Source organism: Adiantum capillus-veneris, chromosome 23 (assembly GCF_014529385.1).
Source record: "Adiantum capillus-veneris isolate H3 chromosome 23, ASM1452938v2, whole genome shotgun sequence".
Classification (NCBI taxonomy): domain Eukaryota; kingdom Viridiplantae; phylum Streptophyta; class Polypodiopsida; order Polypodiales; family Pteridaceae; genus Adiantum; species Adiantum capillus-veneris.
This window is the reverse complement of record NC_140953.1, coordinates 67,869,050-68,013,228: the sequence shown is the minus strand read 5'-3', so window position 1 is coordinate 68,013,228 and position 144,179 is coordinate 67,869,050. Positions and strand designations below refer to the sequence as shown.

Sequence of the window (144,179 nt, the reverse complement as noted above, 5' to 3'; positions counted from 1 at the left end):
AAAGCTGCTGAAGTTGCAAAAGACGACAAAAGCCTAGCTAGGTATTTAGTCCCAACTAAAGCAACCTCTCTATATCGTGAGTGTATTACACTATATGCCTTTAGTTTCTCTTTCGTCCTCGAGAAAAGACTCAAAATTTAAAATTTTCTATCTAATTCACTTGAGGTAGCCATGGCAAAACCACATCCCCCACTACAAAAGTAGAGCCAGTAGTAGTATGTATCAACTTGAGTGAGTAGGTTATAAGAGCTTTATGGCGAGGGGCCGAGAATAGAACCAAAAGTGAGGGAAATAAATGAAAGATGGGGGGGGAAGAGTAGACGCAGAGCACGAAGGGAGAAGCAAAGGAGCCAGTGCTCATGGTCACCACATAGACAAGCTCGAGTACGGGGCCCTCTCTAGTTGCCCACGAGAAGCAGGGGGTGCAACCTTCCATGTCAGAACTCGTAAATAGATGAGAAGCAGACGTGAGTAGGAGGTGGAGTGTTAGTAGGATGAAGAAGGGGGGCTCTTTGTGGTGATGAAGCAGGCAGATACCCCCACATAAGAACCCTCAATTGCCCATCTCGACCATCATGTTACACCCTCTAAGGAGAAGCCACCTGATTTGCTTCCCCATTTCCTTTGCTCGCTTCTCTTTTTGTGGCTTGCTGCCCACATCGTCATCTACTAGCATCTAGTAATCAAGCCTCGACTTTCTCTCTCTCTCTCTCTCTCTCACACACACACACACACACACACGTGCACATAATAAAACCACATCACTTTGTTGTTGTCTCCAAAACCCTAAGCTGTTATGCAAAAAAATCCTTTGAGGTCTCTTGGCATTGCCCACGTGGCTCATTTCATAAGGATATGATAATACAAAATGTTTACATCAAGGAGACATGTGGGTAACTGAAGAGCACACTTCTCTTTTGTTTAGAGCTTTTCTTTTTAGAGCTTCAGTAGGTGGGCCAAACTTTTTCATTAACTAGTATCTAACAAGATACCTCTTTGGGCTTGGGAAAAGCAGAGAGGGAGAGAGAGAGAGATGTGCAATGAGCGAAGGACATGTGGAGAAGACAATAGAAGAAAAGGAGGATTTTTTTTCATGGTTGGCACCTTCTTGCATAGGTTTTTATGACCTCTAATATGTGCGGAATTCCATGATTTGAGTGACCCTACCCCTGCTCTTAGAGAGAGAGAGAGAGAGAGAGAGAGAGAGAGAGAGAGAGAGAGAGAGAGAGAGAGAGAGAGAGAGAGAGACTATTTTGGTGGTTGTTTGCAGCATCTCTCTTGCATGCAAGTCACTGCAACAGCATCACGTAGACGATGAGTCTCTCTTAAGTGCTTGAGCAGCTAGACTTATGTACAACAAGAGAAGGGGGGGGGGGGGGGGGTGTGGCGTGCTTTCAGACGAAGCAGGTTGGCAGGGATGCAAGATAAGGGATGTGTGTATGTGTAGAAACATGGGAGTAGGACAGGCAAGACGAGGAGAAAATGTCAACGCTACAGCCTTAGAACATGACGCATACCAGAGGGGAGGGCAACATGGCGTCGAAGTGCATCAATTAGAGATGGCGGCGATGCAAGCCTCCATGTGCGATCTCAACACGATGCACACCAAATGGGAGGGCATCATGGCATCGGAGTGCATCGATTAAAGATGGCATCTGTGTAGATTCCACTCAATAAAAAGTATGATAGGTATGTTTAAGGTTCACTACATTGACTTCTCCTTTCAAACTTTCTATAGTTGAGCCTATGCAACACATGGTAGAAATTGATAAGCATAGTAGAAATTTCTTTTGACATGCAATTTTCCAAGCCCCCTTTCATATGCTTTGTATAATATGATCAAGTTACATAATTTGTCATATAACGTAAAGTTAAGGGTATAAACACAAAAAAGGACATACAATTTCAAGATTCTAGCGTGTCAAATGACACGAAGTTTTTTTGAAGCACCTATTTTGCCAACAAAGAGAGAGAGAGAGAGAGAGAGAGAGAGAGAGAGAGAGAGAGAGAGAGGTGGTGTGGTGAGGAATGCCAACAAGGGAGAAAAAGAGAGAATGTGATGTGTATTATGGGGAGATATATATAAAGATAGACACACACACACACACGCACACGCACACACTCTTATATATTTATATACACAAGTAGGTACGTACACACATACCCACATGTTTGAGCTTGAGAAACTACATAGGATTGGCCTATTGGTAAAAGTGAGTGAGATCCACTCGAGTAGTGGGTACATACACAAATACTCAGATGAGTGAGCTTGACAAACTGTATAGGAATGACCCCTTGGTAAAAGCGAACGTGACCTGCTAGAGGTGGGTCACGTGACCTGCTAGAGGTGGGTCGCGTGAGCTCGTTAACATAAGAGGGGGAGGACCAAAGAGGCTTGCAAACCATAGCAACAACCCGTAGTCTTTATTTTTTGGAAGGTATTGTCAAAGCTTTCCAAGATCTCAACGTGCTAGAAACATTGATAATATCAAGAAGGTTGGCTTACGCTCATCAAATATGAAACCTTAGCTCTTTCAGACAAGTATTATCATGGCGGGCTTGGATAGAAACCTTGAAGTGAGGCAAGTAATCAGAGAGTCCTATGCCAAAGGGATGGTGCCACCTCTAGCTCTACACATAGATCCTGAGGTTCTACATTCAACCTTGCTTTGGGGAAATCTGGTCCAATCATAGATAAAATGGAGCCTTGGTCTAAATGTGTGTGGGAGCCAATGGGTTTGACATTCTATACTTGCAACAATGCATTTGTCTACACCAAGGTCACTAAAAATAGCACTAAAAGCTTTCAGTTCAAAAATAGCACCTAAGGAGACAGAGGGTTCACAGTAGAGATGGAGGTTGTGGGGCCAAGATTTATCATAGAAACTTGGTGCCCTTGTTAGGCTATTGTAAGGTGGGCAAAGAGAGGTTCTTAGTGTACAAGTACATGGAAGGTGGAAGCTTCGATGATAGGTTGCAAATTCCAGCAACGTGTTGCTTGACAAAAATCTTGAGGCTAGAGTGTCTGACTTGGGCATGGCAAGGTTGATAAGTGCATTGAACACTAACCTGCGTGTGAGCACATTGGCATGGGCACCTGGCTATGTGCCTCCAAAGTACTACCAAATCTTTTGATGCACTTCAAAGGGGACATTTATTATGACCTTACTACAACTCCTCACTAGGAAGCAACCTATAAACAAGGAATTTCTTTTGAAGACATAAATCTAGTAGGTTGGGTAAGCAAGATTGTTAATGAGAGTCTTACGTCTGAGGCACTAAATCCATGGATTTTGCAAGCAAATCATGGGGACAATTAATGTGAATTCTTGCAGTAGTTGCAGATCGCATATTCAAGGCATTCCTTCCAAGCGACCCACGATCCAATCGGTAGTACTGCAGGAACGCATGTGATTGTGTTCAAGATATTCCTTCCAAGTGATCCATGATGCGACCATCTCTATGCTCAAGGGAGTTACTATTACAATGATGATCATGGAGGAGGAAATCATGCAGGAACTCAAATATACATTTAGCTTGTTGGTGCCTAATTGTCAAAATAAGTGCATGGTGATGAGCACTATCGTTATTTACTAGAAACTTTGGTGTTTGTAAAACCTTAAGTAGCAATATCTAGTTCAACAAGCTATTAGATACGTTTATATCACATGCATAGTTTGTTATATGGTTTTCAAGTCATCGACTATTTGACATGGTCGACCCATGCATGCACTTGCAAAACAGAGAACAAAACTTATCACCATTCTTTTCCCAAAGACTTGCTTTTTAATGAAGCCAGCAGCACATTGAGCTATACATACATGCAACATGATACTTGATTTGGAACTCCATAAATTCCAATAGAGAAAATTAAACAGAGATTATTTTTCCATCCTTCTTGATTCATCCAAACAATCAACCATTGTGTTGTTTTATCATCTCGTCAATCCTTTGGCTTGATTCCACACCAAGGATAGTTCTTGTGAGAAAGAAACCTTAAGCTTAGTCTTTTTTTTTTGGGTAAAGCTAGCTTAAATTGATGTGCCCTTTTCACTGGCAGACCTCGTGATTTTATCACTTGTTGACAAGCATTTTACTGATTTTAGGGTATGTTTCTATTTCTTAAAAAATGAAAATGTGTGCTACCCTTCAAAAAATACACTAATATGCTAAAGAAATATTTAAATGCGAGAAATTTGAAAGATACATACACCTCCAAAATGCATGAAGACTCCATCCATATCCCTAAACCTATATCCCTCATTTGTGCTGCCAATTTTCTATCCCTATGCATGCACACACATACACATGTACAACTTGGACATGCATGCACACTCCCATGGCAGCTTTCTCTGAGCTTCTTCCATGACTCCCATGATTCTCTCTCTCTCTCTCTCTCTCTCTCTCTCTCTCTCTCTCTCTCTCTCTCTCTCTCTCTCTCTCTCTCTCTCTCTCTCACACACACACACACACACACACACACATGCAGTAAATAAAGCTACTTTGCAACTAGGTGGTAGTTGGTGCAATTTTACGTTGTCGCTACTACAGCGGTTGAAGCCATTGGCGAAGGTGCAGTAGGAGTTGTCGAGCAGCACAGGCATTTTGGGTCAACCAATCGTCTTACTGTGTGTGTGTGTGTGTGTGTGTAGTTGTTTTATCATAAATAATAAGACATAATAAAACTTTTTACATTCAAAAGACAATTGGCTTCAGAATAAAGGAAATGATAAGTACAAAAACAACTCAGCCTTTGTACAATGTTTGTAAGAATGAAGCACCATTCCAGTATACAAATAACAGAATAGCTTCCCTTGTAGTACGTGTAAGTGTTATCCTGTGTTGGACAACTTGCTAAAGCCAAAAAAAACTTTCCAAGATAAGATAGAGTCCTTACCTGCATCCATCCAAACAAGACAACAAATATGTTAGCCTTGGATGTGTCTTACAAGTATCAATGGACTATACCAGTTGTTATCCATGTCCATCTTATAAACTTTTTAAAAAAACTTACAAGCTTAGTCCATAGTATTTAGGTAAAAAATGTTTCTTTTTTACAAAAAATCCCAAAGTTTCCAGTAAAAAAATTATTATTTTGATTAGAAGGACATCACCCCTTCTAATTCAAGTGTCTAAATCCCCCATTAATACTTTTATCAACTTATAAGTTTTCTTTCAACATTAATGAAACAACACCATATGAAGTTTATAGAAGAAGTTTTTAGAGAATTCATTTATAGTTTCTAAAAAGCATCAAGCTCGTTTATGTTTGTTTTTAGGTCAGATATAGTTTATGCCCATCATGGTACGTGGAATCCAAATCATCCCCCAATTTGTATATCACTTACCTCATACATCTCTTTGGCAAAGTGGCAAGGAGCCCTTGCGGAATCAAGCCAGACGTCGAGTCCAACCATGAAGTTAAAGGAGTTATGTTTTATGTTTCCAATTTCACTTGTCATTTGTGAATGAAAAAGATTACTGTAATACCTTAACAAGACGACCAGTAATATCTCCAGTAACTATAAATCTTTGGGCCAGAAAAAACCATCTAATAACCTTATGCAATTGGGCTAAGCCCCGATTTACCATAGTCCAAAAAAACAAGAAACCATACCCGCCTATGATTTGCAACATCTCATGCAGAAAATATATGTAATGAACCAGTAACACCATGGTATGCAGTCAGGAAAAACTCCCCTACAAATTCAAAAAACATCTAATAACAGTGCGCAGTAGGTAAACCCCTTTACATTCACATGACCAACCCAAGCGGTGGTCTTTAATCAGGCAATATACCATGCTTTAAGTGATAGTACCAAGTCAATCCCAAATCTACAAACAGAGCTACACCCACCTATGTGAATGCAGATAATGTATTGCATTACCCCATCCCAACAATAAAGTAATGACCAAGTAAAGCAACAGTGTGCAACCGGGCCCATCTCCCCTTTAAAAACATTCAAAATCAGTGCGCAGTGGGTCAGAGAACACCACCCTTTTTGTGTTCCCATATCCAACCAAAAGACAAGGCCTATCAAGGCTTCTCATGACTATGATCAATAACCCATGCAAAAGCGACAATATTAAGCAAATCCCCAAGCATTTTGATGATTAGTAAGCACCAATAGTATGTCCGATTATCCTCGATAGAGTATTGCCTTGCCAAGTTAAGCGGCAGTAACCCTAAAAAACCAATGAGTAGTTAACGTAAAGCAACCAAAAGGCAAGTTTTCTATACGGTTTAAGAAGCAATAGTCGGTAAGCCATACCCCAAAACCATCTATACTAAAAAACCTCAAAATCTTTATAACAGTGCAAAGTCGATAGCAAACCGAAACCCAACAGTGTGGTCAAGGCCTTGCCAAAACACCATCACCCATATATACTTATCGACCAATGAACCTTAAACAGGTTGTGTTATACTAGGTGAAATCCACACAAAAGTGTCATACCATCAAACTGATAAAGCAACATCATTACAGTAATGATGCCCTAGAAAAGTGGGTGTGCAATGAAAAACTTATGAGCAGAGTAGCCAACCTGAGTTGCTTGTGTTGCGAGCTCCATACTTTGGTGCAGTAGAGAAATAGACACACATTCCTATTTTGTGCAAGCAAAAAAACATACAAAACTAAGTGAGGGGCAAAGTTGTGCCCTCACCTCTTAAATACATGAAGGAGGAAGTCCGCCATAACTGTGTAGAGAGCAGATCGTCGTGAGTGGAGAGATCCCCTACTGAGACTGCGAGGCCGCCGATGATGCGGTATGGAAAAACCACCATAGCGCCTTCACGGTCGGGTTTACCCAAGGCAGTAAACCATACGTATTACTTATGTTAAAAAAGGGCCAAGTCCCACGGTGGATACCATATATAGTGCAGCTCAGGAAGCATGTTTTAGTACAATCGAGGGAGTCAAATAAGCTAGGGATTCTTTACAGGTAAGTAATATTGTGTGTGTGTGTGTGTGTACCAGGCACCAAACACAATGAGTCAATTGTAGGCCCATTGTGAATGGCCTACTACCTTATTAGAGAAATGAGATTTTTATGGTTTTAAGTGTAACCCAGGCGAGTCATGCTGAGTAAGAGATTGTAAACTTTTATTGACTATTTTGTTTCTACTTAAGCCATTAGGGCAATACTTTTTTATTAGTACCTTTATATCCTCCCAGACAAGGAGGTAGTTGGAGGAAGGGTAGATGATTAAATACAACAGGCTAATACAAGTGCTGAGGGCTGCTTTGTGAGGCCTGTTACTATTCTTCTTAATGGACTCCAAAGGTGGCAGATTCAGAAGATCTCTTTTCCAAACAATTTTTTGGTCATATCCTCCTACACAAGGAATATGAAGGGAGATAGAAAAGTTAAGAAATTGTACTGAAGTACAAAAAGGCCCATGGGGGTGTTACATATTCGTGTAAAGAAGTTGGCTCAATTTTTAGGCAGTTAGGATATATATGGCAGATTTCCTCCAGTAAGGCTTTATTATTGATGCTTAGTAAGTCATCCATATATCTGTAAGTGTGTCCAAACAGTGAAAGTTTGTTATTCCTATTATCCATGGATTTGAGAAACCATTTGTACTCGGAGAAGGCCAGGTAAATATTATACATTAGTGGAGAGCAGGAGAATCCCATAGGGATGCTTAGGCATTGGTTAAAACAATGTCCTCCAGAGAGGATAATACAGTTATCAAGTAACCATGAAATGTAAAGACAAAGCTTCTCTTCATTGAAGTGTAAGGGATGTACGGAGTAAGTCTTTTTTAACCATCTAGGTTTTTTGGAAAGTGATAGTAGAAAAGACTCTTCTTTCTAGCATTGCAAAAAGCCAATTTAATAAACTTTGGTAGAACATTTTTAAGGCCAAGATCACCTTCTAGGGGAAGGTTTTCATAACACTGAGTGATATCTACTGAAAAATATAGAAGATTTATTTAGGGAGGTTAAGAGAGACCTCCGTAGAGTTTTTTGTTATCCAGAAGGGGTTGTATTGGATTTGTAGAAAGTCGTGGCAGATTTTCTGTTTAGAGGCACAAATAAGTTCAAACTTAGCTAATACTACGTCAAGGCACAGAGTGATATCCTTGGTGATATCACTAAAGATACTATTAGAAGCATGAGATATCCATCTAAATTTATGTTTATGTACTTTATACGTGGGAAAATTTACTGGTAATTTAGTGTCCTGTAGAATATAGCCTAAATTCTCTAGGTGTCTCGAGATGTTACTGGAAATTGTTTGTAAGGAAGTGTTAATTCTAACAAATTCTTTCCCCAGAAACCCAAAATTGAGCAGCTTTCCAAGCTAGGTTTTTGCATATAAGAGTGGGATAATTAGAGCTTTTATCCATCCCAACTATGAACCAATTATTAGCTATTTTGTGAAAATCAAGGGCAAGTTGTGGTGTTAACCAGGAGTTATCAGTGGATAACCATTTTCTAGGAATTTGTGAGATTTTTTGAAAGAAACATTCCTCTACAACTTTTGTTAAGTCCAGTAGGATTGTCTTCTCCAATTGAAGAGAACTGACAAAGTCAGTTAGGCAGCTAAGTAAAGCTGATAGAGCAAGATAAGGGTTTTTGGGAAAGTTAGATATGTGATTGAGCCCCATTGGCCAAGATTCTTTGTATTTTGACACTTTCAATGATGCTAAGATCAAAGGTGAAAACATGCATACCAAATGTATCAAAGTTATTACAAAATGCAGTAAACTGACTGCATGTACATTCGGAAACGGATTCATGCCGAAGAAAATCATTACTGTAGACCAAGTTTTTTATGAGTTTTTGATACATCCAATCAATGAGTACATTATCGAGCAGTTTGTGATTGCCAAAAAGTAGGTCAAAGCACTCACAAAAAAGAGCTTTAGGCTGTATCCAATCAAGAAGTACATTGTGGAAGAGACAATGCACGTAGATAGATCCTTGGTTTGGAGTTACTTTGTTGAGAAACCTTTGTCCGCAAGGCCTCGTAGTAGCCTGCAAGTTCACCAAGGATTACATTTCAAGAAAATTCTTGATGGGGGGGTTTTTGCCTCTTCCCCTAGTGTAGCTACAAGACTTTCCCCGGTTAGAGGAAGAGCTAGGTGTCAAAAAAGAAGTAAAAGAGTTGGGAGTAGTAAGAGAATTGGGTCTTTTACGAGCAGGGAAATCATCCTCATTATACATGGCTTGAGTAAGGTAGCGATGATCTTTACACCTTTGTAGGAGTTAGCATAAGTGGTTAGGTAGATTTCGGGTTCATCAAATTTTAGTTCCTTCAAGATATCCAGCATTAGTCCACGAAAGATGTTAAAGGCAATCTGAGCAATTACAATGTGTTTAGCATGGCCGCACAACCAGGAGCAAATAAGGGAGAGGTGAAAATCCACGGGTTTTTCAGGGAAGAGTAGGTCAAGATGGTTGAGAATAAACCAGATAGCATGATCAAACCACATGATGTTGGATTCGCAAGAGGCTTTGGGGTCAAGAAATTTGCAAGCACATTTAACATAGGGCCGAAAAACATTCCAAATGGATTCTGTGTAGAAATCCTTGTTGCTCTTGGAAAACTCCATGTTCCCTTTTGTACGGATGTAGAGGCCAGTATTGGAAGGGCATTTAGAATGGTCAATGAGATTGAGGTTGAAGGGGGCTTTAATGAGTTCTCCTTTGTCAAGGAATTGTCCACCTTTTAAGATCTTGAGTCTGCAGTCTTCGACAGTAGAGGCAGGGGGGTTAGCAAGGTAAACCCATGTTTCACTTAAAATAGGTGCTAAGAAAGCTTTGTTGGGTAGGACCCAGAGCTGATGGTCCACCCCAAAAGACTCGATTTCAATCTATCTAACAAGTAAGAAAGGAAAAACTTTAGAGATTTTTGGCACCATTTCCAAGAGGTTAGAGTCATTGAGGGAGCAAAGATTACTATGAAATTCTTTAACGGTTTCTAGAGTCGTACTATCCCTACAAAAGATACCACCAGTTTGAGGGATAGTGGGGGTAGTCGGGGTACTAATAAAAGAAGGATTGAGGCCACATAACTTCTTCAAAAAGTTAGACGGATCAGCCCCAGAAGAAGAGAATAGGGCAAGCTCTTGTTGGTATTGTATAGAGAGTATGGGAAGTTGGGCTATGTACTAGGAAATCAAATTCACCCCTTCCTTGGAGTCCTAGTCTAAGGTAGCTAAAAACTTTGACCCAATCATTAAAAGGTAACATGTGTAAGATAGACATTTTCTTGTCTGAGGTAAGAGCCGAGTCATATATTAGTTGAGATGCATCCAGGCTGTTAATACATATGAGGACAAGAGACTTGGCCATAGAGAGGGGCTCAAAGGTCAATTCCAATCCTTGTGAGAGAGCACGGGTCTGCAATATACCAAAAAAGGTTAGTGAGGTACTGACTACTTATTGTAGTAAGTAATACAATCCTTGGCCTTCCTAGCAAGGAAAGGTCGAGCTCTAACTGCCAAGGCATTTTTTGGTCTATGTTTTTTAAGGTACAACCTAATCTGCTCAAGAATCTTTGTATGATTCTCAGGGTAGTGTTTTACACTCATGCGGGTTGTTAGGGAAAACTCCCCTACAAATCCAAAAAACATCTACTAACAGTGCGCAGTAGGTCAACCCCTTTATATTCACATAACCAACCCAAGCGATGGTCTTTAATCAGGCAATATACCATGCTTTAAGTGATAGTACCAAGTCAATCCCAAAGCTACAAATGGAGCTACACCCACCTATGTGAATGCATATAATGTATTACATTACCCCATCCCAACAATAAAGTAATGACCAAGTAAAGCAATAGTGTGCAACCGGGCCCATCTCCCCTTTAAAAACATTCAAAATCAGTGCGGAGTGGGTCAGAGAACCCCACCCTTTTTGTGTTCACATATCCAACCAAAAGACAAGGCCTATCAAGGCTTCTCATGACTATGATCAATAACCCATGCAAAAGCGACAATATTAAGCAAATCCCAAAGCATTTTGATAATTAGTAAGCATCAATAGTATGTCCGGTTATCCTCAACAGAGTACTGCCTTGCCAAGTTAAGCGGAAATAACCCTAAAAAAACCAGTGAACAGTTAACGTAAAGCAGCCAAAAGGCAATTTTTTTTACAGGGTTTAAGCGGCAGCAGCCATGCCCCAAAACCATCTATACTAAAAAACCTCAAAATCTTTATAGCAACAATTATGCAGAGTCGACAACAAACCAAAACCCAGCAGTGGGATCATGGCCTTGCCAAAACACCATCACCCATATATACTTATCAACCAATGAACCTTAAACAGGTTCTGTTATTACTGAGCGAAATCCACACAAAAGTGTCATACCATCAAACTGATAAAGCAACATCATTACAGTAATAATGCCCTAGAAAAGTGGGTGCGCAACAAAAAACTTATGAGCAAAGTTGCCAACCTGAGTTGCTTGTGTTGCAAGCTCCATACTTTGGTGCAGTAGAGAAAGAGACACACAATCCTATTTTATGCAAGCAAAAAAACATACAAAGCTAAGTGAGGGGCATAGTTGCACCCTCACCTCTTAAATAGAGGAAGAAGGAAGGCCCCCATTACTGCGTAGAGAGCATATCCTCATGAGTGGAGATATCCCCTGCTGAGACTGCAAGGCCGTCTATGATGTGGTATCAAAACCACCATAGCGCCTTCACGGTCGGGTTTACACAAGGTAGTAAACCATACGTATTACTTATGTTTAAAAAGGGCCAAGTCCCATGGTGGATACCATACATAGTGCAGCTTAGGAGCATGTTTTAGTAGAATCCAGGGTGTCAAATAATCTAGGGATTCTTTACATGTAAGTAATATTGTGTGTGCGCGCGCGTGCGTGTGTGTACCCGCCCTGTCCCATGCACCAAACACAATGAGCCAATAGTAGGCCCATTGTGAATGGGCCTACTACCTTATTACAGAAATGAGATTTTTATGATTAAAGTGTAACCCAGGCGAGTCATGCTGAGTAAGAAATTGTAGAATTTTATTGACTATCTCGGTTCTACTAAAGCCATTAAAGCAATACTTTGTTATTCGTACCTTTATATCCTCCCAGGCAAGGAGGTAGTTGGAGGAAGAGTAGATGATCAAATACAGCAGGCTAATACAAGTGCTAAGGGATGCTTTGTGAGGCCTATTACTATTCCTCTTAATGAACTCCAAAGGTGGAAGATTAAGAAGATGTCTTTTCCAGACAAATTTTTGGTCATATCTTCCTACACATGGAATATGAAGGGAGATAGAAAAGTTAAGAAATTGTACTGAAGTACAAAAAGTCCCATTGGGGGTGTTATGTATTTGTGTAAAGAAGTTGGCTCAATTTTTAGGCAGTTAGGATATATATGGCAGATTTCCTCCAGGAAGGCTTTATTGTTGATGCTTAGTAAGTCATCCATATATCTGTAAGTGTGTCCAAACAGTGAAAGTTTGTTATTCCTACTATGGCTTTGAGAAACCATTTGTACTCGAAGAAGGCCAGGTAAATATTACACATTAGTGGAGAGCAGGAGAACCCCATAGGGATGCCTAGGCATTGGTTAAAACAATGTCCTCAAGAGAGGATAGTACAATTATCAAGTAACCATGAAATGTAAAGACAAAGCTTCTCTTCATTGAAGTGTAAGGGATGTACGGAGTAAGTCTTTTTTAACCATCTAGGTTTTTTGGAAAGTGATGTGTAGAAAATTCTTTCTAGCATTGCAAAAAGCCAATTTAATAACCTTTGGTATAACATTTTAAGGCCAAGATCACCTTCTAGGGGAATGTTTTCATAACACCTGAGTGATATCTGCTGAAAAAGTATGGAAGATTTGTTTAAAGAGGTTAAGAGAGACCTCCGTAGAGTTTTTTGTTATCCAGAAGGGGTTGTACTAGATTTTTAGAAAGTCGTGGCAATTTTTCTGTTTAGAGGCAAAAATAAGTTCAAACTCGGGTAATACTAGGTCAAGGCGCGCAGTGATATCCTTGGTGATATCAATAAGATACTATTAGAAGCATCAGATATCCATCTCAATTTATGTTTATGTATTTTATACTTGGAAGAAATTATTGGTAATTTAGTGTCCTGTAGAATATAGCCTACATTCTCTAGGTGTCTCGAGATGTCCTTGGTAATTGTTTGTAAGGAAGTGTTAATTCTAATGAATTCTTTCCCAGAAACCCGAAATTGAGCAGCTTTCCAAGCTAGGTTTTTTCATATAAGAGTGGGACAATTAGAGCTTTTATCCAGCCCAACTATGAACCAATCATTAGCTATTTTGTGAAAATCAAGGGCAAGTTGTGGTGTTAACCAGGAGTTATCAGTGGATAACCATTTTCTAGAAATTTGTGAGATTTTTTGAAAGAAACGTTCCTTCACAACTTTTGTTAAGTCCAGTAGGAATGTCTTCTCCAGTTGGAGAGAACTGACAAGGTCAGTTACACAGCTGAGTAAATCTGATAGAGCGAGATAAGGGTTTTTGGGAAAGTTAGGTATGTGATTGTACCCATTGGCCAAGATTCTTCGTATTTTGACACTTTCAATGATGTTAAGATCACAGGTAAAAACATGCATACCAAATGTATCAAAGTTATTACAAAATGTGGTAAACAGACTACATGTACATTCGGGAACCGATTCACGCCAAAGAAAATCATTACTATAGACAATTTTTAATGGGTTTTTGATACATCCAACGAATGAGTACATTATCAAGCAGTTTGTGATTGCCAAAAAGTAGGTCAAATCACTCACAACAAAGAGCTTTAGGTTGTATCCAATCGAGAAGTACATTATGGAGGAGACAATGCACGTAGATAGAGGAGACAATGCACGTAGATAGAGCCTTGTTTTGGAGTTACTTTGTTGAGAAACCTTTGTCCGCAAGGCCTCGTAGTAACCTGCAAGTTCACCAAGAATTACATTTTAGGAAAAATTTTGATGGGGGAGTTTTGCCTCTTCCCCTAGTGTAGCTATGAGACTTCCCCTGGTTAGAGGAAGAGCCAGGTGTCAAAAAACTTTAGTGAAAGAGTTGGGAGTAGTAAGAGAATAGGGTATTTTAAGAGCAGGGGGATCATCCTCATAAACACATGGCTTTAGTAAGCTAGTGATGATCTTTACACCTTTGTAGGAGTTAGCATAAGTGGTTAGGTAGATTTCAGGTTCATCAAATTTTAGTTCCTTGAAGATATCCAGCATTAGTCCACGAAAGATGTTAAAGGCAATCTGGACAATTACAATCTGTTTAGCTTGGCCGCCCAACGAGGAGCAAATAAGAGAGATTTCAGGTTCATCAAATTTTAGTTCCTTGAAGATATCCAGCATTAGTCCACGAAAGATGTTAAAGGCAATCTGCACAATTACAATCTGTTTAGCTTGGCCGCCCAACCAGGAGCAAATAAGAGAGAGGTGAAAATCCATGGGTTTTTTAGGGAAGAGTAGGTCAAGATGGTTGAGAATAAACCAGATGGATTGATCAAACCACATGATGCTGGATTCGCAAGAGGCTTTGGGGTCAAGAAATTTGCAGGTAGGTAATGAACCAATAACGCCACTGTATGCAATCAGGGCAAACTCCCCTACAAATCCAAAAAACATATAATAACAATGCGAGCAGGTCAACCCCTTTATATTCACATAACCAACCCAAGTGGTGGTCTTTAATCAAGCAATATACCATGCTTTAAGTGATATTACCAAGTCAATCCCAAAGCTACAAACGGAGCTACACCCGCCGTCTATGTGAATGCAGATAATGTATTGCATAACCCCATCCCAACAATAAAGTAATGACCAAGTAAAGCAACAGTCTGCGATCGGGCCCATCTCCCCTTTGAAACCATTCAAAATCAGTGCACAGTGGTCAAAGAACCCCACCCTTTTTGTGTTCCCATATCCAACCAAAAGACAAGGCCTATCAAGGATTCTCATGACTATGATCAATAACCCATGCAAAAGCGACAGTACCAAGCAAATCCCTAAGCATTTTGATGATTAGTAAGCACCAATAGTATGTCCCATTATCCTTGACAGAGTAATGCCTTGCCAAGTTAAGCGGTAGTGACCCTAAAAAAACCAATGAACAGTTAACGTAAAGCAACCAAAAGGCAAGTTTTTTACAGGGTTTAAGCGGCAGCAGCCGATAAGCCATACCCCGAAACCATTTATACTAAAAAACCTCAAAATCTTTATAATAGTAATTATGCAGAGTCGACAACAGAGTCGACAACAAACCAAAACCCAGCAGTGGGATCAAGGCCTTGCCAAAACACCATCGCCCATATATACTAACCGACCAATAAACCTTAACACTAGAATGGTAACATGACACTTTTATGTCATTGGACACTTTTGTGTCCTGTTAAGTGACCATTTTGCTTGAATTATTTGAAGAGTATGAAAATGAATATCTAGGTGCTATATATCCACAAAGTTTCCTTATGAGCTGAAAAAAACTTAGCTTTTTTTTTTTGAGTATCGATCTCACCATTAACCTTACTCTTGCACAACATTTTTGAACCTAAACTGTGTGAAAAAACGGGTCCTGTTTTTGGTTTTTTTTCAATTTTTGGCAACTATACCACTCTCAACTTCATGTTTGTGAGGTTTAGATGGCTAGAGGTTAGGACTTCGTAGTTCTCAACATGTTTTGATGCTTGTAGGGAGAGCTAAGTGTTAAAATTGAAAGTTATGACCAATTTACAAGAATTGCATAATCCTGTTTTTTGGCCAAAATTAGCACTTTTATGATTTTTTTGGTGACTTTCTTGATATCCAAATTCAATTTTGATTGTGTATGAGTAATGTATAACATAAAGCTAATCTTCCTTGAGTTTTGGGGGACCTGATATGCTATATAGCATAGTATATGATGATGGCTGAAGAATACGATACATTTTAGAGTAGCAAGTATAACTTTCTCAATATTGCTAGTTTCTTAGGCCAATTGTGTGGGTAGTGACCATATCTAATCATAGGCTACAAACTTGGCTAGATATTGAGTAGTTTCTATGGGTTTCTAGAGGTCATAATGCTAAACCCAGTTTTTTCATGTTTGCTGTATTTAGCACTTTATCATTGCCCCCAAGGTTCCAATTGTAAGAGATCCATTATCCTTTTGACATGCTCCATGGCTTCTTTTGAATCCAGAGGCCCAAAGGGAACTAAGAAAACATGTATATAGTATCTGTATTGAGCGTGACTATAGAAACTTTGATGATAGGTCCGCAGAATGGCAAAAATGCAACTTTTTGGTACCTTTTTTTTTTTGCCCAAAAAAACATTAGTGAGGTAAAAGCAACCATATGTTTTGGTCACCAACCCATTGAAGTTAACGGGGCATTTTATCTCATGTCCTACAAAAATCTCCACTCTTATTTATATGCAATCAACCGTAAGAAATTGCTGTTTTGGGCAAAATGCACTGGTCCATCAACTTTGGAGGCTTGTAGTGACCAAGGGATGAGAAAAATTACAAGTTTCTCATTTTTTCCATATGTAGTAATTATTGAACTATAAGCTCATGAAAGGATTTTTCAAAATGAGTGGATCTACTATGGTTTTGGAATTTTTTCCCAAAACCCTGAAAGGACACTTTTCTGTCCTGTTAGGTTGCCATTCTAGTGTTAAACAAGTTCTGTTATACTGAGTGAAATCCACACAAAAGTGTCATACCATCAAACTGATAAAGCAACATCATTACAGTAATAATGCCCTAAAAAAGTGGGTGTGTAATGAAAAACTTATGAGCAGTGTAGACAACCTGAGTTGCTTGTGTTGCGAGCTCCATACTTTGGTGCAGTAGAGAAATAGACACACATTCCTATTTTATGCAAGCAAAAAAACATACAAAGCTAAGTGAGGGGCAGAGTTGTGCTCTCACCTCTTAAATAGAGGAAGGAGGAAGAAGGAGGAAGGCCGCAATTACTGTGTAGAGAGCAGATCGTTATTAGTGGAGAGATCCCCTTTTTAGACTACAAGGCCGCCTACGATGCACTATGAAAAAACCACCATAGCGCCTTCACGGTCAAGTTTACGCAAGGCAGTAAACAATACATATTACTTATGTTTAAAAAGGGCCAAGTCCCATGGTGGATACGATATATAGTGCAGCTTAGGAAGCATGTTTTAGTAGAATCTAGGGTGTCAAATAAGCTAGGGATTCTTTACAGGTAAGTAATACTCTGTGTGTGTGTGTGTGTGTGTGTGTGTGTGTGTGTGTGTGTTGTAAGTCCATATTGCCATGCCAACCACTATATGTTGCATACGCTATAGTGATTGGAAGTCCATATTGTTGTGCCAACCACTGTACATTGCATTTACTATAATGGTTGCATTTACTATAATGGTTGGAGCCATTGAAATGGGTGTAGCAGGAGCTGTTGAGCAGTAGCCTTAGTGTATGTGTGTGCGCGTGCTGAGCCCATAGAGGGTTGTTGCAGCATGAGCCATTGATCACTAATAGCCACTTTGAAGGGCATGCATATGCAAAAGCACAAAAATTTATTGGGCAAGGGCAGAAGAGCCACAGTGGGGGGCCACCTCAATTTTGCCTTTGATCAAGTATTGCCAGCTGAGTATAGGATGGCGGGCAAATCCAATGTTTATGATCCCCCACCTGCACGCCATGTTCACAATCTCCAAGCCAAAATGCATAATCCCCATGCTCTTATCCACAACCCGCTCCCATCTAAAATGTCCAGCTTTGTCTTCATGTTGTGTGCATTGAAGTGGTGCAGTGTTGATCACCGATCACCTCGAAAGCAAGTCCACCACACCGTGAGCTGATGACAGTCAACTTAAAGGATAGAATACCTTGGCTTAAAAAATCAGGGTAGGTTAGTGCTATTTATAATCAAGATGGTGGCAATGGCCATGAATATTAAGCTCCTAAGCAAACGCTCATGATGGTCATCGCAACTGTAGCTTCACAATGAAAGGACCCCAAGCTCAAATGAGGAAGATGACTTGCAAAGTTGTCTTGCACAACCACTGCTGCTTTGAGTGAGGTTGTTTTCTCGTTGGGTTAACACATGAATTCTAGATAATCTTCATAGCAACATCCTCATATTTAAGCTAGAAATTGAACCAATCACCCCTCAATCCATCTCATTAGATAGATCTTTAAAGTCAATAAGGATTGTTCCTACAACATTAAAGTTTTTTCCTGTGTCTTCTTCTTCTTCTTCTTCTTCTTCTCTCTCTCTCTCTCTCTCTCTCTCTCTCTCTCTCCGTTTCTTCTCCTCCAAAGCGTGACACATAGGATTTGCATGATGATAAGCATGATGATTTGAATGATAATAATGAGCATGATTAGATCCCTACAATCCACATCGGGTGCTACTAGCGTAGAGGAGCAACAACAAAGAGTTTGTGATGTCATCCATAAGGTTATTGAGCTGGAGAGGTAGAACAAATGGATCCACATGCCTTCAACATGTCTCATGAGATTCTTGGGTACAGGGAAGGCTAAGCAACCAACTTTATCAAATGGAGACTCCCTCGGTAAGCCCGATGGATCCTCCATATGTTGTTGCGTAGGGGTCTCAGTGCAATCTGAGCCCACAAGCAATAGCTTTACTTTTCCAAGTTTAGCTCATCTTTCTCTAGATGACACCACGGCTACCATGCCTACCCCAGTGATGGACATGACAAAAAATACGCCATGGACCTCATTTATTAGTGAGCACCGCTACATGGTGGCCCAATGCCTACAACAGTACCTACAAGTGCGTGTCAATCATATGCACCTACTGACCTCGTGCTCATGTAGCTCCTACCCCTCCCATTGTTTCAACAATTTATGCTCCACAACCACAACATCCAAGCCCTTATTTCAATGAGACCATACCAGCTAGCATTAGCATGTCACATTCCACATCTGCTATACCTAAGGCCACACATATGAACTTTGGGTCACCACATGGCACAACATCGTATCCAACTTGGAACCCAAGAGCTTCATATACGCCAAACCCAATGCCAACCCCCATTCCACATGTAGTCTTGAGAGCGCCTGTCCCCACTATACCGGCTCACTTGGGTGACTTGGCAACATTTGCTCAAGCTATTGATCGATCCATTGTTGAAAATATGCGTAACACGCCTGATAGAGAGCCTAGAAGTAAGGCAGTACAAATAGCCAAGCTCACACACAAAATTAGTGGAGACGGGGATGTGAGGAATCATATTGAAGTATTTGAACAAATATGCGATTCCTAGGAAAACACAATGACTTGCATAAGAGTGATGCTTTAAGCCTGACCTTGAGTGGGAAGGCAGGGGATTGGTATAGAACCCTAAGGGTGGAAGCAAAAATGATTTACCCTACTCTTAGGAGACTGTTCTTGAAAGAGTACATACGAGAGGGAGTGCTTTGGGGTGTAGCATCTCAACTCCAGAAAGCCCAACGAGAGGAAGGAGAGTCCGTAAGAGACTTTATTAGTCGCTTGAAGCATTTGAATTCTCGTTGTAATCCAAATGAGCGCTTCAATAATAACCAATTGCTCAATAGATTCATTAGGGGACTACAACATGAGGATATTTACAATGGCCTAGTCATTAGAGGTATCACCACTTGGGAAGCAATCACCACCAATGCGATCGAATTGGAGGACAATTTAATGATTCAAGGAGAAAGAGTGTCTGTTGAGCCTAAATCTACTAGCTCGCAAGCAAGGGCATGAGACAATGACCATAAAGCCTATTGCTAAAGAGCAAACATATATGAGATGACTTTAGCAGATCTCACCAAGGCCATTCAAGAAAGTATTAGGGACAATCATGCTCCACAAAACAATCATATGTATCCAAGAAGTGAGCAACAATGGTACTCAATTTGCTATGGTCCACATAGTACCAGTGAATGCCCTACGTTTAGAGTAAAATTCAATGGAAATTGCAATGCATATGGAGGTATAGTCATCAAGCTAAGTATTGCATAGTATTTAAACGCGCAATGGCCAATAGACCAACCTTAGAATGGACAGACACACCTCAGGTGTCTGCATTGATGTCGGCCCCACCTCTTGAACAACCATCACAACACATGGTCCCTACGGCCCAAAATGTTGTTCAAACAACACCATTACCACCTCCTAGGTTAGGACCGCAACCCCCACATCCGAGAATCACTTCTGTGAATCAAGTGGGTTGTGAGTCATCTATTGCTTGTGTGGATGCGAGGATGAGCTAGACCCTAATGTTGCCTATGGGATTGATGCACTTGAAGAAAGTCCACAATACTGCATGGAGGACTATTGGGGACAAGTCAAACCTGTCTATCAAGTAGCTGCTCTTGCTGCAAGAGGCCAAAATATCAATTTCACTTCCAAGAGACCACCTCTTCAATGCTACGAGTGTGGGGGTACACATTGTGTAGCCGAGTGTCCTATTAGACTACAAAATAATGCCACACTAATACAAACCAATCAAGTGAGCACATCTACAGTGCCGATACTCATGTGTAATCGATGTGGCATCGATCATTTGATTTTCCAATGTCCTAATAATCCAAATACCCAAAGATCACGCCATTGAACTTAATTCAGGTTACCAAGGAGCCATCACAAAGTACACCTATGGTACCCGTAAATGTACTCACGATTGATGCTCCAAAACCAAATTATATTCTTGAAGAAAGAGACACGACATCAATTGTCCAACCTTAAAAGGAGAAGAAAACACGAAGGAAGATATCGCAAAAAGCAGCGAAGTCAGACCCCAGTTCAAAGACCAACATAGGGACTGGTGACAACCCTATGTTTGTGAACGATCGTGAAGAGGATTCTGATTCAGGTGGTGAGACCATGAAGACTAAAACGGTCACTAGGAAAGAAACTAACAAGGAAGATCATCATGAGCCACAATGGCCAGGACCTAAGGAACCCAAGAAGAAGATAGGAACTTACCCACACCCTACAGAGGAGATCGAGCGAGTCAAGCAATTAATGGGTTTGGTAGATTTGACCAAGATAGACATTAGAGATCTTCTCTTAATACCATGGGAAAAGCCTTCCTAATTGTCAATGGTTACTTTAGGTTCTTAATCCGATTTAGGCAGCATTGTGTGCAATGTATTAGTGCTGTCTAGTGGGCTTAATCCCTCTCGACCTTTAGCTTAAGTATGATAAAGGGAGTTTACTATTGGGATGAGCCTGGGGCGGGTAACAGATTCATATGACCCCCAAAGTTACAAAATTGAAATGCAATGAGAAACAAACAAACAAAAAAACAAACCTGTCAAAAATGTAAAATCTTAAGTTGGAAGAGAAATCCTAGCTTGATTTGGTACTTTGCTCACATGTATTGCCTATGGTAATAGAGCCCTAGAGGTTCCCAATGTGGGCGCTTTTCCTTGAAAAGCAAAAAGGCCAAGGCATACAAAATAAGCACACACATCAAAAACTGAATCAATGTGGAAAACACTTTGGGGGATCAAACAAAGGGAATAATTCAGGCAATGATTTCATAAGCAATTCCTTTTATTGTAGCTTAACTAGAAGGTCTTCTAGGTATAGCCTTTAGTCAGCCCTTGGACATGAATTACTTTGCTCTCGCGACTAAATAACTTAATTGACCAGAGAGAATTGAGAAGCTTACCCATGGTATTAATAGTTGACCTCTAGCGCATCTTGACCCTTAAATTAGCGACCCTACACTTGTTTATTCTTTGACCTTTACAAGTGCTTATGCGTTTGATTATATTACAGTTTAATGTTTACTTCTGGAAATTATTAAATATTATGTTACCAATCAATTTGTGTGCCTATTCACTGTATATGCTTTTTAACTATATATGTTCTATGAGAATGCAATCACTGTGCCATTTTTGGTTGATATTGCAGTGTTTGATGAAAGCTAAAGACATTCAATCTCAGATGCTCTTCCACCTCGACAAACGAGCTTCACTTCACTAGCTTCCGAGGATGAAATCTACATCAGGAAGGGGGACATGTTAACCACCGCCGATGAGAGGCGCACCACTTATCCCATTTTTACATGATTTTTACTATGATTGACCACTGTGGGGAAGCCCGTATGTGAATGGGTCAGATTCTTATAAAAGTTTCATTTTGACCTAAAAATCCTAATTCTTGGAGGTGCATGCTAAAGAAGTGCTCTTGCTCTACCTCTACCTTCTTCTCCTTTGTGTGCTCACGTGTGTGTGTGTGTGTGTGTGTGTGTGTATGCTTGAGAGAGAGAGAGAGAGAGAGAGAGAGAGAGAGAGAGAGAGAGAGAGATCGAGCATTGCGGCAGCGATGAGGCAGTTGAGCGCGGCGGCGGCGGCTTCTTCTTCTTCTTCGCGACACGAGATCCTTCACGACGGAAAGCATTGAGCGGCGAGTGACATACCATTGCCACTTTGAGCTTGCTAGGATAGTCTACTTGTGTGCTTGCAGCCATTCGTGGCTCACACACAATGTTTGGCAAATTCCCAGCCTCCGACACGTGCGGTAAAAGCGCACACTATGTATTATCCAATGACACTTGATGCATTGCCATTGTTGGGGATTATATTATCTTTGCTTGGGACTTCAGAGTGGATGTTTGCAATCCTTCATGGGTTCTAGTTCCGATTCACATGTCTTGAGTACACTCTAGTAGTACACCATACACTCATGGAGGAAGAAGTGTATCATTGGTTGCACATTTTATCTTTTGGTGGATTACATATGAGATTCATTTCTTCACCTCACTGGGATATATTTTTTTAGGACCATGTGCGTGCTCGCGTCCATTTTGCATTCTTGACAATTGTGGACTCTTGATGGCTGCTCATCATTGAATCTATGACAAGTGTGTGTTGTTTGTTTAATTTCATGGTTAGTTCATAATTTATAATATTGGTGCCTTGTTGGCGTGAAGGTATCTGTTTGGAGCTAGGGTATGATACCATTTATGTATTGGTGGCATGCTTAGTATCAAGGCTAGTGTGCATATGTTGCGCTTGACATCAATGAGCCATTGATAATATATGATGTGCTACCTTGCTTTGCCCTCTTTTACCCCTATATTTGAAACAGGGACTTACTTGCTCTCTTAATTATTCGCTCGGATTTGTATTCACTCGGAAAATGTTGCTCGGGCTATGGTAATACTCGGATCACAACCCTTGACGCTCAAGTTCAAGAACTCATTGGGGAGAATGAGAGACTCAAATAACGATTACGCAAGCTTGAAGATGCGAAGGAAGTAGAGAGTCAAGCTATGCTTGCAAAAAACACGAAGTCAAAGCCTCACTCGCCGAGATTGTAATGGCAGTGCAGAAGGAGTCACATGAAGCAACACATAAGAAGATTGACACCACAATACAGGCGGCCCTACATGAATGCCGACTACAAGAATCTCTTGGACTCAAGGTCAGGATTGGAGGGATCCACTCACTATGGTGTACCAACAAGGACACCCTTGAGGATGCAATCACCAAGCTCAACGACATTCTTCAACCTGTCTACATCAAGCCCGAAACTGCTTCTTGGATCAACGATGCACATAGGCATGTGCCAGCCGAGCATTGCATACTCACTTTAAAGGACAACGATGAGAGAGAGAGAGAGAGAGAGAGAGAGAGAGAGAGAGAGAGAGAGAGAGAGAGAGAGAGAGAGAGAGAGAGAGAGAGAATGCCACAAGTTCAAGGGGTGAATGTGGCCATGATGTGCAAGACAATGGTCAATTTCTTCACCAACATCAAGCTTCGATCACACTACCTGCAACATTATTTCGCCTTGCCTCTGCCAATAACAGTCATTGACCCCTTCCTTACCTCATCGAAATCATCACTCGAATATGGTACCCATTGTGCCCTTGATGTCCATGCTCTGCCCCAATGCACCCACACCCTATGGGCTGCTCCTGAAACAAGATGGATTTGTTTGCATGTGTGTGTGTGTGTGTGTGTGTGTGTGTGTGTGTGTGTGTGAGAGAGAGAGAGAGAGAGAGAGAGAGAGAGAGAGAGAGAGAGAGAGAGAGAGAGAGTATGTAGAGGAGAGGATGCATGTGGCTGCCATCGCCTACACTCACCATGAGCATGAAGAAGGAGAACGAGAGAGAGGGAGAGATGTTGTACTTGCCATCGACATCTTGGGCGAGGGAATGTGCAACATGCATGCTACTCGTAAGGAATGGGGGACTCCCTTGGGACCATAGCCAAGCAGTGACTTTGAGAGACGTCCAAACATTCAAGAGGCTGGCCTGTGTGCGAATTCAATGTTGGGGAGCCCACTTCAAAGCTGCAGCCCCCACATCAAGGACCCCATATATATATATATATATATTATATATATATATATATATATATATATATATATATATATATATATATATATATATATATATATATATATATATATATAGAGAGAGAGAGAGAGAGAGAGAGAGAGAGAGAGAGAGAGATAGATTTAATTATCGTCCACGGAGGTCAGATATGACCGATGGGACCAAAACAAAACATTACATCTGTTCTTTCGGTGGAAGCGTTAGATACATATCAGTTAGGGACTGAGGGTCCATCAGGGGTAAAGGAAAAGGAAAGGATACAGACAAAAAACAAAACCTAGAGGGGGTCAGGTAGAGGGGGAGCTGGCTTGGGAGTTCGAAACTCTTGAATGATGGCTTTACTGCCACGGTAGACTGCCCATTTACCTTGTTTACGAGCTTCATGTATCTTTTTGAGCTGGCTTGCTTTGTGCTAGAGTTGGTTTGTAGTCAATTCCTCAGCAATCCAAAGCTTTGTCCCCTTGAGGTGATAAGATTGGCGCAACAGCCGCGTCCGTTCTTCTTTGTTCTTGAAAGTGAGGATGCATTGGCCAAGAGGCACACGCCTATGTGTGTCATTGATCCACGAGACAGTGTCGGGCTCAATATTGATTGGTTGAAGAATTTCATTGAGCTTGACGATGGATTCTTCGAGGGAATCCTCCTCGGTGCACCATGGTGAGGAGAGTCCTCCAATCCTAATTTTGAGGGCAAAGGATTCCTGTATCCGACATTCTTGTAAGGCTGCTTGTATGTTGTTCTCAATCTTCTTATGCGATGCCTTGTTGGCTTCTTTCTGAGTTGTCTTGACAGTCTCGATGAGAGTAGCTTCAACTTCGAGTTTCTTTGCGAGAAAAATTTCCTTCTCCATTGCTTTTGTATCTTTGAGCTTACACAAGCGTTTTTTCAGTTCAGCATTCTCCATAGCAAGTTCTTGGATATGAGCCTCTAGGGCCGTGATCCGTGCATCTTGACGAGCGGCGATATCTTTCCTGGGCGCAGCTGCCACAACAAGAAAACTCTTGCATGTGTCAGAAGTCGGTGTGTTGACAGAAGTCATGACTGAAGAATCTTTGTTCTGCTGTGCGAAAATCTTTGTCTGTGGTGGCTGAGCTCTACGGTGAAAACTTGCTATGAGAACTTGCTCTTGTGACTGTTTGAAATTGACCTTAGTGTTAATTTGTGAATGATCTCTGTTCACTGAGGCCCGCTCAGGCCTGCTCACTGGAGTCGAGAGGGGGGACTGCTCCTTGAAGTCGGGAGGTCGAGGAGGATGACTGCGCACTATGGGGAGTGCTGTTGCTGCTGTCTGAGACCAAAGGGGCAAAGTCCATGCAAAAGCAGCGTTTCCCTTGCTATCGAGCTGAGGCAAGGGGGGTAGGGCCGCGAGCTGTCAAGCTGAGGCAAGGGGGGGCAAGGCTTAGGTATTAACGCCCTCCCAAGGGCTGCCCTCGCCCCGGGGGGGACATGGTTACACAGGGCAGAAGAGGTGGGCTGAAGCTAGGGCAGAGAGAGAGAGAGAGAGAGAGAGAGAGAGAGAGAGAGAGAGAGAGAGATTTTTTAGTACCTAGCTTTTCATAAATTGAAACGGTCACTGTCCTCCACTAAAGAGGGCAAGACAGTGTACATTGCACAACACAAACCAGAGAGACTCGAAGAGGAGGGAGTGAGTCACCATGGGGAGGTGCCGAAAGGTTCCGGACGCAACATTTGTTGACACGTGGCACCCCCACTCCCATTGCCATTATATGATGTATGATATGATGATATGAATATGATAAATATAGATTTGAATATATGATAAATCTATGATGATATGAATATGAATATGATGAATACAGATCTGAGGGGTATTTTGGCAATCTCCAAAAATTTTCCCCTGAGTTTTTTTTGAAGGCTGGTAGAGGGAGTGTTCCCACACCAATCTGTAGCATAAAGCAGGGCTGAAAACTCATATCTTGATGTAGCAGATGATGGGCAACAATAGGGGTATTTTGGTAATCTTTAAAATTTTTAGGGGTATTTCCCCCTAAGTTTTTTTCGAAGGCACCAGAGGGAGTGTTCCCACGTCCACGAATTCAAAGATGGCGCTTCCTTCCTCTCATGTTCCCCCCTCCTGTCCTCCCCCTTGGCAGACGCCACTTCAGCTCCGCCATCACCTTGCCCGTTTGCTCGACGATGCGGAACTCCTCACAGCTGTGTGAGTTCTCTCTCTCTCTCTCTCTCTCTCTCTCTCTCTCTCTCTCTCTCTCTCTCAACACACACACACACACACACACACACACACACACACACACACACACACACACTTACTTACTGACGGAAGTGCTGCACTGACAGTGTGGATGAACTGGAAGCCTTGAATTCTGTCAAGGAAGTGGCCTCATCTAAGGAAAAAGAAGAGGCCTCCCTAAATGTAGTTTCAAGCTCTTCCCACATACTTGCTCTGTGCGAGGCATTCAAAGGAAGGAGCTTGGATGAGCTTGGTAGAAATGAAGCTTCGGCTTTGGAATGCGCAACTTCATTGCAACAATCTATCATGGATCAAGTTGCCCCTCTCCTTTCTGTATTGGAAGAGAAAGGTGCATGGGAGGAGGTTTCGGCTTTTGCAAGATTGTCTGCCAAGCGATCTAAGATGCTTCGTAATCGTAAGCGCAGGAAAAAGAGACGCCAGCTTGCTGCAGAAACTTGTCGGAAGGTGACTGTTTCATTGATAGAGTGTATAATCATCCTATATAGATATTGTTTTGTTTGAGGATAGAGTCTGTAAGGGAGAAATGTCATTAGGATGTAGAAAGCTACTTTATTAGCCATCATGCTGGAATTTCTTATCAAAATTAGCTGCAAGTGTTTGTATAGACGGACATGATGAGGAACATATTAGTGAAAGAATAATGCTAACCTATACCATGCTTTGTCTACCTACCCGAGTGCTTTCCTGGACTAGTACTACTTTAAGTAGTTTACACTGTAGACACTCACACACACACACACACACATATTTTTTTTGTGATTTAATTTACAAGTGGGAAACCTCAAAGCAAGAAAAGCGACAGGAAAAAAGTACAGTGATAGGAGCTTTATGATGCTCCAAAAGCTAGAAACAATCAAAGAAAATCTTGTAAGCTTCAAGAGAGATGTCTCCCACATCATAAGCATAATGTAGGGCTTGTCCAAGGGAAAACTTGAAGTAAGGGAAAGGGTCAAGTTCCAATGCATGAAACATGCGGGAGTTGCACTGATGCCAAATGGTCCACATAACCCAAAATCTGACCCAGGCGAAGAAGATTTCAAACGGAGATTGTGGCGGTTGAAGAACTCCAAAAATCCAAAATCGTCTGTGAAAGATTCCAGATGGGAAACGAAGGCGCAAAGCAGAGGACACTTGCCTGATGAAAGTCCGGGAGCAGTGGCAATCCCAAAGCAAATGCGTAACCGACTCGTTAGCCTCGTGACACCGGACACAACGAGTAGAAGCAATACGTTGTGCATACAACAAAGTACCAACCGGTAGAGCCTACCATGCATCTCCACAAGAAAATGCGTTCCTTGAGTGGCAAATGACTCCTCCAAATTCGAGAGAGTGTTTTTTGCCACCACAGTTGAGATCTGGAGAGCGACCACAAATGATTTCCACGAGCCACAATCCATGCATCAGACTGCAACAAGGCATAAACAGACCTTGTGGATATACAGTCCATCCTAATATGGCCGAGATGCCAATCAGAAAGCCGAGTCCCCAAACAGAATAGGCACCGAAGAAACATCTAGAAGTAGCTGCTGAATTTGCTGCCATAAGTGTCAATAATGAGCTCCCAAGTCATAACGAATAGCAGCAAGCGGAAAAGAAAGAACCTGTCCCTCATTATCCACCACTTGTTCAACCTGGCAGATCCCTTTTTGCGAAAGAAAGTAAGCTTGTCGAGGAGAACGCTGAACCAGAGTAAGAGAGAATGCTTTGCTCCAAAGAATGCTCTCCAACCGAAGGGAATTTCTTGGAAGAGATTGACGATCGTGCCAGGACAAGTGCAAGGTGACAGCCTTCCAATCCGCAACAAGAGACGAAGTGAAGGGACATCCTGGAATATGTCCATCCAACTACCCAAAAACAACATCCCAATTCGAAGGACGCCAATGACCAAAGGAATGCGTGATAGTGCCTTCACACAAATGCGAAATCATGAGTGTCCATGGCTGTTGCTGATCCACCAGCGTAGGCAGAAGCATGGCTTTGCGAGCCAAAACGGGCTGACGCAAATCCTGATTATTAATCCCTCCCAGTCGCTTAGGCATGCATAGCTTATCCATAGATAGAAACCGCAGTCCTTTCTTGTGGGAGGAAGTACCCAGAAATGTTCGAGCATACACGACATAAAAGAACCAAGGCACCGCTGAGGCCAATATAAAAGTGGCAAATAGAACTGCACATAAGCCATCATTATGCATTGAACAGTCCTAAGTCGCACATGCAATGGCCAAGTGGACAATTTCCAATAGCTAAGCTTTAAGTGGATTCTTTGTAACACCCATTCAAGTTTCTGTGTTGCGGCACATTCCAACCGATCGGATATCCCAAATGGCGTACTATAGTATGAGGGGAAACAATCTCCCCGGGCCATAGAAGCCTATGCCAATCAAATTTCTTCAGAGGCATCAGCTTGGATTCACGAAAATTAACATGCATTCCAGTTGCCAAGCCAAATAAATGCAAAGCATGCATGATCTGTTGCACATCCTCCTTAACGTTTTTGGGCATGAAAAGAGAGTCATAAGCATATGCTTGGCCAATAAATTGCTTTCGAGAAGGCAGAGCAAGACCATGTAGATGACCTAAGGAAGTGAGGGCCTCAAGATGTAGCAACAAGGGGTGCGAAGCAATCGAATAAAGCAAAGCACTAAGAGGACACCCTTGTCTGACCGAGCGCCCAAGATTCCAAGCGTCCGTGATAGAACCACCCAACAAACCTGCAGAAGTGCTCTGAGCATACACGAGAAAAATCACCTTCGAAATTTTCGGCCCAAATCCCAACCTAAAACAGTATTAAAAGCTTTTTCAATATCAACTTGCATAAGCAACACATCCTGCTAAGTGTATTTTGCATATTCCATGTCTATGATGACATTCGCCAAATTGTTAGTGATGTGCCGGCGAGGTATGAAACCATATTGGGATTGATGAAGTCCTTCATGCAGGTAATCCGTAACACGGTTGACTATCATTTTGGCCATCAATTTGTATACTACTGGCATAAGGGTGATAGGCCGCCAATGGGAAAATTGTTCACAAAAGACATGCTTTGGCAATAGCTTGAGCAACCCCTCCTTCCAAGAAAGGGGTACATCCTGCTTTTCCCAAGCCATATTCATCATTGCCAATAAAGGATCCTTAAGGTACTCCCAAAAGGACATGAAGAACTCAACAGTAAGTCCGTCCCAACCAGGAGATTTCCATCTCCCTAAGTCTCTCAGACGTGCATGCAACTCTGCCTCAGTGAACGCAACCTCCAAATCTTGTGCTTGTTGTACAAAGATAATAGGAGCAACATGTGACAGGAAAAGATTACGTGCCTGTTTAGGTTCATGAGTAAGAGGGATCGGAGCTTCAAAGATCTTTCCATAGTGCGCAACCAAAAGTCTCTGCCAACTGTCGGGATGAAGATGTCCACTCTCCAGAGGAAAGCTTAACTCTTTTAATGTCCTGAGAGCGACGAGAATGATGCAAGTGCTTGAAAAACTGTTTGGAAGCACATCCTTTATCAACAAAAGCATGTTGCCTTGCACGTGTGCCATTTAGCCAATTTCCGCTCATCATTATGCCGTATAGCAGTACGGGCTGAAACCAAGTCATTAAGTTAAGTTTTTGAAAGCGTGGAGGAATTAGCCATATCCATCAATCTTTGACAAGTGTCTCTGGCCTGCTGTACATCATCACGCATTTGAGACATGTAATACTTGTCATAATCGCTAACAACACTCTGGATCGGCATCACAAAGTGGAACCACGCAACATCCATATCTATGTACATATGGGAGAGCAAAGGCGGGATGATGTCCACAATCATAGCACGGAAAACGTCATGCTTCAAATATGCATTATTGACATGTAAAAGTCGTCTTTTAGGCAAAGAAGCAATCTCCGTATACAGAGCAAAGTGTAAAGTCAAACATACGGGAGCATGATCCGAAAGGCATAAAGTGTAGTTAACCCTCATATCACATACAAAAGTATCACATTGCTGTGTGTGAAAAAGATACCAGTGGCCGAGGCGAGCTCGATAAGAGGATCAAACATTATGCTGGAAGGTAAATCCCAAATCCCCATCATGCAAAAGTGGCCATAGATCCAATGTATCACATGAATGCACCATATGATCCCAAGCCTGACATTCCATACGCAGCATGTGTGATTGGCCGGTAGTATTATCGGCAACGGCTGGTGCATTATTAAAATCTCCACAGAGAAATGCATCTGAACACCAACTGTACATGGAAATATCTCTCCATAATATGGCACGATCATTGAAGTCGTAAAAGCATAAACACCTCCTAATTCAAAGACTTCCCCATTAACAATACATTGAATCACCATCCATCTTCCGCTTGGGTCATTATAAGCAATGGTTGGCTGTAATTCGTGTCGAACAAGCATAAGCACACGCGAGTAATTTGTATTGCCTGCATAAGCAATCCAATATCCCGCAAAATAAGAAGTCTGACCAGCAAAGTGATGCTGATTATGCGCTTGAAGCACTACCACATCTACTTTACATGTATGTACATAGTGCTAGGTTAGCCTTCACTTGTCATGATTGCATAATCGATGCACGTTATATGAAATGCATCTCAACGAACCGTGCATCCTATGAGATATATATAGAGGACAACAAAGCAAGAGAATCAAGTGGAAGTGCCCATGAGCACATCCACATCCACTGCAGAAACAACCAAAGGCGGATCACAACCAGGGGTAGCAGAGAAGGTCTGAGACCACCTTATCCCATGCCTCTGCCAAAGACTTATTATCATTATAAAAGAGCTTCGTGTGAGATGCAGTCTTTGACAGGGGCACATAATTTCGAGAGGAGGCTGGAGCTCGAACCTTGATCGTCTTTTTGGGAACACTCCAAGCATCCTTCACCGTGTTCTTATCTTTGCCTTTTCCTATTCCTTTCTCTTTTTCCTTTTCTTTCCCCCTTCTATTGAAACCGTAGAAGGGGGTGCAACAGGCATCAACACTTGTTTCCCTTTCCCCTTATCCACAAAGGAGGGCGTTGCCGAACTCGAAGCACCACTGTGTCTGAATTTCGGAGGGGACTTTGAAGGTGGAGAAGACTGTGCAGGGGGTAATGCCGAAGGAGGAAGCTGCAAGTGGGGTTCCGGTCTTTCTGATTGCATGTGACCAAACTTGCCACATTGAAAACAGGGATAGGCAAACTTGCCCCATTTCAACTTAAAAGGGCATTTCCCTACCAACGGGTCACTTGAATTTATCATTATACCAGATGGTGTGGGGACATCTGTATCCCACAAGACACAAACTCTGTTAGTATTTGCATCCAATTTGGGAGGGCACACCACTTTTCCCAATTGGGCAGCCAGATGCGGAAGAAAGTGACGCCATGTACGAGGGAAGTCCACCACCTCCACCCCATACTGGGCATTTATGCCTAACGAGACTCTGATAGTCCTTAGTGTGAGCCCATGGTAATACATGCGTCATTTGCGTGTTGAAGAACAAGGACGACATTCCAAGCAGGCCCTCCCTGGCCTCACTATCTGCCAACAAAACCTCGTAAAATCCTCGAGCTCCAAAATAAACCCCACAAACCGCCTGGCGTTTTAGCATGAAATCCACCCATTGTCCTACATCCTGTGCCGTAGGCCTTTTACTAGGAAAGAGCAGTATAACAACATCTAACGCATACTGGGCAAGAGGATCCATCAACTGCTGAATAGGAATCACAACTTTCTTCTCAGGTTCCGGACCCTCCCAGGCCCTACATGCGTCTTCAAAATCTTCATGCAAGCATTCCTTAATGAGGGCCATTGGATCATTTGAAGAGGAGTCCATCGCTTGCGTCTTTTATAGATGCAGGAGAAATCTGTCATGGAACTTAAGCACAATTGCCAAAGCAATCTGACCTTGTAATGAGATTCTGTTCTTTTGGCCAACTAAGGAGGTGAGAAGACCAAAACCCTAACCTGAGGGACGAGGCTGTATACACACGGAACCTGTTTTTTTAATTATAAAGAAAGCTAAATACACAGAGACGCACACATAGCAAGGCAAAGCACACAAACGCTGTACATAAAAAAGGGAAGAACTGTCTGCTGAGCAGGGCTCTCTCTCCCCCTCTCTCTCTCTCTCTCTCTCTCTCTCTCTCTCACACACACACACACACGCGCGCGCGCACACACACAAAGCTAAGCAGCAATTGAAAACAGGTAGAGGGGGTTGGCTGTCAACTGCGTGCAGAACTGAGCAGCACGCGGGGACTATAGGCCCTAGGGAGCATGGTAGGGCAGCGCGTAGGGCTGCAGGACGTAGAACAGGGCAGCACGCGGTGACCTGCAGGGCATAGAGCAAGTTGTTTGCGTGCAGAGGCTGCAGTACACAGGAATCCCCAACGCGCACAGGGCTCTTCTCACACTTACCAACCCTCCTCACACACACACACACACACACACACTCTCTCTCTCTCTCTCTCTCTCTCTCTCTCTCTCTCTCTCTCTCACACACACACACACACACACACACACACACACACACTTTTTGTTGTTGTAAATCTTGATTGAATTTACAAGTGGGAAACCCCAAATCGAGGAAAACCCACCATAAACAAGAAATACAAATTATGGAGAATCATGAGGCTGCGAAGACTAGAAACAATCAAAGTAAATCCTAAAAGCTTCTAGAGAGGTATCTCTTGCAGCATCCAGAGCAAGTACTTACTTTGATTACTTGCACAATGCTGATACAATGGCTAAATGATGAATGCTGATGTTGAATACTTCATGGTGATGGAAACTTGACGTAGATGCTTGGTTTTGCAAGGCTATGGGCTGAAATGCAAAAACGCTAGGGCTGGTCCTGATCTGCAAGTGAAGTTGCTGCTGGAAACGCCCCTGGATCTGAGGGTAGATGCTGACGATGGATTGAATTTTGGAAACACCGGTGATAGGCTGAAAACGTTGGACAGAGGATGAAAACGCTGATCTGTTACCGATGATGGAAATGCTGGACTGAGGAGGAAAACACCGGCGATGCGGGCTGAAAACGCTGGGTACTAATGCTGCAGGTACTTGGAACGGTTCTGCAGGTTCTCACTTATGCTTGAGTGTCACGTGACACATCCAACCCTATGTGTCCGTGGACAAGCTATAGCATGACCAGGGTTCAGTTCAGTCAAGTCAGTCTAGAATAGGAAGTGATCTGGCACTTTTGTGAGTCTGTTCGCAGACCGTGCATGTCCAGACACTTAGATTAGATGCATATCCTCTGGTTGCACACAGCATGATCATCAGATTACCATTTTTATAGTGCATAGACGTATTTTCCCTATTTTTAATATTTTTCACTTATTATTTTTAAGTGACTTTTGTTGGAAAGTAGGTAGGGCAATTTTTCTAAGATAATGTATAAGCAAACCAAAGCTAGCACTTTCTGGCAGAAGAGGCAGCAGGAGCACCTTGCTCAACAGGCAACTTCTCAGCTAGACCAGCCCCCGCGACAACTTTGGCGTTTTCTCTCACCAGAAGGCCTAGCGTTTTTGCACCAGATCAGCCAGCATTTTTGCACTTGCAGATTCCGGCGGCAGTAGAACATCAGATCTTTTGCATTTGCAGGACAACCGGCAGTAGCAGAGCAGATTTTCAGCCCTAGCGTTTTTTCATCTGCATCATACCCCAGCGTTTTGCAGATTCTCCGCGACGGAACCTCAAGAAACCCCAACGTTTTCAGTTTTAAGCCCTTAGACATTGCAGAACAAGTCCCAAACCTCGCAGATCTCACCTTCCCGCAGCAAATCCTCGCCGCACGGTCAGATCCAGTGAAGTTTACAGTTTCAGCCCGGAAAACGCAGATTTCAGCATCTGCGTTTTCAGCACGTCGTCGTTGCATCGTCGTCATCGCTGTCGTCACCGACATAGAGTCAGAATTCAGCAGATAAAGATTTGCAGATTTCAGCCCTTAGAGTTTTCAGATTTCAGCCCGTCTTGTCGTCGTCCTCATCGTCGTCGACATCGTCGGCAAGTCCAAGCATTGTAGAGATTTGTGCAATCATAAGTAGACCGCTCTCGCCATAGAGAGTGGGGCCTTCGGAGAAGGGTTTTACAACGTCTCTGGTGTCGTATTCTCTTCTCTATCTCTCAGTCTCATGCACTTCCATTCACAGTGTCCATTCACTTTGTTTGTGTCCATTGCACTCTCTCACTAAAGGAACGGAAGGCTCTCCCTTCCGTAAGTAAAAGGAACCTTGAGCACAGTTTGGAGCACTCATCTTGAGCAAAGATGAAACATTCATTCCGCCGCACCTTACATTGAGAGGTGACCCTTGAGGTCACGTATATAGGACTTTCAAGCTGGGTCGAGCAGTGATTTATTGAGCCCTGCGACCTTTCTGAAAGAAGTGCCTATTATTATTAAGTGACTTAAGGGATTGTTCGTATGCCTGACTGAAGTGATTGTTCATATGCTTATATGTTGAACTGACTATACTGTGCAAGAGAGGGTATGCAACTATGACCTACCTGAACATGCACGTCCTGCTACAAAGTGCCAGGCTAGGTCCTAAGCTAAACTAAGACTGATGCTAGACTATAGCAGTAGCTTGTCTATGTGGCTGAACTGCAGTGCGCACGTGACAAACTTCTACCTGTGGATAGTTTCTGTACTTCTGATGCTGAATGCTTTTGATGCTTGTGGATGCATAAGACGATAAAAACTCCTCCAAACTTGTGGATATTGCGGATGTAAGTACTATTGCGATGTACACATTGACCATACAAGTTACTAGGTAGCCTTGCTACTGTCGCAGAATACCAACCTTGATGCTGACTCTGCCTTGCGAGCAAGTACTACCACTCAAATAGTCCTGTCGTGAAAACATTGTAGGTGAAGATGAGAGGTAATGGTGCTCAGAGGTATTTCCAAGGGTTGCTTGTCGACGGAAGTGGATGCACGCTACATGCGAATGTGAATGTAGAAGAGGGTTAGGGGTCCTTTTTCCAACTCCTTCCATATCCGCATAGGAGGCAAGTAGATCTTGAGATCTACTTGGTACTTAAGATCTGGATTTTCGTGTATCCAATGTTAATCTTCGTTCAAAGACATAGCGATGGACTAAGGGTGGGAGTGGCTAATAAGTTTGGGGCAGTGATGCGAAGCTTCTTTGAGAAAAAAAAATGAGAGAGGTTCTTTGGGTTCTTGGTTCTTCCCTTGAGTTCGCAAAGCCGAAGCACGCACGGAGCTCTGATACCAATGTCAAGTGTAGCGGAAGTGATTTGTGTGTCAAAGTCGACGATGCGTAAGTGTAGAGACCAAGGAGAGAGAGAGAGAGAGAGAGAGAGAGAGAGAGAGAGAGAGAGAGAGAGAGAGTCTCTTGAACCAATCAACCTTGGCAATGAATAATTGGATGTGTATACAATGGAGGCAAGGGGTTGCTTATATAGCAAGCCCAATAAATTGCCCTATCCAAGACTTTGACAAATAAGTATTACACTAAAACCCAAACTAAATAATGGGATCACATTGGGCAGTTTACTTGAGATGCCTAAACTTTAACACCCTCTCTACAGCTCATAGTGGACATCAATAGCGAAACCAAGTCGATGAAGAAGCTACCATGGACACCCCAGAAAGTGGCCACCAACTGGATACACCTCAGTGTTGCTCTCCTCAACTTTGTACCTGAAAGTAATGCCATCTTGAGCATCGGTTGCCTTTGTAGAAACTTTAAACTGTAAACCATACTACGTCCAATAATCCCCAATCATGAACTGTGAACACATCACGTCCAAAATATAAAACTCCAAGATAATGAACTGTTGGAACACATCCTGTCCATAATCTGACCAACAACAATGAATTGGCTAGCCCATGCATAGTGTATTAGACGTATGATTGGTTCCTTGCCAGATGCATGTGCATTGAACTCCAACCTACGCGTCCAAACACCAATAACTTGAACTCCAACACAAGGGTCCAAATTAACTATAGGGAGCATTCATTGCTTGCCCCTCTCTGCCACTCACAAGCCTCTCACTGGCTGAAGCTAGTGGTGACACCTGTCATTTGACTAGAAATCTGATGTCGAGGCCACTGTGACCGCTTCCACGTGTGCCATGCCGATCTCCTCTGTCAAATCTTTATTACCGTAATCTCTATGTCACAAACTAGGTGACATGGCATGGCCCTGGGCATGTGGCAACAGACCCGAGCACACACACACACACACACACATACACACCCGTGAAATGCGCAGTGACATGGCAGAAATTCCGGATTTTTTCCACAAGCTAATGACGTGGCAGGACTGTACGGCAGTCTCTGCAAATCGTGGCGCAAATTATGGCAGTTGTACGGAATCTCAGCTTTTGTGTTGTGAAAAAGCAGTGAAAATCCTACGCAATAATTAGGAGAGCTTTTGGGCCTTGCTTTATTTTTAAGCCTATTTCAAAAGAGCTTTTGATTTTGGCAGCTTTTGGGGCTCTGCTTTTAGCATCCCTTGTAAACTTATAAATAAGTGGGCAGGGCTCTCACTTCTAAGAGCATGAGGACGCAGAGTCTGAGAGTGAGAACCCTCCCACTCTCTTGTACTTTGAACACAGATTAATACAAAAAGAAATACCGAAAGGGGCGCCAGTCTTTGGGGCCAATATCTCTAGGCACGGAACTCCGCCGGGCCATGTCGAATCAATTGTGAGCTGTGAACTGTTTTGAAGTGAATCTTTGCTGTGTCGCGGTAGAATCTTGACTTGGAGTGTCCAAGTTTGTTACACTCTGTCTAGCTTACCTTTGTCCTTGTCTATCTGTGAGTTCGTGCTTTTGCCTTTGGCTTTAGACTCTCGAGCCAAACAAAGCATCAAGTCACATTCATGACAATTGTGATCGTACCTCGTGGGTACCAAGGCAGCTAACTGAGTACTGGTACTGCCATCCGTGTCAAACTGACCTTTGTCGTCGTTCTCTATCAAACTCTGCCATTTGCTTTTGACTTCACAAACTTGAGCCAAACAATTATCCGGGTTCCTTGAGAACTGTGCTGGTGTACATACCGCTAAATGGATGGTTGACGATCCGTTATCCATAGCTTTTGGTTGCTTTTGGTCGTTGTTGTGGGGCGTGCTGGAGCAAGGGAAGGCCATGATGAAGTTGCAAAGAACGGGTAATCTGGTATCTTTTTGCCCAAATTCCTACTTTTGCCCATCTTGCCCCGCGTTCCGTCGTTCCGCCTCATGTTCTGCCCCGTTCCCCCCATTCTGGAACACCGTTCCTGTTACACCCCGTACCGGAACGATGTTCCGTTCCCAACTCCGTTTCGAGAACGGGACTTGTTCGGAACGCCGTTTCAAAACGTTTGGGTTGTGTTCCCCCTGTTCCCTGTTACACCGTAGAGCTTACCCCCCGGGAGTGGTGCAGTGAGAGAGGTGTGTTGGGAGCTCGTCTGTGGCCTGACACTCTAGTTCATTTGGCGGGCCCGTTGCTTCCGCATCTTCGAGGCACGCCCTGTCCCACCGGCGGAGACTGTTCGTGATTTTTGGCTGGAGGTGATCCATACTCTCACGGATCAGTTCAAGAGACTTCAAAGCAGCTTCAACCGCATGCTGGAGCGTAGAGAGGCGTTCCTACGACTCTGGCGCCCTAGGCCGTTCTTCACCATGGTCCAGGGTGAGCCCAAATGGCACTACCGCCCACCTGTGTGGCTTTTCCCTCCTCCCATCTCTCGATTTAGCCCTCATTGTACATATGTTGTATTTCATTGGGAGAGTCTCCCCTTATGGTTGGTGTAGCCCTCTCTAGTAGAGGTGGTTGTAGCCCTATGGGCAATTTTATTAACTAATGGAAGGATATCTTTCTTGGAAAAAAAGAAAAATATGAGGACACCCGGACAAGGTGGGTGGCTGACAGTGCAGTCTAAATGCATATGCAAAGGGTGGCCAGCCCAGAGGCACACTAGCCGTACATGCATGCCCTAGACCTATGAAGCAGCAGAGTGGTGTAAGTCTAACACCCCCTCTCAGCACTTGATGCTGAACAAACCGCGTGAAGCCAAAGATGTGAGGCAAATGATGAAGATGTCTGCTGTTTTAGGTGCAAAACCCTAAACCTGCAGAAAAACACAGCAGGTTGTAATTCTCTGTTTTGGACCATTTCGAGCGGAGCGAGCACACCTACGCGTGTCACGTGCTCCCGCACGCAATGGGACAGTTCCTCTGTAAATCGGACGAGTTTTCACGTGAGAAAGCTCCCCGTTTTCGCATTCCTTCGTGATGGAACTGTACGTACCTGAAAAGGCTTAGCAATTAGCTAATACAGTTCCCGTACAGAAGGCTCTTGCCTTTGCAAACACACATAAAACCCCCAGAATCGTACATGGTCATCTGAGAAGCCGAACTAGAGGGGCATTACCATATGTGCGAAGGGGAGAGAGAGATGCGTGAGCAAATCGTCGCGCTACATAGAGCAAGGGAGAAGGCAAGCTTTCCATTAAAGTTGTGAGCACCTGCACCTACTACTCACACACACTGTAGCACTTAATGAACAAAATCAGCCTCCTCTCTCAATTTGGGCGCCCCCTCTTCATGCAGATTTGGCTGAATGATCTGGAGCCGCCATGTGTCCCTTATGCCTCTTTTGAGTTAATTTCGTAGTACCCACCAACTTATAAGTGTCGCGAGGGGCCTAAATGACTTTGAACTGAGCCTAGACACCCTTTCACTGCTCGGATTCCTGTGCCGATTGGCCCGACCAACTCGTGGTGACCCGCCCTTCTCGATTGCAGGTGAAACTCTCGGCTGTCGGCCGTTTCACACTGGCCATTCAATGTCCGAGCATTTGCAACTTCAAAAAGAGGGTCCCAAAAATTAAACAAAAATCATCGGAAAGAAACCAATAAGTCAAGTTAGCAATTGCCATGTCCTCGTGACAGTATGGGCGGGATGGTAAAAGAGCTAAGTAGGTGGGTGGCCTCTTTGGATCCCGTGATGTAATCCATTGTACTCCCCCCCCCCCCCCCCCCGCGGCTATAACTCCATGTGGTATACATGTTAGCCCTCCTGAAGTGGGCCATTCGGCCAATCTATTTTAAATAATGAGGCGGTGCTGAGAGCCTAATCTGAGAAAATGGTGGCGGTACTCTGTGATGCGGGTCGTGTCTGCCGAATCTCTCATGGTAGTCTCCTCATGTGTGGCGTGCAGTGCCACCGGGTTCTCTATGTTGTATGTTGTAACTGGTCACAACATGACCTGGCATTGGGAGACAAGGAAAACTTGCCCCAATGTAGAGTACTCCATAATCTCATCTGATAGGCATGCATATGGGAATGGTCTATCCTCCGGGCTCCCCATGCTCTCCATCTATGTAGTGGCAAATCTGGAGCTTGAGGGGGGGAAGTAGCAAAGGGCAATGTAATTGATCCTGTCCCGTGATAGTTGAAAGCGAATCCAAAGGTAGTGGGCTTCGGGTCCCGTGCAACAATCTGTATCCTGCTCTGGAGTCCCTGATTGAAGAGTATAGCCACCCCACTTGACCCTCGTGGAGTGTGCTGGCGAGTACTCCCTCGATGTGAGGACTCCCACTGAAAGCCGTGGATCCTCGGTAGACTCCGCTATGGGCTCTCATGTGTCTCCGTCAAGAGAATGAGGTCCCGTCCTCTCATCATCTCCTCAAGTGTCTCTAGGTGTGTCCATAGATCCCTGTTGCAGTTCCAAACCGCAATATGGATCTCCTTATGTGTCTCATAGGCCACGAGTCCCGTCTTACCATCGACAATGACCCTACCATCTCGGTATACCGCCTTCTTCCCTTCTTTACAAGCTTTTTTGACTCTAGGCATACATGCACAGCGGTGGCTTGTTGCATCTTTGTGAGGTCGTTGTCACGGTAGATAGGTGGCCCTCGAGCCCTCTCAAGATGGCTTTCTTTCGGATGAATGAGGTTCGAGACTCCTTGGAGGGGAATTGGAAGATGAGGGCTCTTTTCTGTAGGTCTTTGCCAGCTCTCCAATCTTTGGAGAAGGGTTGCTCCTCATCTTCCTTGTACCTGAGCTTCATGCATAGGGCTTTCCCATCGCTCTCACGTGTGGACCCCTCCTCTTCTTTGATGCCAATCACTCATACATTGAGGCAGGGGGCTTGTCGCATCTTTGGTTGTGTGTATGATGAGTGCCTCATCTATTTGGGCTTCCGCTCTCGCCTCTTTTTTGATATTCTTCTTGACTACTTCGACCCATCCTTCCTTGGTGGCCTCCTATTTGTCGTCTCGATGCTTGACGTGAGAGCTGGCGCATGACAAGGGGCTGCAAGAGGGAGGGCGGAATCACCAGTGCGCAACCCCGACTCAGGCGAGGAGGTCGATGATTCCCTTGAATGAACTAAGAACTTGTAATAAGTGTAGTGGCTAATGCCCATTTACACATGTCTTTCTTGCATAGTGCTGTAGGCATTTGCCTTTCCAAAAACACACAGAAAATGGATGCAAAAGATGTTCTTGTTAGAAATTTGTTAAGACTGTTGTAGCAAGCTTGTTGTAGGAGAAAATATTTTCATACAGGACAAAAGATGTTGCAGAATCAAAGTTTCTTATGTAGCAGATAGCAAAGTAATTCCGGGAACTATTTCAATTGTTTGGCCAAAATTTTACGCCCGTTCATTTAATAGTTATGGGTTGGAGTCTTCAAATTTTGAATCCACTAGGTGTGCCAAGTGTTATCGGGCTAACCCGCTAACCAGTAGAAGCAAGTCACTAGGCACAATGCAGATTTAGATTAGCTGAATCCCGTTGGCAATCACAAAGGCAAGGCGCCAGATGGACATTCAGACATTCACATAGTTATTTAGATGTAGCATTCATTCCCAATACATAGAGTGCAATGTCTTCTGCATCTTGTGTAGTGTCTTTCTTTCTAGTCTAAGGGAGGTGCACCACAGAAGCACTCATGCACAGTCTTTCGACATTGCATAGATGCACGTGTTGGACCACAAGGCCCAAAAACAGGATCAGTGCATCCTCCTTGCTTTCTAGCGAAAATTCTGGTAATGCATCTGGACCCTCAAGATCAGCCGCATGATGTGTTGTTTCATGTGGATGATAGCGCATGCAAGATTGCCTGTTGGCGCTTGGGCTGTAGTCACTGGTCATGATTCGACTTGTCAGAGATGTACTTTAGAGTTGTTTATTAGAGTGGGCATACATGACGAGTTTGTGACGTGGGGGGTAGTTGCATGGCTTTTGCAATTTTCAGGGTCACACACCTTTTTTCAAGGCTTGCTAGCAGATTCAGTCTTCATGCTTACTTCCTTAAGATATAGAGTGGGCACTCTACAGATGATCCCAGATGCAGATCACCAGCTGGACTTCTACTAGTGGGACATGGTTTTCACTACAATATGCAGCATCACTCTTTGGACCATGCGGAAGGCTTGATATGCTCACATTCTGGGCTCGCAGTCTTCCCCTACATCCACAATTTTGACAGCCATTTGGACCGAGCTGTTGCATACTCTTCGAAGTGAGTGGGATACTTCAACAGGCTCCTTCAGGGCAGCGGAGCAGCGTAGATGTGCCTTTCTTCACACATGGGCGAGATCATCAGTTCTTTTTAGTCAGGACCATGCCCACATCACATGGCATTATGCACCCAGTGGTTCATTTTGCACTCATCATACAGGCCACCTTGGCATATACATAGCCTTCTCTCGCTTTTGTACTTCCTCTGGGTGATAGGCCATTGAGCATCTCTAGAGGTCTCTCATGTACACAGAATACAGTCACTTTTCTCACCAAAAAAGGGGAAGGGGAGAGAGAAAGAAAGAAAGAAAGAAAGATTTTATTTATGTCTTCAAAAGGCCAAAGAAAACTGGCCTATGAGACAAATCCATGTACAAAAATGTGAATATCCTCTGGATATCTGGTATGTGCAAAATGACCGGGTAATAATGGCATCCGGTGTACAAAGTGTAGTGTGGTAAGTGACCGGGTAATAACAAAGCATCCGGTGTGCAGATGTGGGGGTGACCGGGTAATAACAAAACATCCGGTGTACATAGAGAGGCATGTATGTGTGTAGTGAGTGAGGGGAGGAGGGAGGGGGGTGGTGTGGTACATCAACTCCATCCAGGAATGATGGCAGGGTGTAGTATCTGGTACATCCGTGAGCCTGATGTGAGGACTCTGGCTATGCCCGCCATGTCTAGTGTCTGCTCTGCTCTCCTCTAAATATATACTGTTTGTCGATCCTTGATGGCCGTCGGCCCTGGAGCGATATCCTGGTAGTCGTGGTCTCCGCCTAGCTCTGGCCTCCTCAGCTCGTATCAAAGTCATCCCCTGATGTGTGGATGGCTGTGGCTGCATGGGTACTCTAGCCTGGAAGTAGTCTGTGAGGTGTGTCTGCCTGTCCGATCCTCCATCTTCCCCCGTCTGGAGGGCTCTCTCTCTATGCTGGTGCATCTCCACCAAGAGTCTCCCAAGTAGTCTCTGATCTAATGATGTCATCACTGTTTGTAATGAGACCTCTGGCTTGTCAAATAAAGTGGGGTACCGTGATCTGATCTCCTCATAGTGATGGCATCTGCATAAGAAGTGGCTCCCACACTCTACCTCCTGCCTGCATAATCTGCATATCCTGGCCTCGCGTGGGACCTGTGCTGCTCTGCCGCTCTCAATCTCAAGCTGGTGGGATGATACTCTGAGCTGTCCGATGGGTACCCTCATGCCATGTGGTAGATATACATCCATGTAGTGGGGCCTCTGTATGAACCTATCCTCTGTGAGCCCAAGGAAATGATCTCTGTAGTATGACATCTTTGTGGCCAATGGTCGCGAAGGTGTGAGCCGAGTCTGCTCTACATGCCTCTGTATGAGCTCATATCTGATAACTGTGTTCCTCTCAGTGTGTGAGAGGGCCTAGCGTGGTGCACTGGATCATACTGGGAGGGAGGCAATCTGTTCATAGAGTAGCCGTATGTCTGAAGCCATCTAGTCACATGCGTACCATGATCTCTCATCCCCAGAGTCTGCTAGCCTGCGGGAGGCCTCAAGAGCAAGGCGAGGTAGTCTATTTGCCCTCATGCCTTGCAACCTGTGGAGGTATCCCACTGTTTGAAATAGCGCCTCCACTACCATGGGTGGGGCACCAAACTCTGCTCTCACAATATCATGTGGGATTGATGGCTTGCTCCGGATCATCCGGGCAAGCAACAATATCTGTGGTCTCTCGAGTTTGCTCCAAGCCTGCTCTGATAATCCTGGGGTCCACACTGGGGCAGCGTATAGAAGAGTTGGTGTCACTAAAGTATCAAATAGCCAACTCTTCGTGCGGGGCTCCTGGAAATGTGTCTGATGGCATCCCCTCTCAAGCATGGCTAGAGCTGCATACGCTCGTGTGGTACGATCTCGGGCTGCCTGTGCCATAGAGAAGCGGCCAGTCCTGGCTGTAAAGGTGATGCCCAAGTATACATATGACTCTACTACCTCAATCTGGCTGCCCTCAAAAGGAAAAACTGATCTCCTCCGAACAATGCCTGATGTGTGGAATATCAAAACCTTGGTCTTGCCAAGGTTCACTGTCATTCCTCTCTGTGTACAAAATAAGTCTAGAGCCTGTATGTGGAGCTGGAGATCCTCCTGTGACTCTGCGAGTAAAATAATGTCATCAGCATATAGCATAATATGTACCTGAGTGCCTGATAGGTCGGCGCCTGCTCCTCCTCTCTGTTGGATGTAAGTCTCTATCTCATCTATGTATAGACCAAATAGAGTAGGGGAGAGTGGACACCCCTGTGTTACCCCGATGGTGCTAGTGATGCTATCTGATAGTCCTCCTGGGCATCTGACCCTGCCTGACACTCTCTCATACAAAGCATATATGGCCCATATCATGTCCGGGGGTATCCCAAGAGATATGAGTCGCTGTAGTAGTCTCTCTCTGGGGACCGTGTCAAAGGCTTTGCGGAAGTCCACAAAGCAACAATAAAGGCGTCTCCCTCGGCTCCGTGACTGCTCTATCAGGCATCTGAGAGTGAAGATGTGGTCCACAGTAGAGAATGTGCGTCTGAAGCCTGCCCATTTGGAGGCGTGTAGCCCCTCGGTCTCTGCATATCTGCTCAACTTTGACTCTAAAACTGCTCCATAAATCTTGGCCATCATATGACCAATCATGATAGTCCTGTAGTTGGCTGGATCCATGCGGTCTCCAGCCTTATGTATAGGCACAATAGTATGCATAGTCCAGCTTTGTGGGAATCCCTCTGCCAATGCCCTGTTGAACAGGTGTGCAATCAATGGAGCCAAAGTGTGTGTAGCGTATATAAAATGCTCACCCTGAAGCTCGGTGTGGTCCGCGGCTCGGCGGTGCTGTAGACTTTGAATGCCTCGTCTCACCATATCTATGGTAAAGAGAGTGGGAGCTGTAGGTCGGGGGGCTGCCGGGTGTGGAAGGGGGGGCTCAGCCGGCACCTGATAGAGTGTCTCTGCATATGCATGCCATACCGCTGGGTCCTCTATAGGAGTGGGTGGGGTCCGCTGTCTCATATCTCTCCAAGAGATCACTGCCTCTCGACTCTGAAGTGTATGGTACATATCCCACCACTGTGTCTCCTCAAAGGCTCTCCTCTTACGTCTAGTAAGAGTACCCATCTGTCGGTGCATCTGTCTCTTGGATATCTGCCCAGTAATATGCTGTGCCCTAAGCCTCTGATATAGCTGTCTGCACTCATCATCATACCATCTATTCTGGGGCATTGTCCCAGATCGTGGTGTGTCGTTGGAGTGCATGGTCGAGGGAAAGCTCTCGAGCGCTGCTGAGTGGAGTATGGAGGTGAGCTCAGTGGTGAGTGTGGAGAGTGGGGCGTCAGGGTCTAGCTGGCTGATCCCTGCGTACACATGGTATCTGTAAATCTCGGAAAGCTCCTCACTGAAGTGTATAGTGGTATGTTGCATGGGGGGCTAGAGAGGTGGTGTCGGTAAACTGGTCCTGAGAGAGAGGCTGAGATATGTATGATCTGCGCCGATGGGCCGTGGTGGTATGGTAAAGGAGCGTACAATATCCATGGCCCCTGTGGAGCCTAAGATGTAGTCTATTGTGCTCTTGCCTTTCCTGCCTCCCTGTCCTGTCTTGCCTCCCTTTTGGAAGCAAGTGTATCCACCTGACATAGGCCAACGGGACATCCCATTGTAGATCAGGAGGTGGTGCGCTGATCCTAGTGCCAGTAAGTGTGATCCGTATCTGGTAGGGTCACTCCCTCTGTCCTTTGATGTCCTCCCTAGTCCCACATCCTCCGCCGCTATGGTATGGAGTAGGGTGGAATCATCAAAGTCATATATCTCGCACTGTCGGCTCCGTGTGCGGGCATTGAAATCACCTACCAGTAGGATCTCTCCCAATGCCGCGTAGTGTAGGAGGTCCTCCGAGAGAACCGAAAAGGGTGACTGTGACTGTGGTCCCTCCTCCTCCTCTATCATACTCTCATCGGCATCCTCCTTTGGTGGCTCCTCTAGTGTCGTAGATGCCTGTCGTATCTCTATATGGTCTGCGAGATGTGACCCGCGTGGGGGGAAGTAGCACAGTGCAACATGTATGGCTCTGTCCGGGGCTAGTTGTATCCTCACCCACATGAAGCGGGCCTCTACATCTCTGCTCACTAATGTGACCCTGGTCTGTAGCTCTCTCCTCACTAAAAGAGCAATCCCCCCTTATCCTTGTGATGTCCCCTGTCTCCCTTGTGGATCATCTGTATGTGGACTCCCAGTGGTAGCCCCGGACATGTGGTAGACCTCTCTCCTGGCTCTAGTGTGTGTGTGTCAGCATCACAATGTCTCTCTCCTCCATCACCTCCTCGAGTCTGCCTGGCTGAGTCCATAGGCATCTGTCACAATTCCATACTCCGAGTGTGATCTCATGTCGTGTCGCCTCCGTTGTGGTCTCCGTAGTCTCATAGGCCACGAATCCCTATGCGATGGGTTTTCCATCTATAAAGATTCGTCCATCTCTATAGAAAGCCTTCTTGCCCTCTTTCCTTGCTTGCGTGATTTTGGGCATACAAAGCTTTCGATGCTCCACTTGTGTCTTGGTAAGATCCTCATCAATGTAAATGGGGCTCCTCCTAATCCTCTCAATGCAATCCTCTTCTTTAGGAAGGTGATTTTGTCCATGAGGTCTTTGAATTGTAGCATGAGCACCCTCTTTTGAGGGTCTTTCGCTACCCTCCATGCTTTGGTGAAAGGGTTGTTGGTGTACCAAGTTTGGCACACAATGTTCTCCCGTCACTTTCTGGTGATGATCCATGTTCCTCTTTGATACCACTTACCCTTACATTGAGCCTACGGGCTTCTCTCATCTTCTTCTCCTCGAGGGTGGCATGCATCCATAGTGTCTCTTCATGCCACTTCTCTTCCTTTACTTCCTTTGTGATTTTTTTACACACGACATCTACCCATCCTTCCTTGGTGGCCTCCATCTTGACCTCCATGGCTTTGGTGAGCTCCTTGGTGATTTCCTCCTTGATGGCTTCCTTATCGGCCTCATGTATCTCCCCTTCTTCCTTGAGGTCTTTTGATGCCGCCACTCCTCCCTTCAAGACGCTGACCTCCTCTTTGAGTCCTGTGATTCGCTCCTCTAGTTGCTTCCGCTCTTCCTCCATTTGCTTTATCTTCTCCACCATCTTGCGTACCTCGGCATTCAATGCCTTGTCTGCCTCCTTCTTGGCTTGTGTGACCGCTCTTGCAATCATTTCCTCCACTTCTCTCTTATCGAGAGGCGCCATGTCCTGTTTTCCGGCAATTGTGTCCCGGTTGTCTCAAAGTTCTGGACCAAAAGGCAACTGCCCGAAGCTCCTCCTGATCAAGCAGAAAACCACCTCCAACTCACAATTGAAGCTCTCAGAAAACCAGGAGGAGCTGCTCCAGGAGGTAAGAGAGCTCCAGGAGACCAACGATGGCGACCATGGAGGACCAGCTGGAACGGGCTGGGAAAGGGGCTTTTGTGCCGCTTGGGGAAAAGAGACGTTGGAGATAGGTCAACAAGTAATCCAAGCTGCAGCCCGCGATGAGGGTACGGGGTGTGTGTTGGGGGGGCTGGGTGTTAGGGCCTACAGGTGAGCACTGTCGCACAGGCGGGGATGAGGGGTGCAGCCCAGGTGGCGCAGGCAGCAGAGAGCATTCCAGGTGGCGCGCGTCTCCAAGCCAGCAGCAGGGGCGACGGCGGTGAGAGAGAGAGAGAGAGAGAGAGAGAGAGAGAGATGAAATGAAATGAAATGTTATATTAACGTCTTCAAGAGGCCAAAATGACCTATGAGATCAAAAAGTTACAATTGGTGAATCTGATACCATGTCTGAGTACGGAAATTACAAAGTTACAAAGAACTATCATGAAGACACTAAAGCACTAAGGAGAAAGGAAATAGGGGGGGGGGGGGGGGGGGGGGGGGGGGCGTTGGTTTTGTGGGTTCAAAGAGAGAAATGAAATGAAATGTTATATTAACATCTTCAAAAGGCCAAAGTGACCTATGAGACCAGAAAGTTACAATGTGGTGGATCTGATACAAAGTCAGAGTAACAAGATGACAAAATGACAAAATAAAATACTATGGAATCATAAACTGCTAGGTATGAACTAAGCAGCTAGCTGGGATACCTAGATCACAAGAGATCCAGCATCGGTCGCTGGGGGATCTCAACAATCTCCTCCATGGTCAGTAGTCTGACCGGGCGTCGTGCATGTCGGGCCAAAGTGATCCGAATCCTCTGATGCAGCCTCCGTCGATGCTATGTAGTCCTCCGCAGTCATGGGCATCTGGATCTCCCCATCTCGGTTGATTAGTGTGCCTTTGGTGTGAGGCGACGAGCTCTGCTGTGGTAGTAGCTCCTCTGAGTGTCCAGTGGCAGTAGAGAGAGAGAGAGAGAGAGAGAGAGAGAGAGAGAGAGAGAGAGAGAGAGAGAGAGAGAGAGAGAGAGAGAGAGAGAGAGAGAGAGAGAAATGTTATATTAACGTCTTCAAAAGGCCACAATGACCTATGAGACCCGAAAGTTACAAAGTGGTGGATCTGATACAAAGTCAGAGTAACAAAATAACCTAACCACAGTACAAAACAAAGATATATACTATGGGGTCCTAAGTTGGTCGATGTGAGTCAAGCAAAAATTAAGCAGAATAATGGGCGGCTTGTTGGGATAGCTGAATCACAAGAGATCTAGCATCGGTCGTTGGCGAATCTCATCAATTTCCTCCATGGTTAGTAGTCTGACCGGGCGTCGTGTATGCTTGGCCAGTGTGCTCCGAATTTTTTGTCGTAGCTTGCGTCGATGTTGTGTAGTTCTTCGCAGTCGCGGGCGCCTGGATTTACCGAATTCAATGGCTCGGTCAATCAGTGTGCCTCTGGTGTGAGACGGGGGGGAGCTCTGCTGTGGGAGTGGCTCTTGCGGCTGTCCCGTGTCTGCTCTGAAGAAGTCTGTGATCCGTCTTTGAGACTGGCTAGCCTCGCCATTCATCAGGCTATCTCTGTGTCTGCGCAGCTTGAGCAAGAACAAACCCAGGCATCTCTGATCTTCGTATCCCATGACTCTTGAGAGTGGTCCAAAACCCTCTCCAAGCAATGGAAGCGGCCTCGTATCTCGTAGTAGACGGGGCAGCGGCATGTATAGTGTAGCTCTGCCTCAGGTTCCATGTTACACAAGGGGCATGTCCTGTCCTCTGCTGGTACTCCGTTGTATCTCCCAGTCTCAATCCGCAACTGGTGAGAAGATGTGCGTAACTGGCCAATAGCACATCGTATCCCATGAGACAAGTGGGTATCCATGTATCTGGGTCTCGCCAGAAAACCATCTTCCGTAAGTTGGAGGAGGTGGTCTCTGTAGAAAACCATATTCGTGCCCAATTCCTGTGCTGGTTGTATCCATGTCCTCCTTGTGTCTAGCTGGGTCAGGTTTTGGCGGATGAGCTTGGTGATCTCTGACTGTGTAAGAGTGAGAGATGGTGCATCCAATGAGTACTGGAATGGTGGCAGCCTGTCTATGCTGAACCCATGTGCCTGAAACCATGATGTCATCTCCCCATACCAGCATGTTGTATCTCCTTGTATGGCTAGCTGTCGAGAGGATTCAAGTGCTATGCGAGCATATCTGTCTCTAGGAAGTGCCCATGTGCGGTTTATGAAGGAGACTGATCTGGTGAGCGCCTCGACCACAAGTGGGGGGGCCGCTAGCTCTGCTCGGATAATGGCTCGTGGTACTGATGCCTTGGCTCTAATGAGCCGCGAGATCATAGAGACGAGAGGTTTCTCTATGTTTCCCCATCCGTTTGAGCGACCCGGCCTCTCGTGGTGATCCAGTGAAGGTCCCCATATCTCGGTTCCATAGAGCAATGCTGAAGCCACCAAGGTGTCAAAGAGCCAAAGCTTCGTCCGGGGCTTCTGAAACTGAACCTGCGAACACATCCTCTCCAATCTACCCAATGGTGCGTGGGCTCTAGTAAGTCTGGTCTCTGCTGCTCTTCTGAGTGAGAATGCAGGTCCGCTAAAAACCACTCCAAGGTAAGTGTAGGCGCCTGTGTACTCCACAGTCTCCTGGCCGTATGTGAATGTAGGTGCTGACCTCCTGATCCACTGTGGGGTGGTATTAAACACCATAACCTTGGTTTTACCCAGGTTGACAGACAAACCACTTTCGTGGGCAAACGTATGCAAAGCATCCAATTGAGGTTGCATTCCTTCTGGGGATTCGGAGATCAATACTATGTCATCAGCATATAACAAAAGTGGAATCCATGTTCCTGCCAACTGAGCACCTTTATCCCCATCGTTGTCAATGTAGTCAGAAACCTCATCCACATACATACCGAAAAGAGTAGGAGAGAGCGGGCAGCCCTGCTTCACCCCAATAGTGGAGTGAACCGGTGTAGAAAGTCCTTCCGGGGTGCGTACATGCCCTACTACGGATCTGTACAATGCCATGATCCCCCAAATGAGTTCTGTGGGTACTCCCATTTCCTGTAGTCTGCGCATCAGTCTAGCTCTGGGTACCGTGTCAAAAGCTTTGCGGAAGTCCACAAAGCTACAATAGATCCGTCTCCCATGAGATATGCCTTCTTCGATGATGGCCCTGAGTGTTAGGATATGGTCAAGAGTAGAAAAGCCTCTCCTGAATCCTGCCTGCCCAGTTGCACGTATCCCTTCCCTCTCTGCCCATCTACTCAGCTGTTGCTCCAGAATGGATGCATACAGCCGTGCCAGTGTGTGCCCAATCATAATAGTGCGATAATTCCCAGGCTCCATGGGGTCTCCTGATTTGAAGATAGGTACGATCGTAGATAGGTTCCAAGAGTCTGGTAGGCCCTCACACATGGCCCGGTTAAACATAACTGCTAGAAGCTCTGCTAGTAGGTCTTTGGCATGCATGAAATGCTCAGCGACTAGGCCGTCATGATCATATGCTCTCCCATTCTTCATCCTGTCAATAGCTTTCTTCACCATCTCAGCGGTGAAAAAGACACATGCGTGTGGGCATGGATCGGGGAGGGCCAGCTGTCCAGGTAATGTGTACAAAGATGATGCGTACTGCCCCTAGGTCTCTGTGGAGAAAATAGCGGGGGGGGGGGGACTGCTCATGAAAGAGCCGCCACGCCTCACGCGAGTCCTGACTCAAGAATAGCTGATATAGATCCTACTCGAGTCGAGCCAAAAAAGCCGTCTTCTTCCGCCGCACTAGGCGTCGGAAGTCAATCTGTGACTGTCTGTGAGTGACGTCCCCCAACAGCACCTCCCTCTGAAGTCTGGCTCTAGTCTGGCGGCACTCCTCATCGTACCAGCTGTTCTGAGGCATGCTCCCTGATCGGCGGCTCTGCTCAGGCTGGGTGTGTGGGTATGCTTTTGCTGCTGCCTCATGTAATGTCTGTGTCAGTATAGTAGTTAGCTCTTCCAGAGGTCGCCCCGGGTCCTCAGTGCATAGGCGTTTGTAGATTCCGTCCATGTATACAGAGTCCGTCTCCCGTGTGAATGTGTAGCGAGTAGGGGCTGCTACTCGTGGCCTGTGTGCTACACTGAACTGGAAGGAGATGGTCATCGACACCAGAGCATGATCCACTGCCACCCCGATCGGTCTTGGCTCAACTGTGAGATCCTGGATACTAGAGATGAGATTCGGCTGTGCCATGACATAGTCTACTGTGCTGGCTCCATGTCTGTGTGGGAAGCATGTAAAACCTCCCGAAGCAGGAAATCTCTGTAGGCCGTTCAAGATGGCCAATCCATGTGCAGTGCCCATGTCTATCAGGTGTCGCCCATACTCAGTACATTCCACATCGTGTGTTAGTCTGGAAAGGCCCGTCTCTACAACATCTAGCTCTCTTAGCATCTCCTCTGAAGTATCATAAAACACTGCCTGGTGATGGGCAATCCTAGCATTGAGGTCCCCTAGGATGATAATATCACCGTTTCTAGAGAACTCCCACATGTCATCATCCAAAATAGAGAAAGGGGATTGTCCTCTGGGTGATGCATAAACTGATGTACTCGGGGGATAGTAGTAAATAGCTAGATAGAGGTATCTGCCTGTCTCTGCTTTCAGTCTCACCCACATGTACCTAGCCTGCTCGTCCCTACGGGCTATCTGTATCAGTGGTTGCAGATCCTCTCTAAATAACACTGCTACTCCCCCCGAGCCCCGCCCTCTGTGCTCTGAGCGTGTCTCTTGTCTGTAGGCTGTCTCCCACCTGTATCCACTGACGTGAGGCATGGATTGCCCTAGGGCCTGGTGTGTCTCAGAGTAAAAGATGATGTCTCTTCCAGTAAAGCTATCCTCAAAGGCACCCACATCAAGACGCATAGATCCATTGCAGTTCCAGGCAGCTACTTTGAGTGTGGTCCCATAAGTCTCGCACCGTCATGTGGAGCGTCGTTCTAGTATTACCACTTTTCCGTCTCGGTAAAAAGCGATCTTGCCTTTTTCCCTTGCCGCTCTAATCTCCGGCATTACTTCTTGCATATGAGCGATCTGCGTGAGGGTGAGATCATCCCTGAGAAAGATGCCAGTCTCTTTAAGAGTTGGTCTTTTCTTCAAGAATGACTTCTTTGCTTCCATGGAGGGAAAACGGAGGATGAGTGCTCTTTCTTTTGAGGTTTCTCCACTGCTTCCATTTTTCTTTATGTTGCCCACTCTCCATGCCCTTGTGTGCGTCGGCTCATGAATCCCCATCAAGGCTGTGAGTTCTTTTACTTCTTCGTCCACATTGCCTTTGTCTTTAAGACCGCAAATTCTCACATGTAAAGCGTGCACCCTTCTCCTCTGCTCCTCCTCTAGTGTCTGATTGATGATGATGTTGGGTGTGGGCGTGGGCGTTATCTCCTTGCCTTTTCCTTTCTTGGCCACCTTGATCCATTTCTCGGCTTTGTCCGCCTTCTGTTGAGTTTTGGTAAGAACATCCACCCAAGAAGTCGTCATTTGTTTATGCTGCTCTTCTCCTTCTTTGATGGCCCGTACTTGCTCCTTGATCGTGTTGATTTCTTCGATTACTGAGGGTTGCAGCTCGCCCTCTTCCAGTGTGTTTCTTGATCGTGCTTCGGCGAGCTCTTTCTTGAGTGACTCGATCTCTTCCTCTTGGGTCGTCACTCGGTCTTCCGGCGTGCTTATCTTGCTCTCTTGGATCAGCACGCGTCCTTCGAGTATGTTTATTGTGCCCCAGAGGTTGCGGTTCATCTTGGTCATGATCTCCGTCATCTCCTCTTTGCATTTTTGAATGGCATCCTCTAGGGGGTCGGCTTTATCGTTCATCTTCCTCATGCTTGATCGTCAGCGGGCGCGGCAGCTGGGAGTCACTGGATGTACGTGTACACCCACACTGGCAGCGATCGCGACGAGTGGTGGACCGCGAGGCGGTGTGGCCAGGTGCCCTCAATATGCTCAATTGTGTGTGTGTGTGTGTGTGTGTGTCTCGAAAACAAAAATGAAGGAGAGGGGGGGGGGGGGGGGGGGGGGGGGGGGTGTAAAGTATGGTAGAAAAGAGATGAAATGTTATATTAAAGTCTTCAAAAGGCCATAATGACCTATGAGGCCCGAAAGTTACAAAGTAGTGGGGGTGGGGGCGGGGGCGGGGTTCAAAAAATAAATAATTTTTTTTAAAAATAAAAAATTAAAGACTTCCTACGCGTAGAAGAAGAGAGGGGGACATCCTACGTGTAAAAGACGGGGGGGGGGGGGGGGGGGGGGGGGGGGTTGCAGAGGCAGCGCAGAGGGGGCAGCACCGCGTGCAGCATGCAGGTGCAGGCGCAGCAGCAGCAGAGCAGCAGCACCGAGAGAGAGAGAGAGAGAGAGAGAGAGAGAGAGAGAGAGAGAGAGAGAGCTCTGGACAACAACATCTTCCTTACAAATTGCAACGAGTTTTGAAGCATTTCTTGGATTTTTTTTGTTCATGCAGATTTGTAACACTTATTGCTTGAAAAAAATTGTTAGTTAACATATAAATTTGCTTTAGGAGAAAGAAAGATATGATCAAGCAGATTTTGAAGCAGATGAGTGGAGAGCAAGAAAGATAGCCAAAGATATTGCGAAGCGGAAGGTTGTGTTTATCAGCTAGAAAGTGCTACCTTGAAGTCCATGTATTTTTTCCTCTTGGGATGTGAAGAGTTGTCACATTTAGAATGAAGTTATGCCTAGAATAACATTGTGATTAATTTTGTAGATAGAAAAAATGAAGGAGGTGGCTAAAAAGAATGCAAAGATGGAAAGACAGAGGCTAGAAAGAGAGGCAAGTCTTCCATTTTTTCCAAAGTGATTTGTAATTTAGGGCCCTTTGAAGGTTGCCTAAATTTAACTGCTGCATTCGAGTTGCCTTTCAGTAATTCTTCATTTCAAGTGCTATCTCGCAGCTTGAACTTGTTCTTATTGTCGAGAAACTCCAAGAGCTACGGGCATTAAGAATTCAGAGGCTGAAGAAACAAGGTTTGGTTTTGTCTCAGGATTCCAAAAATTTCATAAGAATGCAGGAAATTTTATTTTTATTTTCAGCAGTTCATGGGGTTATTAGCTCTCTAGCTAACCTTATGGGTTTTGTGACAAATTTCTTGCTTAGGTAGTTTTTTCCCTGAAGAAGACAATAGATTTATGGAACGTGTTAGGGCTGCTGTTGAAGAGGAGGAACGGCAAGCTGCAGCTGCTGCTGACACAAAGGCTACTGCAGCAGCAATAGCAAACGCTCAGGAAGCTGGGAAGGCTACATTGCCTCCAGATTGGATATCAGAAGCTCCAAAGCAAGATGCAGAAATGGCCAACGAGGGCGAATCGGTGCAAACCAAAGAATCACATGATGTTGCCCAAGGATCTAAGGATACCAACAAAGAAAGGTCCAAGATAGAGAACACAACTATTTCACCACATGATGGAACATTGCCAGCAGAATTCTATCATTACTATTATGGTAGCACTGTTGACATTGGCACACTCATTGAGGTACACCTTTACCATGCCAGTAGGTGTCTAGATTTTAAAACGTTTTATTGTCTAAACACAAAGAAGAGGACATTTTAACATTGTAGCATTAATCTCAGGATATATCCAATGCTCCTTGAACTTAAGACCTTGTATTTTAGAGACAAGCTTCTTTCCCATCCATTAAGGTGGCTGTCGTTCCTTCTATGTTGTTTATGGGTCAACCCAATTAGTGCCTCTGTCGCCCATAACTTGCCCTAAATATTCCTGGGGATGTAGACGAGGAGGAATGGTTGAGCTTCACAGCAACCCAGGACCCAGTAGAGACAGTCACATCAGGCACATTATACTCCGGGTCAGATGGCCAGAGGCAGTTATAGAGACAACAGCAACAACAGAGTTAGCATTGGGGCAGTGAGGAGCAGTTGTCTATGCCGTCTCAGGAGATGCGGAGGCCCAGCATAATCCATACTGTGGCCAGCGCAGTTAATTTTTTAGGAGCAACCACCTATGCAGTTGGCGCTGTATCTTTGGTGGAGGAGTTGATTGAAGAGCCTAGATTACAGGATGGATAGACAGATGGGGTGTCTTGTGTTGTTATGCAAAGGTTGGGGCCGAGGAGATTTTGAGAGGGAAATGTAGAGGTTGGACCGGTCCAAATACATATAAGTTGACTTCGGATTGGATCACTGGAGCAGTGTTTTCTATAAACTGAAGTGTCTCTATTGCATACTTTTTTGGTTTCAATCCTTACCTGACACCCTCCAGAATAGAGAGATTATCCAGTTTTTCTTTTATTACTGAAGTGTGATGGCAGCAGAGCAGTTGGTCAGGCAGGGATTCCATTATGCAGTCACACTGTTGGAAGATTGACATGGAGTGATTCTATTTTAGCCTAGGACCTTCCACTTGTTTTTCTGGTGACTCATGTGTGCTCCGGGCGTCACGATGGCTGCCCACACACCCTTCACTTGGACATGATTTGACTACGTTGGACCTGGCCAGTATCGAGACGGCCACTCAACATTATCTGGGCCGGACTCTAGTTGGTGCACGGTGGGCCTCTCCCCCTCGCGCGGGACAATTTATGAGTGGCTTTAGTGTGCACTCAGTGGCTCCGAGGGCAGCATCCTGGAGCTCATCATGGTGTGCCGTGGCATCTTTCAGGTGCAGGTTTCAGACGAGTGTTGTTCTGAGTATCTCTACAGTCGCTCTCCTATTGTGGTTGGGACCCGGTTGTTGGTGTTAGAGTGCTAGATACCAGACTTTGACATTCAGGAGTTTGATCGCTAGCAGCAGATCCTTGTTTTCTAGTCACTCTTTCCTTTCCATTACTCCAAGTCCATCTTTCAAGTCATCTTACTGGCTATGAAGATTGGTTCGCCACGGATACTGTGTACGCCCCTGGTGATACTCATTTTCAGAACACAGCTCAACATCGAGATCCCACTACAAAGCGGTTCTGATTGTGGCATTTGGTGGTCACTAGCCGCCCGAAATCAGTGTCCAAGGTGCCATGCTTTTGGGCACATGGTGAGAGATTGCCCTACCCGCCCTCCTCGGCGGTTTGAGCCCCAGCATCCCTCACCTCGGGGAGCCACGGAGGGTGGGTAGAGAACTACTCACCGCAAACCATTGGCGACTGGGGTATCCGTGGGCTCGTCCTGCCGTAAGGGGTCGAAACGGTTCCCTGTGGGAATCACCGTTGTTGGCCTGGTGCAAGTCGACCACCAGGGGCGTCGAATTGACGTAGTTCCTCGCGACGTCGACCATGGACCTGCTGCCAGCCCTCCTCCGCCTAGGCACTAGTCTTGGAGGAAGAACCTGCCTGAGCTCCCTTTGTCTGTGCCTGCTAGGCGTGGCCAGCCTTAGAAGGTTGGGTCTGGGTGTGTGCCGCGGGTTGAGACCTCCTCCGTGGACAAGCCTTCGCAAGATGGCCATCTGTCGGCAAATGAAGCACTGATTCGAGAGGCTCGAATACTCCACATTTTGACGGAGCTAACCACCATTCACCCGAGGTAGTAAAATGATCTTTGGGAGGGTGTGGGTGTCTCGAACCAGAACGCGTACTATAGGTATGCCTGCTGCCTTGGCAGCGATAGAAGCTGTCGTGGGAGGTGTCTCCAAGATGGTCCCAATCTCGGAGCCTATCCTTGGAAGTAAAGGGAGGTACTCTCTCCTCAGGCCAGGGAAGCGGACTGAGATGGGTAGGTCTGCCTCCTCAACAAGAGCATCAGAAGTCGGGTCAAAGCCATGGCGCCATTGTTGAAAATGTGCTCTGATTGCTCGGATGGCCAAGGGGCTCATCCCAATGACCTTGGACGCCATCTCAGACATCTCAAAGTCAATCTAATAGTAGCCGTGCCCGAGAACTGAACGTCGATGATCTTTCCCACCTTTGCTAAAAGGCGGGTCTGGAGGAGATCACGCACCTCCTCTTTGTCAGGTCGGTTGTCGATGATCTTGCAGATGACGGAGGTTGCCTAGAGGCGCTCCACCTCTGCTGCAAGGCTCGCTTGCCCTGTCGGTGAGAGAGCAAGTCGGATGGTGGGCTCTGCAGGGGTGGGCGAGGGGGCTCCGTGAGAGTCCCTCTGGGGCGGAGCACGAGCCTCCATCTGTGTCTGCTGCTGTGAAGAAAGGAGTCGAATGAAGACAAACCCTATGAGAGAGCACCGGCAAGCAATGTCATAACTCATGTTCTCTCACCTTGTTTGGAGTCTGGACTGGTAGTGAAGTGAAAGTAACATGCTATCTATCAAGTTTTGCAGAAGGTGTTAAGTTTTGAAGGTCTTTAAGTTGGTTATTTGTTGCGTTTAAGCCGTTTTCTTTTTCGTATTCATACAGTTTACATTATTGACTTTTACATCAATCTTTTCATAACTCAATATTTTTGTGGGTTCTTGTGTCACTTGACTATGTGGCCCTTTGCATAGTCTCCTGGGGGGGGGGGGGGGTGGGGGGCAATGAAAGATGCGGGCAGGGGGCAGCGTGGGGGGGGGGGGGGGGGGTGGGGGGCAATGAAAGATGCGGGCAGGGGGCAGCGTGGGGGGGGGGGGGGGGGGGGGGGGGAGAGAACAGCGAGAGCTGCGTGCTGGCAAGAGAGAAAATGGGAGAGCAGGGCAGCGGGTGGGCGATCACCGGATGCAACGCGAAGGGAGAGGGAGGGGGTAGCGAGGGGGATGTGGTAGGGCAGCACGAGGGAAGAGCTGTGGGGCGGGAGAAGAACAGCAGCAACGAGCATACGGTGTCCGAAAAGCGGGGGTAGAGAGACTCTTAGTCACATACAAACAAAGAAATCCGAAGTCGCCTATCATGCTTCGATATTGACATGATAGTTACCGGGGAACGCGTTCCCTAGGCCCTGGAACGTCGGAACGCTGTTCCCTCCCCCCCTTAAAGGCCGGAACGTCCCAGAACGTTTTGCCGTTCCGGGTGACCACTTGATACCGGAACGGCCAACTCTCAAAATGGGGAGAAAAGGTCAGTTTTTTGCAAATTTGTAGTGAACATTAGGTGTTTTTTAAAGTGTGCAAGAACTCAAAATGCATCCACATGCCCTCAAGGTCTAAGGCTTAAGCCTTAAGCTCTCTCGACTCTCGAGTCTCAAGCTCTCCCCCTCTCACTCTCTCAAGCTCTCTTCCTCTCTTGAGTCTCTCCTCTCACTCTTAAGCTCTCTCTCTCTCTCTCTCTCTCTCTCTCTCTCTCTCTCTCTCTCTCTCTCTCTCAAGCTCTCTCCCTCTCCCTCCCTCTCCCTCTCGCATCATCCATGGCCTAGGGGTCTTCAAATCGAGTTTTTTGTGAGTATTAGAGTCAAAGGACTCTAATAGTGCTTGTATTCAAATTATGACGTTAGTGCGGATGTCTGATGACGTTAGTGGGGATGACTATTGGGCACTGATGACGTTAGTGGGGATGTCGTGGTATTTAGTCAATACTATGCATGATGGAGCTGATGGTTATATTGTCTTGTGGGTGACTACCTTGGGTCTATACCTTGCACTTTCCTTCAAGGGTGATACTGGGCTTATCCTGGATTCATCTAGGTATATATATTGTATTCAAATTTCAAACATGTAGAGCTGAAATTGCATTATTTGGGTGTTTTTTATGCCTCCCGTTCCACGCCGTTCGCGTTCTGGACCCTTGGCCATCCCCCGTTCCGCGGGTGTCCCCGTCGCCGTTCCCGTTCCGCGGTCTAGGTAACTATGATTGACATGGATATCCAAAGCGGATAGGATGAATAAGGATTTCTTCACACATTACGAGGAGCATCCCAAGGGGACTTTGTTAGGGCCTTGTGTGATTCTGTAAACAGGTTTCACACGGATCTTGATGAGATCCTTGACATACCTTCATATTATTTTGAGCATTTGTTTACTGCAAGTCAGCTAATTGATGATGTTTTGCATGCCAGAGAGGAGGTTTGGTCTCATGTTCAGCCAGGCATTAAGGGGCACTATGTGTCACCATTTACAAGCCTCTTTCACTTTGCAAGAGATGCGTGATGCAATAGTTGGTCTTGGTGGTGCATCTTGTCGTGGAGAGGATGGGTTGACTCTGTCACGACTCACGAGGATGTGGCAACTGCTAACCTTAGTTGTTGGTTTCTTTCCAATGGTTTTTGTTTAATTTTTGAGACCCTCTTTTTGAAGTTGCAAATGGTTGGACATTGTATGGCCAACGTGAACGGTAGTTTCACCCGCAGACGGGAAGTTGGTCGGCACTGGAACCCGTATAGTAAAAGGATGTCTAGGCTCCGTTCAAGATCATGTAGGTCCCCCCGTTGCACTTAGCAAGTTGGTGGATACTAGGAAGTGAACTCAATAAAGGCACAATGCCAAGGTGGGGTTACCAAAGGAAAACACCCGACAACTGGGCTACATTGCATTTTTGGATGCGGTCCCAGTGGGGATAGATGGTTAGATAACCAGTGGGAGTCCAATGGAAGCACCTCCTAAAATTTAGGGAACTGCTTATTTGGACCATAAAATCTGTTCGCGTCCTTACCTCCGGAATGACAAGGGGAACATTTTAGAACTCTACTGCAAAGTCAATTGGGCAACCAGTCGGGAGATTTTTAAGTGAGAAGGCCAAAACGGGAAATTGCCTGTAAATGTGTCAAGTGGCACCTTTTGGTGAACTTTCCTCATGCAGCAAAAGGGGGCGCTCGATTTGTAGCTAGGGAAGTCTCATTTGCAACGTGTGACACGTTAAGAGCTATTGATTGCAAGCTTTCCCTCTCATGTATAGTGTAGTGCAAGAAGTCATGTCCTGCACACCTTACACTGCTCTCTCTCTCTCCCCTATGTGCAGTAATGTGATGCCCCACAAGAGGGCTCTTCATTTGACTCATGTACAATTGTGTGGTCATATGCGTTTTTGCTGAGGCAAGAGCCTCTCTGAACAGGAATAGGAGTGGCTAACTGCTGCTCCAAAAGCAAGCACCGGTGAGGGTGATAACCTCACCGTACAGGTGCGTTTTCAGTTTTGGTTATGCGCTGAATTTGGACTGTTTTTCAGCCATACAGATGCCAGAACCATGGGGAACAGTGCCCCACTGTTAGAGGACAGTTCATGGACTGTTTAGGGTTGAAAACAATGCAAAAACTAGTAAACACAGCGTGCTAAATTTACTATTTTTGGGCAGAAAACAGAGGGTTTATGTCAGTGGAAGTGAGTTCCAACAGGGAAATTGGTTTCGGGCAAGTTTTGAGACTGTTATGCTTCCGAAATTTTGCCAGAACAGGTGGTATCTAGCTTGATTTAGGTAAAGAATTCCCAGGGCTCTTCTTTGTAATTTACCCTCTTAAAGAATAAAGAAATAGCATTCTAGTTTCCGTGCCGTGTGCGTGCTTTAAGTGATAATCCCCATTATATGTTTCTCTGCTCTTTGTGTGTGAAACTCTAAATTAAAGTAAAGAACTTGGGTGAAAGCCTATGTCTACTGTCCTACGGGCCGGTTTCAAGGTTCCATTGCTGGGACATAAATCACCTTTTCCTCAAGAAGTGAGCCTCGGTTGTTTTGGGTAAAGACACAGAGTACAGGAACAAGGGATTACACTATGGCCAACAAAGGGAAGGGTATAATCGAAGAGGGCTCCTCGTTGAAGGACAGGCAAGAAATTCCTACAGTATTCGAGGTTGGCGAGAGCTCACGGCCACGCCTGTCTGTACCTCTTGTTGATGTGAATGTTTCTCCAGTATAGGGCTTTATGACTGGGCAACTTCAGGATGATGCGTTCAGGACTCAGTTAGTTGCCGCGGTGAATGTGTTTTCGCAATTGGTGCAAAACCCAAGGTTTATGGAGTTCTTGCAAGCGCCACCAGTGCCACAACAAAATAGGCAACCTACACCACGAATAGAGCTTGTTGAGGCTCAAGCCCAAGTACTTCATGCATCCCAGCAGGATAGGGAGCACTTGCATGTTGTGAAGTCAAGGGCTCCAAAACAGGTTCCTTCCGTCCATGAACAGGTGGCTAGGACGCCGATTCCACAGGCTATGCCAGTTCAGCCCGCCACCTTTCAGAGCCGGCATGCTGTCTTAAATAGACAAGAAACTGGTTACCAGGCAATGCATCAAGTTTTTCCACCTCCCATGGTACATCTTGGGTATTTTGGGGGTGGATCGGTGTTCCAGAGTATGGCTGGTTATGCGCCTGGAAGCCAGCCGTACATGCCAAGAACAGTGTTCGGGGGTATGCAAGGCATGATGCCAAACCCCATGTATGGTAGCATCGGCATGCACCAAGGCTTTGAGAGCAACCAAGGCCAGTTTGGGGTGCCATAGCCTCATTTTGGCATGGCTGGTTTTTCTGGACAGCACCCAGATATGGCACCCATGACGCAAAATGTCAATGGCCAAGACGTGCCGATGATTCCTACTATAATGCCCATGTTGAGACAATTCCTTATGACAATTTGGGGGCACCGGAAAGCGAATCTGTCTGTTTTGTAGGCATAATCAAGGGCAATTACAATGCTTTCAAGAGGGGGGTATGTCACAACCAGGTGACGTGGCTGCCCATGGTATAGACACACACCTACCCCGGTTGGCTGCAGTGCTGACGTGGCTTCCGGAAATTCCGCTGCAGAACGTGCTGGCAATGCTAACATGGCAGCAGCGTAGGGACCCCCGCATTTCATGACGCGTTTACAACAGTTGTACGGAGGTTTCATCTACGCAAAAAGCTTGCCTACTTTATTCTACGCGCGCGCGTGCGAGAGAGAGAGAGAGAGAGAGAGAGAGAGAGAGAGAGAGAGAGAGAGAGAGAGAGAGAGAGAGAGAGAGAGAGAAAGAAAGAAAGCTTTATTTACGTCTACTAAAGGCCAAAGTTGGCCTATGAGACCAAATCATATACAAAAGTGGTGATCTGGGTGTCGGTAAAATGAGAGAAAAGAAAGAATAAACCGACTGTGCCTACTGTGAATGAGTATGAGAGTGGGTGGTAGCTCCGACTCCACGGATAGTGGCTACCCTGTGTGTGCAGCATAGCAGTATAGGCACGTGTGTGTAGCTCCGTCACAGCAGAAAATGACTACACAATATAATGCAAGGCCACATGATGGTGGGCAATGTCCAGCTAAAAGCATACTATAGGGGGTGGGTGGAGAATGTCATACATAGGGGAGGGTGGTCGAAGAGCCTCCTGCAGCCTGGTGGTCCAATGCGTAGATGCATACCTCATCTCCAGGTGGTGCTGATGTAGTGCCCGTATCCTCAATACCTCGCCGTGATGTGGTCGCCGTCTCAGATAGCCAGGGACTCGTGGTCTACGACGCGCTCTCTGGGTGTCGGCCTGTTGAAGCGTGAGCCCGCTCGTGTGAGTCGGAGGTCTCTGGCTAGACACCTCTCGCTGGAAGAACTCTGTAATAGTCCGCTGTGTACTCGCACCTCCCTGCTGTAGTGGCTGTAGAATGTGCTCACGCATGTTAAAAGCAGTGGTCAGGAAGCGGCCTAGCTGGATCTGGTCACTCCTCGCTATACACTGCTGGAGTGTATCCTCTATGCCAAACTGAACTCTGAGCTCCGAGTAAGCTGGGCATCTCACCATGAAGTGCTCCTCGCTCTCCACCTCTGTATGACAAATGGGACATATACGCTCATCTCGTGGTATGCCTCTGGCTCTGCCCCTCTCAATCTCCAACTGGTGTGAGGACACTCTAAGCTGCCCAATGGCCACCCGAAGGTGATGTGGCATATATCTCTGCATGTATAAGGGGGTCTCAATGAACCCCTGCTCTGATAGCTGTAGAAAATTCTCGCGGTAATGTAGCATTTTCGATGGTAGCTCATGTCCTGGGTCAACCCATGTCCTATGAATGTAGGTGTGCCATATCTCCTGTCTAATGACCCTATTCCTCTCAGATCGTGTGAGGGAACAGGTGGGGGCCTGAGTGTCGTACTGTAGTGGCGGCAGTCTATCAATATCCAGTCCCTGAGAAGAAAACCAATCCCGTGTCTAAGCATACCATGAGGTCCTATCCCCTGCCAATGCCATGTCCTGTGATGTTGAGAAGGCTCGATATGCAATACGATCTCTGTCCATGCTCTGAAGTCTGTGCAGCATGTATACAGTCTGAAAAAGTGCCTCAACCAGCATAGGTGGTGCAGCAAGCTCGGCTCGAACGATGTCATGTGGTACTGAGGGCTTGCTGCGAATGAGTCTAGAGATCATGAGTATCTGTGGTCGCTCCACTAGAGTCCATAGAGAAGCAGCTAGCCCTGGGCCCCATATCGCAGCCCCATACATAAGTGCTGGTGTGACCAGTGTATCAAACAGCCACCCCTTTGTACGGGGCTCCTGAAAGTGTGTCTGATGGCACTGTCTCTCCATCAATGCCAGTGCTGAATACCCTCTAGTGAGTCTGTCTCTAGCTGCCTGTGCCATCGAGAATGCCCATGATGCTGCTGTGAAGGTCACGCCAAGGTAAACATATGACCCTGTAATCTCAATGCTCCCTCTTGCTGCTATAAATGCACTCTGCCTCCTGACCTGTGCTGAAGTATGAAAGATAAGAACCTTGGTTTTACCAAGGTTCACTGAAAGCCCTCGCTGTAAGCAAAAATCATCAAGCGTTGAAAGATGTCGTTGTAGCCCCTCAGCAGACTCTGCTACTAGCACTATGTCATCCGCGTAGAGCAATATGTGTATTGTAGTCCCGCCTATCTCCACTCCATCTCCTCCTCTGTGCTGAATGAAGTCCACAATCTCATCAATATAGAGTCCAAATAGTGTAGGTGAAAGAGGGCACCCCTGATTCACCCCAATGGTGCTAACAAAAGTGTCTGATATACCTCCTGGACATCTGACTCTGCCAGAAACATGCTCATACAATGCATATATCCCCCAAATCATCTCCTCACCCACACCTAGATCCATCAGTCGTCTGAATAACCTCTCTCTAGGTACTGTGTCAAAAGCTTTGCGGAAGTCCACAAAGCAGCAATACAATCTCCTCTTCTTCACTCGAGTCTGATCAATCAGACATCTTAGAGTGAAGATATGGTCTATGGTAGATAAAGACCGCCGAAATCCTGCGTGGCCTGGAGCTCTAAGACCCTCCGTCTCGGCTAGAGTGCTCAATGCCTCCTCCAATACTGCTCCATATAACTTGGCCAGCACGGGCCCTATCATTATAGTGCGATATGTGCCCGGGTCCATAACATCCCCTGACTTGTGGATAGGCACAATGGTATGCTCTGTCCACGAGTCCGGGAATCCCTCTACTAGAGCCCTGTTGAAGAGGTGAGCAATAAGTGGTGCCAGGGTATCTCTCCCATAAATCAAATGCTCTGCCTGTAATCCAGACTGATCTCTGGCTCGTCCATGCTGGAGGTGTGAGATGGCTCTGCTCACCATATGAGATGTAAAGAATGATGCTATAATCGGTCGTGGTCTCTGTGGTGTGGGTATAGGTGGCTGCCCTGGTATCTGGTAGAGGCGCTCTGCATAATCATGCCAAAGGTGAGGATCATGTATAGGTGTCGGGCGCCCTCGCTCGCAGATGCGTCGCCACGCCTCTCCACTATCTCTACTCATGAGCAAGTAACTCCCAATACTGACGTTCTTCCCATTCCCGCTTTTTACGGCGGATAAGGGACTGCATGTGCCTCTGTGCCTGTCTGTGTGTGATCTCGCCACGAGCCTCTGCTGCGCGAAGACCGCTGCGCAGCTCCCAGCAATCATCATCATACCAGCCATTCTGTGGCATAGACCCCACTCGAGATGGGTGTGTGTGAGTGCTATGAGGAAAACTATGAAGAGCTGAATCATGGAGAATCTGTGTGAATTGTGTGGTAAGTGTGTCGAGTGGGGCATGAGGGTCAAGGGAGAGCAAGCGTGAGTGGAGATGATCAATGTAGACATGTGAGAGCTCATGAGTAAAGTGGATCGTGGTGTGAGTGTGTGTAGGAGGTGGAGTGTCAAGTGAGACGGAGGATGAGAGTGCAAAGCTAAGAAAGGTGTGGTCGGCTCCAAGTGGGCAGCGTCCAATACTGAATGACTGTAATAAGTGTGCAGCAGATAGAGGTCCCAAGACGTAATCCACAGTGCTCCCCCCTCCTCCATGTGGGAAGCAAGTCAGTCCGGTAGAATCTGGCCATCGATGCATCCCGTTATAAATAACAAGATGGTGTCTGCTGCCCAACTCTAGAAGGTATCTACCATATCCTGTGGTATCCTGGCCTGTGTCGTCTGAAGATCTGCCGATCCCCATCTCCTCCGGGTCAAGAGTCCTCATAATATGGGGCTGCTCCATGTCATATATCTCACACTGTCTGGTCTGGGTGCGGCCGTTGAAGTCCCCCATGAGGAAGACTTCTCCAAGTGTGGAGTAATGTAGGATATCCTCCGATAGAGACGCGTATGGGGAGTCACTATCTCTGACCTGTCCCGCACCCTCCTGACCCGCGTATCTAGATCCACGTGGAGGAAAATAGCAAATGGCTAGATAAATCCATCTCTGATGTGATATCTCCAGACGTACCCATAGATATCTGGCCTCCTCATCCCTGCTCATGATCTGAATGTGACTCTGTAGAGTATGTCTAAATAAAGTAGCCACTCCCCCCGACCCTCTAGCTGTACTCTGGCGTGTAGTATGCCTGAAAGCTGACTCCCACTGGAATCCGGTAATACGAGGTAGTCCCCTCTCTGGGCTCTCATGAGTCTCTGTGATACATATGAAATCATGCCCCTCCATGACCTCTCTAGCATGTCTGGCTGCGTCCATAGAGAGCCATTGCAGTTCCATACTACTACTCTAATCAATATCTCCAGTGGTACAGATGTCTCATAGGCCACGTGGCCCTTCTTGCACTTCTTTCTTGATGTTTTTCTTTACTACCTCGATCCAATTCCCTTGCTTTGCATCTAATTCCTGTATCATGTCTTCCTTGAGCTCCGCTATGCATTGTTTTTTCAGTCCTTCTTTGAGTTCCTCTATTTGGGAGATTTCACCTTCTTCTCGTGCTACGCCTCTCATATGATGTATGTCCTCTTGCATGCGCTGAAGTTCTCTAGTGATCTCCTGCTGAATTTCTGCATGTGCTAGCTTCCATGCATCCCTTTCTGCAGTGAGAACTTTAATCTACTCCTCCGTTTGCTTCCTCTCCTCTTCCAATTGCTTAATTTTGTCCGACAACTTGCGCATCTCTGTGTTGAGTGCTTTGTCGGCCTCCTTCTTGACCTGGGAGATGGCCTGAGCTATCATTTCCTCCACCTCCCTCTTATCAATGGGTGCCATGATGGGAGGGTGGGGTGAAGGAGGGGCGCTCGTGCGGGTCACCAAGTGTTGAACCTCATACCAATGTGGGACTGTACGGCAGAGAGCAATGCAGGCTGAGGGCAGGGCTGGGGCGGGGGGGGGGGGGTTCAGCAGGGCAGCAGAGGCGTGGGTTCAGTCAAGCTGGTTAGGGTGTGCTTCAGCAGAGGCCGGGATGGCCATGACTGTATGGCTACTGCAGGCTGAGGGCAGGGCTGGGGGGGGGGGGGGGGGGGGGGGGGGTTACTGCAAGGTAGCGCAGGTGGGCAGCAAGAGGGTGGCGTGGGTTCTGCAGGTGGGCAGCGAGGGTGGCGCAGGAGAGAGGCAGGTGGGCAGCGAGAGGGTGGCGTGGGTTCTGCAGGTGGGCAGCGAGGGTGGCGCAGGAGAGAGGCAGGTGGGCAGCGCGCGCGCGAGAGAGAGAGAGAGAGAGAGAGAGAGAGAGAGAGAGAGAGAGAGAGAGAGAGAGAGAGAGAGAGAGAGAGAGAGAGAGAGAGAGAGAGAGAGAGAGAGAGAGAGAGCGCTTTATTTGAATTGCTTTATTTTATCAAAGCAAGGCTTGAGAGTAAAAGAAGCTTTATTTTTGAAGGCTTTTGATTTTCAGCTTTTGGGGCTCTGCTTTTGGCATCCCTTGTAACTCTTTATAAGTGTGGTTTGGGCTCCCACTTCTCAGAGCATCTGGATGCAGAGTCTGAGAGTGAGACCCACCCACTCCCTTGTACTTTGTGCAACAGATCTAATACAAAAAGAAATACCGAAAGGGGCGCCAGTGTTTGGGGCCAATATCTCTTGGCACGGAACTCCGCCGAGCCGGTGTCGAATCAAATTGTGAACTATTTTTGAAGTGAATTCCTGCCGTGTCGCGGTAGATTCTTGACTTGGAGTGTCCAAGTCTGTTACAGCAGCTGAGTGTTGAGTGGGCACGCTAGTCTGGACAGACGGTAGCTATCATGCTTCTTGATTTTGAGAAGGCTTATGATAGAGTTGACTTGGGTTTCTTGCCAATTAGAGGCGACATTGGGGGGAGTTTTGCTCTGTCTCGATCAGCCGGACAGGGATGTCCCTCGGCAGCTTGTTTCTTTCTGTTTTTTGCGAAGGCAATGTCACTTTTCTTGCGACGCAAGACATCACAGTTGAGAGGTCTTGCTATGCCTTTGGATGGCTCGCCAAATTTGTGAAGGCCATGTCACTTTTCTTGCGACGCAAGACACCACAATTGAGAGGTCTTGCCGTGCCTTTGGATGGCTCGCCAAATTTGTTAGATCACGAGTATGCGTATGAGATTATGCTTTTTGTACGCTATGACACACACCGCTTGGATAGTCCTCGAGAGGCTCTCACTACCTTTAGTGGTGCACCCATCAACTCGCAAAGTCTTTTGGTTTTGTTGTAGGAGTTGATGAGGATTAGATAGATCTACTAACACACGGCCCCGAGTTCATTGGGACATAGTAATATTTCCTAGAGAGGAGAGAGGCTTCTTGCGACGGCTTGTTCACTATATCTTGCATGAGGTTTTCACCTCTAGAGTCATGCACGTTTGTGGCACCTAGTGTGCAACTTTTTGTGGAGTGGATTAGATAGATCTACTAACACACAGCCCCAGGTCATTGAGACACTGTGATATTGCCTAGGAGGAGAGAGGCTTGGAGATTATTGATCTAGAGATGCAAAGCAAGGCATTTCTTCCCAAGCGCATAGTACGCGGTTTGTTTCACAATTTCTATACCATGCTTTGTCACGTGCCTCTCCTTGTTTCGGGTCTATGGATCCTACCAATGCCTAGCGCTCGACCATCAGATTCATCTTCACAGATGCTCCCTTGGATATGTCTCATTTGTCACCCTTTGTGTGCTGCTTGTTGAAGGATTTGGAAAGAATCACACCTTGCTTTGATTTGACACCCACCTTCTAGTGTGGAGGAGGTGGCGAGAGCCACTTGTATCTTCCAAGCGTCAAGCAATTTCAGCCTATAAGCAACATCGCTGATCTTATCAAGCACTTGAAAAGGCCCATAATAACGCATGCTGAGCTTGGGAAATAACCTTTTCTTGCCCTTCATCTTCTTTAACCTTGCCTTTTCAAACCGTAAAAGTACCCAATCACTAGGTGAAAATAGTAATTCACAACGGTGACAATCAGCAGCCCTTTTCTGCTTTGCCCGAGTCTTCTCCAAGGCAACTTTGATCTTCTTATACATTTCATCCATTTTCTCAACGTATCGATCTGCCTCAAAGATCTTGTCCTTTGTATGCAAAATGGGAGGAACCTTTTTGCCACCTTCAACAATCTCAAAAGGTGCCTTGCCTGTGGACGAATGCACCGTATTGTTGTACGCATACTCAAGCATAGGCAAATACTGTTCCCAGTTGCCCTTATTATCTGACAAATAGCATTTCAGCAGATCCAAGACAGTACAATTAGCCTCTTCTGACAGTCCATCAGTTTGTGGATGAAACAAAGATGAGAACTTGAGCGTAGTGCCCATGTTCTCAAACAATCCTCTCCAAAACAAGCTTGTCATGCGTGGATCACGATCACTGACAATCGATTGTGGCATACCATGGTACTTAAACACATTGTACATGAACAAACGTGCCATCTAATCAGATTTTATCTTCTTCCTAACAGGGATAAAATGGGCCTACTTGCTGAATCTGCAAATAATGGTCCATATACCATCATTCCCTGTCGGCGTTCCTGGAAGATCAAAGATAAAGTCCATAGCAATGCTTTCCCATGGTTTATCCAGAATCGGCAATGGCTGTAATAACCCTGGTGCCTTTTGCCTGTCAAACTTGACCTTTTGGCAAATCAGGCATGCTCGCACAAAGGCATCCACATCTCTCCTCAAAGTAGGCCAATAAAAGAACGTCTCTACCGCTTTAACTGTCGCTTCAATACCACAATGCCGTGCATACGGTGGGACATGACTTTCTACCATGACCTTATGTCGCAATGGCCTAGTGACACAAAGTCTGCCATGCATCATCATAAAATCATCTCTGAGGACGTAGTGCTCATGATGTTGCCCCTCTTGCAACTGCTCAAAAATCCTTGCAAAATCTTCATCAATAGCATATTGTTCCTTCATGTCATCCAACTCATGATGATAAGGAATTGACACAGCTGAAATTTGTGGCTTCCTTGATAACGCATCAGCCACAACATTCTTCTTGCCTTCCACATGCATAATCTGGAAGTGGAACATAGAAAGAATGTTTGCCCTCGCATATGCTTTTCGGATAGCTTTGACTGTGTCAAGAAGTATCGCAAGGTCTGATGATTTGTCTGGACAACAAAATCAGCACGTAACAGGTAGTGCTTCCAGCTAGAGAGCGCATGAATCACGGCCAATAGCTCTTTCTTATAGATTTGCATAGTCTTTTCTGGCCCTTCCAGGATTCTGCTCTCATAAGCTACTACCCGACCATCTTGCATTAGCACTGCTCCGATGCTATTGCCACACGCGTCACACTGGACCACAAATGACTTCCTAGGATCTGGTAAAACAATCACGGAATCTGAATTCAACTTTTCCTTTAAGAGACTGAAAGCTGAAAATCTCTCTTTGGGTCCATCTGAAAGTGACGTCTTTCTTTTGCAAAGCGTGAAGAGGTGAAGCTATCTCTGCAAAATTCCTGATAAACCTTCTATAGTATGAACACAATCCCAAGAAGCTTCGAACATCGTGCACAGTCTTTAAGTCTGGCCATGTCTTAATAGCTTCAACCTTTGCGGGATCCATTCGGACACCATCCTCTGACTCGTATGTGGCCATGAAAGTGGATCTCTTCCAAGAAGAATTCACTTTTCTTAGGATTGACAAGTAACTTGTGACTGCGCAACTCTTCGAACACAATGGTCAAGTGACGCCTATGCTCCTCTTCATTCTTCGAGTAGACTATCATGTCGTCAAAGAATGTGCCAACAAACTTCTGATGCGAGCGGAAAATCCAGTCCATCATTTTATTAAACGTGGTAGGAACATTTGTAAGACCAAATGGCATCACTAAGAACTCTTAAAGACCAAATGTCGTTCTAAACGTGGTTTTGTGCACATCCTCTAGCCTTATACGAATCTGATGGTACCCACTCTTAAGGTCTATCTTGGTGAAAATTGCAGCACCCTCTAAACGGTCAAGAATATCATCAATCCTTAGGATAGGAAACCTGTCCTTGATGGTATTCTTGTTCAAGCACGGTAATCAATACACATGCGCCAAGAGCCATCCTTCTATTGCACTAAAAGCACTGGGGAGCAAAAAGGTGAAGAAGTAGGCTGAATCAACCCCTTCTCTAAAAGCTCCTCAACCTGGCCCATAATCTCTTTCTGTTGAGCCGCACTAACTCTGTAGGGAGGTCTGTTCGGTGGGCTACACCGTGGCACCAAATCTATCGTATGGTCCTCAGGCCTCTCCTGCGGCAATTGCGACGGTAATGAATCAGAAAAACAGTCATTAAACTCTTGCAAAAATGCTGACCTTTCTTTATCTAACACTCTTTGCTCAAATCTAGTACTCCTCACACAAACACAAGGGACACTTTACTTCACTTGAAAGAACTGAACTGAACTGAAAGAAAGAGAGAGACGAGAGAGAAAAGAGATGACACAGGGATGTCTTGAGGGTTGGGACCCGACATCCCTGTGTTAGAAGCTAAGACTGATGCTAGACTATGGCAAAAGCGTGTCCACGTGGCACAAGTGAAGTGCGTACGTGACAATAAATATGACTGACAATTATCTGAAACATTACGTGCAAAGATCAAGTACATAGAAAGGTGATTTTTAATTACAGAAGTGATAGCCAAAGCAGATACATTAGGGGCAGACTCCCCTTTGAGCTTTACATCCAAAACATGAGTTTAGCCCCTATGCTAAAGGGTGATCGTTTTGCCAAAGACATCCAGTACACCATGTACTCTAAACATCCACGAGATTCCCAGTAGTGCATCACATTCTTCCAATGGCATGATATAGAACTCTTCAGTGTCCACATACGACTCAATATGCAGACGCAGTTTTCCAATGATGGGAGTAACACACTCTGAGTGGCCAGTACATGCCAACCCTGCCTTTGCCATGTACCCCATCTCTTCAGCTCTGATGCCCAGCTTCATAGCCAACTCTAGTGAGATAAAGTTTGCTTTGGCACCTGGATCAAAGAAGATGAGTGCCATCTGATCTCTGACTTTACCCCATGCTCTGCATAACTCGCTAGCATCTTTACTTGGCCTGTCACCCACCATATCTGGCACCAAACCTACCGTGGGCTTAGGATTCTTTCCTTTCTTATCTTCTTTATTATCCGAATCAGCTTACCTTTTCCTTTGTGGACAATCTGCAGCAAAGTGACTAGACTCACTGCTCGCATATAAAGCATTTATTTTCAGCTATCAAGACCTTCTTTTCCTGGAGTGACTTGCGCACAAAAGGCTTCCTTTTTGGCTTCTTTAACTGCGCTCTAGAAGTCCCGGTTGAGTCCTTATCCTTGTTGTCCTTTTCTGACCCCTGTGGTGCTTCAGGAGCCGTTTTGACAAAGGGCTTCTTTGCTGAATTTTTCTTTTGCTGGCCCCCTTTCACGTTGCCTGGAAACCCATTGTCCTCTCCCTTCCACAAGGCAAGACCAATGTTGACAACTTCCATAAGCTGAGTGAGGGTAGCCACTCTGTTCTTTGTATAGTAATCTCGAAGCCCTTTAGGCAGCCCACAACAATACTTCTCGATCTGCTCTGTGAGTGGCACAAACCTGTAGGAGGTTACTGAGAGCAATGCTTTGCAAAACCTCGATTGTACTCCTGTAGGCTCTTACAAGTAGCCGCAGTGAGTTGATGCCAATCCGTCATGATATCGGCTTCAAATTCATTTGACAGCCATGCAGATCCAAACCATTTGTTTGAAGTATACCTTGCATTAACAATGTCGTCTACCATGTAAGCGCATTGTCTTTCAAGAAAGTGGTAGCTTTCCTGACCTTAGAGGCCTCTGGAAAATTCCCTCCTGCATAAGTTGTATCAAACTACTGGAGGAAAGTAAGAGCCTTTGCCTTATCCTCAAAGCTGCTGAAAGTGCTAAACTTTACAGTTGCACCACCTTCTTTGTAGGCTTTCGGCTTTTCCAGTGCTCCCAAATTGTCATAAGGAATTGTTGCAACATGGGCACTGTAGTAGGGATCATCGGCGCGTATTGGCTATTGACATTTTGTGTCATAGGTGCCATATCTGGCTACTGTCCAAAAAAACAAGCCATGCCAAAATGACCCTGTGGCACCCCAAACTGGCCCTGGTTGCTCTGAAAGCCTTGGTGCATGCTGATGCTACCATACATGGGGTTTGGCATCATGCCTTGCATACCCCCAAACACTGTTCCTAGCATATAATGCCGGTTTCCAGGCGTATAACCAGCCATACTTTGGAACACAGATCCACCCCCGAAATACCCAAGATGTACCGCGGGTGGTGGAAAACTTGATGCATTGCCTGGAAATTGGTTCCCTATCCCTGTAACACAACATGCGGGCTTGGGAAGGTGGCGGGCTGAATTAGCAAAGCCTGTAGAATAGGCGTCCTAACCACCTGTTCAAGGACGGAAGGAACCTGTTTTGGAGCCCCTGACTCCGCAACATGCGAGTGCTCCCTATCCTACTAAGACGCATGAAGCACTTGGGCTTGAGCCTCAACAGGCTCCACGGGTTGTGTTAGTTGCCTTGACTGCTGTGCCACTGGCAAAAACTCCATAAACCTTGGGTTCTGCACCAATTGAGAAAACACGTTCACAGCGGCAACTAACTGAGTCCTGAACGCGTCATCTTCAAGTTGCCCAATCATAAAGCCATACATTGGGGAAACATTCACATCAACAGGAGGTACAGACAGACGTGGCCATGAACTCTCTCCAACCTCGAACACTGTAGGAATTTCTTGTCTATCCTTCGAAGAGGAACCCTCTTCCATTATACCCTTCCCTTTATCAGCCATAGTGAAATCCCGCGTTCTTGTTCTTTGTGTCTTCACCAAACCAACCGAGGCTCACTTCTCAAGGAGAAAGTGATTATGTCCCGGCGACGGAACCATGAAACCGGCCTGTAGGGCGGTAGACATAGGCTTTCACCCGAAACTTTACTTTAGATGTTAGGACACAGAGAAACTTTGCAAAAGAAAACCTGTAACGGGAATTGATACTTCAAACACACACGGCTTGGAAGCTACCAACCAGACGCCCCTTTCGGTATTTCTTTATTGTATTCAAAGAGGGAATAAAACCTATGATTTCCTACGAGCTGTCCCGCATAATCCAGGCTGAAAATGACCTGGTTTGGCCCGATTTCGACAGCATAACTGTACTAGGACGCTTCACAGACAGTATCCCCACGCAATAGATGACTTTCCCGACGCATACGGACGCTTTGCAAAACCTGGCGAGAATCTGCAGCAAGCTGAATTCTCTGTTTTCTGCCCTGAAAATGCACCAAATTACATGTACATCGGTCCCCTCGCATCCCTGGACCTTCTGGGGGTATTAGGGACCGATTAGGGTCGAAACCCTAAACCTGCAAAAAGACACAGCAGGCTGTATTTCCCTGTTTTGGGCTCTGTTTCGCGAGCTGGTCGCATCCGTAGCAAGTCCTCGAGCTCCCGCACGTGTAGGGCTACTTGCCCTTTGAATCGGACGAGATTTCTCACGTGAAACCTCTCCGAATTCACCTATGCTTGCGGGGGATTAGCAACTAGCTAATCCAGTACTTGTGCAAGAGGCTCTTGCCTCGGCAATCGCGCATGAACCCACACTGTACATAGGTCAAATGAAGAGCCCTCTTGTGGGGCATCACATAACTGCACAGAGGGGAGAGAGAGCAATGAATGTTGTGCAAGGCTTCAGTTCTTGCACTTCACTGTACATAGAGGGTAGGCAATCATACAGTAGCTTTGGTACCTGCAACAATCCACCATACGGCCTAAAAATGCCGCCCATGTTTTGTTTTAATGCTTCTCTCTCTCTTAAGTTGGAAAATGCCCAAAAATGTGCCAAGTGGCACTCATGCATTAATTGCTCGCTTTGGACCTTCTAGTCTAAAAATATCTCAACCGGTTGCTCAGTTGACTTAGCGGCAGAGTAATGAAATGTTCCTCTCGTCATTCTGGAGCTAATGACGCGAACAGATTTCGTGGCCCAAAATAGACGTTCCCTAAATTTTAGGAGATGCTTCCATTCGACTCTCATTGGTCATCTGACCATCTTTCACCAATGGGACCACATCCAAAAATGCAATGTAGCTTAGTTCTCGGGTGATTTTCTCTGGGTGACCCCACCTTGTCACTGTGCCTCTATGGAGTTAATTTCCTAGTATCCACCAACTTATTAAATGGGGGGAGGGGACCTAGATTACTTTGAACTAAGCCTAAACACCATTTCACTACTGGAATTCCAGTGCCGACCAACTTCCCATCTGCGGGTGAAACTCCTGTTTCACACTGGCCATACAATGTTCGGCCATTTGCAACTTCAAAAAGAGGGTCTCATAAATTAAACGAAAATCATCGGAAAGAAACCAACAACTAAGGTTAGCAGTTGCCACGTCCTCGTGACAGCTTTAGTCTGCACTTGGTGGTTTTGTGGACAACATCTCGGAGCTTATCTTGTTGGATCATGGCATCTTTTAGACGACCACTGCGCCAAGTCTCTCTACAGTTGCTCTCCTATTGTCGATGGGACCCGACTCTTGGTTTTGAGCGCTGGACTCCAGACTTCGACGTTGAGAAGTTTGATCATCAACAACCGATCCCTTGTTTTCTAGTCACCCTCTCCTTTCCATCACTCCTGGTTCATCTCTCAGGTTGCATTGCTAGCGTAGCCGCTAAGTGGGGCCCAGTTAACTGGCCATTAAGATCGACACACTGCAGATATAGGTCTACGCACCAAGAGACACCCATTTCCCGGATACAATACAACTTCGAGATCCCACCACAGAGGAGTTTCGTCTATAGAGGTTGGTGGTTACTGTTCGCCCAGATCAGTGCCTAAGGTGCCACCAGCCCACCAGTTTGGGCACATGGTGCGAGACTACCCTGACCCCTACCCACCCTCTTTGTCGCCCTACGCCACAACATCCCCCACTGCAATACGTAGTAGAGGGTTGGCAGAAGGTCCCTCGCCATCATACTTTTCATCGGGCATAGCATCCTTCGGCACCATACCCACCACCTCAATAGCCTGTGTCCTTGACAATCTCATAGGTTTCAATTACTCCGCTGGTTCAGCCACTACCGGACATACCCTCTCTTCTTCATAGCATTCGCCCAAGGCTACCTCACACTTAGCCATGGAGATTGACTTCCCACCTCTGCCATCCTCACCAACCTCTCCTCCCCTTTCGCCTCCACCCACTTTGCAACGCCTCGTCGCCAACAGCAGGATGCAAATGTTAGTGGGGAAAGGAGGGAGGTTGATTTCCGTGGGGATGGTGGCAACCCTCCATCATGAATATAACATCCCTCCTATACCTGCATTTTGTGGGGGACAACGAGCTAGGGCTTTTCACAAGTACCGCTCAACTTCATCCACTTCGATAGGCTCCTTGGTAAACAAGAATCCTAAGAACCAACCGTTCAAGAAGCCTAAGAAATGGACTTGGACAACCCAAACCGAGAATTAGATGAATAAGTAAATCCCTACGGCTGACTTCAGCTCAGTATGCTACCACGCATGGGACAAGTGGGACGAGAGGCACTTGTGCATTGCGTTGGAACCCTATAAGACGGCCAGCTATGAACAGACTCGTGGATACTTATTGCACCTCAATAGGAGCATTATCATAGATAGGCGTGATGAGTGAGTGTTGGTCTTCGTGAGAGAAGGTGGGATTAAACTGGCAGATAGTTGGAGGCACGAACACAATGTTTTTCCACTGTGCTCTTAGTTAGAGGGTTGATTGCTTTTACACATGATGATGAATTGCACGGCGTTGGATGGTTCTAGGAGGTGATGGCTAAACCAATTCAACTCCACCTTCAACGATATCGACCCTTTGTTGGACCTGAATGAGATGACCGTTATCCGCTTTGGTGGGGAGGCTCACGGGAAACAGATACCCTCATGGGTATATATCGTGATCTGCACTCAAGGAATGGAACTACAGAGCACGTCCCTGTAGCGAAGTTCCTCGGTGAGGTTGTGCCCTATTACTTGAGTACTCTGCATAGGCGGATGGAGGGATTATGCCCTCCTTCCTATGCTTTAACTTTTATTCCAATCCCTTTCGAGGGAAATGACGTTATTCTCCCGAGCGACAATAGATGAGCGCTTAGAGTCACTTAAGTACCTTGCCCCCGCGCGGAGGTTATCCTCGGCAGAACGGGATTGGGAGGTGGAAGAGAGCCACCACCAATCTGTAGCAAGCTACAATGTCACTTTCACAGGACACACAGTTAGTTCAGTTGGTCTGGTCTGGTTCACACTGGACGGACTCTCTGGGCTGGGCAATGACACGGGCAGGATACAGACGGTGGTGGTTTAGTGGACATCGTGGCCAGGTCACCACCACCACTTAGTTTGGAGATTGGTTTAGGTGGCTGACATTTATGAGCCGTTGGTGGATTATCTTTTAGCTCTATGGTCCAACGTCGTCGTTAGGAGTAGCCAGTCTATACACATAGCACGTCTTCACCATCCCTGCACATCTGAGCCTCGACACCCCATTGTACCTGTGAGTCTTGGGCTGGAGCTGGATGTGCTGCCACGTCAGAGTCTGTATCAGTTCTTTGAGATAGTCGAGTCATATGTTGTGGTCTGTGAGCTCAGTTGTTGTCTATTGTTCCTTTGTTTCTAGTCTGTTTTGAGTGAGATTGTCACGCACATTGCATTAAGAAGCACCCACTGTAGAGAGCACGACACACTATCCGCGCTACAGGTGCTCGCACTTTGGCGATCATGGTGGGACCTCAACTGAAGTCTCACTCTCTGTTGAGCCTGCTGGTCTAGTCCTCTCTCGCCCTGGTCCAACCAGATCTCGTCCTAGTCTAGGCCCTCGTCCTTGGTCTAGTCCTTTCTCATCCCTGGTCTAGTCCCTCCTCATCCCTGGTCTAGCCAGGTGGTCTAGTCACTCGACCTGGTCTAGTAGAGTCTAGACTTGTGTTCAGCCAGTTAAGGGTCTTCTCGCCCAAAGTTTGGTTGGGCTGGTGGTCACTGCATGACACCTACAAGGCGGTCATTTGAGCGTCAAAGCGCACTCCTAAGTCCTCTGAAGTACTACAACAGAAGGCGTCAACCCTTGGTACCTGGTAGAAGTCCACCAACCTCATCACCCATACCTCCACATACAGCCTCATCCATTCCTCCATCAGGTTCTACATCTTCCAGGTCACCTTCCCCAGTGAAGCTCTCTCCCATTTTGTTACAGCAAGCTATTGAGCAACAGGCTCCTGAGCAAGAGGCCATGGAGGCGTTGACCAGTGTGTTGGCCAAGGTAAACATCAAGTTTCCTACCTTCAAGGGACACTCCTCAGAAGATGCAGACAAGCATGCAAGGAGGTTTGTATCTCTCTGTAGAGGTCGTGGTCTTAACAGGGAAGATGCTTATTTGGTACTCTTTCCATCTACCTTAGATGGCTTAGCAAATAAATGGTACAGTCAGTTTGCAGAGAACCATTTTGCAACATGGGCAGCTTTACGACAACAGTTCTGTGCGGCATTCAGGCCAGGTGACTACCAGGAAAAGGTTTTAGATGAGTTGGCCAATATGGTGCTCCAGCCAGAGGAGACTTTTGCAGAACTAATGACTAAAACCAAGTCTCTGGTTGCCAAGCTTCCTCAGCAGCCAGGGGAATTTATGGTAAGAAGTGGGTGGAGAAGGCTCTTCCCAAAACTTCTCAGCAAAAACTCCGAGAGAGTCTTCGATCTGAAGCCACTCTGGAGGAGTTTGTCGTGGCTGCTACTAGGATAGAGGGAGCTAGGAAGCTGTTCACCAACTCTCCTCAGGTAGAGACCCCCTCAGTGTTTTTGGAAAGTCCTTTTGATCCTTTAACTTCTTTACGCAGGAACTGGAAGCCCTAAAGTTACAGCGAGCTCTTCAAGAGGAGAGGTCCTTCTCTCTTAGACAAGAGAAGCCTCCACATCACGAGGCATTGGAACAGATCAAGCGCGAGCTAGAAGAGCTCAAGTCTCAGCAAGAGACTAAGGCTATGGTTTGGTGTAGCTCATGCCGCTCTCCAGGGCACCCTCCATAGGAATGCCCCCTTCGGGTTTACTGCCACTTTTGTGAGAAGTCTGGACATGAGGACAAGGACTGCTACTACCTCAAGGGATTGCGACAAATACAACAAAGTCTTGGTCCTACTCTTCAACAAGGGCTAGCACCTGCATCCAACATGGTTTCTCCCTGTGGCCATCCACATCATATGCCACCTTTATTGACAGCCCCTCCTATGCAAGGTATGCAAGTACTTTTCCCTCTCAGAGCTTTTATCATACCCATGCTCCCTCATCACCTCAAAGCTTCTATGCTTCCACCTCCAACTCCATGCACCAGGAGTAGGGATCACCTCGCCCTTCGACTCGCCCAATGAATCGGCCCATTTTGTGCTACAGATGCGGGGAATATGGTCATTATCAAAGCAAATGCCCTTTGCCCAAAGGGTCCCCTCCCTGCCGTCATTGCCTTGAAATGAAGGATCACTATAGTAAAGATTGCCCTAAACTTCGTGCATCCACGGTTGCGAACCCAAGTCAAAGCCAAAATGAGTTTACCTTTTCTGATGACAATTAGCACCACTCCTCAGCCACCCCTTATTGCCCATGTGGTTACCACTCAAGAGAAGTTGCAGTTGGTAGAGGAGCCAGCGGGCATCCTCACCCGGGCCCAGAGAGCCGCTCTCGGTCTTAGTATTCCAACACGTTCAACTCCCCCACACATTCTCACACCAGTGGATACCCTGCCTTCAGTTGTTAACAAGCCATCCCCCAGTGTCGTGAAAGAATCCAAATCTTTGCTCTCCGATATTGATGAAGCTTTCTTGGAAGCAATTTCCGATCTACAAAAGATCAAGGTACCCGAGAAACCATTGGTAGAACAAGAAAAGCTTACAGCAGAGACAGTCTTGAAGAACACCTTCCAACAAGTGTCCCTCTATGACATGCTGCGACTAGATGCGAGTTTTAGAAGTGACACCCTTGATGTTATTCAGTCACTTTACCCCGGAGTAAGTCCTAGTGGCGGGCACCTCCCAGTGCGACCATCAGAGTCCTATATGATATCCAATCCCGTTGCTCCACTCACTGATTATAGAAGCCCTCGCCTGACAGTGTCCGTTTTGGGTCGGCAATTCTCAAGAGTGATAGTGGATGGTGGATCTGGCATCAACCTGATGCCCGAGTTCACTATGTTACTCTAGGTCTACAGCCTACTCGCCCTGCTCCCTTCACAGTTACATTGGCCGATTAGCGGACAGTCTACCCAGTGGGCATAGTGGACAATGTGCCTCTGCAGGCACAAGACTTTACTTTTAACTTGGATTTTGTTGTGGTTCGTCTTCCCCAGGTTGAGGACGGATTTCCCTTGCTCATTGGAAGACCATGGCTGCGACACACTAAAGCACTTCATGATTAGGGAAACGATGCAATGTGGATACATACTTCTGGCTCCCCGATGCAACCCATTCTCTTAGAAGGAGGTATGGATCCCGTGGTGCAGCAAGTTTCTTTGTCAATGGAAACCAACCCTGAACAAGAATAGCCTATTACACCTGAAGGGTCAGACGAAGATCTGCTGGAGTGGTTGGAAGCTACCAAATCTATGCCTTGTTATGGAGTCTCTATTCACTCCTTGCCTAGAGGTACTCTCTCTTCCAATGTTTCCATGGTAACTAAACCTAATGATCCACCTGAGACAGCTCAAAGATTGAAGGTCATAGAAGCTGCTCCTGATACGCCCTTGGTGAAAGTCTTTGAATTTGATGAGCCTATGAAGAATCATAGAAATGGGAAGGAATCTCCTCTACAGGAGTTCACCCCCCCTCAAACATCAGCCCCATTGGTGTCTGCTTCTCCAACCAAAACAAAGCTATCATCCGTGTCTAGCGAACGCCCTTCACAGAGCCTGTCCTGCTTGATAATTTCCCTACTCATTATAGTTGTCTGCTCCCTCCTCGCCCCTATCTATCCCTATCCCCTCAACCCTAACCTACCCCTTCCCCTCCCCAACTCGCCCAACCCTCCCAAACTCACCCCTTCCCCTCTCAAATTCGTCCCCCTTCCCCTTCCCAACTCGCCCAACCCTCCCAAACTCACCCCTTCCCCTCTCAAATTTGTCCCCCTTCCCCTCCCAAACTAGTCCCTCCCCCTCCCAAATTCCCCCCCCCCCCTCCCCAACTCGTCCCCACCCCCTCACACCCTCTCGCCCCACCCCTCCCAACTCGTCCCTCCCCCACCCCAACTCGTCCTACACCCCTCTCTCCCAACTCGCCCCTACCCACCCCCTCACACTCTCTCGCCCCTACCCACCCCTCTCTTGCCCTCACCCCTACCCACCCCCTCTCTTGCCCTCGCCCCCTACCCTCCCCCTACTCGCCCCTACCCACCCCCTCTTTGCCCTCGCCCCTATCTAGCCCCCCTAACAACCCCGTTCCCCCCTCGCCCTACCTAGTCTCCCCTTCCCCCCTATCTCACCCCTACCTAGTGAGCATATCTCTTTGCTGTGGAACCTCATTTTGTTGTGCCAATTGGGATTCTTGGACTATGCAATCATACTGGGTTCTCGCCTATGCAAAAGCTTAAGGCATTTGCAAGCAGTGCAGTGTTTTTAACCCCACTTTTGGCTTCCCGCCTATTCAAAGGCTTAAGGCACTTGCAAGCAGTGCAATGTTTTTAACACCACTTTTGAGGCATGTAAGGTCATGGTTGGGCCTCACACCTCGTTCACGAAAGATGTACGGTTTTCTTTCACAAATTTTCAGTATCCCTCTCACCGAGACGGTGAGCGGGCTTGTGGCGGGCAACCTGTAGCAGGCTACAGTGTCACTTTCACAGGACACACAGTTAGTTCAGCTGGTCTGGTCTGGTTCACATTGGATGGACTCTCTGGGTTGGGCAGTGACACGTGGCAGGATACGGACGGTGGTGGTTTAGTGGACATCATGGCCAGGTCACCACCACCACTCAGTTTGGAGATTGGTTTAGGTGGCTGACATTTATGAGTCGTTGGTGGATTATCTTTTAGCTCTATGGTCCAGCGTCGTCGTTAGGAGTAGCGAGTCCATACACACAGCACGTCTTCATCATCCCTACACATCTGAGCCTCGACACCCCATCTGTGAGTCCTCGGCTGGAGCTGAGTGTGCTGCCACACCAGAGTCTGTATCAGTTCTTTGAGATAGTCGAGTCATATGTTGTGGTCTGTGAGCTCAGTCGTTGTCTATTGTTCCTTTGTTTCCAGTCTGTTTTGAGCGAGATTGTCACGCACATTGCACTGAGGAGCACCCACTGTAGAGAGCCCGATGCACTATCCGCGCTACACAATCCCAGCAGACACCACCTGTGAGCCGACGCCCTTCCAAGCGGGTATGGCATGTCCTTTGGGAAAACCGTCAAGTTTCAAGGGTAATTTAGTTTGGTGAGCGATAAGCTACCTTGCGGAGGAAACTCCAATGAGAAGGCTGAAGCAAGTCAAGGAGCACCTGGGCCTTTGATCTGAGGTACTTGGTTGCTACCACACCCACAACTTTTTAGTGATGTGTGTTACAGGCTTGGACACTCCAAGCGAGAAATCAATAGCAACGCACGAACAATAACCGCAAAATCATTGACCTTAGAGAGAGAGAGAGAGAGAGAGAGAGAGTTGAGAGAGTTGAGACGGCACGGCGGAGTTTCGCACCCAAGTGCACTTGCCCCAAAGACTTGCGTCCCTTTTGCTATTTCTTTATTATTGCTCACAGCAAAGTACAACTCTGAAGGGTCCTCTGCTCTGCAGAGTGAGACCCCAAGGGTCCTTTTCAACTTACAAGGGATGCCCAAAAGCAATCAGTTCAAAAGCATCTGCTCTCGAAAGCTAGCGCTAGGATCTCCCAAAAGTAGCCAACATAATTTGTGAAAATCTGAACAGCCTGCCACGTGGCACCAGCAGCGCAAAACGTGGAAATTACATATTGTCATACCACGTCATCATCCGTACGAACTGCCACAGCAGCATATCAATGCATTTTACAAAAATCCTCCTCAGGGTTCAAGCTTTGGGGTTTTTAGGGTTAGGCCCCTCGGCCAATGCTCCATAAGCTCTTCCAGTTGGGCATGCCATGTCATCACTTTGTGACATTCCCCCCTCTTCAAAGAATTGTAATCGCCCTCGATTACGCCTGCAAAAACAGCCAAAGGACAGAAACTTTCAGCGTCATCTCGCCGTGGTCCGTCTTTTCTCCGCGACAAGGTGTTGGGTCTAAATGCCCTCTCATAGTCATTTCATTCATTCTTTTATACTTGGGTGTGTTCACACCCAAAGGCCATTTAAATGGCCATAACTTTGTATCCTTACATAAAATTAAAACATGACTTTAAAAAGTGTGCCCTATCTGCACACGAAAATAACCTGCGTACGTTTTCTCTCTCTCGCCACTTCTTCCTGCTCCTTCGAACCTTCACACTGGTACTCTAGAGCTTCCACCCTCCCTTCAAACTGGTATCAGAGCCACAGTAAGCCATCGCCTACACTTCATGGCCTTCCTCGCGAGCATTTTCTCTCTCCTCGAGTTCAGCCCAGCCCACTCTCTCTCTACGATTTTAGCCTATTGCTCTTTCTCTCTCCTCTCACTACAGCCCACAGCTTCTCCTTGAAGTTTGAGGCTGTGAGAGCCCTTAGTTCGGGTTGCAGCAGGAAAGAGCAGACAAAATCGTCTACAGGAGAAAGGGGAAATTAACAGGTGCTAAAATTTCAGCAATTTCACAGCTTTTATAGCATTTACAGGTGGAAATTGTAGGTACAGGTTGAGAGAAATTGGGGCTTTTGCTTAAATTGCAGAAATTTCAGAAATTAGACCATTAATATTGGGGCTTTTGCTGAAATTTCATTAATTTGCAGACATTTGTGAATGTATTGCAATCTGTGGACAGTTTGAGCAGAGAATTTGAAGTTTATACTTGAGATTTTCAAGAAATTACAGGAAAACGCAGGTCTTTTATGCATTAGCAATTTTATGTGGCACATATTGATGTATTTCATTTGTGGAATACTCTCCATGGGGTTAATGTAGTGCTGAAAATACATTTTGCAGCAACTATTTCTTCACGCAAGTTACAGGTTGTTGCAGATGTAATTTGGTCTTACTGCTGAAGTGGGAGCATTCTTGCAAAAATTGTATGCTCTATTTGTGTGCTGAAATTTCAGCTTATATTGCTGAAATTTATCCTTCTTTACTGTTGTGCACTTGTAATAAAGTGCCGGTAACGTAGTATTACCACTCCTTGCTCTTCTACACTGAGTATCGAGCCTGTAACAGGCTAAAATCTCAGTTTACAGCTTGCTGTCATAAAATTACAGCAGTGAATTTTTGTTCTCTTTTGCACTGAAATGGCTTTCAATGCATCTATCAGTAGCAACGAGTCAAAGTCTTTGATGGAAATCAGAAGATTTGATGGCACAGGTTTTGATTTGTGGAAGGAAATAATGCAAGGTATTCTATTCCTTAAAGATTGCGAAGATGCATTGCTCGCAGCAAAACCTGAAAACTTGTCAAATGCAGATTGGGCAAAACTAAACAAAAAGGCTATTGCTTATATCAAAATGGCTGTGTCAGATAATGTGCTTACTGACATTAAGCGCCTTGACACTGCACATGCAATCTGGGAGAAGTTAACTAGCTCGTATGAGAATGAAACTCCTGTGAATCAAGTTCATCTCATGCGGAAGCTTGTAAACATGGAATTAGATGAGGCAAAGCCTGCATCTGAGCACTTGAATGCGTTTTGAGTCAGCTTCAGGATTCAGGGTTGCAGCCATTTGATGACAAGTTGAAAGCTATTTTTCTTTTTATGACTTTGCCTGACAGTTGGGAAGCGCTTGTTGTGTCATTGTCAAACAATGCTGCTTTAACCTATGATGGTGTAAGAGGCTCCATTCTCAATGAGGAGATTAGGAGGAAAGCCAGTGGTGAAGGCAGTGGCATAGCTTATCATGTAAGGGGCAGGTCAGAGAAAAGGAACCATGTGGCCAATAGGGGCAAGACCAGAAGTAAGAGCAAGGGAAAATGTCAAGACATAACTTGCTATCAATGTGGATTCAAAGGGCATAAAAAGCCCGATTGCAAATTTTACAAGCAACAGCAGGGTAAGAAGAAGAAGGATGCAAAAGATGCTAAAGGTGATGATGACACCTCTGTCACCAGGAGGTGTATTTTTCATGTTGCCTTCTGTAAATAAGTACTAGATATTTTTATTTATTTTTATTTTTACTTGTTTTCCCCGGAACCCTTGAAAAGGTGCAAGTGGACATTGCATGGCCAGTGTGAAACGGCTGCGGCCGAATAGGTTTCTCACAGCAGGAGTCTGGGTCGGTCAGTCTGGGACTGGTCGGGCCAGTTAGCACTGAATTCTGACGAGTATGGAAGCCTGTGTGCGCCAAATGAAGTCTGGGCCACTCGGAAAGTCACTTATAACTTTATAAGTCAGTGGGAACTAGAGAATTAACTCAAAAGGGGCAAACTGGACACATGTCGGCTCCAGGCAATTTTGCCACTTCCAGCATGAAGGGGGGGAGCCCAATTTGAGAGAGGAGGCTGATTTTTGAACACAAGTGACCTACAGTGTGTGTGTGAGTAGTGGGTGCAGGTCTACAGCTTTAATGGAAAGCTTGCCTTCTCCTCTGTCTCATGTAGCGCGATGATTTGCTCTAGTGCATCTCTCTCTCCCCTTTGGCACATATGGTAATGCCCCACTAGTTGGGCTACTCAGTTGAACATGTACAGTTCTAGGGGTTTATGCGCGTTTGCCAAGGCAAGAGCCTTCTGAACAGGAACCGGATTAGCTAATTGCTAATCCCCCACAGGTACGCACAGTTCCATCGCGAAAGATTGCGAGTTCGGAGAGTTTTCTCGTGTGAAAACTCGTCCAATTCACAAGGGAACTGTCCCAATGCGTGCGGGAGCCCTTGGGACACGTGTAGGCGTGTTCGCTCCGCTAAAACGATCCGAAACAGCGAATTACAGCCTGCTGTGTTTTTCTGCAGATTTAGGGTTTCGCACCTAAACTGCAAGGGAACCCCGGGGGAGCCTCGTGAGAGCCTTGGGATGCATGTACAAGCTATTGGGCACCCAGCAGTGAAAAACAGGGAATTACAGCCCGTTGAATTTCTGTGACAGCTCACCAAAAAGCTTCCAGAGAGCGAGGGAATCCGTCTTAGAGGTGCTTTTGACCTACAGGGGTTTTTGCGCCGTTATGTTGCCAAAATCAGGTCGAAAACCTATGTTTTCAGTCCTCGCCAGGTTTGGACAGCTTTGTGAAAGCTTGTGCTAAGTGGTCGGATCGTCTACCTTAATTTGAATAAAGAAATACCGAAAGGGGCGCCAGTCTTTGGGGCCTACAGGGTGTCGGTCTCGTGTGCGCAGTGACATTCTAGTCACTGGACGCAACTGTGTTCTCTTCCCTTCTCAGTGCTCTGTGTAAAGTTAACAGGTAATTGAAATAGTACCGCCCTCTACGTTGTACAGGCCGATTACATGGTTCCATCGACGGGATAGTCACTTTTTCTTCAAAAAGTGCAGCGTGGATTGTTGTGGATGAAAGCAACACAGAGCTTGTCGTTATGGCAGAGAAGAGAGACCAAGTACCTGAAGAGGGATCTTCCTCACATGGCACAGAGAAAATTCCTTCAACTCTTCAAGAAGAGGACAGGTTGTTTAGAACTCAACTACGTTGTTGCATGGACATGTTTTAGCAGTTGGCTAACAACCCAAGGATGCAGGAGTTCTTACAGGCTCCGACACAGGGTTTTCAGCCTCCTACACAGGGCATGACTGAGCCGTTGCAGGAAAAGGAGATTTCCAATGCGTAGAGGACTCATGATGCTCGAGGGAAAGCCCATGTGGTTGAGCAACTAGCGGTGTCCAATGATCCAAAGCAACTTGCTTTAGCTAGACAGGAACCAATTGTGAATGGTCAAGGGAGTAATGAACACGCTATACGTCAGACCCTTCCATTACCTAATACTTATCCTGGTTATTTTGGAGGTGGTTCAGTGTTTCAAGCTATGGCTGGACCTTCCACAGGTTATATGCCAGGGAATGTGCTCGGGACAATGCAAACAGGCATGGGTAACCCTATGTACGCGAACATGGGTGTCCAACCAGGTTTTCAGGGTGCCTATGGCCAGTTTCGAGTGTCTGGAACACAATTTGGTATGGCTGGTTTTTCGTAGCCATACGTACCAAATGCAGATACCGCAGGTAAAACAGTTGATGCGAGTGCTGGAATGAACAATCATGGAGCACCACTGTTACAGGCACCTGTTTATGATAATGTGGCTCCTTTGAGTCAACTGAAGGATTACAAGGAAGGTGGGCAAGGAGTGAAGTTTGAAACTTACAGAGGAACTGAGGATCAATTGAAGGCTTTGACCTTCATACAGCAGTTCGATGCAGCTTATGCTGGAGGAAACTTCACGGAATCTTCAAAGATATGCAAGGTTGCCACTTTCTTGAAAGGGAATGCGCTTCAATGGTGGACCGCATTGTTGAACCAGGGTCAAGCCCCAACAACGTGGGTCCAATTCAAACAGCTTTTTGCGCCTGCATGGTTGCCAAAAACTTTTGAAGTGGATGTGATGACAGAATGGCACGAGTTGAATGCTAAACAGTGTGCGAATCTGGAAGAGTACAATAAACAATTTTGGGCCGCACTGTTGCCAGTCACCTCCTACAGGTTTGTGCCATTGTCAGAACAAATTGAGAAGTACTGTTGCGGATTGCCCAAGAAAATCAGGGACTACTGCACAAAGACTACTGTCATGAATATGTTTCAGTTGATAGAGAATGCAAGAGTGGCCAGCAATCTGTCGAAGGGAGATTCCGATGGATTTAACAGCCACAAGAAAGGGTCCCAGGGCAAACAGTTTTCAGCCAAGGGCAATGTTGCAGCAAAGCCTTCTGAGCCTCCCACAAAGAAGCCCTCCACTGAAGAAGGTGACACGTCCAAGAAGTAGTCTTAAGTCTTCTTCGGGACGAGGACAAGGACAAAAGAGGCATTTTTCTGGTAAAACTTTTGAAGAACGGAAAGCTCTTAGAGAGGCCAAGAAATGCTACATTTGTGAATAGGAAGGACATTTTGCAAATGAATGCCCACAGAAGAAGTCACAGGATAAGGATGACAAGTCATACCATAAAGGGAAGAAGCCAAAGCCAAGTGCATGACTTGTTCCAGATTTGGTTGGAGACCAGCCAAACACAGATGCCACGGAGTTGTGCAGAGCTTGGGGTAAAGTTAGAGACCAGACAGTGCTGGTTTTCTTTGATCCAGGAGCCCGTGCAAATTTCATATCACCAGAATTGGCATCAAAGTTGGGCATTCGTGTAGAGGAGATGGGTATAACAGGGGAAGCAGGTTTGGCATGCCCAGGTCATTCAGAGCCCGTTACTCCCATTTTGGGGAAGCTTCGTCTGCACATTCAGAGGTATGTGGATGCGGAAGAATTTCATATTATGCCACTTGAGGGCTGTGATGTGTTAGTGGGTATCCCATGGTGTTACAGGTTGCATGCTATGGTGGATACTTACAACAAAAAGATTACCCTTGTACATAGAGGAAAGACTCATGTCCTTGATGTAAAGCTTAAAGGCGAGTCTGTTCCAGTTGTTTCTGCTTTTGCTATTTCATCTGTAATAAAGAATCATCTTTCTGCGTACTTGATCTTTGTAAAAGAAGTACCTCAAGTTGTATCTAATTTGTCTACCTTAGATAAAGACAGGTCAACTTTTTTGAGTGGTTTCAGTGATTGTTTTTCGAACTCTTTGCCAGGGGAGTTACCTCCTGAGAGACCTAAGGATCATACCATAGATTTTGTGTCAGGTTCTAGTCCACCGAATAGACCACCATACAGGGTTAGTGCAGCCTAGCAGAAAGAGATTATGAGTCAGGTCAACGAGCTTTTAGAGAAGGGGCTGCTTCAGCCCAGTTCATCCCCTTTTTGTTTGCCTGTACTCTTAGTGCAGAAGAAGGATGGTTCATGACGCATGTGCATTGACTATCGCGCCTTGAATAAGAATACCATCAAGAACAGGTTCCCCATACCGAGGATAGATGACATTCTTGATCGGCTTGAGGGAGCGTCATTCTTTACAAGAATAGACCTAAAGAGTGGGTACCATCAGATACGCATTAGGCCAGAAGATGTCCATAAGACTGCGTTCAGGACAACATTTGGTCTCTATGAGTTTCTTGTCATGCCATTTGGTCTCACAAATGCTCCTGCCACGTTTAATAGAATGATGGACATAATTTTTAGACCACATAGAAACTTCGTGGGTACCTTCTTTGATGACATGATTGTCTATTCGAAGTCAGAAGAGGAGCATAGGGATCACTTGACTGCAGTTTTCAATGAGTTATGTAAGAACAGGCTACTCATTAATGCGAAGAAGAGTGAATTCTTTTTCCAAGAGATTCACTTCCTTGGGCACATTGTTTCAAAGGATGGGGTACGCATGGATCCCGCTAAAGTGGAAGCAATTAGGTCATGGCTAGACTTGAAGTCCGTACATGACATTCAAAGCTTTCTAGGCTTATGTTCCTACTACAGGAGGTTCATCCGAAATTTTGCTGAGATTGCTTCTCCACTCCATGCACTACAAGGAAAGGAGTTACTTTCAAGTGGACAGCCAAGGAAATTTTAGCGTTCAAACACTTGAAAGAGAAGCTGACTTCAGATCCGGTAATCATTTTGCCAGATATTTCAAAACCTTTTGTGGTTCAGTGTGATGCGTGTGGCCATAGTCTTGGTGCAGTTCTAATGCAGAATGGCCGAGTAGTCGCATATGAGAGCAGAATTCTTTTGAAGACTGAAAGGAACTTGCAAGTCTATGAGAAAGAATTGCTGGCAGTAATTCATGCTCTCACTAGTTGGAAACACTATCTTCTAGGGGCTGATTTTGTTGTCCAAACGGATCATCAAACCTTGCGATATTTTCTCACACAAACGAAGTTGTGTGAGAAGCACATGCGATGGGCAAACATCTTGTCAATGTTCCATTTTCAGATTGTGCATGTGCAAGGGAAAAAGAACGTGGTGGCTGATGCGTTGTCACGAAAGCCCCAAATTTCAACAGTGTCAATTCCGTACCACTGTGAACTAGACGAAATGAAGACACAATATACTGAAGATTCAGATTTTGCAAGGATCTATGACCAGCTTGTTGATGGGCAACATCATGACCACTATATGCTTAAGAATGACTTTCTCATGATGCATGGAAAGTTATGCGTTACCAAACAGTTACGGCCCAAGATTTTGATGGAAAGTCATGCTCCACCTTATGCTGGGCATCGTGGAATTGATGCGACAGTGAAAGGGGTTGAGGCATTCTTCTATTGGCCAACTTTACGTCAAGATGTTGACACATTTGTAAGATCATGCTTAGTATGCCAAAAAGTCAAATTTGACAAACAAAAGCAACGGGGATTGTTGCAGCCATTGCCGATCCTTGATAGGCCATGGGAAAGCATAGCAATGGACTTTATCTTTGATCTTCCAAGGACGCAAACAGGCAATGATGGGATTTGGACTATCATTTGTAGGTTCAGTAAGCACGCCCATTTCATTTCTATGAGGAAGAAGATAAAGCCAGAACACATGGTCAAGATATTTATGAGCAATATCTTTAAATATCACGGGATGCCTCAGTCAATTGTCAGTGAGACAGGGATCCACGTATGACGAGTCTTTTCTGGAAGGCATTGTTTGAGAACATGGGCACTACGCTAAAGTTCTCTTCTTCGTTTCATCCGCAAACTGATGGACAGTCAGAAGAGGCAAATTCTACTGTTCTGGACCTGCTCAAATGTTATGTGTCAGAGCACAAGGCAACTTGGGAACACCATCTTCCATTGGTTGAATATGCTTACAATAACATTGTGCATACGTCAACAGGTAAGGCACCATTTGAGATAGTGGAAGGAGGGAAGAAAGTCCCGCCCATTTCGCAGACTAAGGACAAGATTTTTTAGGCAGACAAGTATGTGCAAGATATGGATGAAACATACAGGAAGATAAAGATTGCTCTTGAGAAGACTAAGGCTAAACAAAAGAAAGCTGTTGATCGTCATCGTCGTGAACTTGTATTCTTACTTGGTGATTGGGTGCTTTTGCGCTTTGAAAAGGCCAGGTTAAGGAAAAGGAAAGGCAAGGAACGCTTGTTTCCTAAGCTCAGTATGCGATATTATGGTCCTTTTCAGATTTCAGAAAAGATCAGCGATGTAGCTTACAGATTAAAGCTACCAGGCTGGAAAATACATAATGCTTTTCATGCCAGCCTTCTAAGACCCTTTGTTGGTGATGTGCCAGAGAATATGCTTGATGAGGAACAACCCGAAGTGGAAGAATTGGATGAAATCCTTGTTCGTGAACAGATATTGGCACATAAAGAAAGAAAGGTTAGAGGAAAGGTTGCAAGACGCTATTTGGTGAAGTTCAAGAACTATCCATCATTGGATGCCAAATAGATGGAAGACTCTGAATTGGTTGATTCACCTCAGCTATTGCAATTGTATCTTGAAGCCTTTCAGATGGAACCCACAATGACTTGATGTAGCCTTTTCTGGAGCAAGGCAAGAGCATGGTTCATGATGCTCAAGAGAGTAGTTAAGCAATTGTATCTACTCTTTTCATACAGAATTTAGCTAGAGAAGTTTGTGCTTCAGAGTACACTAGAAGGCTTCTATGCTTGATATATGTGTCGTAGCCAGGTTGGTGGGATTGTTTAATCGTCCAACGCTACATTTTCGGAAGCATGTATATCTTGGATTCCCATCATAGAATATGTGTGATATCAACAGATACCGCATGTATTATTGGCATGCAAGCGACCTCGCTTGCAGTATTTCAAGGGTGGGGTGTGTCACTAGGAGGTGTATTTTTCCTGTTGCCTTCTGTAAATAAGTACTAGATATTTTTATTTATTTTTATTTTTACTTGTTTTCCCCGGAACCCTTGAAAAGGTGCAAGTGGACATTGCATGGCCAGTGTGAAACGGCTGTGGCCGAATAGGTTTCTCACAGCAGGAGTCTGGGTCGGTCAGTCTGGGACTGGTCGGGCCAGTTAGCACTGAATTCTGACGAGTATGAAAGCCTGTGTGCGCCAAATGAAGTCTGGGCCACTCGAAAAGTCACTTATAACTTTATAAGTCAGTGGGAACTAGAGAATTAACTCAAAAGGGGCAAATTGGACACATGGCTGCTCCAAGCAATTTTGCCACTTCCAGCATGAAGGGGGGGCGCCCAATTTGAGAGAGGAGGCTGATTTTTGAATACAAAGTGACCTACAGTGTCTGTGTGTGAGTAGTGGGTGCAGGTCTACAGCTTTAATGGAAAGCTTGCCTTCTCCTCTGTCTCATGTAGCGCGATGATTTGCTCTCGTGCATCTCTCTCTCCCCTTTGGCACATATGGTAATGCCCCACTAGTTGGGCTACTCAGTTGAACATGTACAGTTCTAGGGGTTTATGCGTGTTTGCCAAGGCAAGAGCCTTCTTAACAGGAACCGGATTAGCTAATTGCTAATCCCCCACAGGTACGCACAGTTCCATCGCGAAAGATTGCGAGTTCGGAGAGTTTTCTCGCGTGAAAACTCGTCCAATTCGCAGGGGAACTGTCCCATTGCGTGCGGGAGCCCTTGGGACACGCGTAGGCGTGTTCGCTCCGCTAAAAACGATCTGAAACAGCGAATTACAGCTTGCTGTGTTTTTCTGCAGGTTTAGGGTTTCGCACCTAAACTGCAAGGGAACCTCGGGGGAGCCTCGTGAGAGCCTTGGGATGCGTGCACAGGCTTTTGGGCACCCGGCAGTGAAAAACAGGGAATTACAGCCCGCTTAATTTCTGTGACAGCTCACTAGAAAGCTTCCAGAGAGCGAGGGAACCCGTCCTAGACAGGTGCTTTTGACCTACAGGGGTTTATGCGTTGTTATGCTGCCAAAATCAGGTCGAAAACCTGCGTTTTCAGCCCTCACCAGGTTTGGACAGCTTTGTGAAAGCTTGTGCTAAGTGGTCGGATCGTCTACCTTAATTTGAATAAAGAAATACCGAAAGGGGCGCCAGTCTTTGGGGCCTACATGGTGTCGGTCTCGTGTGCGCAGTGACATTCTAGTCGCTGGACGCAACTGCGTTCTCTTCCCTTCTCAGTGCTCTGTGTAAAGTTAATAGGTAATTGAAATAGTATCGCCCTCTATGTTGTACAGGCCGGTTACATCTTCTTCTTCTAAGGATATTGGCAAGGCCAATGTGGCCTCCAGTGTGGTCGTAGAAGAAATTGTTGATGTGGAAGAAACACTTGTCGTAGCGTCTAATGCTTTTGATGATGTTGTGGCTATGGCAAGTGATATGTACATCACAAAGCCAGAGCTTATTGATGCTTTGCTTTCAGCACATGATGGAGTGTCTCAGTCATGGATAGTAGACAGTGGTGCCTCATTTCATGTAACTCCGTCTTTGGAGTCTTTTGCCACATACACTGCAGGTAGCGTGGGTAAAGTTTACTTGGGTAATAACTATGCATGTGACATTGAGGGTGTTGGCACCATTCACTTGGCTTTGGAAAATGGCCAAGAACTTGTTTTGCATGATGTTAGGTATGTTCTTGGCATCAAGAAGAGTTTGCTATGAGTTGGGCAGCTGGATGTAAAGGGCTACTTCACTACTTTTGGTGGTGACTTTTGGAAAATTTAAAAGGACTCTATGCTGATTGTGAAAGGTAGTAAAAAGGGAACTTTATACTATTTGCATTGCAAGGCCTTACCTGGCAAGTTTATTACTATGGGTGAAGTTCATTGTCCAATGGAACTTTGGCATAAAAGACTTGGCAATATGAGTGAGAAAGGACTACAGGTTCTCTCCTCTCTTGGGAGATTTGATGTAAAAGGTCCTGGCCTTGAATTTTGTAAAGATTGTATCTATGGTAAACAAGTGAAGTTCTCTTATTCGTCTGGAGTCTCTAAGAAGTTGCATGCTCTTGATTTAGTACACTCAGATGTTTGCACTATGCCTGTGAGTTCACATGGGGGTGCACGTTATTTTGTATCTTTCATTGATGATTTCAGTAGAAAGACTTGGGTATATGTACTTAAAAACAAGAGTGATGTTTTTGATGCTTTTAAAAGATTTCATGCTTTTGTAACCACACAGAAGGGTCTTAAGTTAAAGGCCATAAGAACAGATAATGGGGGAGATTATGTATCACGTGAGTTTAATGTTTTTTGTGAGATGCATGGTATTAAAAGGGAATTAACAGCCCCTTATAATCCATCATCTAATGGCGTGGCTGAGAGGTATAATCGCACAATTTGTGAGAGGATACGTTGCATGTTGTCCACAGCTAATCTTCCACAAGAATTTTGGGGAGAGGCTTTGAAAACTACAGTTCATGTATGCAATCGTGCTTTGGACAATGGCATCCCTGAAGAGGTTTGGTCTGGCAAACCTGCTTCATATGACCATTTGCGTGTTTTTGGCTGCGAGGCATTTGTGCATGTGCCTGTACATCAGAGGACTAAGCTAGACATGAAATCCATCAGAGGCATCTTCATGGGTTATGGAGATGAGGGTGAAGGTATGGCTACCTGATTACAGGAAGGTTGTACGCAACCGAGATGTAGTATTTAATGAGGCAAAATTGCTACAAAATGCTACACATGTAGACAATGACAAAAAGAGAGTCAAATTTTATACTGACAAGCCAGCCATAAAGCCATCTTTGGCTGAAAATATGGTGCCTATTGATGCTGAAAATGAGCAGCAACAGCCAGAAGAGAATGGACAACAGATAGATGCACAAAATGGGGTAGAGCACAATGACCAGCATGCTGAAAATGATTTACAGCAGGGTATTGATGCTGAAAATCAGCCGTTAAATGGTAATGGAATCATTTCTGAGGATCTAGACCCTTTGCCTGCTAATGTAGATCATTGGGTGAGGAGGTCTACGCATCAGAGACGTCAACCAGAGAGGTTTCAGCCATCTTTGGATTGTATCTTGTTGCCTGATGAGGGAGAACCTCTTACATACAAAGAGGCCTAGTCTTGTGAAGACAAAAGTAAGTGGGAGCTTGCTATGAAATCTGAGATGCAATCACTGTATGCAAATAATACATGGCAGCTTGTGCATTTGCCCAAAGGTAGGAAAGCTATTCCTAACAAGTGGGTTTATAAGATCAAATGTGTTGATGGCAAACCCAAATACAAAGCGCGTTTGGTTGCTAAGGGTTATGCACATAAAGAAGGCATTGACTTCCAGGAAATCTTCTCACTGTAGTGAAGATGTCTACTCTGCGTGTATTGTTTGCTGTATGTGCTCTCTTGGATTTGGAGCTGGATCAAATGGATGTGATCACTGCTTTCTTACATGGTGACCTGGATGAGGAGCTGTATATGCTGCAGCCTGAGGGCTTTGTCATTCCAGGGAAAGAGCATTTAGTATGCAAACTAAAACGCAGCTTGTATGGGCTGAAACAAGCCCGTAGATAGTGGTACAAAAAGTTTGATACTTTTATGCTCAATCATGGTTTCAAACGCAGTCAAGCAGATCACTGTCTTTACACTAAAAAGGCTCTTGATGGTAATCTTATTGTGCTAGTCCTATATGTGGATGACATGTTGACTCCTGGCAAGCATAAGGAGACTTTGAACGCTTTGAAAAAGGAGCTGAATTCAGCTTTCTCTATGAAAGATTTGGGTGCAGCTGAACATATTTTGGGTATGCGTATTATGAGGGATAAAAAGAAGCGTCTTCTATTCCTCTCTCAAGACAGGTATATCAAGAAAGTGCTTGAGAGATTTAATATGGCTGATGCTAAGCCTCTTGGTGTGCCTTCACCGCCGCACACAAAGCTTAGCAAGCTTGATTGCCCAAAAGATGATGTAGCTGCCCATGCTATGAAAAGCATTCCTTATGCTTCAGCTTGTGGTTCATTGATGTATGCCATGGTTGCTACACGACCAGACATTGCTTATGCAGTGGGAGTTGTTAGCAGGTTTATGTCTAATCCTGGCAAACCACATTGGGAGGCAGTTAAAAGTATTCTCAGGTACTTAAAAGGTACATTGGACACATGTATATGTTATGGCAAGGGTACACTATCTGTGCGGGGATTCTGTGATTTGGACATGGTAGGTGATCTTGACACCAGGAAGTCTACCAGTGGGTATGTATTCACACTTGTTGGGGGTGCTATCTCATGGTGTTCAAGGTTACAAAAGATTGTGGCACTAAGCACTACAGAGGCTGAATATATTTCAGCCACAGAGGCTTCTAAGGAAGCTATTTGGCTTGGCAGGTTGGTCAGAGACTTTGGTCTTCCTGCACATGCTCCAATGCTTGGTTGTGATAGTCAGAGTGTTGTATGCCTGGCTAAGAATGCCATGTTCCATGCTCGTACCAAACACATTGATGTGCGGTACCACTTTATACGACATGTATTGGATGATGGCGTTGTCACACTTACAAAGGTCAAGACACAGGATAACCCTGCAGATGTTCTCACTAAGTGTCTTACTAAGACACAACATCAGCATTGCTTACACTTAGTGGGAGTTGCTTAAAGGTACCACATCGGGCCTTTAAGTGGGAGGTTGTTGGGTCTAAAGGCCCTCTCATAGTCATTTCATTCATTCTTTTATACTTGGGTGTGTTCACACCCAAAGGCCATTTAAATGGCCAGAACTTTGTATCCTTACATAAAATTAAAACATGCCTTTGAAAAGTGTGCCCTATCTGCACAGGAAAATAACTTGTGTACGTTTTCTCTCTCTCGCCACTTCTTCTTCTCCTTCGAACCTTCACGCTGGGACTCTGGAGCTTCCACTCTCCCTTCAAAGACCAGCGTTTTCAGTTTTCAGCCCACAATTCAGCCAGCGTTTTTCAGTTTTCAACTGTCATCGACAATTCCGGTGACAAATCAGCCCATTAGCTTCGCCGCACGACCTAGATCCCATCAGCATACCTAGCCTTTTCAGATTTCAGCAGTTCAGCCCTTAGCCTCGACCTCGACTTTGACACCGTCATTCGTCATCGTCGTCGACAAGTACCACAGCATTTAGAACCATTGTACCAGACTTGTGCAATCTAGAGCAAATACCTCTCTAGCAATAGAGAGGGGGGCCCTTGGAGAGGGGTTTGGGACCCCATGTGGTCTCTCTAGCACTCTCATACACTATTCTCTCACAGTTCCACTCTCGTTTTGGTCATTACACACTCTCTCTCTAAGTAAGAAAGGCTCTCCCTTCCGCTAAGTAAAAGGAACCTTGAGCACTCGCTGATCACTCATCCTGAACTTACACCATCATTCACTGCCGCTGCACATTACAATTGCATGCTATGTGGATGTATTGTCTTGTGGGGATAGTCACGGGCATGGTTTGCTTGATTGAAATGTGAAAAGAAAAGATATGAATCTGATAATAACAAGATTTAATAGATCAAGACATCCGTGAAAGATCAGCACGGTTTGGATGTGATTAGTAAATGGTTACAATGATTAGAATTTGTATCTGAGACCCTCGACAAAAATGTGATTGATGTCTTTGTAAGAGCGCTGGATTGGTGGAGTCTGGTGCATGAGTACATAGAGTCAGTGTCTACTGAAGAAATCTGTCCAAAACTCTTGATGCACCTAGATCACTGTGCAGCCATCTCATCCTTCGAGAACTCTTGATGCACTCATAACAGTATCTAGTTATCTCATCAGATAAGACATCTTGATGCACTAGAGTCTCATTCAGTTTACATTCAATTCTCATTCACTTAGCCATCGTATCCAGATCTCGTTGATCTCTTAAGAGATGTCTAGATGCACTAAGTTCAAATCATTCATCTTATAAAAATTAAAATGTTGCAAACATTTCATCTTTCTCTACATATGTCTAACAATACACACATGAAAGAGGACACATTCTCAATTCAATCAAGGAAATTTCCAATTCAATGCACACAGTTTTTTTTTTTTCCGAGAAATAGATCCTTCTATTAGTTAATGAAACTGCCCATAGGGCTACAACGGTCAACCACCTCTACTAGAGAGGGCTACAACAATCATGATAGGGAGACTCTCCCAATGAAAAAACAGCATATGTACAATGAGGCTAAATCAAGAGATGGGAGGAGGGAAAAGCCACACAAGTGGACGGTAGTGCCATCTGAGCACACCTTGGACCATGGTGAAAAAAGGCCCAGGGCGCCAGACTCGAAGGAAAGCCTCTTTGCGCTCCCACATGCGGTCAAAGCTGCCCTGAATCTCTCGAGTTGTCCTATAAGAGTATGGATGAGTTCTATCCAAAGATCTCGAACAATTTCTGCTGGTGGTACAGGGCGAGCCTCGAAGATGAGGAAGCAGCGGGCCCGCCAGATGAACCAGAGTGTTAGGCCGTAGGTGAGCTCCCAACACTCCTCTCTCTCCCTGCACCACTCCTATGGAGTAAGCTCTGTAGTAGCAGGCTGAAGTGTAGGTCGACCCCCTTGCATCACTATCATCCTGCTGGTGGAGGATAGCTCAAACTGAAGTGCCGGGCCCGTGACAGTGGACCAAGCAGCTGCTCTCCAAGTGTACTGCCGAGCTGTGGAAAGAGCTGGCATCAGCCGAAGAACAGGAAGCCAAACCTATTGTGCCAAAGGACATTCCCAAAGATAGTGACGTTGACTCTCCACAAGATGGTCACAAGCTGCACATGCTGCCGAGAGACCACTATGTACAAAAGCCAGCTCCCAACTGCTGTAGCTCGGTGTGCAACCAGCCATTGGAACAAAGCGACTCGCCTTGACTGTCTGGAGTCCCACAACCTCTCCCAAAAAGCTGCCAAAAACTCAGTTGTGAGACCCTCCTCCTGCCAATGAGGTGCTGCAGCAAGACGAGCCTCTCTCTGTGCTCCCAATATGTGACGTCCTAGTCGAACAGTGTACTGAAAGAAAGGGACACCTGGATGGTGTGCTGAGGAGAAAGGGTCCCTTCACAACCACTCTCCAGGATCCCATTGAACTCGTGCCAGTGGACAGCTCTCCCAAGCTCACAGTCTCCAATGGCGAGTCTCAAGAGCTGTTGGGTCAAGATCTATGACACAAGTCCTCTCGCAGATGCCCACCACTCGGATCCTCTGAAAACAGCACTCTGCCACCTGTGGGGCCTCTATTGAAACTCGGTGTAAGCGTCCCTCACCTTGTAACTCGAAAAATGGGTACAGTCTCTTAGCAGGCCCGAACTGAGATGAGAACCTCCAGTCGCGTGAAGGCCCCCATCCATCTGGGCACTGTTGACTCGAGAGGTGTGAGCCACTCAGCTCGTACTACCTTGAGATGTCCTAACATATGCTCTGCACCCCTCTCATGCCCTGTAGCTGGATGCCCTGGAGCTCCTCTAACAAGCCTGAAAACTGTAGCCAGTCACCTAAAGTGCACGTTGGACCCTCTGCCATGGGACCCAAGGAAACATGAGGCCGACTACCAACCAAGTGGCCTCTCTGAGTGCTAACCATGTGGTTTCAAACAAGGGCTTGTCTCAGGCGCTCCTCCGTGCAAGTAGGTTGACGCTGCTCTAGGCCTCTTCGCAGCAGCTGCTCCCAGGATCGGAGCAGACTCACAGCAAGCGGTCCTCCAGTCTCCTGCTCAAGCCAGTCCTGTCTCTCTGTGAAAATCCATCTGGTTGAAGGTCGTCAGGGGCCTCCAACCTAAGGCAATCTAGCACTAAGCCATTGAAGCAAGAACTCCTTCCAGGGCTCCTCTCCTGAAAGAAGTCCTCTGACGATAAACTTCCCTAGAAGGGCTCTGCTCTGCTGTGCGGGGTCTATGATCCCCAACGGGCCAACCCTCCCTGAGAACAAGGAAGAATGATGACCTACCATGCCACTTTTGGCCCGGGCTATTTGAGTGTCACGCCCTGACCAAAAGAAGTTCTTGATCAGCCTCTCTACCTGGTTGATGCAAGAACTCGAAAAGATCCCACAAGAAGTGATGTACCACATAGTAGCCAACAACACCTGGTTGGCCACTACAACTCTGCCTGCCAAAGAAAGTCGTGCGGAGCTCCAATGTAACAACTTCCTCTTGATGGACGGGAGGAGGGGAGTAGTCTGCTGCTCAGGAATGAGGTAAATCAGGCCCTCAATCATGTTGTCAGGCATCTCTCCTGTGTGAAAGATGTACTGAAAATCATTGCATAGATCTGAGCCAAGCAAGTCCCAGTACTCCAAGAAAAAGCTAGGAGTCAAACCATCCTCACCTAGACAGCTACCACGGGGGAGTGCTCTAAGAGCCGCGTATAACTCCTGTAGGTGAAGAGGTAGCTCAAGCCTCTTGCGCATCTCCTCAGTCACAAGACAAGGCATCTGTGCCCACACCTGCTCTCTGCATGCATCCTGACACTCTGACTGAGGCTCTGCAGACAGTAGATCACGGTAGAAGTCAGTAGCAACTGCACGCATGTCCTCTGGCTCTAAAGCAACTAACCTTTTGGCCTCCTCAAGTGACTGACCTTAGCATGCGAATGTCGGGGTCCCACTACCTCGAAGAAAGCGCCTGTCACTCTGTCACCCACCTAGGTCCACTGAGATGCCCGACGATGGAAAGCAAACTCATGGCACCTCTCCTCTGTGCTAACGAGCTCTTAGCGAGCCTGCTGCAACTGCTCCTCCAACCAAGGACTGTTTGGATGCTGCTCCTGCATCCTCTGCAAGGAAGCCACACCCCGTGGGAGACGCTGCTCCTCCTCTCTCGTTGTAGCCAGGCGAGCCGAAGACTCTTGAAGAAAGAGACGACTAAGCTGAGCAAGTCATCAGGCCACTCTGTCAACAAGAGAATCCTGCATGTCTAAGCTCTCTGTCCAAAGAGCCACAACACGCTCCCTGAGCGCAGAGTCCAGCAAGACCCTCTCAGAGATGCGAAGCATCGTGTTCCCCCTCCTTTGCCTATCAGTCACTGTGAGGATCACTGGTGCATGGTCCGAAAAGGAAGTCCCAGCCAGAATGCCAACAGTCCCACCCAAGTCACAGAAGTGGTCACTAGTGTAGAAGCGATCTATCCGAGATAGATTCACTCCTCCCACTCTGTGGTCCGAATGAGAGAAGGCCAGGCTGTCTGGGGGCCTCACAAAGCTAGAATGCTGCCACACATCTGAAACCCGCAGAGTCATACAAAACCTCTCCCAAGTTGCCAACTCAACTCCATGCACAATAGTGTGACTACCACCAATCTTGTCCAAGGGGTCCTCCAACATGTTGAAGTCACCCCCAATGCACCATTGCTCTGCCTGCGGGGGTAGAGACTGAACAATCTGAGACCAAAACTCTGCACGTGCACTTGCCACATTGGGCGCATAGATGTTCAGGAAGCCCACGAGGCAACCCTGAACGTGCATAGTGATCCACTGAGCCGTGCCTGGCACAATAATCCCTCTGCCCACAATGGCTTGCTGCAAAGAATCTGCAATAGTCATACATACCACGCCTTGGATGCCTCTAGGTCCAAATGCAGCTGACCAAAAAGTCTCATATCGTCCACACAGAAGAAAGCTGACCACAACGTCTAATGCGACTCTCACACAGATGGTGCTCCTGTAGCATAAGAAGGTCAATCTCTCCTCCCACAAGGCATCGCTGAAGCTCCTGAAGCAGTCGGCCCCTCTGACGCTGAAACTAGGGCCCACCTAGTCCTTGTACGTTCCATGAGACGATCCTCATGGGGAGCGAGAGAGAACTGATGCTGCAGCAGCAGCTAACCGTGCAATCTTCGAGGCAGGCTTGGATGGGGAGTAATCCGCATCCGAGCGTCCTGTGATAGGCGTGATTGAAAAAAGTGTCTGGCCCAAGCCCAAGTAGAACGAGCCGTGCGCAAAGCAACCTCCTCTGTCCAGGAGTCCTCATGTATGTGTACATAACATGGCGGGCAATGTGTGTCAACAAAGAAGTGAACCACAATGTGTCTACATCCTGCTGCGTCTGGAGGTGTCACAAAAAACTTGGCCAACAGCCATAAAGTCTGTAACCCCTAGGTCTCCCATGTGATGAGACAACTCTGAAGCCTGTGTCTGCAGCCACTCCAACATTGAGTCTATAGTCCACTCAGCCTGGTCCCTGCCGCATAGAGGAAAAGAGAAGCCAACCGCCGAGTCCAAGGCCTCTATCCCCCTAGCTGCAAGGAACAGTATATGAACTCTGAAGCAGGCTGCCTCAAGGTGTGGTGAGGGGGTCGCCGAGAAACCGTATAAAGTCGTAGGCAAAGAAATCCCAACGACGACAAATGTCGAAGCTCGTCAAGACCACAAGGAACTGCTACAAAGGGGGACGTCTGCACCAAAAGAGGGGTCGCAAGAAAGGCTGTCCCTCTCTCGCCAAACGACTCATGGCAAAAGCGCTGTCAAGAGATCTCCTAGCAGTCAAGGAAGGCCGTACCCCCTGGGACAGCTACAGGATTGGAGCGGGAGGAGATGAGGGAGCTGGGGGAGAAGAGGGGTGAGAGGGAGCGGCAAAGGGAGGAGGGCGAGATGCAGAGGCAGAGGAAGAAGGGGGGGGGAGGGGGAGGCGGAAGAGGGGGGAAACTCGGGGGGAGGAGGGGTTGTCGAGGGTGAGGCTGAGGTGGAGGCTAGAGTAGGGACCTCGTCCTGCTGAAGAGGGTTGAATCAGTTCCCCATGGGAACCCACTGCTACTAGGCAGGAGCTTGGGGACCACTCTGAGTGCCAGGCTGGCGCGGTGGCCCCTGCCTACATCAACCACGAACGTGCTACCAGCCCTCCTCCGCTTGAGCCCCAGGCTCGAAGGGTGGCTCTGCCTGCGTACTCTGTGACTTTGACTGCTACTGCTGGCCAGCCCTTGAGGGTTGGGGTTGGGCCTGTGGTGTAGGTCGGGGTCTCCTCCGTGGACAGGCCTTCGTAAGATGGCCCATCTGTCGACAAATGAAACATTGATTCGGGAGGCCCAAATAATCCACGCTCTGTCGAAACCAACCCCCACTCACCCGAGGAAGAAGGATGACCTTCGGGAGAGAGTAGGTGTCCCTAACCAGAACACGTATTGAGGGGATGCCGGCCGCCTTGGTAGCTATCGAGGCTGCCGTGCAAGGTGTCTCCAGGACAGTCCCAATCTCTGAGCCTATCCTGGACAAAAGGGTAGGTACTCCCTCCTCAAACCAGGAAAGCAGACGGAGATGGAAAGGTTTGCCTCCTCTACCAGATCATCTGTAGCTGGGTCAAAACCATGGCTCCACTATCGAAAGTGGGCTTGAACTGCTCGGATGGCCAAGGGGCTCATCGCGATGACCTTGGACGCCATCTCGGAAGTCTCGAACTCTATCTGATAGTAGCCGCGTCCGAGGAACTGAACATCCAAGATCTTGCCCACCTCTGCGAGAAGGCGGACCTGGAGAAGATCGCGTAGCTCTCCTGTGCTGGGTCTGGTGCCGAGAATTTTGCAGATGACGGAAGTCGCCTGAAGGCGTTCCACCTCTGCGGCTAGGCTCGCTTGCTCTGTTGAATGGTGGGCTCAGCAGGGTCGGGCGAGGGGACTTCACTGGTGTCCCTTTGTGGCAGAGCTTGAGCCTCCATCTGTGTCTACTGCTATGAAGAAGAGGCGGAGAAGCGTTGGTGAACGGAAATTCTCTTGCTGGACCGAGCATGTCGAGAGTGTTGTCGAGGTCAGTCGAGCAGGAATGGAGAGGCGAAGGATTAGGGGCAGCGGTGGGTAGGACAGCGGGATAGGCGGGGAGGTGGGCGAGTATCGGCAAGGCAGCGGGCAGGGCAGGGCGCGATGGCAAGCAGGGGGCGGGAGGGGAGCAAGGGGCGCAATGGCGAGCAGGGGACGGGGGGGGGGGGGGGAGAACAACAGCGCGAGCAGTCTTGCCTTAGTGCACACAGTTCATAAAGTCATTCCGCGAAATACTATCAACCCGTCAGTATCCCTAAAATCTCAAAGAGAAATTAGTGACTTTATTCAATCTAGGAAATTTGTGACAAAGGAGTGGAGTGACTTCCCTCTTGTGTAGTTTGCACCGCACCAGTTTCAACCTGCTGATTCATTGGTAACTTTTGGCATAGACACTCCTAATAGCCCAAAAGCTTCAAGGTGCAGCTCTCTCTAAAGTGAATTTGTGAGGTTCTCCTCCATCCACTTTGCATCGAGGGCCAAAAAGTACCCTAGAGCAAATTATCCTTAGTAAGAAGTGCTTCCTATGCAATGAAACTACCTAGGCTGGGTACTAATGATCTCTATGGGAACACTCCCCAGTGCGTGTCGAAGGAGGCAGTGGAAGATTCAATGAAGACAAGAACTGGCTCATGATCCGGTGGACACACTGCCTCCTTTTTACCCTTGCCCACACCTATATGGTCCCAACTGTCTACCAGGTCAGCCAGGCGCCAGCACCCACGACTAGGAAAAATAGGGAGGTAGTAGGTAAAGGCACCAGAGGACTGGGAAAAAAGGCAAGCAAGGCTTGGAAAAACGCCCCCAACCTATGGGAGCCTTGGCTAAACACATCCCGACATGGGAAAACAACCTCACACTGGCAGGGCACAGCCACAAAATATCCCTCACTCTCTAACACGTGTCCCTGGGAGAACCAATTGAAGGAATCCAGAAGATGCCAAAACTCTACCAGTGCCTACACCTAGCAAACACTGGTTGTGCTCATGTGCAACCAAAGGGGATGCAACTATGCTAAAGTGCCTGGTCATGCACGTCATGCGCACAAAAATGCCAAAACACTTCCTAGGCTGTCCTAAACCCTTGAAGTAGGAGTTAGCTTGTCCACATGCACATAGGGTTAGGTGTGCATGTGACAATTGTTGTACGCTTATTATATGTCGAGAGGAGGCATTCTTGATCCGGAGATGCAGAGTGGCACATTGCTTTGGCCAAGCTCATAGTCCAAGGTTTGTTTGTTGGGGCTGAGCCTTGGTATCAATTTTTGTACCATGCCTTATTTCATGTCATTCCTCGGTTTGGGTCTATCGAGCGTGATGGATCTTGGTGCACAACAATTCGTTTTATTTTTATTGAGGCCCCGTAGGATATGTCCCATAGGTCAGCTTTCATGCGTTGAGGATATGGTCGACTACGCACTATGCATTGATTTGACAAAGACCTTGATGCTTGAAAGAGCTTGAGAGGAAGCCCTTGATATGGAATGCATCTGTCATGGACCATGAGGGTCGGCAGCTTGGCAAGAGGACTCACATTAATTGGGCTAGATAGGAGCTTGGTCCATAAGCGTCTCTACGTAGCTGGTCTAAGGCCTCCTTGCGAAATATGGATTTTATTGGCAATGTTTATGGGATCCTACCTGGGGTTGCTACCCTGAAGCTAGAGATTGTTGTTGCTATTCTTGCTGATTGGTGTACCATGATTAGAGGACAGACTAGCCATCTCATGAGGGGTGGTTGTTCTTTGTCCCCTCTGGCTGGCAATTGTTGCTTGACATGGGACTCTTGTTTTTGACATTGCTTCGACTGGTCATCTTGGACACCATCTATGGCTAGCCTTTTTTAGCAGGATAGTATGTCATGCTTTCTATTGTGGGTGCTCCTCAATGCAATGTGCAAGAAATCTCACTCCAAACATAGAAATGAACATAGTAGAGCAATATGGAACAAGCGAGACCAATCATCAAATGACTGGACAGTAGACTCCAAACACAATAGAACTCGACTAACTCATGAACAGGTACAGACTTTGGCTGGCAACACACTCAGCTCCAAGCCCAGGACTCACGGGTACAATGAGGGTGTCGAGGTTCCGATTGTGCAGGGAGAGTGCAGATGTGCAAGTGTTAGAAACACTCATAGAACGGCTATAATGCCCATGACAACTAAAACCAACTGAGCATATATACAACCATAAAGGGCAGCCAATGGCTACTACAAATATCTCTGCCAGTCCAGCTACTCCTATCTCCGAACTATGGTAGCGGTGAACTGGCCACGTTGTCCACTAGACCACCACTCCCTGTGCCTGCCACGTATCACTACCTAGGCAAGAGTCCACCTAATTTGAAACCAAGACCAACTGTAACTGCTGTCCAGTGCAAGTGCCATTGTAGCCTTGCTACACCTTTCAGGGTGTGGTACCGCTTGACAAGCAGCCTACACAGACTTTCACTATTTGAGTAGTGTGTTCCCTTGGGAAGCGCTCTTGTGTTGATCCTGTTTTCCCCATAGAGAAGGCAGCTCTGTGGAGATTATGGATTTGGGATGAAGTCCCCTTTGGTTTGGGATCTTGGTGAGTGGCAGTAGCCTGCCTTCTAAGCAAACTGATGGGGAGTCGGTCTCCTTATTTGAGTACATTGTTGGCATTGGGAAGCGGACCCTTCTGAGGAGTAGCACCTTATGGTTGCCCGCGTCGGTTGAGGCACTGGACTCAACAACAACTCTCTGACTTTTAAGTTACAATTTTGGTCATGCATTTGAAGCCTTAGGGTCAGCCGCCAGATATCTTCATGTGGATGATTGCACATATAGGACTCCACATTGGCTCTTGGGCCACATGTGTTGGCCATGACCCAACTTGTTAGCAATATACTACACAGCAGGAGGAGACCTGATTTCATTGCTTTGGATATGCACAGCCGGTTTGGCGGGCAGTATGTTGTTTGCTTATCAGAGTTGGCATCTATGATGGGTTTGTGAAGTGGGGGTGGTTGCATGGCTATTGCGGTTTCTAGGGCCCATCTTTGGGCTACAGACAAAGCTCTCTTGATGTGCTTCGACCCACTGTGCATCAGTTTGATCTACATCCACAAGATACAGTTTGTACCCAATTTATTGCATTAGATTACGGGATTATGGGAAGGCTCAATGTGCTCACATCCTAGGCTCATCGCCTTTCCCAACATTTACTACCTTCACTGCTATGTGGTCAGAGTTGTTGTTCACTCTTCGTAGCCAATGGGATACATCTGCAGACTCCTCCAAGGCAAGGGAGCAGCATAGACACTCTTTTCTTTGACTATAGGCATGGTCTTCAGTAATTTTTCAGTCTGGATCAGGGATGCATTACATGGCCTTATGCACCTCTTGGTGGTTTATACCGCTATGTCACCATGATGTACAGCTAGCACTCACACTGTACTCCTTCAATTTGTATTTCCTCTAGGAGATCGGCCCATTGAACGTCTCTTATGCACAATATATGCAGCACCGGGGAGAGAGAGAGAGAGAGAGAGAGAGAGAAGAAGAAGAGAGTTTTAACGTCGTAGGAAACTATCCCGAGAGAGAGAGAGAGAGAGAGAGAGAGAGAGAGAGAGAGAGATTGTATTAACGTCGTTTAGAGGCCAACTTGACCTATAGGACAGATCAGATACATCTTGATTACATTTTCTAGGCATCCATGCCATAAAATCATAGAGAGAGAGAGAGAGAGAGAGAGTCTTGTATGGACATTATGTAGGTCCGAAGATTTTGGGACAGCTTTATACTACCTGGTGGCAGGTAGGGAGTTTAACATTGTCAAGAGGAAGCAATTTTTCATGTAGTGCTGCTGCCTCTTATTTTGTCTATGTATTGACAGTCGTATACCCAGTCATTGGGTGCAACCGCCTCCACCAGCTGATACTATCTGGGGTTCTTGCCTAGTGACTGAGAATCAAAACCCTTAATTGAAAATGCAACTGCTGGAGGCCGTTTGCAAGGTTAAGCATTTGCCCACTTTTGCCATTAAGTAGTTCTCACATTTATTTCTTGATTCTGAGATAATTACTTTTGGTGGCAGGATATTTCTTGGTGGCATGGTGGAAAAGAACAGCCAGCAATCCTTTGTTCTTTGTAACAGTGTATTTTCTATGCTACAAGCAACTTTGTTTGTTTGTGCTGCTGATACCCGGGCCTACCCTCCAGCAAATTTGGAGCATGAAAGAAGCAACTTGCTTATTGTATTAGGTACAAGATTGAGAGATTAGCATGTAAATTGTCTTTGTTCGAGTAGAAACCTTTGAGTCAAACTTGCCAGGGCCAATTGGCACCTCAAAGAGCAAAGACTCATATCTTAATGTCTCTCTACAAACACTAAAGCAAACCCCAAGATGAACTTGAATCCAAGGTGAGAAAATTGCATTCTTGCGTGCTTGATACTACATGAATCTCTTGGGGACTAGCGATGTTTTATATTCAAACAAGATCGTTTACGCCACCCTCTGTCACCCAGTCACCAAGAAATGATCATATTGACACAATCCATCTTAATACTAGTTCTATAATTGAACACTTTAATATCCTATTTTCATTCCAATTCATCGCATATATTTTATGCTCTAGAAACACATTTTTCATCTCTTGCTCACAATCTGGTTAGGTTATGAGGTAAAAGAAAGTGGCAAATTTTCTTCATGCCAAAATACAGAGTATTAAGAAATAGATGAGAACTTTATCAAAATTTGAAGCTCTTTTGTGAAAAATCTCATAAATTGCTCATTTCTTTAAAGAATTGGTTTTTTAATGTTTGCAAAGTTTATTTAATGAATTTTGTGTTTGCTATTTTATAAAGCTCACACAAATTTTCAATAATTATTGTCTTATGCACTGAAGTATATATATGACATTACAAGTTGTGATTACATTAAAAATTGGTTTTATTTTGCGTACATATGAATATAAAGATGGCTAGCTAGACCTACACAACTTTGCATAATTTGATATACTTTTATAGCACAACTTTTGAAAATGGGAAGAATTTTATATGCACTATTGATTTAATATACTCTCAAAAGAATTTTACGACACATGAAAATAGGAAATAAAACTATAAATAGTTATCTTAGATTCTCTATTAAGCTTATGCCACCAATTTTTCTAAATGTCGATTGCAGTTTTGCAGGAGTACATTTCATTTTGGACCCAAAATTGCAAGGATTCATTTTTTCGGTATGCTATGATAAACAGTTCGCAATTCTTTCTTGAGTATTTTTTTGTTGCTTACAGCATTTCAACGTTATTGTTAAAAAGGAGGAGTGTTTTGATTTGATACCAAACTAGAGAAGTAATTGTTCATGCCACCCTCAAGAATGTGTGGGTGTGTGGGTGTTTGTGTGTGTGTGTGTGTGTGTGTGTGTGAGAGAGGGAGAGAGAGAGTGCCACCTCCTTCAATGTCTTCACATATATCGATTTATTGGGCCCCCAAATAAAAGAGACTGACCAATCTTCATTCAACATGCACTCTAGAAAATTTCGTCCAGGTGCTTTTGATTCTTCGTAAACAAAAACATACAAAAAATATGCTTTGCCAATTTATAGGTGTGCTTTCATTTCATCCCGACTTCCAGATCCATCAATAGTTACATAAACAAGCATACAACTAGAATTTATTATTTTCGTGGTGAACAAAAGTTGTTAGAAACCTCACGTGATAGAATGGTGATAGACCTTAGATGTACATTTTGGACATCAAAGATCATAATATTAAAGTGTAAATAATCCACAAAAGGGCGGGCCAGAGGTAGTGTTGCTTGTTGAAGGGCTCTATGGCCTGAGTTTTCTTTAGCTCACCAGCACCATTCACATAGCATTCTCTTCTACCAACAAGATGTGGATAAAGCTATTTTCAACCTTCCACAAAATCAATACATTTTTGCAATAGAGCTTCAACAAGCCATGAGCTCACAAATCCCTGTAGCCATCTTCCATAGTTGACAAAACAGCTCGTTGCTCAACTTAGCAGTTCCATATGGCTCAGAAGAAAGTTTGTCAACGGCTCACCTCTCTCTTTCTCCTTTGTGAATGAGAAGACTTCTTCATCCTTAAGATGTGCCCAAATGTTCTACAAGGCAAGATGTACATTATACTCCAGGATGTTTTTGGCAGGGGTGTATGCTGAGGGAGTTTCAGCCCATGTACAACAGACTAACTACCCTTCAATTATCCCCCCCTCTCTCTCTTAACCGGAGATAAAGGCAGTGCCAACGTCTGTCTCCAGATGCCTTGTTCAATGGATCCATAGAGAGCAATGTTTACCTTGCTCGAGCGTTAACCACATCAATGCCATTTGACAACATCAGTTAGATAAAAGTTTCATATACACGGCTTAACTGTCAAACCGACGGTAAACGCCACGACATTCCATTTTGTGGCAGTAGACTAAGGCATCCGTCAACAGGATCTTACCTCTGTCCAGGACTGCATACTTACTAGATTGATTCAAGTCCACCGACAGTAAACTCCAGAACATCCCATTTTGTGGCAGTAGACTAAGGCATCCGTTACAGGATCTTACCACTGTTCAGGACTGTATACTTACTAGATTGATTCAAGTCCCAAAAGCTTCCGACCTCTATTTTTTAATGAGAGATCTAGAGAGAGACTCAATTACAGGTTAAAATAGACAGAATAGACAGATGACAAGAGAGTGGCCAAGGTCAGGATGGTACGTACTTAATCAGTAAGAGAACTGGTCAATTATCAATGAATGTGTTCTATACAATTTACAGCTTGAAGCAAACCCTTTTGCTCTTAGTGGTGCTTAAAGAAGGCAACATAGAAAATGACCATCAAAGAGAAAACAAAGGCAAATCCATCAAAGAAGAGCCCTGCCATCATTTGAGGACTGAAATCGATGTACTCACTATCACCTGTAGCCTTCGCTATAACTTTGGTCTCAAAGCCAGGCCCCTGCAGAGTTTCCGCAGCTTCATATGGCCATACAAACCCACCTCCTTGTTGGCTAGATATTTGTTGTGCAAGGGTCCAGTCGTAGATTTTTCTCTCTTCGGTACTGCTCAGAACATCATAAGCTTTTTGTAACTTGAAAAAGTTTTTGGCGGCTTCATCTGCCGGCAAGCTTGTTGTATCCGGATGATAAAGCTTTGACAACTTCCTATAGGCAGTCTTGATCCCTTCGGAGTCTACATCCGGCCGAACACCCAGGAATCTGCAGCGCAAGAAATATTCAAGGCTTCAATGAAAAGATATTGTTGAGAACAAATTGTTAAGGTGAGCCACCTACACAGCAAGGACCAAACTTGCAAAGACTGGATCACCTTCAACTGATGAAATTGTGGTTCGAAGTAATAAGTCTATTGTAGAGATGGACAGGACCATGCTCGAGCATCTCGAGTTACATTGGTCTTTGTAGACCGAGGCTGTTGCCATTGCCCTTCACATAACTGTCCCTATACAACTTCACTTTCTTGACAGACTCCATTTGAGGCGTACTTTCACCGATTACTGATGTGGTGAGCTGCTTGCTGACTGTGCAAACTTATGATGTGGTAGGCTGATGATGTGGCAGGCTGACAACATAGCTGGTGACGCAGCAAGCTGATGATGTGGCAGGCTGCATGACGCTTACGTGGCCGCTTGCATGGGTAGGTATCCACATATGGCAGTTGTTGCATGGAGACTATTTAAGAAGTTATCTACTTACAAGTGGCTCAGTTGCCAGAGGAGCTAACTGACAAGTGGGTCAGTGGCTTAAGAAACTTGGGCTAGGTTCAGACTGTGCCGATGCGCAACAACTACAACGGTTGAAGGGTGTGCATCCTTGTTAGCAAGTAGAGATTGGTGGAAAAACCAGCCTTCCTTTTCCAGACCCACCAGAAAGTTGGGCGGCTTTCCTGTTCCACAAGATTTTCAACGAGAAATGCAGACAGCATCTGTGCACACAACGGGTATTGAATGGATCGAGCTGCAGCTGTACTCTGATTGGTTTTAGCATGAATTTGTCAGGTTCCAATGAAGTGAGAATGCACCATGGTGTGTGAATTGCAGCAGTGTGCAAGTTATGCGGCTTGCAGACATCTCTCGCGAAGTCTGAACACGGCCTTACTGATTTCAATTTGAAGGCTTCAAGAAACTTGTAACTGAGTATTAGAAGGAAATTTTGTCAGGTAGAGAGCACACTGTACTCTTGAAAGAGATCTTTCTACCTTTGCATCAATTGTGCAGATTCTATCATATCACTTCTTACATCTTTTCGGTCAGCACATGAGGTTGGGAGTACCTTGCAACTTGTACGAGGCAGACCCCCAGAAGTCTTTTGCTTTGGAGAAGACTCTGTTGAACCTTCATTTCTCACAGTTCCCTTCCCTTCAGGCACTGATTGCTCACATGTAGCAGCTTCGAGATGAGCTTGCCATGTGTGGCAAGTAATCACTTCTCTGGATATGACTACTAGATTTGTTGACCAAGCTTCCTCTCATTACGATTCTCTCTACCAGTCACTTGTTTCCTCTGCTCATCCTATCACGTGTGAGGATTTTCTACCTGCCTTGCAACGGATTTTTGACGTCTGGCACTGCCGCGGGAGATACAACTTTAGCAGCTCCTATGGTGATGAAGCTATTCCACAAGGTCAGCAAGTACCGCTACTTAGCGAAATCGACCTAATGTTACCTGTACTTATTGTGGAAGAAATGGACATACAGCAGCTAGATGTTATCCCACACGGTGTGATCATCGCAAAGATGCGTATGCCGATGATTCACCTAAGACCGAGACAGCTTCTACCCCTACTGCTCCCAATGCCCTCAGCCAAAAAATCGGTTGCGGGGATTCCCTTCAGCCTCTTCATTTACCCTTTACCATCTTCCTATTGTCAGTTCCTTTGGACTTTGAGTGTTGCCGATTTCTTCTCGACTGCAGCAGCCTTTGTTCTTTGGAGGGTACCTCTCCACCTGCTTTGCCTTAGCCAATGAGGTATGATACGCTCACCTTTAGCACTTCCATTTCATTCTCCAACGCAACTTGTTACATTTTTTAGCCACTTTCTACAACTTCCATGTGGGCCTTTATGCGTGCAACCTCTACTATGATCGTCGTCACTTGACATTGGACGGCTCATTTTTGTTCTCCAGATTTGTCAGGACTCCCACATTTTCCTCAACAACTTCTCAACATCTGCCATTGAGGGAGGGGAGTTACAGCTTTATGTTCACCTTCCAGATTCTTCACTCCTGCTTACAGTCTTTCACTCGTGCACACGCCGTTGGTCCCCCTTTCACCCTCCTGGTAGGGATTCTAGACACACACATGGTTTGCTCCACGCATTTTGCCCGTTTTCTCTTTTTTCTCATTTATGAATTTTTGGTGGGTGTTGGGTATTTTTGGAGGTTTTGCTCGACCTACCTCTAGCACACTTAATATGTGCTTTCAAGGTAGAAGACAAGAGGCGTGCATGACGAAGTGGCTGAGTTCTATTCCGAGAAGCATTGGCCCCTCAACCAGACGAGCCTCACAGTATTTCTTTATTCCATAAGACCGAAGTCGAAGTTACAACTCAGAGAGCCATACTCTCCCTTTGAGTCATCCACACAAGACTTGGTCTATGCTTTAATGGCACCCCTGGTCTCTCTTTTGTCGGCAGGGGTCCGAGAGCAACCCCCAAAAATGACTTAAAGCACCAAAGTCAATAGGTATCAACAGCTGATGCACAAAAGCACCAAAAATATCAATGCTTTCATCACTCGCGCCCAAAAAGCTAGCATGTGTCCATGATGCCACGTTGGCGCATCCGTATGGGCCACGTTAGCCGCATTTCATACTGGTGTCAGCTCATACTAGGTCCTCCATTTGAGTCCAGCTCTAGCTCGGTCTTCCTCCTCTCTTCTGATCTGGTACAAGCATGCCACGTGTCACAAATTGACAACATGGCATGGCCTAACGTGGCAGAACCCAGCCCAAGGGCTTAAACCCTATTAGCAAGAAGCAGAAGAAGTTTTACCAACTTGCAGATTATGGCCGAGAGGCCCAGCAAGGGTTAGGATTAAAAACCTAACCTCTCCCAACTTGAAAACCAGGTCAAGGGGCCTAAACCCTGTAAAATAAAGCAAGGACCCCTTCTAGCGTAAAAAGTGATGACCTGGCACTGCTATACGAACGTTCCACGAATCGCTCTGACTGCTGGCGTGACAATACGTAAGGCCTAAACTTGCAGATTATGGCCGAGAGGCCTAGAAAGGGTTAGGATTAAAAACCTAACCTCTCCCAACTTGCAAAACCAGGTCGAGGGGCCTAAACCCTGTAAAATAAAGAAAGGACCACTTCTTGCGTAAAAAGTGATGACTTGGCACTGCTATACGAACGTTCCACGAATCGCGCAGACTATTGGCGTGACAATACGTACGGCCCAACGGCCCGCATTTACGGAGACATCCAACAGGGTGCTAGCTTTGGGGTCTGGAGCTTTTGAACGCTAGAGCTTTTCATAGCAGGGCTTTTCCCTGTATGCTTTTGGCCAAGGGCCTTTATAAGTGTGCCCAAGGCCTCAATCTCAACAGATTAGCATACGAGAGAGAGGACCCTCGAACATTGTACTCTTGCAAAGTAAGAATTAAGAAATACCGGAAGGGGTGCCAATCTTTGGGGCCAATGCATCTTGGCTTAGAACTCTGTCGTGCCGTGTCGACTCTCCTCTTCCCTCTGTCCCTCTATTCAAGTTTATTCAGTTGTTTGCAATTCCCTCACGTGTGTTGCATTTGATCTTTGTCTTATCTAGGCCTACCTACATGGACACTTACTTGTCCTACGGATTACAATGTGCTATTGGACAAATTCGGATATCATCACATCAGTTGGAAATTGAGACTTGCCAATATCAAGGCATTTCAGCTAAGGCCACGTTGTGTCAGCTATGTCAAAGAGAGCCGGAGAGAGCTTCATTGTATATGCCACTGTACACCATACTATGAGCTACGTGGCCGCTTGCACTGCCTCTTTAGAGAGGGTTTTCTGCCTCTTTAGAGAGGGTTTTGGGCCTCTATCTGAGTTATGAGATACGAGGATCAAAGATGTCTTGGCCTCTATCTATTGGAGATTCAGTGATATCGAGCAGGGTTATTGAGAGAGAGAGAGAGAGAGAGAGAGAGAGAGAGAGAGAGAGAGAGGCTCACACCCAGAGACACACTGGCACACCCACAGACAAACCACAATGTCCTTCCATCCAAAGATTGAGCAAAGATGAGACCAGCCAGAGAGGGCCAGAGAGGAGAGATACAAGGCACATCACTAGCAAAGGTATACTGAGTGATTGAGAAGCAGAGCTAGGGAGATCCAGGAGGCCCAGGATGATGTTAAAGTTTTAGCATATAAAGCGAATAGCCCAATGTGATCCCAATATTATCACGTGACACATCTAACCCTATGTGCACGTGGACAAGCTACACCATGACCAGGGTTCAATTCAGTCCAATCAATCTAGAATAGGAAGTGATCTAGCACTTTTGTGAGTGTTCGCAAACCGTGCATGTCCAGACACTTAGATTAGATGCATATCCTCCGGTTGCACACAGCATGATCATCAGCATTCCCATTAGAATCCATCAAGGGAATTTTACAGTGCATTAAACCTACTTTCCCTATTTTTGACATTTTTCACTTATTTATTAAGTGACTTTTGTTGGGAAGTAGGTAGGGCAATTTTGCTAATGAAACATATAAGCAAACGGAAGTTAGCACTTTCTGGCAGAAGAAGAAGCAGGAGCACCTTGCTCAACAGGCAACTTCTCAGCAAAACCCCACAGAGACCTAGCGTTTTGCAAGAGACTGCAACACCTAGCGTTTTTGGACCAGATCAGCCAGTGTTTTTGGTCTTGCAAATTCCTGGCGACGACAAGAAGCAGAAGAGTCCTAGAGTTAGCAGATTCTCCACAGCCAGACAATTTCAGCCCTAACGTTTTTGCATCTGCAAGGCACTTCAACGTTTTTGCAGATCTTCGCAACAGAATCCCCACAAGCATCAGGGTTTTCAGTTTTCAGCAGTCAATACCCACAATAGAACCACCGAACCTCGCTGATCTCACCTTCCCGCAGCAGATCCTCGCCGCACAGTCAGATCCAACGCAATTTGCAGTTTCAGCCCAGAAAACGCAGATTTCAGCATCTGCGTTTTCAACGCGTCGTCGTTGCCATCGACATAGAGTCAAACTTCAGCAGATAAAGATTTCAGCCCATCTCGTCGTCCTCCTCATCGTCGTCGACATCGTCGGCAAGTCCAAGCATTCTAGAGATTTGTGCAATCATAAGTAGATCGCTCTCGCCATAGAGAATGGGGCCTTCAGAGGAGGGTTTGACAACATTCTGGTGTCGTATTCTTCTCTCTCTATCTCTCAGTCTCAGTACCTTCATTCACAGTGTTCATCCACTTTGTTTGTGTCCATTGCACTCTCTCACTAAAGGAACGGAAGGCTCTCCCTTCCGTAAGTAAAAAGAACCCTTGAGCACAGTTCGGAGCACTCATCTTAAGCAAAGTTCAACATTCACTTCCGTTGCACCTTACATTGGTATCACAGCTTTGGCAGTGTTCTGTATCACTCAAGGAAAGAACCACAAGAACCACTGAATTTTTTTTGTTTGTTGAGGTCGCACGTAACCCAAGTTCTCTTGAGTGTCAATTCCTAATCGTGTTTTTGAAGAGTGACACGAAACCCAAGAAAGAAGGGCTTGTCCAGCCTCCCCTTGTTTCTCTTTTCACTCATTGAGAGCGGACCGTGCACTTAGCGACCGGCCAATCGACGTGAGGTGGGAAAAAGCAACCTTGGTGTGAGCACAAGGCCGCCAAGGGGTGCACCCGCGGAAAAGAGCAGAACTCGGGTGAAGAGAATATCCTTCTCTAACACAGATTGCAAGCGAAAAAAGAACCTCAAGAATCCAAGAACCCCAAGAACCAAGACCCCCAAGAACCCAAGTTCCTCGTGAACTTAAGAACCCAAGACCACAAGAATCCAAGACTTCAGTGGATGGTCATCACTCAAAGCGGAATGGATACTTCGCTGGGAGGCGGTGAGCATGGGAGTGGCGAAGAAGAGTTTTCCTGACCAGGCAATATTTCCGACCCTTCCCCATCTACACCAAAGATTGCACCACATCCTATGGAGCTTTTCGACAAGATGGTGATGGACATGAAGTTAGAACGCGAAGCACGAAAAGTAGAAAGAAAGACAGGACACAAATAAAGAATGGCAGCCATAGAGCATGAGCACAAGCAAGCACGCTTAGAAGCCGAAGAAAGAAAAGCAGAATTTGATCGGGAGAACAAAGCAAGAAAAGAAATAAACGACCAACACATGAAAGAGATGTTGCGACTTTTTTCTCAAGTACAGGCACACATGCAAGAGATTCGGGAAACGGAGACTCTCTCAGCCTCTTCTTCTCCAAAGCATGACACACACGATTTGCATGATGATAAGCATGATGAATTGCATGATTATGATAAGCATGACAAATTGCATTATAATGACAAACATGATGATTTGCATGATGATCAAGATGTGATTTCTCACAAGCATGATGAATTGCATGAAGATGATGTGATTGTTCACAAGAATGATGGGTTAGTTGATGCTTTTTCTAGTGAAGCTAACCTCATTGCACATTCGATCAAACACGAAGAACCGATCTTGGCTCTCGAGCTTAGGTCCAAGGAACCCCCACAGGAAGTACTATGTGTTCGAATGATTAGTCAGCACGCATTGTTCGAGTGTTTCATTCGTGATCATTTCCTATATTTTAGTCAGCGTCCTTATGTGACCCTGTTAGGTGCAACGGAATGAATGTTGAACTTTGCTCAAGATGAGTGCTCCGAACTGTGCTCAAGGTTCCTTTTACTTACGGAAGGGAGAGCCTTCCGTTCCTTTAGTGAGAGACTGCAATGGACACAAACAAAGTGAATGGACACAGTGAATGGAAGTGCATGAGACTGAGAGATAGAGAAGAGAATACGACACCAAAGACGTAAAACCCTCCTCCGAAGGCCCCACTCTCTATGGCGAGAGCGGTCTACTTATGATTACACAAATCTCTACAATGCTTGGACTTGCCGACGATGTCGACGACAATGAGGACGACGACGAGACGGGCTGAAATCTGAAAACTCTAAGGGCTGAAATCTGCAAATCTTTATCTGCTGAATTCTGACTCTATGTCGATGACGATGTCGATGGCGACGAGACGACGACGCGCTGAAAACACAGATGCTGAAATCTGCGTTTACCGGGCTGAAACTGTAAACCTTGCGGAAACTGACCGTGCGGCGAGGAACTGCTGCGAGAAGGTGAGATCTGCGAGGTTCGGGGGTTCTTTTGCGATGTCTAAAGGCTGAAAACTGAAAACGCTGGTGTTGCTTGAGGTTCCGTCGCGGTAATCTGCAAAACGCTGAAGTTGGTCTGCAAATAGAAAGCGCTAGGGCTGAATCTTGTGCTTTTGCAAAAACGCTAGGCTTCTGCTGTATCTTGCTGTCGCCAGGTTGGTCTGCGATGCAAAACGCTGGGGCTGATCTGCAATGGAGAAAAACGTTGGCTTTCCTTGGCTGAAAACGCTAAGTCTCCTGCCCGGGGGGGGGGGTCTTGCTGAGAAGTTGCCTGTTGAGCAAGGTGCTCTTGCTCCCTCTTCTGCCAATTAGTGCTAGCCTAGGTTTGCTTATATACAAACTTACTCAATTTGCCCTACCTACTTTCCAACAAAAGTCACTTAAAAATAATAAGTGAAAAATGTCAAAAATAGGGAAAATATGCTAAATGCACTAGAAAATTCCCCTGAAGGATTCTGATGGATTCTGATGGGAATGCTTATGATCATGCTGTGTGCAACCAGAGGATATGCATCTACACTAAGTGATTGGTCATACACGGTCTGCGAACAGACTCACAAAAGTGCCAGATCACTTGCTAATCTAAACTGACTGGACTGAACTGAATCCTTGTTATGCTGTAGCTTGTCCACGGACACATAGGGTTGGATGTGTCATGTGACATCCCCTCCTTTTCAAAGTGAGGTACTGGTACCAAACTGTATGGCGTCGAGGGAGATCGCCAATAGCATCCGGAATCCTGGAAGGACTCTTCGCCGGCCCACTCTGATGTGTGGGTCGTGCGGTACTTTAACTTCATAAAGGTCTGCAACGCTTGCTTCTTTGGGCCGCGCCAAAAGCGACACAAAGTCGTCTGTGGCTCCTTCGATGCTTCCACTTCGTCTAGAGTCATGCTTCTTTCGTCTTCAAGAATCTCCATGGCTGAACATTCCTGAAACCATTTCCAACACAAAACCATGAACATACCTATTCCATGTAAAGTGAGTGGAAAAAATATTGTCTTCCTCAAGGACTATGCATGCAATGTAGATGAACAAAGAGACGGAGTGCTAAACCGTTCATCACACACACGCAAACAATGAGATCGAATCTTGTCATGCTAATCTAAATCAATCAACTGTGGCAAAACACAATGGAAATGCCCACGCTTGGTGCTCATACTTTTATGTGCTCTTTCTACAACTGTGTCGTGCCAAGGAAGAGACATGGAATGTGACTTCCTTGAATGCATACTTTTCAGCTTTTTATGATCAATCCGCATACAACTGTGCTCATTCATGAGTGAAACGTGCTCAACGTACAATATGTCATGCCTAGGAAAAGGGATCGCATAAAGTATAAGGTGCAGTGGAATGAATGTTATTCTTTCTCAAGATGAGTGTTTCATAATTTGCTCAAGGTTCCTTTTAGTTCTTATGGAAGGGAGAGCCTTCCCTTCTTAATGGAGAGTGCTATGATCAGGAACCAAGTGAGTGGACACTGTGTGTGCAAGTGTATGAGACTGAGAGATAGAGAGAAGAGAGATACGACACCAAAGACGTAAAACCCTCCTCCGAAGGCCCCACTCTCGTCGGCAAGAGTGGTCTACTATTGATTGCACAAAGTGGTACAATGTCGATGCATGCGGCAGATGCAAATCTAGACTATGTCGACAATGACGACACAGCAATGGCGAGGCCAACAACTGGGCTAAAACTGAAGGCTTCTAACTGCTGTCCAAAATCGCTCACTCCTGAGATCTGCCGCAACTGAATTGCTGAAATTGGGGACTGACCTTGTGTTGCTGAAAAACGCAAATTTGGGCTGAGAAAAACGTTGAGATTAGCTGTGTTTTGGATGCTGAAATTGCTGCTTAACTGCTACGGTTCAAGGCTGAAAACGCTGAGATTGGCAGCCTACTGGCGATCATGCAAACGCTAGGTACAAGGGGGCTCCAGTTCGGCATCTGCTGGAAAAACGCCAAGGGTAAGGGAGAGGCTGTCGATGAAGAAAAAACGCTAGGGAACTGTGTGAGTGGAATCGCCAAGGGTCCTTGGAGAGTCTTGCTGAGAGAAGGGGAAACCTGTCGCCAATGGCCTGTTGTTCTCCTTGCTCATCTGCCATTTAGTGCTAACTTTGGTTTGCTTATATATTTTCTTACCCAAATTGCCCTACCTACTTTTGTTGGAAAGTCACTTAAATTAATAAGTGAAAAATGCCAAAAATAGGTAAAATAGGCTAAATGCACTAGAAAAATCCCCTAACTGATTCTAATGGATTCTGATGGGAATGCTTATGATCATGCTGTGTGCAATCAGAGGATATGCATCTATACTAAGTGACTGGGCATGCACGGTCTACGAATAGACTCACAAAAAGTGCCAGATCACTTCTAATCTAGACTGACTCGACTGACAGAAACCCTGTTATGGTGTAGCTTGTCCACGGACACACAGGGTTGAATGTGTCGCGTGACATCCCCTCCTTTTTAAAGTAAGGTACTGGTACTGAGCTACATGGCTTCCTTGTAGTCTGCCAACAACTCTGGATAATCCTTGAAAAACTCTTCATCGACCCACACCGCTTCGTGGGTTCCTCGATCCTTGAACTTCAAAAAGTATTGTCTCACTTGCTTCTTCTAACCATGGCAAAACCGATGCAACAACACTTGCTTCGGCTCCATGACTTCAGCTTCATCGATGATCTCTAGTTCTTCTTCTTCCGAAATGTCCTTTGGAGGTGGTCCCTGAAACACTTTCAACCAAGAAACATGGAAAACGTTGTGCATTGACCATGAGTTAGGCAACTGCAATTTCATTGAAACCTCATTTATCTTTTTAATGACTGGAAATGGACCATACATACGAAAAAACAACTTTGGACACTTCTTTCCAACTTGCTTAAGACGTTGCTTCATGATTCTTAAATACACCCAATCTCCTTCCTTGATCGAAACATCCTGACGATGCTTATTAGCCTGCCGTGAATAAGATTCCTGAGCCTTGCTTAGCCGAAGCTTCACACTCTCAGAAATCTCATCCAATGACTGACTTTCAGCATTGGCATCAGGCATTTGACTGACCGAGCGAGTCAAAAGTGACTGAAACGGACCGCCAAAAGCTGTCTCATACGGAGTTCAACCAATAGCAGAAGAAAAAGAGTCATTCAAAATAGCCTGTACCAATGGAAGATAGAGCTCCCACTGAGACTGCTGATCATGCACATATGACTTTAAAACATCAAAAGCCAATTGATTGTAAATTTCTGTTTGACCATCTGACTGTGGATGAAAAGCCGATGAAAAATTCAACTTAGTGCCAAAATTTTCAAAGAGTGCGCGCCGAAAATTGGACGTGAACTTAACATCCCTATCTGAAACAATTGATTTTGGCAAACCACAGAGGGGGTACCCATGCTTAATGCCATGGAGATTCTTAAAGAAGATGGACCTACGTCCATAGACGAAGTTAAGGCATTGAAGGAGCTACAAAAGACTTTGTGTCGCTTTCGGCACGGCCCAAAGAAGAAAGCGTTGTAGACCTTTATGAAGTTCAAGTATCGCATGACCCACGCAGCAAAGTGGGCCGGTGAAGAGTCCTTCCCAAGATTCCAGACGCTATTGGCGATCTCCCTCGACGCCATACAGTTCGGTACCAGTACCTCACTTTGAAAAGGAGGGGATGTCACGTGACACATCTAACCCTATGTGCACGTGGACAAGCTACAGCATGCCCAGGGTTCAGTTCAGTCAAGTCAGTCTAGAATAGGAAGTGATCTAGCACTTTTGTGAGTCTGTTCGCAGACCGTGTATGTCTAGACAATTAATTGGATGCACACAGCATGATCATCAGCATTCCCATCAGAATCCATCAAGGAAATTTTACAGTGCATTAAACTTATTTCCCTATTTTTGACATTTTTCACTTATTTATTAAGTGACTTTGTTAGGAACTAGGTAGGGCAGTTTTGCTAATGAAATATATAAGCAAACCAAAGTTAGCACTTTCTGGCAGAAGAGGCAACAGGAGCACCTTGCTCAACAGACAACTTCTCAACAGAACCCCACAAAGGCCTAGCATTTTGCAAGAAACTGCAACACCTAGCATTTTTGGACCAGATCAGCCATCGTTTTTGATCTTGCAAATTCCTGGCGAGCGCAAGAAGCAAAAGACTCCCAGCGTTAGCAGTTTCTCCACAGCCAGAATTTCAGCCCTAGCGTTTTTGCATCTGCAAGGCACTTCAGCGTTTTTGCAAATCTTCGAAACGGAATCCCCACAAGCATCAACGTTTTCAGTCTTCAGCAGTCAGTACCCACAATAGAACCCCCGAACCTCGCAGATCTCACCTTCCCACAGCAGATCCTCCGGTACGGTCAAATCCAGTGCCGTTTGTAGTTTCAGCGTGGAAAACGCAGATTTCAGCATCTGCGTTTTCAGCGCATCGTCGTCGCATCGTCGCCATCGACATAGAATCAAAATTCAGCAGATAAAGGTTTGCAGATTTCAGTCCGTCTCGTCGTCGTCCTCATTGTCGTCGACATCGTCAACAAGTCCAAGCATTGGATTTGTGCAATCATAAGTAGACCGCTCTCGCCATAGAGAGTTGGGCCTTCAGAGGAGGGTTTGACAACATTCTGGTGTCACATTCTTCTCTCTCTCTCTCTCTCAGTCTCAGTACCTTTATTCACAGTATTCATCCACTTTGTTTGTGTCCATTGCACTCTCTCACTAAAGGAACAGAAGGCTCTCCCTTCCGTAAGTAAAAGGAACCCTTGAGCACAGCTCGAAGCACTCATCTTGAGCAAAGTTCAAAATTCATTCCGCTGCACCTTACAAATATTTATTACGGCTTTAGGTACTTATTTGTCAAATCTTGGGTTGGGCAATTTGCTAAGGTGAGTAGCCCGCATTGTAAATCATCAATTATTCATTGCCAAGGTTGGTTGGTTCAAGAGTCTCTCTCTCTCTTCGAGCGCTTCCGCATCGTCAACTTTGGGATGGTATCTGAGCCTTGGTGGAGTTAAGCAACCATTGAGAAGAGCCCTGTAACTAGCATTTTCTCCCTCCCCTTTCCAACCTTGGCGTCCCCACCTCACCCCCCCCCCCCCCCCCCCCTCTCGTAGTGTTTTAGAACATTGGTTCTTGCTTGCGCTTTACTCGTCTTCTTCATGGCTGCCCCCCTACCTCGGTGATCCTGAGCGCAACAGCCCTTATCACTAGTGTTTTATAACGCTGGCTCTACCAGCGCCCGACGAGCAGCCTCGACAACAAAACGCTACACCCTTCTCGTACCTGCATTTCAAAATACCAAGCCACTCCACTATTTTCGACGCCTTCACACAGCGTTTTGATACGTTGTCTACCACCACCAAACCCCCCCCCCCCCCACACACACACATTTTCTCCTTGTTACCCTCAAGGTGCTTGCTACCAGCGTTTTAAAACGTTGCTCGTGGCCTTGCAATGGAGGTTGCCACAGGACTTCAAGGGAAGAAAAGTCGACTATCGTCAATTTGAGACAATGGGAGGTGCGGACCTAGGAGCACAAGTTTTTTTTTGGAGTGCAAGAAGGAATCAACCTTTCATTTCCAGATCTTGCAACTTCAACATGGCCCCCCCTCTGCTCAAGCGCCAGCCACAAACTAAACGGCGATAATTACGCCCATTGAAATTTGATGATGCAACTTTGGTTCACGTGGAAAGGCTTATGGGATATAGTTGATGGCTTGGAGCCCCGTCCTACGAGGGATCCCAGCAACAAGTACACTCACCTCCAGAATGATGAGCATCAAAAATCGTGAGTTGATTGGGATGCGAGCAATGTGAAGGCAATGTCGACCATTGCGAAATCTCTTACAAAGGAAATTTCCCCAGCCATACAGACTTTGAAACTGCCAATGATATGTGGTCCAAACTCGTCGGAATGTTTGATCAAGATTCTACTATGCGAGTGGTCACCCTTCTTGGATAGTTATTTGCCGTCAAGTTTCCGACCAGAAGTTCCATGCAGTCTTTTCTATGAAGGCTAAGGTTATTCATGATCAAGTATCGGCTATGAAAAGTGCTCTATCCACTACTCAATTAGTTGCTTGGGTACTCAAAAATTGCCTAAGGCGTAAGGAAGTGTCAAGGACACTCAGCTACAAATCACGAAGGAAAAGCTGGAATTTGATGATCTCAGCTCTTTTCACATTGAGGAGGAAGCCATGTTAATAACTCAAGGCAAAATTCAAATTTTTGACAAAGGTGGGATTCCAAAAAGAAGACCAATAGCCTTCGTTACAATTGTAGAAAGCGTGGTCATTTGTCTAGAGATTGCAGATCCAAAGGCAAAGACAAAAGCTCTACAAAGGACAAAGGTAAAGGCAAGCATAATGAGGAAAGCAGTGATAATGACTCAAGGAAGGACGGTAAGAAATCTCTTCGTGTTGGCAGAGACTACACTTGCATGGATTCCTGCCTTCTAGTCAAGTGAATATCGTTGCCGCCACTAGCTTCAACCAAGGAGAGGCTTGTGAGTGGCAAAGGGGCAAACAATGCTCCCTACAAATGATTTGGACCCATGTGTTGGAGTTCAAGTTATCAGTGTTTGAACCCATAGCCCGTGGGTCAAAGTTCAAGGCACATGCATCTGGCAAGGAACCAATCAGACGTATCTAAAACACTATGGTGAGTGCACCAATTCATTGTTGTTGATCGAATTATGAACTAGATGTGTTTCAAAGGAGTGTTTGGACGTGATGTGTTCACAGTTCACGAATGGAATTTCTTGGACATATTGAGGTCTACATTTCAACTTTCTTAAAGGCAACTGGTGCTCAAGATGGCATTCTTCTCCGGTGACAAATTCATACTAGCAAATCCGAGGTGTATCTAGCATGAGAGTTGTTGCTAGGGTGTCCATGATAGCTTCTTCATCGACTTGGACTCACCATTTATCTCCACTATGAGTTGCAGAGAGGGTTTTAAAGTTTGTAGCATCTCCAGTAAATAGCCCAACATGATCCCAATATTAATTTTGGCTTTAGGTATCTATTTTACTTATTTGTCAAGTCTTGGGTAGGGCAATTTGCTAAGGTGAGTATATAAACACACCTAGCCCCCATTGTAAACCATCAATTATTCATTGCCACGGTCGGTTAGTTCAAAAGACTCTCTCTCTCTCTGGTTGGTGGGCGCTTCCACATCATCAACTTTGACAAATGAGGGGATGCTCCCATCGACGGAGGTGGAGAGACATGGGAGACTCTTTGTGCAAACTCTCACCATAGAGGACATCGACACGATCATCCAGCGACAGATGCGAACCATCTCCGGTTTTGATACACATATCCACCATTTTGTATCTGTTCTCTGAAATACACATCCACTTTATGTATATGTACCTCTCAGGCTCCCAATACCCACCTTTTACAGCTCTAGTAGTGTTTCTGTTTAGTTAGTTTTTTTCTCTCTTTTTATCCAGACCTTGTATCAGATTCACCATGATATAGCTCTCTGGTCTCATAGGTCAATATGGCCTTTGGAAGAAGTTAATAAAACGTTTCATTTCATTTTTCTCTCTGCTACTGTCCTTTGCATTACATAAAAAACGACCATGGCAATTACACAAAATCGACCATGCTCAAAATACTGGATTAAAGGGAAAAACCCTCAAATCAACACACAAGAATAACCATGGGGAAACGTCCACATCTGTACACATACAAAAGGATAAAAATACAATGAGTGACAAAATGGCAGGAATGTTATCTGGCTAAAAGACACCTACAAAAAAAAATCGCATCCTCGCAATGTAAACAACTGATTAGAGCAGTATAAACTATCGTGACCTCAACTACCATCAAAAAAGTGAACCGATGAACAGATAAACTCGTGCACTCAAGAAGCTCTCACTCTCTCTAGTGCGTCAGTTTTAAATTTTAATGTGTGTGTGTGTGTGTGTGTGTGTGTGTGTGTGAGAGAGAGAGAGAGAGAGAGAGAGATACGCATAATGGGAGTCCAAAGGCGAATCGAAGGTACTAAGTAGCTCTTCGAGGAGGGATGTGCTTGAGCTGCCTGGGGAAGAAGATGGCTCCTCAGTTCCGAGCCAGCCTTCGTCGGGGGAGCTCCAATGAATGCGCGTGTCCTTCTCTGGCACCGGGTTCCACCCCTCCCTCCACTGGCATCTAGGAATGCCTCGACTCCTTCGCTGCTGTTGCTTCTGCCATCTCCCGCCAGCTCTCGAGCCCCTCCTCACAAACTGTAAGACAGGTACTCCCACAAGAAGGGACCTGTTCTCTACCGCTCCGTTCATTCTTGGCTATGGTTTAATGATTTACACAACGCAAGACCAAAATAGGTTGTCTATATGCACGAGGCGGTTCCCCTTGGACACAAAGTTGTATGGCCCTCGGGCAGTGGGATCGATAGTAAAGCATTGAAGCATGAATCTCGAGCCCAATCAACCAAAAACAGCGGCACCATAGAAACCCCCACTTTTCGAGTCCATAACCCCTCAATTGGCAATTTACGCTTGGTTGTCCAATGGGACAAACTAGAAGGTTATATTCTTAATGAAGGTAAGCACCTACATGTTGTACATTCTACTCCTTGGTCTTCATTCAAAGTCGTGTGGTAGTTAGTCCTCACGGTAGGATCCCCCACATTATAATGTTGTTGTAAGGGGAATCTAGAGAGATGTCCCTTCTCTTAGGCATGTGTTGGGAAGGCTTTGAGGTCTCTCGGGATTGTTCCTATGATGTTAAAAGTCTCTCTCTCTCTCTCTCTCTCTCTCTCTCTCTCTCTCTGTGTGTGTGTGTGTGTGTGTGTGTGTGTGTGTGTGTGTGTGGTGGAGTATTAATCTACATTCACAACTTGAACCAACAAATTCAAAAAGAGAAATGACAAAGAGGAATGAAAGTGAGTACAAACACTTTAAGGGGAGGTTTTGTTTTTTAAGGACTTATGACCAGTATACTAGTGTGTGTGTGTGTGTGTGTGTGTGTGTGTGTGTGTGTGTGTGTGCGCGCGCGTGTGTGTTTGTACCCACCCTAGCCCAGGCACCACACACAATGGGTCGGTAGTAGGTCCATTGTGTATGGGCCTACTACCTTATAAGAGAGATGAGACTCTCTTTCTGAAATAATAGTCCAGGCCACTTATGCCGAATGAGAGCTTGTATGATAGTGTTTCGGATCTAATTCTGATTAAATCCGTTATAGCAGTATTTTTTAACTAGTACAAATATCTCTTCCCAGGCCAAAGAGGGGGTAGATGAAGAGTAGCAGATTAAGTAAAGAAGGCCAATACAGGAGCAAATAGAGGCTTTGTATGGCCTATTGCTATTTCTTTTAATGAATTCTATGTGAGGTAGCTTAAGAAGATCCTTTCTCCAGATAAATCTAAGGTCATATCCACCTGTAGATGGGGAGTGAAGGGATATTGAAAGGTTAAGAAATTGGAGTGATTTGCAAAAGTCCCCAAAAAAAGTCGATTTATCTTGGAGGGAAGTAGGCTCAATTTTTGGGCGGTGGGGGTAAATTAGATCAATCTCATTAGAGAACATTCTATTGTTAATACTAAGCAGGTCATCCATATATCTAAAAGTATGATTAAATAGTGGAAGTTTTTTATGGTCAGTTTCCATGTTCTTAAGACACCATCTGTATTCAAAGAAAGCCAAGTAGATATTGCACATAAGTGGTGAGCAAGAGAAGCCCATAGGGATGCCAAGGCATTGTTTAAAGCAGCAACCACCTGAAATAATAGTGCAGTTATTCAACAACCAAGAAATATAGGAGCAAAGTTTTGATTCATTGAAGTGTAGAGGGTGTACGGAGTGAGATGCTTGAATCCATCTAGGTTTCTTGGATAGGGAGATAAAACGATACTTTCTCTTTTTAGCATTGGTAAAGGCTAAATTAATAACCTTGGCTAAAACAGTCTTAAGGCCGAGATCCTCATTAAGTGAAATTTTTTCGCAGCATTGTGTAATATGAGTTGTAAAGATGTGGAAGATATGTTAAGGAAGATCAAGTGTGACTTCTGTAGCGTTTTTTGTTAACCAGAAGGGATTATATTGGATATTTAGGAAATCCTTCCAGATTCTCTGCTTCTCTACACAAATGAGCTCAAATTCTATGAGGATAAGGTCAAGGCAAAGAGTAATATCTTTGGTGATATCTGAGAAGATACAGTTGGAGGCATCAGATATCCATCTGAACTTATGTTTGTGGAATTTATATGTAGAAAATAGTACTGGTAACCTGGTGTTACTAATTGAGTATCCGAGCTGTCCTAAATGTTTAGAAATCTTGTTAGAGATATTTTGCGGCGTATTGTTAGTATGACAAAATTCTTTATCGGATACTCGATCCCGAGCGGCTTTCCAAGCCAGGTATTTGCACATAACAGTAGGACGGTTGGAGCTTTTGTCAAGCCCAACCACAAACCATTTATCCGAGATTAGTTGAAAATCAAGAGCTAGTTGAGATGTAAGCCAAGAGCTATCAGAAGAAAGCCACTTCCTAGGAAGTTGAGAAATTTTATGAAGGAAGCCTTCCTTCACTAATTCCTTTAAGTCTGGTAGGACTGTCATCTCCAGTCGGAGAGCATTGACAAGGTCAGTGAGGCAGCTAAGTAAAGCTGATAGGGCAAGGTAAGGGTTTTTTGGATAGTTAGGTATGTGATTGAGCCCTTTGGCCAATAACTTACATATTGTGACATTATCAATAATGCTGAGATACTTGGTACAAAAATGGTTACCAATTCCTTCCAAATTCCTGCAGGATGAGGCAAAATGAATGCATGTACAGTAAGGGATTGTTTCTTGTCTAAGAAAGTCATTATTTAAAACTAATCCTTTTATAGGATGATGATATTTCCATCCTATGAGAATATTGTCAAGCAGTTTATGATTCCCAAAAAGTAAGTCAAAGCACTCACACAAAAGATTTTTTGGTGTTATCCAATCGAGAAGTACATTGTGAAAAAGACAGTGTATGTAGATAGCACCACATTTGTATCTTCTCTGCTGAGAATTCTTCTTCCACAAAGGTTTGTAGAGACCTGCAATATATTCATGGGTTAGATTTCAGGGAAGTTTCTGATAGCAGGGACCTTGCCTCTCCCTCTTGTAAAGCTACGAGTTTTTCCTCGATTAGACGAGGAGCTAGGTGTAAAAAACTAGGTGAAAGAGTTGGGAGTAGTCAAGGAGTTAGCTCTTTTTAGGGCAGGAGAATCATCATCTTCAATACAAGGTTTAAGCAGATTAGTGATTGAACTTGACCCCTTTAAAGCTAGCATAAGTGGTGACGTAGAGACCGGGTTCATCTGCTTTAAGCTCTTTCGGAATATCATGTATAAGACCACGGAAGATATTAAAGGCAATTTGTGCAATCACAATCTGCTTAGCGTGTCCACCTAGCCATCAGCAGATGAGGGATAGATGAAAGTCGACTGATTTCTCTAGGAATAATAAATCCAGATGGTTGAGGATAAACCATATTACATGATCAAACCACATGATGCTTGATTCGCATGAGGCTTTGGGGTCAAGAAATATGCAAGCACATTTCACATACGGGTGGAAGATATTCCAAATGGACTCAGTGTAGAAATCCGGGTTACTTTTAGCAAATTCCATGCTACCCTTAGTACGTATGTACAATCCTGCATTAGAAGGGCATTTGGAGTGGTCGATGAGATGAAGGTTAAAGGGTGCTTTAATCGGTTCCCCTTTGTCCAGGAACTGTCCACCTTTAAGAATCTTGAGTTTACAGTCTTCCACATTTGAGGCAGGAAGGTTAGCCACGTACACCCAGGTTTCACTAAGAATTGGAGCCAGGAAGGCTTTGTTTGGCAGAACCCACAGTTGATGGTCAACTCCAAGAGACTCAATTTCTATTTGTCTTACTGGTAAGACAGGAAAAACTTTAGAGATTTTTGGTACCATCTCGGTTAACATCATTGAGAGAGCAAAGATTATTTTGAAATTCTTTTACTGCTTCAAGTGCTGCACTATCTCGACAGAAGATGCCACCAGTTGGAGGGATGGAGGGGGTATTTGGAGTGCAGACAAACGAGGGGTTAAGCCCACATAGTTTTCTAAGGAAGTTAGACAACTCAGCTCCAGAGGAGGAGAACAGGGCAAGCTCTTGTTGATATTGTGAAGCAAGGACTGGAAGTTGGGCAATTTATTGGGACAACAAATTAACACCTTCTAAGGGGTCTTTGTCCAATGTAGCCAGAATTTTAACCCAGTCATTAAATGACAACATATGCAAGGCAGATAGTTTTTTATCAGAGGCAAGTGCCGAATCATAAATAAGCTGTGAAACATCCAAGCTGCTAATACATCTGAGGACAAGAGAGGAGGCCACAGAGAGGGGCTCCGAGGTTAGTTCCAATCCTTGAGAGAGAGCAAGAGTTTGCAAAAACAGTGAGGTCAGGTTTACTTTTTCTTGCCATAGTATGTAATACATAATTTGGCTTTCCTAGCAAGGAAAGGTCTAGTTCTAGTAGCCAAGGCATTCTTTGGTTTATTGTCTTTAAGGTAAAGCTTAATCTGATCAAGAATCTTTGCATGATTCTCGGGGTTGTGATTAGTACTCATGCGAGCTGTGTAACATTTAATGGCCTAATAAACTGTGTGTAGCGAAAATGAGCATGAACATAGTGGGCATTTCATTAGAATAGATTCCTAATGAGAATTACAAGAGTGCTTGGGTGGAGAGAGAGCAACAAAAAGCATAACACCTAGTTAGATAGCATCGACAATACTTTCAAAAGAGAGAGAAATTAAGCTAATGACAACAGTTGAGGACCGGATTTGTATGGAGCCGGCGGTCCCCCCTCCAAAAGGCTTTGTATTATGGTTTCTCCCATCAAGAGAGACATTGTAAAATACAATTCTTTGTGTTCCTTCAAGACTAGCTAGTGCAATGAAGATGAAAGCTTCATGCACTAAGCAAACACTTAGCAAACACAACTTGAATTATCCCCGTTCTCATACCCAAGACCTCACACACCTTCGAAGATGGTGAGAGCTAGCAGGGTATGAGAGTAGATTGAGAGGAAGAAGGAGTATCTTACGAGAAAGATGTACATCTCCTCACATAATCACTCATATTAGCATAGCTTAGCTTAGTAATTAGCTTGGTAGAGGAGATGAGCATGCATTGAAGCTTGGCTCTTGGTTGGATTTGCATCCACATGCCAAGAGTGTGTTGATGTAGGCTTCTATCTCCCAAGCTTGGAGTAGGTGATGAGCTCTCCATTAAAGCTTGGGAAGAGATAGTCTTCTCTTTCTTCACACATGAGATTGTGTGAGTGTGTGTGTGATAATGCCTTGCAAAAATCAGCCCCCTCTCTCTCCTGGGCGAGCCCCCTTGCTATTTGCTCTTGCTCCAGCCTCATTGGCCCTCCCCAAGTCAAGCCAATCACAATTAAGCAGCATAAGTGATAGCCTTTTGACATGTGTCCCCCTTTCCCCTTTTGTGAGAGCTTTAGGTAATTAAATAATTAAACTAAACTCTCATTGGACCCCTTTGCCTCCTGGCCAATAGGAATCAGGCAAGCCATTGGGCTCCTGAATGCTCATTGGACCCCTTGGGAGACTGCCCAATAGTCTTCTAGGAGACTTAATTCTCATTGGTTTCTTTTATTAAATGTTTTTAAATTAATTAAACTAGATTTACTCTAGCTTAATTCTCATTGGTCCACTTCAAGGGTCATCCAATAGAAACTGGGCACACCTTGTGGGCATCTGGCCTAGGGAGCTGACACGTGTCCCTCATTCCCTTTGTGTAAAGGGAGCCTGTGTGTGTGTGTGTGGCTTTCTCTCTCATCCCCTAGAAGAAGGGCTCGCCCCCTCCCATGTAGGGATATGTGTTGACTTTGGAGAGCACACAAAGCATCCAATTTCCCCCTAAGCTTTAACCCTTTGGACACAACCTTTGAATTTTGGAACCTTAGCATTTTGGAAGTCTTAATGGGCTGAACCTTAGGGTCTTTTTAGCCCTTGTTGCACATGGCTCTTTTGTAGATGGCCCCCCCTTTGGATCCCTATTTTCCCTCCTTTGGATCCCTACTGTGGCCGGTCTGCTAGCTTAACCAATATTCTAGCCTTTTCTCCCCTGGCACTTCCCCACATTAAATGATCAGTTTAATATGAGAAAATCATTTAGGAGAATTAGATATTGATTATTATGACATTACCTCTCTCTTGAAATCATAGTCGTCCTCGACTATGGTGTAGAGAAGATAAAGCATATTCATGAGTCCTTTTCTTAGCGGGTAGAGGATCCCTATGTTACCCTACGACATCATTCCACAATGGATGACTAGTCCATTTGGCGCTTGAGAGCCTGAGGCTGCCGCAAGCATGTCTGCACATTAGTCCTATCAGTTTTCCATAGTAGAGTGACAAGCTCTACTTGGTGTTTGGGAGACGTCGTCTCCGCAAACTTGATCTAAGCATGCATACTACTTCATTTTTGTGCACAATAAAGAAAAAGAGAGTCTTACAAGACAAAAACTTTGTTCATTTTTAACATTTTGTACATTTGCTTACTCTTGGGAAGCATTGTAAGAATTGACAAGGTTTAGGTTATCCTTTAATTGTATGTCTTGCATCCATCTAGCATCTTCGAAAGGATAATTCTTAAACTTAATAAGATATCGTCGGATAGTCTTACCGCCTCTCAGTACCTTGTCTTCATGTCGGAGAATGGACTTGGGCTGCAGCACCTCCTCTTGGTCCTCGATCTCCGGTGGGTCTTCAATAGTTGGTTCTTGAGGTGGCTCTCCTTTGTAAGGCTTTAATAGGCTCACATGAAAAGCATTGTGTATGAGCCAATGATTGGGCAACTTGAGTTGATAGGCCATCTCATTGATTGGCCTAGGAATCTTAAAGGGACCATAGTACCTTTTTGCTAGTTTAGCATAGTACTTTTGGTGGCCCGTAGAATTCTTGCCCGTCGTGTGCCTTAATCGAGCCTTGGGAAACTTTAACAAGACCCAATCATTTTCTTTAAAGGCTTGGGCTCTTCTGTGCTTGTTAGCAGCAGCCTTTTGCCTTTGCTGTGAGATAGAGATAGCGTCCTTAATCTTTTGGAAAGATTCTTGTAGGTCTCGGCTATACTCATCTGCAGCGAAGATCTTCCCATGTATTTTAAGTAGCAAGGGACTTTTTGATCTTCCCTCAATTACCTCGAAAGGTGCTTTTCCCGTGGAAGTATGTACAGTGTTATTGTAAGCATACTCCACTAAGGGTAAGTACTTCTCCCATTGGGATCTTTGATCTACTTCCGTTACATAGGCTTTTAGTAGATCGATAATGGTTAGGTTAGCTATTTCACTTTGGCCATCCGTTTGTGGATGATAGGCCGAAGAGAAGTTTAGCCGTGTCCCTAAATTGTCAAAGAGACCCTTCCAGAAATTATTGGTCATTCTAGGATCTCTATCTGACACTATGGACATTGGCAAGCCATGGTACTTGAAAATTTGTGAAATGAAGAGGGTTGCCATTTGATGGGCTTTGATAGTCTTCTTGACAGGTATAAAATGAGCTTGTTTACTGAACCTAACTACTATCGTCCATATTCCCGTATTCCCATGGATAGACTTAGGCAATCCAAAGATAAAATCCATGGATATGCTCTCCCATGGTGAATTAGGGATTGGCAAGGGTTGAAGCAATCCAAGTTGCTTCCCTCTATCAAATTTTGTCTTTTGGCATACCACACATTTAGAAACATACTCTTGTATGTTCACTTTCATGGTAGGCCAATAGAAATATGTTTCAATTCCCTTTAAGGTAGACTGAATCCCTCTATGCCCCGCATAAGGTGGAGCATGAGATTCATACATTACTTTCTCACGTAGTGAGTTAGTAACGCATAGTCTATTGCCATAGAGAAGATAACCATCTTGTAAGGTAAATGGTTCTTCTTTCTTCCCTAATGCAAGGGCTGAAATCACATCTCTAAAATTGGGATCAATAGCATACTCATCTATCATTGAAGATAGATCATTGTGAGTTGCTATGGAAACCGCATTCACTCTCGGTCGTCTTGAGAGTGCATCAGCTACTTGATTATGCTTGCCAGCAATGTGAGCAATATGAAAATGAAATTGCAAAAGGAAATTTGCCCACCTCATTTGTTTGTCGGAAAGCTTGGTATGCGTCATGAAGTACTTAAGACTTTGGTGATCCGTTCGCAGAATGAAAGGAGTCCCCAATAAATAGTGCTTCCATGAGTCTAAGGCATGTAGAACTGCAAGGAGTTCCTTTTCATATATGCCTAGAGCTTGCTCAACAGGGTCGAGCCTTCGACTCTCATAGCCTATGGCATGCCCTTCTTGGAGTAAAACAGCTCCAAGGCAATCACCACAAGCATCACATTGACCTCAAATAGTTTTGAGAGGTCCGGTAGTGTAAGCACAGGTTGAGAGATAAGCTTTTCTTTAAGCTTTTCGAAAGCATTGTTCTCCTTAGCAGACCATGTATACCTAACGCTTTTCTTTGCTAGGTCATGTAATGGTCCCACAATTTGTGAGAAATTTTCTATGAAGCGTCTATAGTATGCACACATACCTATAAAGCTTCTTAGTTCATGAAGATTCCTTGGTTTAGGCCATCCTTTTATTACCTCTAACTTGGATGGATCCATTTGGATGCCATCTTGAGAGATAATATGACCTAAATACTGAATCTCTTGCAAGAAAAATTCATTTTTCTTTTGATTAACATAAAGTTTATTCTCTCTTAAAACTTGTAATATTACCTGGAGGTGTTGCTTGTGTTCCTCCAATGAATTAGAGTAGATGATAATATCATCAAAGAACACTCCAGTGAAGGTTCGATGAGGCCTTAACAGCTTCTCCATCAAGCGGTTGAATGTGGCTGGTGCATTGGTCAAGCCAAAAGGCATGACAATATAGATGTAATCCTAGGGGCACCATGGTTTGACCGCCTGGCTGCCTAGCTTGGTGGCTAACTCTATAGATATAAAATTGTGAGTAGAACCAGGGTCAAAGAGAATAAAGGCATCATGTTCTCTTACCTTTCCCCAAGCATGGCATAGAGGAGATCCTTTGTGGTGAGTTTGGTGAGTCTCCTCCTCTTGGATTTCAACCAAGGAAGCTCTAGGAGGATCTTGGCGGTTGTTCTTTTGGGGACAAGCGCGGTACGCATGCCCTTGTTCGCCGCACTTGAAACACCAATTATCCTTGCGATAACGTTCAAGCTCTTCGGGAGAGAGTTTGTTCTTACCTTTGTAAACTCGCTTCTCTTTAGCTTTGTTGGAGTTGCCCTTAGGAGACTTTTGGACATTGTCCTTCCCCTTAGGCTCATTGGAACCCTTGTTTTCTGGGGTCTTATTATTTCTTTTAGCCCCTGTTTGGAAATTGATTCGAGAGGCCACCATAGTATGGTGTATTACCGCCTATATGGTACGTGGCCTTTGGGAGTTGACATACTCCGCCATTTCTTCGGTTAAGCCCGCACAAAATTGTTGCTTTTGCTCTCCAAAATCCAACTTTTTGAAGACAGTGGCTTTGAGTTGTAGGTCCCAAAACTTGTCTACATATTTATGGATGGATTCATTGGGAGAGAGCTTTAAGCTTCGCCATTCGGTGAGTACCTTGTCTTTGGCATCGGTGGCCAAAAACTGCTTCATAATGGAAGCTCTTAAAGCTTTCCATGTTCGTGGAGCTTCACCGTTGGCTCGTAGGCTAGACCACCATTGTCTGGCAGACTTTTGAAAGTGCATAGCTACATGGCGTAGCTTGGAGGACTCCGTGAAGCCCTCATCTCCAAACGCCGCATCAAATAGCTGGATAAAGGCCAAGACTTTGTCCGTAGCACCAAAGGTACTATCATAGGTAAGGAAAGAGATGCTCTTCCCTCCCTCTTTGAATTTCTTCAATTTGGACGACCTCTTCCATGCGGCATAGGATTTCCTATGGCCTCTTCTTTTTGATGGTTCAAAGGTTGCACCATCACTTTCTTCAGAAGGTGGAGAAGAGGGTGACCTCTTTCTTGCCTTTTTCTTGTCTTGATCTTTGTCGTTTTCACCATCACTTTCATAAGAGGAAGAGGATGAAGAAGATGGAGAAGAGGGTGTCCTCTTTCTCGCCTTTTTCTTCTCTTGCTTTTTATCATCCCTCTTTGAATTGTGGTGAGGAGAAGAATACGATGGTCTTCTCCGCTTTGGGGGTGATGGAGAGCGTTTAGCCCGCCGTCTTCGTGGAGCCATCTCCGCCGAGGTGGCGGGAGACTCGCTTCTTTCTCGTTCCTTCGGTGGAGGATCTTGAGTTCTCCTTTGGGAAGGAGATGCATCATCAAGAAGTAAATTATTGAGCCCTTCATATGGATTCTCTTCTTCTTCCCGAATCGGAGAGAGACCTCTTTTGGTAGTCTCACAAGGAGGCTTCCTAGGTGTTCTCTCGTCATGGTGATGAGCTTGGAGAATCCCGTGAGCACGGAGCTGCCGTTGCACTTCACTTTGGAGAGATGGATTGCCCATGGCTTGTTGAAGCCTAAAAACAAGATAGTTAACAAGCATTGAAGCATCATTAGTAGCTTGCTCATGAGCAAAATCAAAGTTATCAACATTAATTTCACTCTCTTTACTATTGTCAGCCATACTAACAACTTTTAGGTGTAAACTTTTTAGGTGTACTTTGGCACTTCAAGCCTTAGTTGCTACTCCTCTTTACCCCTTTAGAAAAAGCACTCAAGCTACTGTACCCGCGGCTTAAATACCATTAATTGCAAGGAATAGAAGAGAGGGTCTTTCGACACCAAAACAGCACCGGCTCCTGTCAAGCTTCTAATAGCTCAATAGTGGTTAAGCCGTAGGCAAGCCCCGTAGGACTCCACTATTAAGACCATAGCTCTCGACGGTGATGCCCCGTTAGCTGCACAAAGGCAGGCGCACTGCAAGGCTGAAAAATCCCTATTCTACTTACTCACAGGCAATTAATAATACCAACCATTTGTAGCTAGCTTGAGGACCTCCCTTCTTGAGCAAGAAAAGAGAAACCTTGAGCTCTGATACCAATGTAACATTTAATGGACTAATAACTTGTGTGTAGCGGAAATGAGCATGAACATAGTGGGCATTTCATTAGAATAGATTCCTAATGAGAATTACAAGAGTGCTTGGGTGGAGAGAGAGCAACAAAAAGCATAACACCTAGTTAGATAGCATCGACAATACTTTCAAAAGAGAGAGAAATTAAGCTAATGACAACAGTTGAGGACCGGATTTGTATGGAGCCGGCGGTCCCCCCTCCAAAAGGCTTTGTATTATGGTTTCTCCCATCAAGAGAGACATTGTACAATACAATTCTTTGTGTTCCTTCAAGACTAGCTAGTGCAATGAAGATGAAAGCTTCATGCACTAAGCAAACACTTAGCAAACACAACTTGAATTATCCCTGTTCTCAGACCCAAGACCTCACACACCTTCGAAGATGGTGAGAGCTAGCAGGGTATGAGAGTAGATTGAGAGGAAGAAGGAGTATCTTACGAGAAAGATGTACATCTCCTCACATAATCACTCATATTAGCATAGCTTAGCTTAGTAATTAGCTTGGTAGAGGAGATGAGCATGCATTGAAGCTTGGATCTTGGTTGGATTTGCATCCACATGCCAAGAGTGTATGGATGTAGGCTTCTATCTCCCAAGCTTGGAGTAGGTGATGAGCTCTCCATTAAAGCTTGGGAAGAGATAGTCTTCTCTTTCTTCACACATGAGATTGTGTGAGTGTGTGTGTGATAATGCCTTGCAAAAATCAGCCCCCTCTCTCTCTTGGGCGAGCCCCCTTGCTATTTGCTCTTGCTCCAGCCTCATTGGCCCTCCCCAAGTCAAGCCAATCACAATTAAGCAACATAAGTGATAGCCTTTTGACATGTGTCCCCCTTTCCCCTTTTGTGAGAGCTTTAGGTAATTAAATAATTAAACTAAACTCTCATTGGACCCCTTTGCCTCCTGGCCAATAGGAATCAGGCAAGCCATTGGGCTCCTGAATGCTCATTGGACCCCTTGGGAGACTACCCAATAGTCTTCTAGGAGACTTAATTCTCATTGGTTTCTTTTATTAAATGTTTTTAAATTAATTAAACTAGATTTACTCTAGCTTAATTCTCATTGGTCCACTTCAAGGGTCATCCAATAGAAACTGGGCACACCTTGTGGGCATCTGGCCTAGGGAGCTGACACGTGTCCCTCATTCCCTTTGTGTAAAGGGAGCCTGTGTGTGTGTGTGTGGCTTTCTCTCTCATCCCCTAGAAGAAGGGCTCGCCCCCTCCCATGTAGGGATATGTGTTGACTTTGGAGAGCACACAAAGCATCCAATTTCCCCCTAAGCTTTAACCCTTTGGACACAACCTTTGAATTTTGGAACCTTAGCATTTTGGAAGTCTTAATGGGCTGAACCTTAGGGTCTTTTTAGCCCATTGTTGCACATGGCTCTTTTGCAGATGGCCCCCCCTTTGGATCCCTATTTTCCCTCCTTTGGATCCCTACTGTGGCCGGTCTGCTAGCTTAACCAATATTCTAGCCTTTTCTCCCCTGGCACTTCCCCACATTAAATGATCAGTTTAATATGAGAAAATCATTTAGGAGAATTAGATATTGATTATTATGACAAGCTGTCATTCTATAACGTGAGCAATCCTGAAACAGAGGTGACATAAAAATTAGCAAAGTGTCTAGATTGTAATGTATACTTGGTCCTGCAAACCTTCAACCGGCAAAGTAAGAGACTATGGTAGCCATGAGCAAGGAACCAGAAAAAGAGTCTAAATGGGGCCACCTAACACCAATCTACCAATAAAGGACTTACAGACTGTGGGTCCAAATTAGAGCTCCATTCCTAAGACAATTTCCTAGGCCAGCATCCCGGTTTCCCCCAGAAAGGAAAACCTTATGTATAGGATGTGTGTGTAGCTGTTTAAATCTTAACTAATAAGACATAATTGAATTTTTACATTCAAAAGACAGCTGGCCAAGGAATAATGAACATATATGTACAAAAATAACTTAGTATCAGAATTATTTAGGTACAATGATTGTATGAAAGAGATCCTCTTTCAGTAAGACTAGTAGTAAAAGAACTTTCCCGTTCCTCAGTGAGTACTTCATTAAAGTAAGGTTGCTTGCCAAAGAAAAGAAAACCCTCCAAGATAGGATAGAGTCCTTACCTGCATCCATCCAAACAAGACAACAATTCAGGTAGCCTTGGATGTGTTTTACAAGTATCAATGGATCATATCAGTTGTTATCCATGTCCATCTTATAGGTTTTTGTTACTTTAGACAAGCTAGTTTATTCATTAGACTTGGTATTTTTAGCAATCTTTTCTGATTACTTCACAAATGAGTGTTACAGTCTACTTTTTAAATGGTGAAGTCCATTAAGAGTCAAACTATTTCGAGAGCCATAGCTCAGTAGCTATGTAACCATATACTTACCTGTAGAATTTAGCAATCCCATGGTATCAAAGGTACCCCTTTTAGACAAAGGGATGTGAAATCTGACTACTTTTTGTCAACCAAAGGTATCAGATGAGGGTGATGACTACCTCTCTCTTTTTTTTATAAACCAATAAGATGCCAGTATAACCGGTCAGCAGAGTAGCAAGACTCCTTCTTCTCAATGTGGAACTTTATTTTTAAGAGCAATAGCTTGCAAGCTATACCAAAGTCTGCAAAAACTAGCTATATACTTACCTTCATCATCCCAAGATATCCATAAGTCATTAACCACTTTTTCGGAAGAGTAGTATCCCGAGAGATTAAGATCAGTAGCTCGGTTATTATGCCAAGAGCCCAAAGGAGCTATACTTACCTTCAGAATTAATAGACCCATGATTTCATTATACCAGCTATTGGCATCCTTTTAAATAAAGAAAGGTAATATCCGGCCAAGTTCGTGCAAGGCTTTAGAAAAAACCAGTTAAAACTGCAAAAAAACCAGTCATTATGCCGATTTTTGCAAAGCCCTGTAGCGGCCAGAATCAGAGCCTTACGAGCAATCGGCCATCACCAAATGTTGCTTCTATTTACACACTCAGGACAAAAAAACAGTTCCCCGTCAAGCAATATACATGTCCAAATGTAGCAAATGTTGAGAACGGCCATCAGGCCAAGCCAAACCATCACTCTCACACCTACATATACACACATATTCACACCTACATACACTCACACATAACCATATATCAATTTATGTAGGGGTGAAGTTCTGCAGTGGCTTTTTACAGAGCCGACCCCCAAATTACATGCAGGCATTCCCTTCGACAGAAAAAACCATAAATCGTCTCAAGTCCTAAGCCATTTATGCCATGGCTCAATAGTTTATCCTTTTTGGAGTTGCTGCCTTAATAGGAGCTACCACCAATCAGACAGCATCAATCTTTACCAACCATGCATAGTACTGCAACAACAAACAAACCAAAACCGAAACTTGTAGTAAGGTAGAACATAACACCTGTGTTGCTTGAGCTGCAAGCTCCATTTCTTTAGCAAGTTCAGTTAGTGGCGAAAACAAGCAGAAAAAAGACCTAATCCAAGGCTAAGTGAGGGCCAGAGTATGCCCTCACCTCAGTTTATATAGGATGGTGTGCACTCTCCCAGAGCAAGTAGGTTGAATGCATTCGGCCGCCCTCAACTGCGAGAGCCTGTAAGTGCCAACGCTTGGGGAAGGCGATAGAGAGTGGACAGGGGCCGCCTACCCAGTGTGATAATAGCACTCATTTCTTCACGCTTTGATTAAGCGGGGGTGATGTCCCATTATAAGGCAGTTTTCATTGGCATGGCAAAAAGGGTATCACTACTATGCAAAAATGGGGGCGGGGGGGGGGAGGTTTTGTCTTTTAAGGACTTATGACTAGTATACTAGTGTGTGTGTGTGTGTGTGTGTACAAAGCAATTACAAAAGCCGTTTTGCTATGAGACAACCATGGCTACTGTAGGTAAGGTGTGTGTGTGTGTGTGTGTGTGCGCGCGCACGCAAGACGTCGTATTCTCTTACGACTCTGTTATGCAAACGCGAGTCTTGCCAGCGCAGATTGTAGATCTGCCACAACTGTATTGCAGAGAATTAGCAAAAAATTCTAATTTTTTCCGACTTTCCATTCCATAACTGGATAGAAATCCAAGGCAAATCAGTATTATCTCTGCTCGGTGAAAACACCGACTAAAATACTCCAAGTATTTTAGGTTAAAATTTTGAATGTTTTGTTGGTACTACACTTCTAAAATGAATGCCAGTTCAAAACCTTCTCGAGATCTTACAATTTTAGTTGATCAAACTCCTCTTGACCTTGTTAAAGACATAAAGCTAAGGTGACCATAGTAAAGCAAAGCTAGGTTAAACCAGTAAGAGAATAGGGGCACCGTGTCATTCTTACTGGGAATAGGTAGGTTCCAACAGAGAAAAAGTTCATAATAAACCTAGAAGGGGACTTCACTAGTGGGTTTTAGCACTTCCAAGCTTGGATAGGAGAAAACGTTGTGTATTTTTTATTATACTAGACCTTTGTAAAAAGGCATTCCAAAAATCATGTCAAGGTTATTTTAACTCCTTGGATAAAAATCTAATCAAAGTATGGTAGTGGGAGTTAGAATTTTGTTAGAGAGCAATGTGTGTGTGTGAGACACAAAGCCAAGTTTCTCGCTCTTTGAAGGTGGGTAGCCAACCATAGTGGTGAGAAAGGTATGTGCCAATATCTAGCAAAACTACAAGGGGGGTAAGGGAGGGACGTTGAAAAAGGCGAGCATATGCGCTACCACACCGTACACAAACAACAATAGTAGGGGCAATGAGGTGGCCAAGCTCCCATTATCCATGTTTACTACGACATCGAACATTGACAAGCTTGCAGTTTTTATCCCTCCTTTGACACCATCGTCCTCTGCACCAATACCTACAGTTGTCTACAAAAGGGGAAAAGTCAAGGAAGGTAGGCAAAGGGGAATTTGATGATTGAGCCTTGGAATGAAAGATGTGCCAAGTTTTCAGAAGCTAGAAGATCAAAAAAGTGATTTGGCACTATAGAGAGAGAGAAAGAAGAGAAATTTGACACTATGAGTGGTGATGTATACGAGATGAAAAATGTATGCACGAACAAAACTAGGGCTGATGTATGTGGTAGCAATGTGGTTTCCAATTCCTCTCTCATGCAAGTTATGGCCCAAACAAAGAATGTTGAGAATGTGGATGCAGAGGAGTTGAAGGAACAAGAGCGACGTTCCAAGAATATTGTTATTTGTGAAATTCTCAAAAAGAAGTCAGAGACACCTCCTTCTCTTGTCATCGTTATTAAATATTTCTTCAAAACCCACTTTGGCATGTCAGAAGTTATGGTTTATGGGGCACATAAGTCTGGGTAAGCAAGGAGCTCCTCCCTCAGGAGAACAACCAACTGTATGCACCATGCCGAATGAAACCAAACAAAAGATTATTCTTAATATTAGTTGGATTTATTTGAGAGATACAAATATTATGTATGTAAAGATTGCACTATTATGCAACAAAATGTGCATCGCAAGGCATATGAGGATAGTAATAAAAAAAACAAGAACATGTCTCATGAAGAAGACATGCCCAAGGATGAGGCAAGCCCCTCAAGCACATAGTAATGCGTGACCTATGAGGCTAAGTTAAAATTGAAAGTATGATTTTGAAAATACCATGGATACCCGTGGGGATTGGCATAGAAACTTGGGAGCATGATGCACAAAGGATTAATAAGCTCAAGGTATATAATGTACATTCATTGATGTGGTCAAAGAATCTCGAGCAACAAAGAGGGCAAGGAGGGGTAGCATGTATATTTAAGAAAGGGTTGAAAGCTTTTGTATCAATTATAAAAGATGACAAGCACAAACGTTATGTATGACTAAAAATTATGATGCCAAAAAGAGCACCCACTTTTGTAGCTTGCTTAATTTAAAGGCAATGGTGATTTTTGTCTTTGGGAATATAAATGCCCGCACAAAAACATTACAACACGATACACAACAATTTGATAAGCCATACATTTCAAGGGATTTCACTTGTATGATCATACTTCAATGGATGAGAAAGAGTCGAATCACTATGGAAAACTATTTTTACACATGTGCAATAGTACAAGTATGCTCATTGTCAATGATATATCCTTATGGAGTGGAACCAATGGATTTACATGTAGAGAACACAATGGGGATAGTATGATTGACTATATGCTACTCTTTGAATGCATCATGTATTGCATAAAGAGTTTGACAATTGGTCAATGGACCCCAAAATCATACCATCAGACCTTATGTATGTAATGGAAATGGCAAAATATTTATTTATTACAACTGAAAGTGGCAAAAGCATGAGCAGTCAATGGAAAATGCAAAAGGATTGCACATTAATGGATATTGTATTACTAAAGAGATATTTATGAGCTATGCTCACTTTATGTCGGACGGACAGTTTGTATTCATTTTGAGCATTCAAGAAATATATAAATAAATATGTGCAAGAGGAAAATGATCACTCTTACATAAGGGGAGATCGCACCCAACGTTATGTGTCTTTCTTCTTTTCTCTCACCTCTCGTCTCTCTATGCATGTGTAGCACTCCGCTGTAAGAGGTGCACTTGCATGTTCTCTTCTCCTCTCTCGCTCTCTATCTCTCTGATATCAATCTTGCTGTGAATATCGTGTATATATTATCTTTGAGGTATGCAGATGTGTTGGTTTTATTGCTTATAGCATGTTCTTTGCTATATTTTGCAGGCACACCACACTCTCTGTAGAAGTGGTATCATAGCTCTTGAAACGATCTTGGAATCGCAACCACGGCTAAGGAAGCATGGATATCACAAGGAAAAGAGCTATCTCGACTCTTTCTTTCATATATGGGGATGCATGCGTATTTTTCATGGAAAATGATGATTGGAATGCAAATCTTGAATTGTCAAATGAGCACATATATGTTGGTTTTTGATTAGCAATCCTAATAGGATGATTATTTTTAATCTTTGATCTCGTATAATACGCTTGCTTATAAAGTACATAGCTTGAGAAGTAATATGAGGGTAGAATGAGGTTCAAATTTTTTATAGTAAACCTCGATTGCCTCTAACTCTAGTAGGAAAGGAAATGAGACATTACAAGAGGGGAAAAAAAAGGAAGTATGTGGGAAATTTTAATGTCATGCGGTTATCTAAAATGAAGACCACCCCGGTTAGGGGCTTGACTAAGATTGTAAGAAGAAGAAGAAGAAGCTAGATCAAGAAGTTTTGCATAGCTTGATAGATAAGGAGAGGGAGAGTAAGAGCAAAATTAATTTTTCATCATACCTAAAAAGACCACATAGGATTACATATG

The 144,179-nt window shown here is 45.3% G+C and overlaps 5 protein-coding genes across 6 annotated transcripts; 1 reads left to right on the top strand and 4 right to left on the bottom strand.

Moving 5' to 3' along the window:
* Nucleotides 1-26,222: 26,222 nt before the first annotated feature.
* LOC147427914 (U11/U12 small nuclear ribonucleoprotein) lies at nt 26,223-107,956 on the top strand. 2 transcript variants are annotated; one of them, XM_086497384.1, is made up of 9 exons: nt 26,228-26,438; nt 26,579-26,936; nt 53,918-54,001; nt 54,125-54,190; nt 54,312-54,384; nt 54,515-54,891; nt 107,219-107,259; nt 107,339-107,459; nt 107,540-107,956. In XM_086497384.1, exons 1-8 carry the CDS (start codon nt 26,323-26,325, stop codon nt 107,424-107,426), a joined length of 1,203 nt encoding a protein of 400 aa, XP_086353510.1. In that variant the 5' UTR covers nt 26,228-26,322; the 3' UTR covers nt 107,427-107,459; nt 107,540-107,956. The 2 variants fall into 2 exon arrangements, with proteins under 2 accessions (XP_086353511.1, XP_086353510.1); XM_086497385.1 differs by lacking the exon at nt 53,918-54,001 and having other exon boundaries at nt 26,223-26,438.
* Nucleotides 62,452-63,147, bottom strand: LOC147427917 (uncharacterized). The gene has a single exon (XM_086496961.1). The coding sequence runs from the start codon at nt 63,145-63,147 to the stop codon at nt 62,452-62,454; it is 696 nt and encodes a 231-aa protein (XP_086353087.1).
* LOC147427916 (uncharacterized) lies at nt 63,331-63,759 on the bottom strand. Its single transcript, XM_086496963.1, has one exon. The coding sequence runs from the start codon at nt 63,757-63,759 to the stop codon at nt 63,331-63,333; it is 429 nt and encodes a 142-aa protein (XP_086353089.1).
* LOC147427915 (uncharacterized) lies at nt 64,824-66,556 on the bottom strand. The gene has a single exon (XM_086496962.1). The coding sequence runs from the start codon at nt 66,122-66,124 to the stop codon at nt 64,904-64,906; it is 1,221 nt and encodes a 406-aa protein (XP_086353088.1). The 5' UTR covers nt 66,125-66,556; the 3' UTR covers nt 64,824-64,903.
* A 2,209-nt stretch (nt 107,957-110,165) lies between the features above and the next one.
* NDHT (Chaperone DnaJ-domain superfamily protein) lies at nt 110,166-126,167 on the bottom strand. The gene is made up of 2 exons (XM_086497608.1): nt 125,805-126,167; nt 110,166-110,686 (listed from the first exon to the last, which is right to left on the bottom strand). Exons 1-2 carry the CDS (start codon nt 126,110-126,112, stop codon nt 110,269-110,271), a joined length of 726 nt encoding a protein of 241 aa, XP_086353734.1. The 5' UTR covers nt 126,113-126,167; the 3' UTR covers nt 110,166-110,268.
* Nucleotides 126,168-144,179: the final 18,012 nt, after the last annotated feature.

Bases quoted from the DNA above. Each gene is read 5' to 3' on its own strand.
- LOC147427914 (XM_086497384.1), top strand. From the start codon at position 26,323: ATGGCGCTTCCTTCCTCTCATGTTCCCCCCTCCTGTCCTCCCCCTTGG. The intron at 26,439-26,578 runs GTGAGTTCTCTC...CTGCACTGACAG, and splicing joins GCGGAACTCCTCACAGCTGT to TGTGGATGAACTGGAAGCCT. The intron at 54,892-107,218 runs GTACACCTTTAC...GACATTATGTAG, and splicing joins ACATTGGCACACTCATTGAG to GTCCGAAGATTTTGGGACAG.
- NDHT (XM_086497608.1), bottom strand. From the start codon at position 126,112: ATGAACGGAGCGGTAGAGAACAGGTCCCTTCTTGTGGGAGTACCTGTC. The intron at 110,687-125,804 runs GTATCTCTCTCT...CTTGCGCTGCAG, and splicing joins CCTTTGGACTCCCATTATGC to ATTCCTGGGTGTTCGGCCGG.
- LOC147427917 (XM_086496961.1), bottom strand. From the start codon at position 63,147: ATGCTACATTACCGCGAGAATTTTCTACAGCTATCAGAGCAGGGGTTC.
- LOC147427915 (XM_086496962.1), bottom strand. From the start codon at position 66,124: ATGGAACTGCAATGGCTCTCTATGGACGCAGCCAGACATGCTAGAGAG.
- LOC147427916 (XM_086496963.1), bottom strand. From the start codon at position 63,759: ATGGCACAGGCAGCTAGAGACAGACTCACTAGAGGGTATTCAGCACTG.